A 144179-nucleotide genomic window follows, 5' to 3' on the forward strand; every position below is an offset into this window, starting at 1 on the left:
ATCAGCCATTGATTTGTATAAGCAGAGAGTTTTATACATCTTCATTTATAAAATGTTGCTTCTATAATAGTACATGTTTCAATGATAATTCACCAGGGTTTGTCAAAATATATGCTTGCACATATAAAATAACTTATTTTATTTTATGTTGTAACAAACTCCTAAAATGAAAGTGAATGCATTTTAAAGAGTCTTTAGAGAAATAGAACTGATAGAATGAATACATACAGTATTTATTAGATTGCATTAAGATTTATGGTCCAACTATTCTTACAATGGCTGTCTCTAGATGTAAAGTTCAAGAATTGAGTAGTTTTCAGTCCACAAGGCTCAGTGTCTCAAGTTGTCTTCAGTATACACTGGAACCCTGAAGAAGTAGACTGTGATACCAATTAAGGAATGGATGTGGTAGCAAAAAAAAGGGCAACCTGGCAAAGTGCAAAATCTTCTTTGTTCTTTGTCCTTACATAGGCTGCCAGGAGAAGGTGCGACTCAGATTAAAGTTGGGTCTTCTTACCTCAAGTTATATGAATGTAGCAAGGATCTTCCTTCATCAAATGATGCAGTTAACTAGAAATCTCTCACATGTTTGACCAGCTGCTGCAGAATTGAGTTAATTCTATATACAGTCAAGCTGGCAACTAAGAATAGCCATCGTAAGTATATCCCTTTTCATTATGACACATAATCATTTATCTCTAGCTTGCTTAATTTCCAAATAAAAACAATAACCATGTCATAATCATACCCAACTAGATATAATTAACACACACACACACACACACACATATATATATATATGTATATGTATATATATATATATATATATATATATATATTCATTGAATAATTGCTTAATGGGTAATAACACTGCCTCTTCTTTCAGAGGACTGGGGTTTGATTCCAAACAAAGCCACGTCCTAAGAATCCCTGCTCCAGCCCTCCAGGACACTGACTGTATATTTGTGCTATAACTTTATCTTCAAAAGGCTGTTTCTTCCTTTCATTGGGCTAGATGCTACAGGGGAGTGGAGGACATGCTAATACAATGGATTCCATGATTTTCTGTCTACTGTCACACTTCTCTGGCTGTAAAGTGAGTTCCTTGGTCAGAAGCAATACTGTGCAGAATACAATGATGGTATATAAAGCATTCTGTAAATCCCTACATCCTAGTTTCAGCAGAAGCATTATGTGTATTAAAGGCAAATTCATAACCAGGATAAAGATCTAGCCTTGAGATATATCCATGATGTAAAACTGCAAAGCCCTTCCTCAGAGGTACTTTGCTTTTAATCAAGGGGTTTCAGAGTCTGAAAATTGGTTTAGTTCTTGATGTTGGTTCATTCACTGATATTTCCTCTTGCTTCAATACAATGCAACCATTTTTTATTTGTTTGAAATGTTTTTCCTATTATACAGACCAACAAAATTCCAGTAAGCATCTGATCTATTTTATTCCTAGAAATACTATGACTGATTTGCTAATACCAATGTTCCATGATTCATGCCACCATAAATTGCTTTGCCTGTGCTGCTCATTCTGGATCAGGCCATTATAAACATTGTTTTGCCTATACTAAATGTTATAATAACTATGATCACCTTGCCTTTGGTGATTGTGTGCTGTCACCTGCCTCTTGCTTCTTCAGGGCCCAATTAAATCCATCACATTTAATTCATCCAACTGAGCAGCATACATCTTGATTTATAAGAGTTTGTGAGCCACATGAAGTGGCTGGTGGGAACCACACATTGGTCCTCAGGCAGAGGAATACTTGCTCTTAACTGCTGAGTCATATCTCTAGCCCCATCTTTAAAAAGTAATTCCCTATTTTCCTATAGTGCTTGCAATCAAATCTATGGGCTTGTGCATGCCAGGTAAGCATTCAACCAGTGATTCACAACCCTGGCCCTTTTCTCCTTTCTTTATAGTGAGTTTTTCCTCAGTTTGTCTTGAGTTTTCTCCTTTTTCCATTATTTCTTTCTGTTCATAAGTATATCCGAGTAATTATTAGTTCAGATATTGTAGTTTTGCTGCATTACATTTCCATTTGTTTCTTTTTAACGGCATTTGCATTATTTAAATAATTATCTTTAAATAAACTGAGTCACTTCAGCTTTATCACAGATAATCCTACGAAAACTGATTATGAACCCTATTCCATTCAAACTTTTGGCATAAACATATTTGCATCATATTGGCTTTAACATCTCAGGCAGGAAAAAAACTCAAAACATTTAATTGTCTGACTACTAGGAACGGAGAAGTTTAAGGTTTGATTTAGATGGCATAATTGAGTAGGAAAGCTCATGGAAAATACTCTGAAAATTTATGTTAGAATCAGTGATGTTGAGCCAATTGGCAGTGCCTACCATTGTTAGATATTTGGTTGCTAAACTAACTGGGTGATGAAATGCTTGTTTAAAAAATAGAATTCAAAGAGTTAAGTGAACCCATTATTCCTGAATATGAATCATTCTAAATGCAGCCTACTTCTGCTAGTAATTATTCAATCTAGTATTTGAGTGCAAATAATACTCCAACATGGCAAAACTTATTTAACAACAAAGTCATACACATTCTAAAGTGATTTATTTAAAAATATTTAGAGATATTCTCAGAAGATTTTCTCCCATTACATTAAAGACAAACTACTAAATTTGTTCAGCAATTTATTAAATTTAACTGGCAAATATTTTATAGAAGAGATACATTATGAATGCAATACTTAAATTAGTTAGTTGTATTTTATAAATGCTTTTCCCTAGTTAGAAAGAATCATTACTTCGATACCAGTAATCATTACTTCAGCTGTGTGTTTCCCTTTAGTTTGTAGATCACACACAATTATAATGAATAAAAGTGAACCTTTGAATTATAACTCAATTTTCCAATTTTACATCTTGCAAAACTCTAGTAGGTATGGAATCTAAGGCAGGATGTTGACATGAATACAGACAGGACACAGAACAGATATTTTTTACTACATATAACCACTATGATATCTTTCTATAGACAAATCTATGCTCATTTTGAATCTGTAACTATTGTAAATAAGAAATTGTTCACCCTTTTTATAACTCAGTGCTTCGACTAATGTAATAAAAGGAGAATCACAATGAATAGAATCAATATGAAAAAAATGGAATCATTTTGGATATGACCCTTATGTTTTAGGCATGAGTTATTTGAGGTTCATACAAATTGTTTCAAATGTAAGAAATTTATTATTACTAATGGTAAGTAATATATTACTAGATAAACATACTATAGGCTATTTAGCCATTCATTTCTTGAAATATATTTGAATAATTTTTACCTTTGGTCTATCAAGATAATAAATCTCATGATTATTGTGTATGTTTTTGCCTTAAAATAAAATTTAATTATTTGTGGAATAAGATACTCAAGAGTGAAACTGTCTGGTTGTATGGCAGTCATATACTACATTTTATACATTTATAAGACACTATCAGACACTTTTAAATTATCAATTTTCAACATGTAAGTGAATGACATTCTAGAGATTCTCATTAATAATTGATATTGTAACAATTTCATTTTTGCCATTTTGTTAGACTCATTGTCTTAGTTCATTTTGTGTTCCTAAAACAGTGGATAATTTAAGAAGAAAATAGGTTTATTTTGGTACACTGTTCTGAGGGCAGAGACATGAGAGTAGATGATATCACCCTGTGTTTATCAGTATGAAAGAAATGGAGGAAAGGTACTTACTTTCCTTGGCAACAAACACTTTAAAAACCTAATCATTTCTCCTTGAAACTAATCTTGATTCCCAAATAATTCTTTCTTGAGTGTCATAAGCTTATAATCTTATTACCTCTCATAAATCTCACTATTTTAGAAAACTATGCATACAGAGCACACCTCAACATGTGGCAAGCCGCAGTCATACCAGAGCGGTACTCATGATGTAAATCTACATTTTTACCAGCAGTCAAAGATACTGACTAGCTCCTCATACATTCTCAAATGGCATCTTTACATTCATTTTGTCTTTATATCAGCTTGGGTGTTTTGTTTGGTTTTTAGTTGAATGATGCCTTTCATTTCGTTGAGTTATTTATGTATTATAAATCTTATTCTTTTTCTACCTACATATCTTGCAAACATTTTTATTTTTATTTTTATTTGTGTGGGTGTTTGTTGAGAATGTATACCTGTGCAAGACCCTCAGAGGTCAGAAGAGATCACCAAATCCCCTGGTACTAGAGTTACAGAGGGTTATGAGCTGTCATGTGTGTTCTGGGAACCAAAGCAGGTTGTCTGGAAGAGTAGCCAGTGCTCTTGACTTCTGAAACATTTCTCCATTCTGCCTGTTGGAGGTAGGTCCCTTGTTTGTCCCGGCCACCCAAAACCAAAATAACCACACAGAAACTATATTAATTAAAACACCAACCCATTAACTCAAGCTTCTTTTTGGCTAAGTCTTATATAAATTTAACCCATCTCTATTCATCTGTATATCATCACGTGGCAGTGGCTTACTGGAAAAGATTTGGCATGTCTGACTCTGGTGGTTCCATGGCATCTCTCTGACACTGCTTTTTTCCTCCCAGCATTCAGTTCTGTCTTCCCCACCTACCTAAGTTCTGCCTTGTTATATGTCCAAAGCAGTTTATTTACTCATTAATGGTAATCACAGCACCAGAAGGGACTCCCACATCAGCCTCCTGCTTATTGTTATTTTTCCCATTGGATTGACTTTGTAAGTTTGTCAAAATTCAGTTGTTAAATGTCATTAAATATAATTTCTCCTACTTTACTCTTGCTTTTATTTTCATCCTTTTTCTTTTTAGTTTAAATTTTATTTAAATTATAAAACCTACACAAAGTTTTTGGATGCATGTAAAATTTATTGTTCTTAAAATTTTATATGTTCTTGAGAGTTTTATACTGGTATACAGTGAAACACAATCATATATAGCTTGCACTTATCCAGTGCAACTGCTCCCATTTATCCCAAATGTATGTCTCTCCAAACTTCATGTTTTTTTCTCTATTTCTCTCTCTGAATATCATGTCTTAGAGTAATAGCCATAGAATCCAGTTAATGCCTCTCACATGTGCCTTGGGTGTAAAGTCACCCACTGGAATTTGTGAATACTATCAGTCCTCACATCCTTAATTTGTCTCCTCCTTCTAGAAACTATCAACTGCCAATAGCTCCTCAGTTAAGGGTGTGGCCTGGAGATCATCAACCCCATCTATAACAGAATTCTGACTCTTTTGCATCCCCCACTAGCTGTCATGAGTTCGTGCATCTATCAGAAACATTATGCCAAAAGGTAGTGTTTCATAACACTCATTCTCCCATCCTTCAACTCTTAATATTTTCTAACCTTTTCTTTCATGATGTTCTCTGAGACTTGGTGTGGGTAGGTTAATATTAATCCCATATTTATGGCCACGAATACATTCTCAGCAGTTTTACACTTTCACACCAACTGCTATCCACCACAAAAAAGGAAGCTTTTCCAGCCAAGGCTGAAAGCAGTCTAGGTCTATAGCTTTAAGCATAAACATTTATTGGCAATTTTGTCACACAGCCATTAAGTAAAATAACAATAACAAGTACTGTAGGGTTTATGGCAACCCTAAACATGGACTTTTATGCAAGATTGAGAGTCTAGGCATGAAGTTCTCTTCTGTGAAACAGGCCTCAATTCCAATCTGAGGGTATCTAGTTACTCAACAATAGCCTTGCCACTATTTGATCAGTGTGCACACTTTGTCTGGCAGGTTATTATTGTGTCATGCTGCATTCAGTGTTGAGTAAGACCATTGATAATATTTTTCACTCAACAGCTTTTAACACTTTCTAGTAAAATGAAAGCCAGTCAGTAGAGAAGAAGTTTCCCTGTTGGTTTGAGACTTATTTCCCTATGTCCTACAACCAAAGTATGTGGTAACATTTTTATTTATTTTTTTTTCATTTTACAAACCAACCCCAGTTCCCCCTCGCTCTCCTTCAGCTAATCCCCTTACTTCCCCCTTACTGACCCCCCAACAAGTACTCAAAAGAGGTAAGGCTTCCCTTGGGGAGTCAAAAAAGACTGGAATTCCAAGTTGAGGCAGAATAAAGCCCCTCTTCCACCCCTCACCCAGGTATTAAGGCTGAGCAAGGTATCCCACCATAGAGAATGGGCTCCAAAAATCCAGGTCATACATGCAGGATAAATCCTTATTCCACTGTCAGGAACCTTCCAACAGATCAAGCCACATAACTGTCACTCACATGCAAGTTTCAGTCCAGAGTCTATAAGCCCCCAATGCCTTGGGCCAGCCAACTGCTCTCTTCTTTCACTATCATGATTTTGACACCCCTTTCTCATGTTGTAGAAAGAAGCGGCAGGGCTGTGTCCCGCCACCCGGCTAGCTTTGCCCAAAATAATTACACGGAAACTGTATTCATTTCAATACTGCCTGGCCCATAGTTTCAGCCTCTTATTGGCTAATTCTCACATCTTCCTTTAACCCATATTTAGTAATCTGTGTAGCACCACGAGGTGTGGCTTACCAGGAGAGATCTTAACCTGCGTCCATCTCGGAGAGGAGAAGCATGGAGACTCACTATGGCGACTGCCTGAAGCGTCTCCCCAACTCTCCCAGAATTCTGTTCTGTCTATTCTGCCTACCTAATTTTCTGTTCTCTTAAAGGGCCAAGGCAGTTTTCTTTATTAATAATGAAAGTAACACATAAACACTCCTCCATCATCATGTCACTCCTTCTTCTCTTCATCTGAACTCTAGGAGCTCAACCCAGTGCTTGGCTATGCATTACTATATCTGCTTCCATCAGATACTGGATGAAGTTTCTGTGATGACAATTAAGGTAGTTACTATCTGATTATAGGGGAAGGTCAGTTCAGGTACCCTCTCAAATATTGCTAGGAGTCTTAATGGGGTCATCCTTGTAGGTTCCTGAGAATTTCCCAATCACCATGTTTCTCCCTAACCCCATAACAGTTCCCTTTATCAAGCTATCTCTTTGTTCTCCCTCTCTGTTCCTCCCCAACTCAGCCTTCTTGATCCCTCATGTTCCCACTCTCCATTCCTTCCCTATTATCACTGTCTTCCAGTTTACCCAGAAGATCTTAACTACTTCCCCTTCCTGAGGCCCTCCACATGTTCCTCTTAGGGTATTTCTTTTACCTAGCTTCTCTGGGGTTGTGGATTGTAGCCTTGTTATCCTTTGCTTTACATATAATATCCATGTATGAATCAACAAATACTCTGGGTCTGGATTGCCTTACTCAGGGTGATTTTTTAAATAGAAATTCAATGGAATCACCATCAAAATCCCAACACAGTTCTTCACAGACCTCAAAAGAACAATACTCAACTTCATAGAGAAAAACAAACAACAACAAAAAAAAAAACCCACGATAGCCAAAATAATCCTATACAATAAATGAACTTCTGGAGGCATCATCATCTCTGACTTCAGGCTCTACTGTAAAGCAATAGTAAGTAAAACTGCTTGGTATTGACATAAAAACAAACACATGGTTCAATGTAATTCAATTAAAAATCCTGATATTAATCAACACAACTATTAACAGCTGGTCTTTGACAAGAAAGACATAATTATACAATGGAAAAAAAGAAAGCAATTTCAACAAATGGTGCTGGCATAACTGAATGTCACCATGTAGAAGAATGCAAATAGTTTCATATCTATGCCCATGCACAATACTCAAGTCCAAATGTATCAAAGACCTCAACAGAAATCCAGCCACACTGAACCTCATAGAAGAGAAAGTGGGAAGTAGTATTGAACACATGGGCACAGGAGACCACTTTCTAAATATAACACCATTAGCACAGACACTGAGAATAATAATGAATAAATGGGAACTTCTGAAACTGAGAAACTTCTGTAAAACAATGGACACAGTAAATAAAACAAAGTGACAGCCCATAAAATGGAAAAAGATCTTCACCAACCAGACAGAAGGTTGATCTCCCATATATATAAAGAACTCAAGAAACCAGAAACCAAAATACCAAATACTACAACTTAAAAATGAAATACATATCTAAACAGAGAATTATCAGCAGAAAAAAATGGTTGAAAGACATTTAAGAAATTGCTCAACATCATAAGCCATCAGGAAAATGAAAATAAAAGTGACTCTGAGATACCATCTTATACCTATCAGAATAACAAAGATCAAAACACTGATGACAGCTTATGCTAGAGAGGAGAGGATCTGGAGTGAGGGGGGAAAACTCCTCCATTGTTGGTAGGAATGCAAACTTGTACAGCATTTTGGAAAACAGCATGGGACATCAATCTAACAAGATCGAACAATACCTAACTTTTGGAGCATATACCCAAAGATGTACAACCATAACACAAGGACATTTTCTCAACTATGTTTATAGCAGCATTATTTGTAATAGCCAGAACCTAGAAACAACCTAGATTCCCTTCAACCTAAGAGTGGATGAAGGAAATGTGGTACATTTATACAATGGAGTATGTGATATCTTATGTAAAGGGGCTTACCATAAAGTTCTGGGAGATAACCAAGGACAATTACAATAGCCCATGCTGTTTCACAGACGTTTGGGACCTAACTTTTCAATAATTGGTAGGGAGGAATCTGATGACTTCCAATGAGGTTTTCATTTAATAAATAATATATTTGAGAATGGTATTAAATACAAATGTAGGGTAATTATTTTCCAGTTCTGTTTATTTTAAAATTGTATTTTGAAATTAGCACATTGACTTAAGATTTACAAAATGTGTATATGTATATACATATATATATCCTTAATTTTGACTAATGGGCCTACTATTGCACTATTCTCACTCAATCATTTAATCTCCCAAATATTCTTTAATTTCACTTTTATTCTATATTTTTACTTTGCAATATTGTTTTTGCCTTTTAGTCTTATGTATCTTTTCATAAATATTCTTGTATCTTGTCTTTAGGTTTATACCTCTCTTCATAAATATTCTTGTATCCTGTATACATCTACAAGAATGTTTAGTAGTATTGATAATAGTTTCATTAAGTTATTGTATCATTCCTGTACTTATATGTTTTTCAAATATGTACATATTAACTATATATATTCTAAATCTAATGTATATGTGTGTGTCACAATATATTCGCCAATACATAATTATATATACTGTTCATATACATATATACATGTGATTTTACATTGGTTTGTCTTGCTTAATACATGCAATAAGACAATATTTAGACCACTACATCATTGTGTTTCTCTCTCAGATTCCATGTTCTCCTTCTCTACCATAAACAATGGTAGACAAATCCTCCCACAATATTATTTTTGGTCATCCTATAACTCCTCCCAAATCCACCCACGGAAATGTGCGCCCTCTATATTTTTTAAATGTCATGGTTAATTTACCATGTCTACATATTCTTGTAAGTGTGGCCATCTAATGGACCATGGTCATCATACTAGGGCACTTAGCCTTAAAAAACTGATTCTCCCTCACCCAGCAACTGTCAGTTGATAATAATAGTTCTTTATCTAGGCATTGGACTTTATGCTTACTTCTTCTCTCCATGCTGGGACTTGTTCTGACTTGAGATTTCTCAGGTATTATGTATGTTAATAAAAACTGATATGAGTTTATATGTTCAACTGCTCTGCTCTACCCTGAAAACATTATTTCCTTGTATTCATATAATGTCTCTTACTCTTTATGTCAATCTTTATGCTTCATTTTCTGTGATGATTAATGAACCTTGGAAGGGCGGTTGTTATATAGATGTCCCATGCACTCTGCAGTCTCTTTTTCTCTGCACATCTACAAATTGTATGTCACTTCATTAATATCTGTGTTCTGCCAGAAGAAGCTTCTCTGTTGAGGGAGGTGAGATGTAAGAATATATGAGTACAGTAATAAGTCATTAGGAGTTTGCTTAGTACTGTATCTATTTAGCAAATAAATAAATGCAGTACCAGGTGTGGTTTTCACCTTGTGGAGTTGAAATTAAATCCTATCAGAAAGTGGTTAATTGCTTCTGTGACGTTTGTTCCACTATTGCAGCAGTAGACAGGTCTTTTCAGACCAGTTTCTCTTATATTTGGTAAGGCTTAGAACTTGATAATACTGCTGTTTACTTTTTTTCTCCAGGTATCTGGCATAGTATTTTCCTGCACCATGAGAACCAGTCAGTAAAAATGAAGCTTCCATATCTGTACCAACCGATTTCTTCCTGTTCTAAACTAAGATATGCAGTTTCTTCAGCAATAGAGATTTACCATCAAGTTCTAGAGGATAATTATGATACTTCTTGTCAACTTGGCTTCATCTGGAATTAACTAGAACTCAAGCATTTGAGAACATCTATGAATGAGTTCTTTGATTGGATTATTTGAAGTGAGAAGACCTGCCCTATATCTCAGCCACAGTTTCTGGTAGCAGTCTACATAAAAGGACATTGGCAAAGGAAGCTTTTTACTTTTTGTTTGCTTTCTCTCACTCTCATTGACAAGTTCCTCTATCCTATTGCTGACATGGCTTCACTGCCATTAGAACCTACTTATTCAGGATTGCAACATAAATACTGGTTTAGACATCAAGATTCAGGGACTGTTTTGTTGATGTTTCTATCAGCAGGCATCCATTTACTGAATTGGCCAAACTATAGCATGCAAAACTACTCTATTTAATTAAATATTTACACACTAACTCATTCTGGGCATAGGTGTTTTTATATGTTAGCATGAAGTGGCTGATTAGGTCTTTTCTCCCTGTTATATAGAAGCTCCATTTATCCTTTCTTATGTGTGTATTTCTTTTTTTATTAAAAATTTCTGTCTCCTCCCCGCCTCCCACTTACCTCCCCCTCCCCCCTCTACTCCCCCTCCCTCTCCTGTGTGAAGAGCAGTAAGGGTTCCCTGCCCTGTGGGAAGTCCAAGTTCCTCCTCCCTCCATCCAGGTCTAGGAAGGTGACTATCCAAGCAGGCTAGGCACCCCCAAAGCCAGTATGTGGAATAGGGTCCAAATCCAGTGCCATTTTCCTTGGCTTCTCAGCAGCCCTCATTGTCCGCCCTGTTCATTGAGTCCAGTTTTATCCTGTGCTTTTTCTGTCCCAGTCCAGCTGGCCTTGGTGAGCTCTGATTAGATCAGCCCCATCATCTCGTTGGGTGAGAGCACCCCTTGCAGTCCTGACTTCCTTGCTCATGTTCTCCCTCCTTCTGCTCCTCATTTGGACCTCGGGAGTTCAGTCCTGTGCACTAATGTATGGCGCTGCATTGCCAGATGAAGGTTCTATGGTGATATGCAAGATATTCATCAGTATGACTAAAGGATCTGGCCTTTTCCGGCTCCCTGTCCTCAGCTGCCCAAAGAACTAGCTGGGTGCATATCCCGGGATACCTGGAAACCCCTATAGAGTCAAGTCTCTTGACAACCATAAAATGGCTCCCTTAAGATATATACTTCCCTGCTCCCAAATCCATCCTTCCTATATCCCAATCATCCCATTCAGCCAAGCTCTCCCCATCCTCCCCTTCACACTTTTCTCTCCCCATCTCCCCTTAACCCCATCCCACACAACCCCCAAGTTCCCAATATTTGCCCAGCAATCTTGACTACTTCTAATATCCAGGAGGATAACTATATGTTTTGCTTTGGGTTCACCTTCTTATTTATCTTCTCTAAGATCACGAATTATAGGTTCGATGTCCTTTATTTATGGTTAGAAACCAATTATGAATGAGTACATCCCATGTTCATCTTTTTGGGTCTGGGTTACTTCACACAGAATAGTGTTCTATATTTCCATCCATTTGCCTGCAAAATTCAAGATGTCATTGTTTTTTATCACTGAGTAGTACTCTAATATGTATATATCCCAGTTTCTTCATCCTTTCTTCCACTGAAGGGCATATAGGTTGTTTCCAGGTTCTAGATATTACAAATAATGCTATGAACATAGTTGAACAAATACTTTTGTAGTATGTTTTGGCATCTCTTGGGTATATTCCCAAGAGTGGAATTGCTGGGTTCTGGGGTAGGTTGATAGAGAATTTCCTGAGAAACCGCCACACTGCTTTCCAAAGTGGTTGCACAAGTATGCATTCCCACCAGCAATGGATGAGTGTACCACTTACCCCACAACCTCTCTAGAAAAGGCTATCACTGGTGTTTTTGATTTTAGCCAATCTGACAGGTGTAATATGGTATCTCAAAGTTGTTTTGATTTGCATTTCCCTGATTACTAAGGAGGTTGAGCATGACCTTCAGTGTCTTTTGACCATTTGAACTTCTGGTCAGAATTCTCTGTTCAGTTCATTGCCCCATTTTTTTAATTGGGTTAATTGGCATTTTAAAATCTAGTCTCTTGAGTTCCTTATATATTTTGGAGATCAGACCTTTGTATGTTGCGGGGTTGGTGAAGATCTTTTCCCAGTCAATAGGCTGCCTTTTTGTCTTAGTGACAGTGTCCTTTGCTTTACAGAAGCTGCTCAGCTTCAAGAGGTCCCATTTATTCAGTGTTGCCCTTAATGTCGGGGCTGCTGTGTATATACAAAGGAAGCGGTCTCCTGTGCCCATATTTTGTAGAGTACTTCCCACTTTTTCCTCTATCAGGTTCAGTGTGTTCAGATTAATATTGAGGTCTTTAATCCATTTGGACTTGAGTTTTGTGCATGGTGATAGACACGGATCTACTTTCAATCTTCTACAGGTTGACATCCAGTTATGCCAGCACCATTTGTTGAAGATGCCCTCTTTCTTCCATTGTGTACTTTTAGCTCCTTTATCAAAAATCATGTGTTCATAGGTTTGTGGTATAAGATCCGGTCTTCTATTCGATTCCATTGGTCGACTTCTCTGTTTTTATGCCAGTACCAAGCTGTTTTCAATACTGTAGCTCTGTAATAGAGTTTGAAGTCAGGGATGGTAATGCCTCCAGAAGTTCCTTTATTGTATAAGATTGTTTTGTCTATCCTGGATTTCTTGTTTTTCCATATAAAGTTGATTATTGTCCTCTCAAGATCTGTGAAGAATTTTGATGGGACCTTGTTGGGGATTGCATTGAATCTGTAGCTTGCTTTTGCTAGAATTGCCATTTTTACTATGTTGATCCTCCCAATCCAAGACCAAGGGAGATCCTTCCATTTTCTGGTATCCTCTTCAATTTCTTTCTTCAAAGACTTAAAGTTCTTGTCAAATAGATCCTTCACTTCCTTGGTTAGAGTTACTCCAAGATATGTTATGCTATTTGTAACTATTGTGAAAGGTGATACTTCCCTGATTTCCTTCTCTGCTTCCTTATCCTTTGTGTAAAGGAGGGCAACTGATTTTTTGGAGTTGATCTTGTATCCTGCCACGTTACTAAAGGAGTTTATCAGCGGTAGGAGTTCATTGGTAGAGTTTTTGGGGTCGCTCATGTACACTATCATATCTCTGCAAATAACGAAAGTTTAACTTTTTCCTTTCCAATTCGAATCCCCTTGATCCCCTTATGTTGTCTTATTGCTATTGCTAGAACTTCAAGCACTATATTGAAGAGATGAGGAGAGAGTGGACAGCCTTGTCGTGTTCCTGAATTTAGTGGGATGGCCTTGAGTTTCTCTCTGTTTAATATGATGTTACCTGTCGGCTTGCTGTAAATAGCCTTTATTATATTTAGGAATGACCCTTGTATCCCTAATCTCTCTAAGACCTCAAATGCTTTTACAGCACCTAATGAGATGATCATATTTTTTTTCCTTCAGTTTATTTATATGATGGATTACATTGATAGATTTTCGTATGTTGAACCAGCCCTGCATCTCTGGGATGAAGCCTATTTGATTGTAGTGGATAATTTTTATAATGTGTTCTTGGATTTGGTTTGCCAGTATTTTATTGAGAATTTTTTTGTTGATGTTCATGAGTGAGATTGGCCTGTAATTCTCTTTCTTGGTTGAGTCTTTATGTGGTTTAGGTATCAGGGTAACTGTAGCATCATAAAAGGAATTTGGCAATGACTATTCTGTTTCTATATTATGAAATACCTTAAGAAGTATATAGGTAATAGGTCTTCTTGGAAGTTCTGGTAGAATTCTGCATTGAATCCATCTGGTCCTGGGTTTTTTTTTTTTCCTTAGGGAGGTTTTTGATCACAGTTTCTAATTCTTTGTGACTAAAAGCACTATTTAGATTGTTCACCTGGTCCTGGTTTAACTTTGTTATATGGTACTTATCTTAAAAAATGTCCATTTCTTTTACATTTTCCAATTTTGTGGCATACAGGCTTTTGTAGTAAGATCTAATGACTCTCTGAATTTCCTCTGTGTCTGTGGTTATGTCCCCTTTTTCATTTCTGATCTTATTAATTTGCGTGTTCTCTCTCTGACATTTTATTAGTTTGGATAGGGGTTTGTCATTTGTCAGTCTTGCTGATTTTCTCCAAGAACCAGCTTTTTGTTTCATTGATTCTTTGGATTGTTTTTTGTGTTTCTATTTTGTTGATTTGAGCCTTCAGTTTGATTATTTCCAGTCTTCTCCTCCTCCTAGGTGAGTCTGCTTTTTTTTTCTAGAGCTTTCAGGTTTGCTGTTAAGTTTCCAATGGGTACTTTCTCCATTTTCTTTAAGTGGGCACTTAGTGCTATGAACTTTCCTCTTTGCACTGCTTTCATTGTGTCCCATAGGTTTGAGTATGTTGTATCTTTTTTTTTTCATTGAATTCAAGGAAGACTTTAATTTCTTTCTTTATTTCTTCCTTGACCCAGGTGTGGTTCAGTAGTTGACTGTTCAGTTTCTAAGAGTTTGTAGGCTTTCTGGGGGTAGCATTGTTGTTAATCCATGGTGATCCGAAAAAACACAGTTAGTTACTAATTTTTTTTTGTAACTGTGGAAGTTTGCTTTGTTACTGAGTATGTGGTCAATTTTCGAAAAGGTTCCATGAGCCGCAGAGAAGAAGGTATATTCTTTCCGATTTGGGTGGAATGTTCTATAGATGTCTGTTAAGTCCATCTGGTTCATTATTTCCATTAAGTCTTTTAATTCTTTGTTAGGTTTCTGTCTGATTGACCTGTCCATTGGTGAGAGAGGTGTGTTGAAGTCTCATACTATTAATGTGCATGGTTTGATGGCTGCCTTGAGTTCTAGTGATTTTTCTTTTACATAAGTGGGTGCTTTTATATTAGGGGCATAGATATTCAGGATTGAGACTTCATTCTGATGGATTTTTCCTGTTATGAATATAAAGTGTCCTTTTCCATCTCTTCTGATTGATTTTAGTTTGAAGTCAACTTTGTTAGAAATTAGTATGGCCACACCTGCTTGTTTCTTAGGTCCATTTGCTTGATAAATCTTTTCCCAACCCTTTACTCTGAGTAGATGTCTGTCTTTGTGGTCAAGGTGTGTTTCTTGTAAGCAGCAGAATGTTGGATCCTGTTTTCGTATCCAATCTCTTAGCCTGTGCCTTTTTATAGGTGAATTGAGTCCATTGATATTAAGTGATATTAATGACCAGTGGTTGTTAACTCCAGTCATTTTTTTCTGGTAGTAGAGTTTGTGTGTTACCCTTCTTTGAGTTGTGCTGGTGAAGGGTCACTAGATGTCTGATTTATTGTGGGCATTGTTTGACTCCTTGGTTTGTGATTTTCCTTCTATTAGTTTCTGCAAGGCTGGATTTGTGGCTACGTATTGTTTAAATCTGTTTTTGTCTTGGAATATCTTGTTTTTTCCATCGACGGTGAATGCAAGCTTTGCTGGGTATAGTAGTCTGGACTTGGATCCATGTTCCCTTAGTGTCTGTAGCACATCTATCCAAGACCTTCTGGCTCATGGTTTCCATTGATAAGTCAGGTGTAATTTTGATAGTTTTCCCTTTGTATGTTACTTTACTGTTTTCCTTTGCAGCTCTTAATATCTGTTCTTTATTCTGTATGTTTTGTGTTTTGTTTATTATATGGCACGGGGATGCTTTTTTTTTTTTTGATCCAATCTATTTGGTGTTCTGTAGGCTTCATGTACCTTCATAGGAATATCCTTCTTTAGGTTGGGTAAATTTTCTTCTATAATTTTGTTGAATATATTTTCTGGGCCTTTGAGTTGTAATTCTTCTCTTTCTTCTATCCCAATTATTCTTAGGTTTGGTCTTTTCATGGTGTCCCAGATATCCTTCATGTTTTGTGTTAAGAATTTGTTGAGCAACCAAACTGACAAGGCTCACAGTGAGCCTGTCCATGCTGTAGATTTCACGTTCATTGCCGTTGTTCTTGGTTTCTCAGTCCTCCTCCACCGTTAGCCACATTCAGAGAGTCCGGTTTGGTCCCCTGTTCCATCAGTCCCATTCCAACTGGACTTGGTGGTCTCCCGTTAGATCTGTCCCACCGTCTCAATGAGTAAACGCACTCCTCACGGTCCTGATTTCCTTGCTCATGATCTCCCTCCTTTTGCTCCTCGTCGGGTCCTTGGGAGCTCAATCCGGTGCTCCTATGTGGGGCTCTGTCATTTTCTCCATCCAATGCCAGGTGAAGGTTCTATGGTCAGTTTGGTTGCTCACCTTCCTGGACTTAGGGGTAGCTGGGAGGACCTTGGACTTAACATAGTGAAAGGAACCCTGATGGCTCTTTGTCTTGGAGAGGGGTGGAGTGGGGGTATGGGTGGAAGGGAGGGGAAGGAAGGGGGAAGAGGAGGGAAGGAGATGGAAATCTTTAATAAAAAAATGAGGAAAAAAAAAGAAAACTGCAAGGATATAGAGGAGCACCATTCTACTGGTTCAGCCTCTTAGTTCTTTATCGACAACATTTTGCATGGAGTTAACTTGTTATAAAGCCTTTAAACAAAGCGAATTATTTATTCATGCAAAAAAAAGAATTTGTTGGATTCGTCTTGTTCTTTAATCTGTGAGTTTATTTCCTCTATAGTATCTTCAGAGTCTGAGATTCTTTCTTCCATCTCTTGTATTCTGTTGGTAATACTTGTCTCTGTAGTTTCTGTTCATTTACTCAGAATTTCCATTTCCAGTCTTCCCTTGGATTATGTTTTCTTCATTACCTCCATTTCATTTTTCAGGTCTTGAACTGTTTCCCTTACCTGTTTGATTACTTTTTCTTGTTTTTTTGGGTATCTTTGAGAGATTTGTTTATTTCGTCTACCTTTTTGTTTGTCATCTCCATTTTTTCTTTCTTTTTTTTTTTTTTTTTTTTTTTTTTTTTTGGTTTTTCGAGACAGGGTTTCTCTGCAGCTTTTTTAGAGCCTGTCCTGGACCTAGCTCTTGTAGACCAGGCTGGCCTCGAACTCACAGAGATCTGTCTGCCTCTGCCTCCCGAGTGCTGGGATTAAAGGCGTGCGCCACCACCGCCCGGCGGTCATCTCCATTTTTTTTCCTTTTCTCTCTCTTTTTTTTTTCCTCATGGTTTATTTTTTTTATATTTAAAAATTTCCATCTCCTTCCCTCCTCCTCCCCCCTCCCTCCCCTCCTCCTCCCCCTTCCCTCCCCTCCTTCTCCCCCTTCCCTCCCCTCCCCTCCACCCATACCTCCCCTCCCTCCCTCTCAAGGCCAAGGAGCCATCAGGGTTCCCCACTCTATGCTAAGACCAAGGTCCTCCCAACTCCCCCCAGGTCCAGGAAGGTGATCGACCAAGCTGAGAAGGCTCCCACAGAGCCCAGAGCCATTGTCCTTTGCTTCTCAGTCAGCCCCCGCTGTTGGCCACACTCAGAGAGACGGGTTTGGTCGCATGATCCATCAGTCCCATTCCAACTGGAGTTGGTGATCTCCCATTAGTTCTGTCCCACCGTTTCCATGAGTGAACGCACCCCTCTCGTTCCTGACTATCTCCCTCATGTTCTCGCTCCTTCTGATCCTCATCAGGACCTTGGGAGCTCAGTCCAGTGCTCCAATGTGGGGCTCAGTCACCTTCCCCATCTGTCGCCAGCTGGAGGTTCCCTCACGGTCCTGACTTTCTTTTTCATGTTCTCTCTCCTTCTGCTCCTCATCAGGACCTTGGGAGCTCAGTCCGGTGCTCCAAGGTGGGGCTCTGTCATTTTCTTCATCTATCGTCAGGTGGAGGTTCTATGGTGATATGCAAGAAATTCATCAGTATGGCTATAGGAACTGGCTTTTTCAGGCTCCCTCTCCTCAGCTGCCCAAGGAACTAACTGGGGGCGTCTCCCTGGAAACCTGGGAACCCCTCTAGGGTCAAGTCTCTTGACAACCCTCAGGTAGCTCCTTAAATTAAGATATATGCTTCCCTGCTCTCATATCCACCCTTCCTATATCCCAAGCACCCCATTCCTCCGAGCTCCCCCCGTTCTCCCCTTCACACTTTTCTCTCCCCATCTTCCCTTGGCCCAGTCTTGCCCAACCCTCAAGTTCCCAATTTTGCCTGGCGATCGTGTCTACTTCCAATATCCAGGAGGATTACTATATCTTTTTTGGGAGTTCACCTTCTTATTATCTTCTCAAGGATCCCAAACTTATAGGCTCGATGTCCTTTAATTATGGCTAGAAACCGAATATGAGTGAGTACATCCCATGTTCATCTTTATGGGTCTGGGTTACCTCACTCAGAATAGTGTTTTCTATTTCCATCCATTGCCTGCAAAATTCAAGATGTCATTGTTTTTTACCGCTGAGTAGTATTCTAGCATGTATATATTCCACAGTTTCTTCATCCATTCTTCCACTGAAGGGCATCTAGGCTGTCTCCAGGATCTGGCTATTACAAATAATGCTGCAATGAACATAGATGAGCATATGCTTTTGTTGTATGATTGGGCATCTCTTGGGTAGATTCCCAATAGTGGAATTGCTGGGTCCTGGGGTAGGTTGATCCCGAATTTCCTGAGAAACCGCCACACTGCTTTCCAAAGTGGTTGCACAAGTTTGCATTCCCACCAGCAATGGATGAGTGTGCCCCTTACCCCACAACCTCTCCAGCAAAGGTTATTATTGGTGTTTTGGATTTTAGCCAATCTGACAGGTGTAAGATGATATCTCAAAGTTGTTTTGATTTGCATTTCCCTGATAGCTAGGGAGGTTGAGCATGACCTTAAGTGTCTTTTGGCCATTCGAACTTCTTCTGTTGAGAATTCTCTGTTCAGTTCAGCGCCCCATTTTTTAATTGGGTTAATTGGCATTTTACCGTCTAGTCTCTTGAGTTCCTTATATATTTTAGAGATCAGACCTTTGTCAGTTGCAGGGTTGGTGAAGATCTTTTCCCAGTCAGTAGGCTGCCTTTGTGTCTTAGTGACAATGTCCTTTGCTTTACAGAAGCTGCTCAAATTCAGGAGGTCCCATTTATTCAATGTTGCCCTTAAAGTCTGTGCAGCTGGGGTTATGCATAGGAAACGGTTCCCTGTGCCCATTTGTTGTAGAGTACTTCCCACTTTCTCCTCTATCAAGCTCAATATGTTCAAATTAATATTGAGGTCTTTAATCCATTTGGACTTGAGTTTTGTGCATGGTGATAGATATGGATCTACTTTCATTCTTCTACAGGTTGACATCCAGTTATGCCAGCACCATTTGTTGAAGATGCCCTCTTTCTTCCATTGTGTACTTTTGGCTCCTTTATCAAAAATCAGGTGTTCGTAGGTTTGTGGTTTAAGATCCGGGTCTTCTATACGATTCCATTGGTCAACTTCTCTGTTTTTATGCCAATACCAAGCCGTTTTCAATACTGTAGCTTTGTAATAGAGTTTGAAGTCAGGGATGGTAATGCCTCCAGAAGTACCTTTATTGTATAAGATTTTTTTGGCTATCCTGGGTTTCTTGTTTTTCCATATAAAGTTGATTATTGTCCTCTCAATCTCTGTGAAGAATTTTAATGGGACCTTGATAGGGATTGCATTGAATCTATAGATTGCTTTTGGTAGAATTGCCATTTTTACTATGTTGATCCTCCCAATCCACGAGCAGGGGAGATCCTTCCATTTTCTGGTATCCTCTTCAATTTCTTTCTTCAAAGACTTAAAGTTCTTGTCAAATAAATCCTTCACTTCCTTGGTTAGCGATACTCCCAGATATCTTATGCTATTTGTGGCTATTGTGAAAGGTGATACTTCTCTGATTTCCCTCTCTGCTTCCTTATCCTTTGTGTATAGGAGGGCGACTGATTTTTTGGAGTTGATCTTGTATCCTGCCACGTTACTGAAGGAGTTTATCAGCTGTAGGAGTTCTTCGGTGGAGTTTTTGGGGTCGCTTATGTATACTATCATATCATCTGCAAATAATGAAAGTTTAACTTCTTCCTTTCCAAATTGAATCCCCTTGATTCCCTTATGTTGTCTTATTGCTATTGCTAGAATTTCAAGCACTATATTGAAGAGATAAGGAGAGAGTGGACAGCCTTGTCGTGTTCCTGAATTTAGTGGGATAGCCTTGAGTTTCTCTCCGTTTAATTTGATGTTATCTGTCGGCTTGCTGTAAATAGCTTTTATTATATTTAGGAATGACCCTTGTATCCCTAATCTCTCCAAGACCTTTATCATAAAAGGGTGCTGAATTTTGTCAAATGCTTTTTCAGCATCTAATGAGATGACCATATGGTTTTTTTCCTTCAGTTTGTTTATATGATGGATTACATTAATAGATTTTCATATGTTGAACCAGCCCTGCATTTCTGGGATGAAGCCTACTTGATCGTAATGGATAATTTTTCTAATGTGTTCTTGGATTCGGTTTGCCAGTATTTTATTGAGGATTTTTGCGTCAATGTTCATGAGTGAGATTGGCCTGTAATTCTCTTTCTTGGTTGAGTCTTTGTGTGGTTTAGGTATCAGGGTAACTGTAGCTTCATAGAAGGAATTTGGCAGTGACTCTTGTGTTTCTATATTATGAAATACCTTAAGGAGTATAGGTATTAGGTCTTCTTGGAAGTTCTGGTAGAATTCCGCATTGAAACCATCTGGTCCTGGGCTCTTTTTGGTAGGGAGGTTTCTGATAACAGTTTCTAATTCTTCGCGACTAACAGGACGATTTAGAGCATTTACCTGGTCCTGGTTTAACTTTGGTATATGGTATTTATCTAAAAAACTGTCCATTTCTTTTACACTTTCCAATTTTGTGGCATACAGGCTTTTGTAGTAAGATCTAATGATTTTCTGAATTTCCTCTATGTCTGTGGTTATGTCCCCCTTTTCATTTCTGATCTTGTTGATTTGCGTGTTCTCCCTCTGCCGTTTGATTAGTTTGGCTAAGGGTTTGTCAATCTTGTTGATTTTCTCCAAGAACCAGCTTCTTGTTTCATTGATTCTTTGGATTGTTTTCTGTGTTTCTATTTTGTTGATTTCTGCCCTCAATTTGATTATTTCCAGTCTTCTACTTCTCCTAGGTGAGTCTGCTTCTTTTTTTTCCAGAGCTTTCAGGTGTGCTGTTAAGTCACCAATGAGCGCTTTCTCCGTTTTCTTTAAGTGGGCACCTAGTGCTATGAACTTTCCTCTTAGCACTGCTTTCATTGTGTCCCATAGGTTTGAGTATGTTGTGTCTTTGTTTTCATTAAATTCAAGAAAGACTTTAATTTCTTTCTTTATTTCTTCCTTGACCCAGGTGTGGGTCAATAGTTGACTGTTCAGTTTCCATGAGTTTGTGGGCTTTCTGGGGGTAGCATTGTTGTTGAATTCTAATTTTAATCCATGTTGATCTGATAAGACACAGGTGGTTACTAATATTTTTTTGTAACTGTGGAACTTTGCTTTGTTACCAAGTATATGGTCAATTTTCGAAAAGGTTCCATGAGCCGCAGAGAAGAAGGTATATTCTTTCCTATTTGGGTGGAATGTTCTATAGATGTCTGTTAAGTCCATTTGGTTCATTACCTCCATTAAGTCTTTCAATTCTCTGTTAGGTTTCTGTCTGATTGGCCTGTCCATTGGTGAGAGAGGAGTGTTGAAGTCTCCAACTATTAGTGTGTGTGGTTTGATGGCTGCCTTGAGTTCTAGAAGTGTTTCTTTTACATAAGTGGGAGCTTTTATATTAGGGGCATAGATATTCAGGATTGAGACTTCATTCTGATGGATTTTTCCTGTTATGAGTATAAAGTGTCCCTTTCCATCTCTTCTGATTGATTTTAGTTTGAAGTCAACTTTGTTGGAAATTAGTATGGCCACACCCGCTTGTTTCTTAGGGCCATTTGCTTGATAAACCTTTTCCCAACCCTTTACTCTGAGTAGATGTCTGTCTTTGTGGTTGAGGTGTGTTTCTTGTAAACAGCAAAATGTTGGATTCTGTTTTCCTATCCAGTCTCTTAGCCTGTGCCTTTTTATATGTGAATTGAGTCCATTGATATTAAGTGATATTAATGACCAGTGGTTGTTAACTTCAGTCATTTTTAGTAGTAGAGTTTGTGTGTTTCCCTTCTTCTAGTTGTGCTGGTGAAGGGTCGCTAGATGCCTGAGTTATTGTCGGCGTTGTTTGACTCCTTGGTTTGTGATTTTCCTTCTATTACTTTCTGCAAGGCTGGATTTGTGGCTGCGTATTGTTTAAATCTGTTTTTGTCCTGGAATATCTTGTTTTCTCCATCAATGGTGAATGCAAGCTTTGCTGGGTATAATAGTCTAGGCTTGCATCCATGTTCCCTAAGTGTCTGTAGCACATCTATCCAAGCTCTTCTGGCTTTCATGGTTTCCATTGAGAAATCAGGTGTAATTCTGATAGGTTTCCCTTTATATGTTACTTGACCTTTTTCCTTTGCAGCTCTTAATATCTGTTCTTTATTCTGTATGTTTTGTGTTTTGATTATTATATGGCGTGGGGATGCTTTCTTTTGATCCAGTCTATTTGGTGTTCTGTAGGCTTCTTGTAACTTCATAGGAACATCCTTCTTTAGGTTGGGGAAGTTTTCTTCTATAATTTTGTTGAATATGTTTTCTGGGCCTTTGAGTTGTAATTCTTCTCCTTCTTCTACCCCAATTATTCTTAGGTTTGGTCTTTTCATGGTGTCCCAGATTTCCTGAATGTTTTGTGTTAAGAATTTGTTAGATTTGTTTAGTTCTTTAATCTGTGAGTTTATTTCCTCTATAGTATCTTCAGAGTCCGAGATTCTTTCTTCCATCTCTTGTATTCGGTTGGAAATACTTGTCTCTGAAGTTTCTGTTCGTTTACTCAGAGTTTCCATTTCCAGTCGTCCCTCAGATTGTGTTTTCTTCAATACCTCCATTTCATTTATCAGGTCTTGTACTGTTTCCCTTACCTGTTTGATTGCTTTTTCTTGTTTTTCTTGTTTTTCTTGGGTATCTTTGAGAGATTTATTTATTTCATCTACCTTTTTGTTTGTCATCTCCATTTTTTTATGGCAGTTTTTTACCTCCTGTTTAAGGTCCTCTATTATTTTCATAAAGTACTGTTTAATGTCGGTTTCTTCTATATCTTCTGGGGTAGGGTGTTCAATTCTTGTTGTTTCGGGATGTCTGGCTTGTGGTGATGTCATGTTGCCTTTCATGTTGTTGGAGGAGCTCCTGCATTGGTGTCTGCCCATCTCTTCCTTCAAAAGGAGCGCGGAGGTGTTTGGTGTCCAGTTCAGATGGAATGTCAGGGCACAGGATCAGGGATTCCACGCAGCCCAGGGTCGCAGCCCAGACAAAAGGGCCAAGGTGGGGGCAGGGCGGGATGGAATACCACACAGCAAACCTGGCAGCACAATCTGAAGGAGCCCGCACCCCTCCACAGGAATCCTCAGACCTGCCTGGAGGCCAGAGTCTGACCCCTTTGGGTGGATGGCCTTAGAACTGGAGCAGGACACCCCAAAGAATGATGGATCCTCTGGCAGACTGTCAGGTCCCCTTGCAGGCCAAGCAGCTCTCAGACAAAGGCCTACCTTGCCCCGGGCAGTCAAATGAAGGAGGGGACCTCCCACCGGCCTGGGTGCACTCAATTCCAGGTCCCCAGAGCCCAAACAGGCTGAGCTGTGGGATTTTGTCGCCCCAAAGACGGGAGGATGAGGCAGGGGGAGGGGGGAAAGATTCTGGGTGCAAGCTGGGAAGGGACAGGGAGAGAGAGGCAGTATCCGGGGAGAATAACCCCTGCAGGAAGAGCAGGAAGTGTACTGGTGGCAGGGGGAGTTGTGGAGAGTCGGAGGTCCCTCTCCGGGCAGCTGCCGCGGTTCGGGCACTCACTCCTCACTCACCCCAAAGAATGATGGATCCTCCTGCAGACTGTCAGGTCCCCTTGCAGGCCAAGCAGCTCTCAGACAAAGGCCTACCTTGCCCCAGGCAGTCAAATGAAGGAGGGGACCTCCCACAGGCCTGGGTGCACTCAATTCCGGGTCCCCAGAGCCCAAACAGGCTGAGCTGTGGGATTTTGTGGCGCCAGAGACGGGAGGATGAGGAAGGGGGAGGGGGGGAGGATTCTGGGTGCAAGCTGCGAAGGGACAGGGAGAGAGAGGCGGTATCCGGGGAGAATAACCCCTGCAGGAAGAGCAGGAAGTGTGCTGGTGGCAGGGGGAGTTGTGGAGAGTCGGAGGTCCCTCTCCGGGCAGCTGCCGCGGTTCGGGCACTCACTCCTCACTCACCCCAAAGAATGATGGATCCTCCTGCAGACTGTCAGGTCCCCTTGCAGGCCAAGCAGCTCTCAGACAAAGGCCTACCTTGCTCAGGGCAGTCAAATGAAGGAGGGGACCTCCCACCGGCCTGGGTGCACTCAATTCCAGGTCCCCAGAGCCCAAACAGGCTGAGCTGTGGGATTTTGTGGCCCCAAAGACGGGAGGATGAGGCAGGGGGAGGGGGGGAGGATTCTGGGTGCCCATCTCCATTTCTTTATGGCAGTTTTTTACCTCCTGTTTAAGGTCCTCTATTATTTTCATAAAGTACTGTTTAAGGTCGATTTCTTCTATTTCTTCTGGAGTAGGGTGTTCAATTCTTGTTTCAGAATGCCTGGATTCTGGTGATGTTATGTTGTCTTTCAGGTTGTTGGAGGAGTTCTTGCATTGGCGCCTGCCCATCTCTTCCTTCAAATGGAGCCAGGAGATACTTGGTGTCTTGTTCCAATCTTTGCTGTGACTGAGTCTGGGTGGATTGCCTCAGTGCAGGAGCAGGAGCTATTCCTGACTGGATGGAACTCCTGAACACTGAATCAGGGATGCTGGTAGCCTCAGGATACCACAGACAAAAGGGCGAACATGGTGACAGGGCTGGGTCGAGTATCACATAGTGAACCTTGCAGCACAAGCTGAAGGTATCAGCACTCCCTTGCAGGAATCCTCAGACCTGCCTGGAAGGCATCCTCTCACCCCTTTGGGTGGATGGCCTTGGTGCAGGAGCAGAACAGTGGTCCTGAGCCAAGGACCTTGGATACAGTAGTGAAAGCTTGGGAGAGGCAGGGATGTGTGTAACAAAGACATCCCTGTACCAGGAGCTGGGGAAGGGGGGCTGTGCTCTCTTCCTGGGCTGATCCCCCCAGGATAGCACACACTCACCCGTCCAGATGGAACTCTAATTATGTGTGTATTTTTATACTTTAGGAAGCTTCTACAGGAATGTGCTTCCCTATGACTTTTTTCAAATTTTTTTTCAAATATTTTCAATGTTATATATCCCTTCCAGTATTACTTATAGCATGCTGTCCTCTTATTCTCCACCATACTGTTCTATTATTTCCTTTTTATACTGAAGATACTCCTTTATTTAAATAATATATGCATACCATATATACATATAATTTACTTTTTATTATAGTTTCACTTTGTTACAATCATATCCACAGGGCTTACAAATTACTCAATGATTTTTAAAGAATTTTTTGATCTTGCAGAGGACCCAATTTTAGTTCCCAGTAGCAGCATGGTGGCTCACAACCAAATGTAACTCATGTTTCAGGGGATGAAAAGCCCTATTTTGCCTTTCATGTACATCAGGCAAGGAAGGAAGTGGTACACATTCATGCATGCAAGCAAAACACAAACACAATTATTTTTAAATATATTCTCTTTTGTACATTACATCCAGACTGCATTTCCTTCTCTACTCCTCCCAGTTCTCCTCATACACATCTCTGCTTCCCCCAAAATCCACTCTCCGTCTGTTTCCCTTCAGAAAAACACAGGCTTCCCAGGGATATCAACTGAACATGGGTGGCGTAATAAGAAACAATAAACCTAGCCACAAACCCTCCAATCAAGGCTGATTTTAAGACATTAAAAATAGTACTTCCAAAATGATTTGTTGTACCTGTATCTTCACTACTCACATATATGTGTAAATTTATCACAGTCATATATTTGGAGTTAAACACCTACAGTATAGCTGAGTATTGTTAAACTTCAATTTGGTGGAGTTATATCAAAAGTATTTTGATAATGTATTACTCTAATATAACTGAGAATGATTTCCTGTGGTATTACTTCATATTATAGTCAATGATTGATATTTTTATGTTATTTAATAATATTTAATAGTTTTATAATTTGTTGTTAATATTTCTGATAGTTTTTCATGTTTGACATTTCAGTTTGTCTTTATTTTGGATTGCCTTGATGTACCTTGATGTTTTTAAAATTGGTTCTTTTCAGGGAAACCACTACAGAAAATGCAGAGTTATGGGGCTCAATCTCAGTGGAAATATCTATAAAATAATTCCACACCTAAGGTTCAGGGAACATTGTTAAAGAGAGGGTATAAACTGTCAAAGGATCAAAGTCTTTGCTCTGAGATTGTTTATCCTAGGAATGACAGAAGCTATACCCATAACATCTCATCAACATGACTGCCCAAACATGAAGTAAACAAGGATTTCACCAAGCAACATCCCAAAATGGATAGGGTAAGCCCTTAACCCTACACAAAGAAGTATAGGAAACTTAAGGATATCTTGGAGCAGGAGAGTTAGTTCTCTTCAGAGTTAAATACACCAATTTGTTGTCCAATGCATACTTGTCAGCCCTTAAATTATATAGCACTTAACATATGAATCAAACAGATTATATATGCAAAACAATGAAAACAGAGGTCATGAATTGTAAAGAGTATAGGGAGGAGTATATGGGAGGATTGAGAGAAGGAAAATGGAAAGAAAAATGTTCTAATTATATTATAATATCAAAGATAAAGTTTATATATAAAATATTTGCTTAAATACACATATTTTAATATTTAGTTATAAATAGTATAGATTTCTAATACACATATAATGCATATGTATTATATAATCAATACTATACCCATCAATGCACACATATTTTATATATAATGTAAAAATATATTTAAATACACAGACATTCCACATATACACACACAGAGAGAAAGAGAGAAACAAGCAGATAGATATAGCCAGAATTAGAGAAAAAAGCTTTTGTTAAAATAATATAATCACATTAAAAAATTTACTCATGTTTTTGTGAAATACATGTATATTTTAATATAAGAACTTTAAACATTGATTTTTGAAAAAGGTTTGAAAAACAGGAAAATCAAGGAACCTCCCTCATCTTTCTGATCTTAATTCTGTAAATTCTTTTTCACTGACAGCACTAATAGAAGCAAAATTTTATATATTTCCTTATTACATTTCTTTGATCTTGCTAAACTGGCAAAACTACACATGTACTCACAAGGGATAAATGCATTATTTAGGTGGATAGTTAACTCTTTGAACGGTGTTTCATTTACCTTTCACTAAAAGAACTGCAGTTTCTTTAAATATAAGACTGTAAACCTCGATTTTCATAATTGCAGTTGTGTGTGTGTGTGTGTGTGTGTGTGTGTGCGTGTGTGAGCCTATGTATGGTGGGTTGAATGTAATTGACACCCATAAGCTCATAGGGAGTGGCACAATTAGGAGGTATGGCGTTTTTGGATTAGGTGTGACATTGTTGGAGGAAGTGTGTCTCAGTTCACTTTCTGTTGCCTGCTGATCAAGATGGAGTACTCTTAGCTACCTCTCCAGTACCGTGTCTGACTACACATTGCCTTGATTCCTTCCATGACAATAATTTATTAAACCTCTGAAATTGTAATCCAGCTTCAATTAAATGTTTTCCTTCATAAGGTCATGGCGTCTCTTCACAGCAATAGAAACACTAACTAAGACACCATCCTATTATATATTATTTATTTACAACTGAGAATTAAGAATTATAAAATGTTCTATCATGGCAGCTGTTAGACAGAAAGAAGCATGTAAATACATGTTTCTAATAGTAAAAATACTCTTAATAATGATAAAAGTCATTTTCTACTTTGTTTATAGATATCTATAAACACTTTATAGTTTAAATTGCCCTTTTTCGATACATTTTATACACTAGAACACTGCATTGTTCTTTACTTTCTTTTATGTAGAAATTCTGAAGCATGGGACAATTTTTTATGATTTTTCCATTAGATGGAATTGGAAAGGAAGCTGAGAATACTATTACTAAAATTATTTCCTTTTAAGTAGCTATGATTATTTCATTGTATATCATTATTTTAGATATATTGCTATATGTAATTGTCTTAAAAAATCTAGGATGTTCTTTTAAATGTAATTTTGCTCAGAATATCTCAAATATACACCATATGCCTTTTGTGGAACTCATCATTTCTACATGACCAAGTAGACATTAATCATATTTAAATGAAATAAAATTGTAAATTTCGTTCTTGAGTTATTATTATCAGCTGTATAAATACATTCACTGAGCCTTGATATTAATTGCAATTTCCAATTATCTAGAATGCTTGCAGTAAAAAGCGAGAGTTGTGTGCATTTTCCTGTATGTTCACAATTCATATCCCCAGAACTGCTGAAGGTGCTGGTTATATAATGCTTATGTGAATTTCTTTCAGTTTGATAGATAATTAGTTTAAAGAATGACTCACGAAACATGTCTGCCTATTATTCTTTACATGAAACAATGTAAGCAAATACTAAATAGAATTTTTCTGAGCACGAGCTGTGTTATTTTCTACACAATATTATATTTTTAAGTAATGTTGGAATTGGAATTGTGGGATATGAATTATATCATGCAAATAAATCAGCCTTTAACTTTGTTCTACTGTGTCTAATTTGTGTGGTGTGGGTAACTCAGCATGAATCTACTCTTTACTATATTTTAGTGTCATTTAACCCCCATGTTGAACATCACAGGTTCTCATTGAGTAGGAGAAAAGCATGAAATTAGGTGGGTGGAACATGAAGGGTGGGTGGGTAAGGATATGGGTAAAATTTGGGAGGAGTTGATAGAGGGGAAAAACATAATTAAAATATACTGTATGAAAAGATTAACTTTTAAAAAAGTATTTCCTAAACTCTGACTCTCAGTAGCTATTTTTATTTCCTTCCTCTATATTTTGATTTCCATTCCTGTATAATTTGGCAGATAAACTTACTTTATTTTCATTTACAAATAATTACACATATATTAAGTTGTAAACGTTGATATTTTGGTATAGACTTACATTGTAAAAAGACCAAATCAGGCTAACTAGCATCATTTGACTTCCATTATTTATTGTTCCTTCATGGTAAGACTATTAAAAAAGTCATTGCTTAAATACTTTGGAATATTCAATCCATCATTAATTACAGCCATTTTATTGAATAGAACAATGAAATTCACTTCTGACATCTGACTGAAACTTTGTACTCCTTAACTAGTTTTCCCCCTTTTCAGCTGAAATCCTTTCCCAGCCCTGATAATCATCCTTTTATTTTGTAATTGTGTGAGTCCATTCCCTTTTGATTCAATATATAGAATAGCTACTACTGTGTTTCTCTGACTCTTGCTTTTTCTTCTAAAAATTAATGCTCTCTAGATTCAGTGTTGTTGTCACAAGTGACATAATTTGTGTTTTCAAAGTCCAAAGGCTATTGATTTGTGTAGTTACATGAGAATTTTAGTGCATTTACCCACAGATGAACACATAAGTTATTTCTCTATCATCACAATTTTGAATAAAGTTTCAATAAACATAGTAGTATTAATGCCTGTTCAATGCATAGACATTAATTTTTTGTTTATATTCCCAGTCATAAAAGTATTGATTTATATTACAGTTTTACTTTTATTTTTTGAAGCTTCCGTACTATTGTCTACAATGACTTTGCTGGTTTATCATCCTATCAAATGTATAAAGTTTCCTTTACTTGAACATTTTCTAGACACTTGTTTTATTTATTTAATATAGTTTAGGTTAAAATATAACCTATCATTTCCTCCCATCCACTTCTTCCCCCAACATATCTTCCCTCTCCAGTCTCTCTCATTTCCCTCTTAAATTGATAACTTCATTTTCTTTGATTATTACCATTTTGTAATGAATAACTAGTTAGAGGGCTTGTTCCTGGGAGAGGTTAATTCTCCTCTCCCAAACTTAGCAGTCATTATTTCCCTGTACTTCTTTGTCCAGAGGGTGGAACTCCATCTGTATCAGTATGTCTATTGGTATTGATTAGGCAGCCATTTATAAAAGACACAGCCTCATAGCTGACTTCCTGAGCATCTGTCACTTAAAATCTTTGTGCCTAGTTCTCTATAATGTTTTCTGAGCCTTAAGTACAGTTTAAAAGTACCAAATATATAAAAAGTGATATTTCATTGTATATTTAATGTAAATTTCTTATTACTGAAAATGTTGAACATTTTCACATGTATCTGGTGGCAACTTTATGTTCAAAATATTCAAATCTTTGGCATAAATATAAAAAAGAATCTCAGATACTTATTTCCATATTTGACCAATATTGAACTCCAGGTATAAAAATTCAAAGTACAGTTGAAGTTAATCATGCCAATGTTTCCCTAAGATATTAAAATCAATCAATTTCAAATTGAATTAATCACTTCACAGTAACTACACTTTCTTTATAATCAAGAATCTTTTATTATTTTTGTAGTTTTTATTTCTTCATCACCCTCTGCTGTGAAGAACAAAGGAATCTTTTCACATTCTTGAATCAATTTTGATTAAATATTTTAGTTAGAAGGAAGGTACATTGGTAAGTAAATAACTGTGATAACCAAAACTGGTAGACCTATAAAATTGACAGAGTACATTTAATGTAGTCTATACTGCTTTACTTCTTTAATTTGTATTTGCTTAAAATAATTATAAATTTATATGTGTATACACTTATTGACATGCTACATGTCCCTACCAGGTTTGTGTGCTTATCTGTACTTTTGTAGTGATGGAAAATGAATATTATTTTTTACAGAATTTTCTGATTTAAACTTTTTAAATTTTTATCTATAGGGCACAATTTGTTTCATCCTACGACAATGTATGTTTAGCTTTCAGCATTTTAACAAGTACATGTATGCCATTTGTATTGAAAATATGTATTTTTTAAAATATTATACTGAATCTGTACCACCCAAAAACTTTGGATTGGATTTTTCTATTACCACAAAATTTCTAAATTTATTTCCAAGTTCCTTCTGAGATGGTAGGGCTGATCTAATGGGAGCTCACCAAGGCCAGCTGGACTGGGACTGAAAAAGTGGTATGGGAGAATTGTCTGTAATCTGTCAATCATGTTTTAAATAAAACGCTGATTGGCCAGGCAGAAAGTTTAGGCGGGAAAACAAGATAGGAAGTGGAAATGATGTAATGAGAACAGGAGAACTTTGGGAAGGAGGAAGTTGATTCCCCCCACTCCTGCTCAGATCACCAAAGCAGCAGGATGTGATCTGCCCCACTGAAAAAAGGTACTGAGCCACGTTGCCAACATAGATTAGAAAAATGGGCCAATCACCTTTATAACTTAAAAAGATCTCTGTGTTATTTCTTTGGGGCTTGCCGGCTCTAGGGTACCAGGTGGGACAGAAACCACCAACAAGCAGGTCTGGCCCCCTCATGTTACAAAAAAGCATAGGATAAAACTGGACTCCCAGAACATGGCGGACAATGAGGGCTGCTGAGAATCCAAGGACAATGGCACCAGGTTTTGATGCTACTGCATGTATTGGCTTTGGAGGGGCCTAACCTGTGTGGATGTTCACCTTCCTAGACCTGGATGGAGGGGGGAGGACCATGGACTTCTGGAAGGGCAGGGAACCCTTACTGTTCTTCGGGCTGGAGAGAGAAAGGGAGGGGTTTGGGGGGAGAGGAAGGGAAATGGGAGGCGGGGAGGAGGCAGAAATTTTTAATAAAATAAATATATATATAATTTCATTCCTAAATTTTTATATATATATATATATAAATTTAGGAATGAAATTTAAGTATAGACCTTTACAAAATTTAGACATTACATTATATAAAACTCTAGATATATTAATCCAAATTATTGTATGCATTTCAAACCCAATTATTTTTCTATTTGAAAGCAAGGTACTCAAAAGTGGAAAATAGTTTCAGAAGAAAAAAGATTCCACTGAAAATACTGTAAAACACACATAGGTTCACCCCACACACTTAAAGGTATTTTATTTTAAAGTCCACTTTTCCATATTTTTATATAAAATAAGGAAATAGACTGCAAATTAAAAAGAAGATAGTCTACTTTTATTATTAATAGCTAAATATAATACATATATTTAGTTTTTAAAATTAAATGACAACAGTTACCAATTTTGCATGATTGTATATTCTTTCTGCTATAGAATATTTCAGAAGTCTAATACTTCAATAATATGTTCCTCGATTCTATGTAATGTTATCTTGTACTTGAATTTAAATAAGTTAATATGAATTCTTATTTAGCATGTCAAAGCTATAATGTTTTGACAACTTGCTTCTAGGTAAAAATAATCTTCTCTATAATTTCATCATAGTGGTAGGAGCAATCGCAAGAGGGAAGAAAAACCACATAATGACACAGGAAATCAGAGAATAACTCAAGAATCAATATATTTTGTGTTTTTCTATTTGATAAACTGTTTGGTCCTATGACAACTATGTAAATTCTTTCTAATGATGGGTTCTCTAATCACTTTACTCACATTATTTCCATCCCTTCAAGATACCACTATCACCTCCCATGGCAACATAGCAGAAGATGCTTCTAGCGCATTAAATCTAGTGGGGGAAGCTACATTCAAACCTTGGCATTGTTTAGAGCTAAATTTATTAAAATTCAGTACTTCTTATTCCTGTCACACATCATGTACACATCTCTTAAAGCACTTCAATCATTCTATCTGACACATACAATTTACTTTTTCTTTGTGCAGCATTATATTTTATGTATAGTGGGTAAAAACATATACCATGAGTCCTAGGTATTTACTGGGATCTTACATACTTAGATAATAAGATAGGATGCCAGATTTAATTGTTTGTGCACATTAGCCATATAAAAAGAAGTATTTGAGGTTTTATTCAGTTATTTAGAGTTTGCATGATGAGTACTCTTTACAAACTGTCAAAGATAGGTAACTATAGATGCTAACACTCGGACTAAACAATCTATGGGGAAGTAGAGTATAAATTTAGAGTTGAGAAGAAATGGCCCATAACTCCTAAAATAAACTCTATATCTGATCAGTATGTCTTCAGTGACTTTTGAATATCAGAGAAGCTTGAATTAGTCAGGGCTTTCTAAAGAATATAGCTAACAGGGTACATGGTAGGAGAAAAGAGGCTGGAGTTCTCAGACCTCCAGCAAGGAAGTTGGAGAAAGACGAGTTCTGATGGTATAGTTTGGGTTTAAATGATTTCAAGCATGAGTGCCAGAAAAAGGCAACGTTAGTTCAAATCTGAACAAAGATTCATCTTTCAACTGGTTAGATGTCTCACACGGAATTACGCCAAAATATTTTACTCACTCCTTTGATATAAATATTAAACTTACACTGATACCTTCAGAGAAACAGCCAAATGAGCGTTTAATCAAATATCTGGGGAATTTTTTAGCCTAGTCAATTTGCCATAAAATAATAGTCATGCTTACAAAAGCAAGATGGAAAAGGGAAAGTTGCAAATAGAATTATAAACAACTAGAGATAGCCCCCAAACTTAGAAGAGTTAATTTCCTTCTCTAATTTCTTTTTAAAGCCATTTTGCACTGGTGTTGGTAGCTACTTATAAATCAATTTAACTTCTCCATATTATAATAATTTTTAGGGACACCCAACTTATTAACAACAAATCTGAAACTGAAAATTTTACAAATTTAATATTAATTTTAAGGATGTGCTAAGATAAGTTCCCTTTTTACTAATTTGAGTGTAAACTGCAAGATCTGCATATACTTCAAAATAAATTGCACAATGGTGTTGGTATTCTACTAATGATAAATGTTAGTTTGAGTTAGAAATATTTGCCTTGGCATAAAATAGTCATTCTGAACTAGATGTCAAAGAATTTTGGATATGACTCAACAGTGTGGTGATTTTGAGTTAATTTAAAACATGCCCTGCTGCATCCTTTTTAAAAGACTTCTGAACAAAGAAAATAAGCCTTATCACTGCCTGTGAAAGTACAGGGTATGATAAAGAGGTGTTTATATAGGCAAGAGGCCAGAAGATGCGTTCATTTTCAAGCTATGGTCAACAACAGAAAACATCTCTTTCAAATTAACTCAGAAAAGCACTGTCTCTCCATATGTTAGCTTAAATTAGTTACTCTTCCTACAGCACTTAGTGGGATGTGTGTGTGTGTGTGTGTGTGTGTGTGTGTGTGTGTGTGTGTTTTGTAGGGGTGTAGGGGGGTAGTCATGGCTAATCAACATGATTTTTCTTTTTTATATTTTCTATTTTCAAACAGAATGTTTATCCAGAGTCGTTCACATTTTCAGAAGAGCTTTGCATGTAATAACTGCAGATCTGCATAAGGGTACTGAGGATACGATGATTTTCCTTAATGAGCTATATTCACATTTTACATAAGAAGAATCTCAAAATAGATCATAAAGAATTCTCCATGACAAATTCTCCTGGGACAAATTAGCACAGTTTTGGAAGTGGGTTAGTGAGAAGTGAGTATGTCAGTGGGAGAGGGCAGGGGGAATGTAGAAGTGACTTTAAACAGGTTGGTTTTACTCACGTCTGTGTTTATGTAGCCTTTTAGTCACATGTCTGTGTTTATGTAGCAGCTATGCACTTTGGCATCAAAGAAGCTGGGTTAGAGACTTCAGGCGTGAGGGCTGTGAGTTTGCAAATCTAGCAGCTGGAGAGTGTTTGTGGTAGCTGCTTTCCTGTGCTAAGCTGATTTACTTGTTTAAGGTCTGACCTCATCATCCTGTCAGTATGGGTTCCCACCTACACTGTTAGCGGCAGCTTTCTGCTTCAGCTAGGCTGGAAGTATTCACAGTGTATCACAGGCAGAGGGGGAGGGGAGAGAAAGCAAGAAAGACTGCTCTCTCTCTCTCTCTCTCTCTCTCTCTCTCTCTCTCTCTCTCTCTCTCAGCACTTGTGCTTTTGTTAGTTCTACACAAGTGGCAGAGATACAAGAGATAACAAAGGCTCCATTTCCTTTCTGTTAGAGAAGGCTTTTGTCTTTCCTCCGGCAACAATGTCAGTGTCCGGCAAGAAAGAGTTTGATGTGAAACAGATCCTGAGGCTTCGCTGGAGATGGTTTAGTCATCCTTCTCAAGGATCGCCTAACACTGGAAGCTGCCTTCAGCAGGAAGGATATGAGCATAGAGGGACCCCGGTTCAGGGCAGGTTGAAGAACCACTCACGGGACAGAAATGGACTGAAGAAAGGCAATAGTCCTGTTCACCACAATATACTGACGCCGGTGCCAGGACCAGCCCCTGCCCATCAAAGAGTCCTTCAGAATTGGCACCAACAAAACGTGATAGTACATCTTCAAGCAGATGAAGACACTCCTAAAGCGGCTCCAGAGGAGAATTTGCTCAAAGAAGCTTGTGAGAAGCACTCACGAGATTTGGAGATGATGGGTGATGACAAAATAGAAGATTCTAAATCACGGTAAGAGTTTTTGGTTATGTAAGTGAAAGCTTTAGCCTAGATTAACTTATTCTACAAAACTCCCATTTCGTTCTAAATAGAAACGTTACACTATCTCTGAGTTTGTGAGCCTCCAATCAGGGTCTTCAAGAAACCCCCGCCTCTAGTCTATGAAAGAACACTGTAATCATGCATATGTTTTGATAATTAATGAGAAGTTATTATTCCTATGGTAGCTTTACTTCTGTTACATTCAGAATTCTCCTTTGCTTTTAAGAGAGATTTCTTTACGTTACTAAGCTCTGTAGATGTTTTCAACAGTTTAGATGTTCCCACAGTGAGAATTGTTTTGACAAGTGCATTAAATCAGAACTCTTTCTGATTTTGTGAACGGGGCAACTTTGAAAAAAATAAATCCAAGTTCTAACTGCAGAGCATATCCTTGTTTACTGCTTAGGACACAGTAATAGTTTAAAAATTGTGTTTCTTTTAAAGTAAGAATATATAAGATTCCTTGGCATTTGAGAGTCAGTCATTTTAAGTGGCATTGCTTTCATAGCCAGTTTGTAACACAGAAATGTTCATTGGGCAAGTAATAAAAATCTGCTTACATCAGCAGAATCTTAAAATAAGAAAACTGAAATGTATATTTTGGGGTAGATTTCTTATATGATTTTAACCTAACTTGCTTTCATCAGTAAGGTCTGAAGGGAAGAAATATTTATGCTATCTTCTAGCACTGTCGAGTATAAGTAAGCCTAGTGCATTGCCCGTATTTGTATTGCCATTAAAAATTTTATATTATTAATTTGGTAAGTCATAATTTAATTTTCAATTGAAATTAAGTTTTAGAAGTGCTGCAGAATAAAGAACTTCTTTGATGTTTTGAAAAATCACATACTAATATACAATGAAACTATACTAACTTCTTTGAAAATCTAGGTGTTTGAAATTGTGTTCCTATTAAGTACTGGGATATTTTCTTCATTGTGTGGGTCTGTTCACTATATTTAGAAAATGCAATCTTATTTCCATGAGTTTAAAACAGAATATCAAATGAAAAAGAAGTATATAATGATAGAGAAAAAGCACAATATTAGATCACATGCAATAAAGATCTTTTAAAATATCGTGTTTCTTTTCTAGCATATGCATTTTTATTTACCTGAAAAATAATACGACTATAAAAATATAACTACAATGACTGAATAGAGAATATAGCTCAACTAAAAGACTTTCATAATAATATGAAATTAGTGTTTTTCAGTTCAAAGCATTTTCTTGTGAACTACTTCCATACTTCTTAACTGACAAGTTAAAGGTTAAAAGTAATATAAATTTAAAAGTCCACTGTCATTTTCTAAGAAAACTGGGTATATCTCTGAATAAAACTAAAAAAGATTAAAAATGAGTCTAATAAATTAGATGCTAAAAGAAAACGACAAGTACTTGTCCAGTCTAAAACACCAGATGATTTTATTTATGATTTTGACATTCCTCATCTGCTAAAGAATCTTTCTTAATTATTAAATTTTCATAGGAAAGTTACTATTTTCTTAAAATAAACACAGGAAGCATTTATGCATGAGTCAAGACTATGAAGGCAGAAGGGAAAACTAAATTGAGGACTTTATTAGATAAAATATTATGTCTCTTATTACCTATTATACGTTTACATGTTTTGTTCCAACATAATTCAAAGAAAAGCACTAGGATTTCTTGTTCCTTTAATTCTCTCTTCCGTAGCAAGATTGGAGAACTGGAAAAAAAAGACTGCATTAAATTGGCAGCATCCTGCCATATCCTTGATACAATTTCAGATAAAATAAAAACAGTAATCAGTATGGAGAAATCATAAATCTAGCATAGGTGAGCTCTCATACCTCAACAACGAATACTTTCTAAGACATTCCACTTTCTGCAAATATTATAAAAACCAAATCCATAATGAGCTAATTTATTAGTGTCCAGTATTACAAAATAAGTCAAATTAATTCCCCAAAGAAATTAAAGTCACTATGTCAATTTCTATTAATATGTTGTTATAATAATTAAAAATTCAAATATATACTTACAAACTTGGATCACAAGTTAGTAATATATTTAAGAATGTCTGCCACAGGTTTAATCACTGTGAGGATGCATTTATCAATATTCCCCTCATCAGAGTTCTGAATTCTTCTGTCATTTGATTTTTTGATAGTCATCTGCCAACTCTGCATCATTGCTTATTTTGAAACTACCTAGTTCAAGAAAGATTTTCTCTTTTTTTGTTTTAACCATAAAGTTCCAATGATAAACACTGTAATATTACATTATGCTTGTGCTAAATTACAAGCTATTTAGGTATAGCCATGATTAATTATTCCTAAATAAATAATTGTATTAGTGTTTAGGTGGAAATCACAGTGTTAACATTAATCCACATTATACTAAACATCAATTATTGAATAAAATGTATATGACTTGTTCATGGTACTAACACACACACTTATGGTACTAACACACACCTTAATAGAGAGCTTCCGGTTAAAGACTAATTTAGTTTAAAATATCAAAAGGAATGAGGATGATGTTGTTGGCTTGTTGGACCTATAAATTTTTGAAAAACTGACAACTGTAAGAAAAATTAATCTGCATATATTTCTAATTTGGGAGTATGTGCTGAGAATCAAAATTCTGTCTTCACTGAGCACTTTCTATTTTTCAAGTAAAATTTGCCTTGAAAAATTGTAATTGCCATTGTAAATATCCATATAGAATAGAAAATGGGAACTCTATTAGCAGAAATTTTCAATAAGTAAATCCACAAATACTGAATATCCATTATGTTCTTGAATTCTAGATGTTAGTAATGAAATGGAATTAAAGGAAGTATCCCATTTTTATATCATATATATGATATAAATGAAGTTATATATATATTATATATTATATATAAATATAAAATGAAGTTATATTCAGAGACAGTGAAAAAGAAGTGATAAACAAAAATATAAATTTGAATGGATATAAGTGGTCTTAAAGAAAATTAAAGGGGATAGAGTGAAAAGAAGGTTTTCCTTCAGATAGTGACAGGTTTTTTGAATCAAAGACAGTTGAACTGATATTCAAATGGAATGAAAGAAGAAGCCAAGCTTCTGATTAACAAAAAATGAGGCAAGCGAAAGGTCACTGTCCCTGTTCCACAGAAGAGTCCTTAACTACTATACATCATTTTTTCTGTGCAAATCAGTACTACAGGCCCCCACAAAACCACCTGAATCAAGTACAAAACATCCTCAGATTAAATAGTGCACTAAACAAATTCACATTACACTGTTCATTGTGCTGATTTTATGATCACATTCATGTCCTTTGGACATAGAGGTGAGTTCTCAGCCATCCTGTAACCATGGTGGCATTGTGCTATCTAGGGAACTGGATACTCCGCTCCCACACAGTATGCCTCATGCACAGAGACCTATATGCTTTGTAGGAAGTATAAACATGGCATTGTGCAAGATTTTTTTTGCCAAAATATTTATATAGAGACACATTCAGTATGGGCTTTCATTCTCCGTCCAAACCCATCTGTAATATAGAATCTATTTAGAAAATACTTATGCATAAGGAGAAACATGAATTAAAAATGATGAAACTTATTCTAATATTCTTTCTAATACAATAAAGAAGTAGCTGTACAGTATTTGTAGGCAGGCTCTAAGAAAGTAAAACAGTAATTTCAATGACCCTGTGACTGAAATGTGCTGGGTATATTCAAATACCAATGCATTTTTTACTAGATTGCACAACAGAAACAGTGAGAGAAGAGAGTTTTGAAAGGTAATACGAAAATAAATACTAAAAATAAGATAATAGTAATGCAAAAATGAGAGGTTCTTAAAAATGTCATGGTTAACTTTATTTCTGGGCATGAAACATGGTTTAAGAAACCAGTTTTATATGTGCAAGTGAGTGTTAAATCAAAATGTGTAAAATATGTCTTCAGTCCTCATTAGTGTAAGGCTCCTTTTAAATTAATGCAAGTTGCGGGACAGGATGATGTGTGTATAAACGATCACCAGTACAACGCTGATGGTTACAATACGTGTATACAGGAAGGTGATAAGAACCTGATAAGTATCTGTGAGAAAAAAACTAAATTTACCTTCCATTTGTTAAAAACCCATTTCAACTTATAAATTATACATTTTTATATGTATTAGAAAAAATTTCATCTTAAGTAAGTAACAGTTTGAAAAACTAAAGGATTATTTGAGCACAAATGAAGAAACAAAAAGTACTATTTTTTAAAAGTGATAGGAAAAATGTTTAGCATTTTTCATTTTACAATGAATATTATCACTGTTTATTTTGTATGCCTTGTTTAGTGCCTAGAATTATGGTGAGACTGAATTGATCAGTCCAATTTTCTTCTCCAATAGGAGTTTTTATTTCCATAATAAATAGTGTGTACTCTTGCATTTGTGCTCTCATACAAGCAAAATACAAACATATTATTATATTGAGTAATATGCTTGGTACATATTTTAAGAACACAAAAATGTATGAATGTTTTTATTTAAAAAAATCAATGCTAGAATCTATTTGGAGCAGCCACAAGTGTCTCACTGTTTTTTTTTTTTTTTTTATCATCCTCTGGTCACATACACTTATTCTAAGGCGTTCAAATGATTAATAATATATAACTTATGGTTAAAAATCATGTGGATTGGGCCAACGATGTTTTAATTAGCAATGACAACTATTAAAGTGACCGTGATCCTCAAGATTCAGAGTTTCTTTCTATAATAAAACTTTTTAAAAAGAAGCATTTTTGTATATTAAAAATACTTAGAAATTCTCAGCTCGTCCATAGTGAAGTGAAATGATTTATAGCAAAAGATCAGGGTAGTAGCAACTGGTATTGACATGGCATACCTGAATATCACCTTATTTCAATATTATTGGATTCCATGTGTATACACACACACACACACACACACACACACACAGAAGATTTTGCATGATTTTTCTTTCTTTCTCATGCTTTCAAAGAAAAAAATTCATTTAAAGTTTTTATTCACTTGGATAATTATGTGTTTCTTATGTTTCTGGAAATTTTTATTCTGGGTATGTTCATTGCATATCATTATGCAAAAATATTGTGGTTTTCTAAGAAACAAGACCTGCATTATTTAATTTTACACAACATTATTGACTGGAAACTGTTTTCAAATGAAAGAATTAGGAATAAATACAATTATTTTTATAGAGTAGCTGAGGCTAAATTTTCTTAAATGTGATTTAAAACAAAATATACAGAAGTATATGAGTTCTTGAAGTATTTTCCTCAATATACACCATTTTAGCACCTAATTTAAACTTATGAGATAATTCCAGACAATTTAGAGCTGGAATCTTTTGTCTAGTTTTTAAACAATTTTTACCCATAATGTCTTTTCAGAAAATTTGATTCTATTATCCTAATATTAAATATATTTATGCTCTTTTTACCCATAGTTTCTTTCTGACAATTAAATCCTGTGGTCCTCATGTTAAATAGATTTTCTAAGTCAACAGAAGTGTACCACAAAATTATAAAAAGTGAATATTTGTTGTTTCTTAACTTGCTTGTATCCTTCCACAACCAATAAAATAATGCTGTTGATTCACAATTTCTAATGAATATGTCATATTTTGTTTCATCAAGATAATATTCTATAGGCAATCCTAGTGGAGGTAACTAAAACTCTAATAATAACATGGAATAATTTTATCCAGATGAAACTACTCATTGTTAGCCTTTAATATGTACCTATCGTAGGAGTACAGAATTCATAGGATCACAGTTTAACATTAGAGAAAATCACATTTCTTTTTAATGACTAAGGATACCACGGAGACTAGTGACATAGTGAATATTCATTGATATTTTCAAGTACAAAATCAACCAAAAATTTAAAATGTATTTATATTGTTGTCTACTACTTCATTTTGGGAAGAAAGTATTGATACATATAAAACAACAATCATTATATAAAACTTTTAGCTTCCAATGATAAATACATCATATAGCCATTGAGTATACTTTATTTATACTCATTCTAGTCAATTTATATATTTTCACTAAAGAGAATGCCAAATTCTTAGGCATACTGGGAGAGGTATTATTCTCTAATTGTATAGTTAAAAACAACTGCTTGAGGCAAATAAACTAGAAGCAATGAATCTAAATTAAATTTTTTTCTAGACATCTAACTGTAAGGCTGGGAAAAAGAATTGCTGACATTTTAAACAAAAAAAGTGTGTGTGTCTGTGTGTGTGTGTCTGTCTGTATGTGTGTGTGTGTGCGTGTGTGTGTGTGTGTAGAAATAGTATAAAGTACACATTTTTTAAGTCTACAAATAGACATGAAACTTTAGACAGCATTTATTTACATTGGAAGAGAGAAATTCCAATGATCATGTTGATACAACTTCCAGAAATGAAGCTTTAATCCTCCCATGATCTTCATTTTATTAACCTGTCCTGTATTGGTCACAGTGACTTACCCTTTGTTTACCTTCAAATGTTATTGTAAATGTACCTCACAACCTTTGCTTTTCTATTTTTGTTGGATCATCAGTATCCAAAGTTTAGTAGCACTTAAAACAATTACACCCTACAGGAATATTTAATGAAAAGCAATTCAAAATTCAGTTCTCTAATAAGGTAAAAGCCCATTTAGCATATTCAAAATATCATAATTTTTTTAAGTTCTATAATACCTGGGAATAAAGATTTATTGCCCCTGAATTGCAAAGGGTAACATGGCAGGTTTTGAAAATGCTAAGAATATTGTTTTTTTCTATTAATTTGTATGTTATAATTCTAAATTGTACCATTATTAATGAATAAACTTACTTTTCTTTTATTAATAAAAAGTTTCAAAAACTTTTATAAAATAATCTTAGACTGACTTAGAGACAAATATCCATGTATTTTTACTCCCTCTCTGAATGAGGATGCAGCCAGTACTATGGAAATGAGGTATATGAGGTATGCCTTAAGACCATAGATGGCTCTATTTCCTATCATAAAATTTAACTATATTATTTAATTACAAATCTCTAGGTTAATAATTAGCTCTCTGAAATCTCAGGCACTTCCTTTTCCAAGTTTATTAATCCATTAGCATATAATGTGAAGTTTTAACAAGAATAAGGAAATAATGTTCAAAATAACAGGCCTGGTATGTGAGAATTCATTTCCTTGAAACTAAGATGTAACATAGAAGGTAAAACATAGTTTGTTAGCTCAAGATGTTCTTTTTCACATTTAAATTATAACAAAAATAATTGTGTAGTACAAGAAATATGATTAAGCACAGGAAGTTTAAAAGAAGTAATTGCACTTTATTGGTAAAAACTGGAAATTTCTTACCTATGTATTTATTTACATAAAAGTGGAAGTCTGACTCTGGAGCAAAAGTAGCAGAAAAATCACCAATATTGTAAAACTAACCTTTAAAGCTCAACAAGAATATAAAGAAGAAAGCACCATTAGTAATTCTCTATGGCTGTAAAGATTATAGCAATGTCGCCTGAGAGATAGAACAGATACTATATTCAGCTTCTCCCTGGAGAAATTCTGGGGTCTATAGTAACAATTTCTCATAGTATTTCTAAAGGAAATTTCTTAACAAATAGTCCATAGTATTACTTAAAGCCTTGTGCCACTTTGATATTTAATGGTGTTTATTAAGTTCTACTATAGAATTGTAAATATTTTAAAGATCATGCCCTTAAGAAGTTTACAGTGCAGTTTGAATGATAAAAAATGGGGGGGGTTATACACTTCCTTCATAAAAGCCTTAAATACAGTTACAATGGCAGCAACTTGTTTTAGGTATCCTGGTGTTTAGTGGAGGACGGTGAAGATGGAAGGAAGTCTAATGATTCACAATACAAACAGGGAAAGGCTCAATTCAAGAATAGAAACAAGTTCAACAATGTGGAAAATTCTTATTTGGTTTCTCTTTTCTAGCAACAAAAGGACAATAACAATAACGTACTATTATCACCAGGGTTCCATTCAACTCTCTGATGAGCAGTTTGGATGATTTCAAAATAATCCTATACATGCTGAAAATATGTGTTCTGCCAATCACATTCTTCACAGTATTCAAAGATTTTCCTTGCCTTCCCCAGGTCCCACAACAAATTTTCATAGATATTGTATATTTGAGGATAAGAAATACTCCTGCACATAATTTTGGTCATTTTATTTCCACTGAGCTGTCCATTATAATCTCACTTTAAAATATCATGGTATTTCTGAGTTTTAAAACGCTTTTAAAGAACTATGCAGATATACAAAGTAAACCCAAGTATAAAATGACCACAGCTAATTCAAGGGAGAAAAATTCAAACTGTAAACACAGTTTCCCAACTGTTGACTGCTCACCATACTTCTTTCTCAATTATATGTTTGACTGTTTCATTCTGAAAGAAATACAAGCCTGCAGTTAGCATTATAGTTGAAAAGAGATTAAGTTGCACAAAGGATTTTGTGGAGTTAAGTAATTGAAGTAACTGTACCATTTTAAAATGGAAAATTATCATGTCAGAGATCCACTTTAAGCTATTTCACAGATCTTAAGAGAATGGATATGGCTAAATCACTTTGCTTCACTATTTGGAAAAAAGTACATAAAGTAGGTAGTCAATTTGTAAGTAGGTATTAGTCTTTATAAATTGTACATTACAAAAGAGGAGCTTTGCAGATTCTGTGGAATTTAAAATACAGGAGGGAAGGGTAAACTGTTAACTTCTGCCTCAGTAATATACATAGTAAAGTACTAAATGAATTGCTATTTGGTATGTTTCTTCTATTGTTTTTCATTTTGATTGGTTCAACTTGGTTTGGATTTAAGACACGGCTTTTTATTTTATACAATATATTCTTATTATGTTTATACCCACTTTTCTTTTAGTTCCTCCCAATCTCCTCTCTGATCCTGATACACACTCTTTCTGACCATTATTAGAAGTCAAACATATGTCTAAGGAATAAAACTGATATAAAACACAATAAAATAAGATAAAGCAAAAACAAATCAAAATAGGACAAAACAAGAATAACCAAAAAAAATACCATATGAGATTCTTACAGACCAGAGACACACATGTGTACACACACAGGAATACAATTAAAAATATATACAGAAAACACATGTAAGATACATGTATATGTGTATATATGTATTTGTGTGTAAGATATATATTCACAAAGGACTACTAAGATATATTTTTAAAGCGCTGAATTAATATTATTAAACAAAGAAACTTCAAAAATTACGATGACTTCATTTTTTTTTTTGTTGGTCATCTACTGCTAGGCATGGGATCTGTGCTTAGAAGTGGTTTATTTCCTGAGTGACACTCCTTTGGATAAAACTTACTTTTGTTTGAAAGTGGTTATCAATTGGATATAGCTTCTGGGTTAGGGATAGAGATACGTTTCCACATCTCCTCTCAACTCTACAACCCCATATGAGGCAATCCCATTTAGTTTCTGTGTATGAACCACAGTTTCTGTGAATTCACTTGTGTATCATCCCTGTTGTGTCTACAAGACCTTGATTACTTGCCACCCTTTATCCCCTGTAGATCTCACACTTTTTCTGCCTTCTCTTTTGCAGAATTTCCTAAGTTCAGATAGGGATTTGGTGGAGACCTCCCAATTAGGGCTGAGTGTTCCGTGATCTCTCACTCTCTGCAAATTTTCTGATTATGGGTCTCTATATGTGTTCTCCTCTGCTGTAGGAGGGAGCATCTTTGATGATGACTGAATAATGAACAAATTTATGGGCATAGCACAATGTCACTAAGTGTCATTTTATTGCAATGTTTCTTTATCAAAGCATCAATATTTGACATTCCCTAGGTTCCTGGGCCTTCTAGTCTCAGATTCATGGCTTCCCAGGATTATGTATGCCTTCCATTTCATGGAGTGAACCTTAACTCAAATAAGATATTTGCTGAATACTACCACAGTCTTTTTGCCACTATTGCACCAACATATACTGGCTTACTCTTTTAGATCATAGGATTTGTAGCTGAATGGAGAGATGGTTCAGCTATTAATGGCTAGGCTGACAAATTTTAAAATGTTGTTTTGAAAGAAGAATTCTTTTTGTGACAGATTTCTGGAAAACTATAGTAAAATACAAAGAAGTTCTCAATTCCACTACCATATATTATTCATGATATGAATGAATTTCACTACCACTCACTGTCCATTCTATTGTCTTCCTCCAGTTAAGCCTTAAGGGTTAACTACAAGATAACAAGGCAAGGAGATAATACAGACCCAATGATGCAACTCAAATTGTTTTCAAATTGATTTTATTTATGCACAATTCTACAAAAACCCTTGAATTTTTCTCATATTATAGTCAAGACCATAGGTCTTTTAGATAACAGAAACCACATGAGATGTTTATATTTTATTTTCTTCTTAAGGAATAGTTGTTATGGCAATATCTATCACTATTTTTTTCATATAATATATTTTAGTCATTTTCTATCCCTTCCCCAATTCCTCCCAGATCCTCCCCCCTTTCTTTATGCTCCCAATTTTAGGTACTTCCTATATTCAGCACTAAATAATATCATAAAAGAAAGAGCCAATAAGATCAAAAAAGCAAAAATAACAAAATAGTCACAACAAACCAAAATTAAGTCTATATTTGTATGGGCCAATGTAGGACAACAACTCCTGGGCATGGGGCCTGCCTTGGATTGTAGTTGATAATACACAGTGACATGCTGCAGGTATCAGCTGCAAATACCTTAATGACCAGTGTGGAAATTTGAACCAACTACCCCTTTTTAGTGTTAGGATTTTTTCTGGCTTGAACCTGCGTAGGTTTCCTGCTTGGTGCCACCGTCTCGGTGAGTTTGTAAGTGCATCAGTCCTGCTGCTTCATGAAGACACTATTTCTTTTGATTCATTCACCATATCCATTTCTTACAAACTTCCCACCTTCTCTTCTATGTAGATCCTTACTGGAAGAAGACAAACCATTTATTAGTGTTTGCTCCAACTAGCTGTTCTCTGAATAATGTCCAGTTGTGGATGTCACTGTTAATTATTATTTATGGCAAGAAGAAGCTTCTGAAAAGAAGTTTGAGTGGTACAGTGATATATGGGTATAAGCAATGGGTCAAAAGAATTCACTTTTTTACTAAGTTACTATAGCAGAATAATAATATAAGATTTCCCCTAGGACCATGACCCATTTAGTCTAAGATTCTCGGCATCATTAACAGTTCTTTATTTGGATTTTATTTCATGGAGTGTCTCTTAAATCCAAGAAGCAGTGGCTATTTACTCCCATAAGTTTGTATTATTATTGCACCAGTATATTTGCATGCAGGTTGTTGATGCAGGTCACAGAGTTTGTAGCTATGTGCTACTGATAATTACGTTTCTCCTCTGGTAGTATAAAAAGTATCTTAAAGCACCCTGAACTCTAGTCAGTAGGCATGAAGCTTCTGGGAACAACTAAATATTACCATGGATGACATAAGTAAGTGTTAGTCTTCAACAACAGGGACGTACCATAAGGTTATGGATGCTAATCAATAGCATTGGCAATAACCTATCATGTTTGGGTGGTGTATGGGATGCCTTTGGCCAAAACCTCAATAATATGTAATCCATTTCTGGCATTGTGGATTTTAAGTGGCATCAGAAATAGCTAACTGAAACATTGTGTAGCCTATTATGTAGTGACTTCATTTAAATCCCTTTCATTTTAAATATAGTTTTAGAAATCTTCTAAAGAAATTTGTTTTCATATGGCATTACAAATAAATTTTAGTATTGTGTCTTTGCCTATATTCTCTTTTATCCTACCTTCCCACCCTACTGTCTTTCATTTAAAATACCTTATTCTGCTTTCGCCTTTACCTCTTTATAGCGCTATATTCTATTTCTATTTTTTAAAAGTTCTCCTCAACCCTGATGGCCCCTTAATAATTATCTAAACTCTGTCGTTAATGTGCTTAAAACACACATGCCTAAAGCTTAAAAGTTAACATCTGCAAATAAGAGAAAAAAATGAATATTTGTCTTTAGGGCTTGGGCTACCTCACTCAAAATGGTTGTGTATAGTTCCATCCACTTACCTGCAAATTTCATAATTTCAATTTTCTTAACATATGAATAATATCCCCATGTGTAAATGTACCACATTTTTATTAGCTGTTCATTAGCTGATGGACATCTAGGGTTTTTCCAATTTCTAGCAGTTATAAATAGAGCAGCAGCAACCATGATTGACCAAGTACATCTGTTGTAAGATGTAGAGTCTTTTGATTACATGCACAAAAGTTAAATAACTATTTTGATATCGCTTGGAGGCCTGCTCTTTCTTTATTATCTCATTATTTTTCTTTTCTTTTCAACCCTAACTTTCTTTTTATTTTCTTTTCTGATTGGGATATATAGGAGGACTTGATCTGGGGAAAAGTAGGCTAGAGGGAGGGATTGGGTGAAATGGAGACTGGAACTGCATTTGGGATATAATTTATGAGAAAAGAATAAAAGTTAATAAGATAAAGTTAAAAAACAAAACAAAATAAACTAATTTAAAAGTGTGTACCTGCCGGGCGGTGGTGGCGCACGCCTTTAATCCCAGCACTCGGGAGGCAGAGGCAGGCGGATCTCTGTGAGTTCGAGACCAGCCTGGTCTACAAGAACTAGTTCCAGGACAGGCTCCAAAGCCACAGAGAAACCCTGTCTCGAAAAACCAAAAAAAAAAAAAAAAAAAAAAAAAGTGTGTACCTAAAGTAGATGTATAGGCAGTAATAAAAATAAATCCTCATGTGGTAATGATTGGACATTTTAATCATTTTATAGTTAGATTATTTCTATGCTGTTTTTTCTATAATTTCTAACTCTGTTGATTCCCCACATTATATATGATCTATTGCATTCTATGAAGAGAAATAAAGATATCATAATACTTTCTTCTAAAGTCAATGTTATTTTAACTCTTTTCTTTTTCTTACATTTATGTTTGTTTGCTTGTCTATCATGATATAATCTGGATGTGCCTTAGTCAAATTTCCTATGTAGATCAGGCTGGCCTTGAACCCACAAAGATCTTCCTGCCTCTGCCTTCTGACTGAGTGTGATAAAAGGCATACACCACCACACCCAGCTCACTGGTCTCTAATAATTGCACACACACACATGTGAATGCACACACAAATACACACACACACACACACACCAATTTTTACCCAGAGAATCATGTTCTTTTAATGTCTCTTCTCTATATGGAATATATCTCCTTTGCTCAGAGTTTTCTAATTTCTCCATCTTCTTGTGTGTTTGATATACATAATGCACAAAATTACATTTCTTGACTGCTCACAATAATATAAAACCTAATTTCTTGTGTTTTACAGCTTTCTCCATTACTATGACACTATTATACACAGGTTTTCACTTCAAAAATTCACATTGTGTTATTATGTTAATCAGATGCTGGGAGTAGCTAAAATCTTCATATCTGCCATTATAGATGAAATAAAGTTTCTTACTAAGAGGATTATAATTCAGTTCTCTCTTGGCCTATTTCCATTAATCAAGTGGCATTTCATTATCATTTACTATTTAATTTTGTTTTTCATGATGCAGTTAGACAGCATTGGGCAGAAATAGTACAAGATAATATTTGCATGCATTTGGAGAGGAAAGATTGGTAGTATTTGTTACTTTTATTTATTTATTTTTTATTTTTTTAATTATTATTATTAAAAATTTTCATCTCCTCTCCACCTCCCATTTCCCTCCCCCTCTCTTAACTCCCCTCCCTTTCCCTTTCCAGTCTAAAGAGCAGTCAGGATTCCCTGCTCTGCAGGAAGTCCAAGGTCCAACCCACTCCATCTAGATCCAGGAAGGTGCACATCTAAACAGACCAGGCTCCCCCAAAGCAAGTACATGCGGTAGGATCAAACCCCAGTGCCATTGTTCTTGGATTCTCAGTCAGCCTTCATTGTCCACCACTTTCAGAGAATCCGGTTTGATCCCATGCTTTTTCAGTCCGGTCCAGCTGGCCTTGGTGAGCTCCCATTAGACCAGCCCCATAGCCTCAGTGGGTGGGCTCACTCCTCGCAGTCATGACTTCCTTGCTAATGTTCTCCCTCCTTCAGCTCCTCATTTGGGCCTTGGGAGCTCAGTCCTGCACTCCAGTGTGGGTCTCTGTCTCTATCTCCATCCATCGCCAGATGAAGCTTCTAGGGTGATGTGCAAGATAGTCATCAGTATGGCTATAGGAAAGGGCCATTTCAGGCTCCCCCTCCTCAGCTGCACAAGGAACTAGCTGGGGACATCTCCATGGATACCTGGGACCCCCTCTAGAGTGAAGTCTCTTGCTAACCCTAAAATGACTCCCTTAATTAATATATCTTCTTCGCTGCACCCCTATCCAGCCTTCCTCCATCCCAACCATCCCATTCCCCCAGGGTCTCCCCATCCTTCCCTCCTCACTTTTCTATCCACATCTCCCCATCACCACTTACCGCCACCCACCCCATCCCCCAAGATCCCATTTTTTGCCTGGCAATCTAGTCTACTTCCAATATCCAGGTGGATAACTACATGTTTTCCTTTGGGTTCACCTTCTTATTTATGATCAGGAATTATAGGCTCACTGACCTTTATTTATGTCTAGAATCCACTGATGAGTGAGTACATACCAAATTCATCCTTTTGGGTCTGGGTTACCTCGCTCAGGATGGTGTTTTCTGTTTCCATCAATTTGCATGCAAAGTTCAAGATGTCATTGTTTTTTGCCACTGAGTAGTACTCTAATGTGTATATATTCCACACTTTCTTTATCCATTCTTCCACTGAAGGGAATCTAGGTTGTTTCCAGGTTCTGGATATTACAAATAATGCTGCTATGAACATAGTTGAACAAATGCTTTTGTAGTATGTTTTGGCATCTCTTGGGTATTCCCAGGAGTGGAATTGCTGGATCCTGTGGTAAGTAGATTCTGAATTTCCTGAGAAACTGCCACACTGATTTCCAAAGTGGTTGCACAAGTTTGCATTCCCACCAACAATGGATGAGTGTTCCCCTTACTCCACCTCCTCTCCAGCAAAGGCTATCATTAGTGTTTTTGATTTTAGCCATTCTGACAGGTGTAAGGTGGTATCTCAAAGTTGTTTTGATTTGCATTTCCCTAATCGCTAAGGAGGTTGAGCATGACCTTAAGTGTCTTTTGGCCATTTGAACTTCTTCTGTTGAGAATTCTCTGTTCAGTTCGGTGCCCCATTTTTTAATTGGGTTAATTAGCATTTTAAAGTCTAGTTTCTTGAGTTCTTTATATATTTTGGAGATCAGACCTTTGTCTGTTGCGGGGTTGGTGAAGATCTTCTCCCAGTCAGTAGGTAGCCCTTTTGTCTTATTGACAATGTCCTTTGCTTTACAGAAGCTTCTCAGTTTCACGAGGTCCCATTTATTCAATGTTGCCCTTAATGCCTGTGCTGCTGGGGTTGTACATAAGAAGTGTTGTAGAGTACTTCCCACTTTCTCCTCTATCAGGTTAAGTGTGTTCAGATTGATATTGAGGTCTTTAATCCATTTGGACTTGAGTTTTGTGCATGGTGATAGATATGGATCTATTTTCAGTCTTCTACAGGTTGACATCCAGTTATGCCAGCACCATTTGTTGAAGATGCTTTCTTTCTTCCATTGTATATTTTTAGCTCTTTTATCAAAAACCAGGTGTCCATAGGTTTGTGGGTTAAGATCTGGGTCTTCTATTTGATTCCATTGGTCGACTTCTCTGTTTTTATGCCAATACCAAGCTGTTTTCAATACTGTAGCTCTGTAATAGAGTTTGAAGTCAGGGATGGTAATGCCTCCAGAAGTTCTTTTATTGTATAAGATTGTTTTGGCTATCCTGGGTTTTTTGTTTTTCCATATAAAGTTGATTATTTTTCTATCAAGGTCTGTGAAGAATAATGATGGGATTTTTATGGAGAGTGCATTGAAACTGTAGATTGCTTTTGGTAGTATTGCCATTTTTACTATGCTGATCCTCCCAATCTAAGAGCAAGGAAGAACCTTCCATTTCCTGGTATCCTCTTCAATTTCTTTCTTCAAAGACTTAAATTTCTTGTCAAATAGATCTTTCACTTCCTTGGTTAGAGTTACACCAAGATATTTTATGCTACTTGTGGCTGTCGTGAAAAGTGATGCTTTACTGATTTCCCTCTCTGCTTCTTTATCCTTTGTGTATAGGAAGACAACTGACTTTTTGGAATTGAACTTGTAACCTGCCACATTACTAAAGGAGTTTATCAGCTGTAGGAGTTCTTTGGTGGAGTTTTTCGGGTCGCTTATGTACACTATCATATCATCTGCAAATAACGAAAGTTTAACTTTTTCCTTTCCAATTTGAATCCCCTTGATCTCTTTATGCTGTCTTATTGCTATTGCAAGAACTTCAAGCACTATTTTGAAGACATATGAAGAGAGTGGACAGGCTTGTCGTGTTCCTGATTTTAGTTGAACGGCTTTGAGTTTCTCTCCATTTAGTTTGATGTTAGCTGTTGGCTTGATGTAAATAGCTTTTATTATATTTAGGTATGAACCTTGTATCCCTAACTTCTCCAAGTCCTTTATCATAAAAGGGTGTTGAATTTTGTCAAATGCTTTTTCAGCATCAAATGAAATAATCATATGGTTTTTTCTCTCAGTTTATTTATATAATGGATTACATTGATATATTTGTATTTCTATCCATTTGCATTTCTGCGATGAACCCTCTTGATCAAGATGGATAATTTTTCTAATGTGTTCTTGGATTCGGTTTGCCAGTATTTTATTGAGAATTTTTGCATCGGTGTTCATGAGTGAGATTGACCTGTAATTCTCTTTCTTGGTTGAGTCTTGGTGTGGTTGTGGTATCAGGGTAACTGTGGCTTCATGAAAGAAATTTGGCAATGACTCTTCTGTTTCTATATTGTGAAATACATTAAGAAGTATAGATATTAGGTCTTCTTGGAAGTTCTGGTAGAATTCTGCATTGAAACCATCTGGTCCTGGGCGTTTTTTGGTAGGGATGTTTTTGATAACAGCTTCTAATTCTTTGCAACTAATAGGTCTATTTAGATTGTTCACCTGATCTTGGTTCAACTTTGGTATATGGTACTTATCTAAAAAAAATGTCCATTTCTTTTACATTTTCCAATTTTGTGGCATACAGGCTTTTGTAGTAAGATCTCTGAATTCCCTCTGTGTCTGTGGTTATGTCCCCCTTTTCATTTCTGATCTTATTAATTTGCGTGTTCTCTCTCTGCTGTTTGATTAGTTTGCATAGGGGTTTTCAATCTTGTTGATTTTCCCCAAGAACCAGCTTTTTATTTCAGTGATTCTTTGGATTGTTTTCTGTGTTTCTATTTTGTTGATTTCAACCCTCAGTTTGATTATTTTCAGTCTTCTACTCCTCCTGGATGAGTCTGTTTTTTTTTTTCTAGAGCTTTAAGGTGTACTGTTAAGTCTCCAATGTGTGCTTTCTCCGTTTTCTTTAAGTGGGCACTTAGTGCTATGAACTTTCCTCTTAGCACTGCTTTCATAGTATTCCATAGGTTTGAGTATGTTGTGCCTTATTTTCATTAAATACAAGAAAGACTTTAATTTCTTTCTTTATTTCTTCCTTGACCCAGGAGTGATTCAGTAGTTGACTGTTCAGTTTCCATGAGTTTGTAGGCTTTCTGGGGATAGCATTGTTGTTGAATTCTAGCTTTAATCCATGGTGATCCGACAAGACACAGGTGGTTACTAATATTTTTTTGTATCTATAAAAGTTTGCTTTATTACCAATTATATGGTCAATTTCTGAGAAGGTTCCATGAGCTGCAGAGAAGAAGGTATATTCTTTCCTATTTGGGTGGAATGTTCTCTAGATGTCTGTTAAGTCCATTTAGTTCATTACCTCCATTAATTCTCTTATTTCTCTGTTAGGTTTCTGTCTGTTTGACCTGTCCATTGGTGAGGGAGGTGTTTTGAAATCTCCTACAGTTAAGTGTGTGTGGTTTGATGACTGCCTTGAGTTCTAGAAGTGTTTCTTTTACATAAGTGGGTGCTTTTATATTAAGGGCATAGATATTCAGGATTGAGACTTCATCCTGATGAATTATTCCTGTTATGAGTATAAAGTGTCCCTTTCCATCTCTTCTGATTAATTTTGGTTTGACGTCAATTTTGTTAGAAATTAATATGGCCACACTCACTTGTTTCTCAGGTCCATTTGCTTGAAAAACCTTTTCCCAACCCTTTAATCTGAGTATATGTCTGTCTTTGTGGTTGAGGTGTATTTCTTGTAAGCAGCAGAATGTTAGATCCTGTTTTGTATCCAATCTCTTAGCCTGTGCCTTTTTATAGGTGAGTTGAGTCCATTGATATTCAGTGATATTAATGACCAGTGGTTGTTAACTCTTGTCATTTTTTTGGTAGTAGATTTTGTGTGTTACCTCTTTGAGTTGTGCTGGTTAGGGGTTGCTAGATGACTGAGTTATTGTAGGCTGTTAGCATTGTTGGGTTCCTTAGAATGTGATTTTCCGTCTATTACTTTCTATAAGGCTGGATTTGTGGCTACATATTGTTTAAATTTGTTTTTATCCTGAAATATTTTGTTTTCTCCATTGATAGTGAATGATAGCACGGCCGGGTATAGTAGTCTGGGCTTGCATCCATGGTCTCTTAGTTTCTACAGTACCTCTATCCAGGGCCTTCTTGCTTTCATGGTTTCCATAGAGAAGTTCGGGGTAAGTCTGATAGGTTTACCTTTATAAGTTACTTGACCTTTTTCCTTTGCAGCTCTTAATATTCTTTCTTTAATCTATATGTTTTGTGTTTTGATTATTATATGGCGAGGGGAAGGTTTTTTTTTTTTTTTTTTGATCTAGTCTATTCGGTGTTCTGTATGCTTCTTGAACCTTCATAGGAATATCTTTCTTTAGGTTAGGAAAGTTTTCTTCTACAATTTTGTTGAATATATTTTCTGGGCCTTCGATCTGCAATTCTTCTCCTTCATCTACTCCTATTATTCTTAGGTTTGGTCTTTTTATTATGTCTCACATTTCCTGAATGTTTTGTGATGAGAATTTGTTGGATTTGCTGATTTCTTTGATCGTGCATTTATTTTCTCTATGATATCTTCAGAATCTGAGATTCTTTCTTCTATCTCTTGTATTGTATTGGTTATGCTTGTTTCTGTAGTCTCTGTTCCTTTAACTAGATTTTCCATATCCAGCCGGCCCTTAGTTTGTGTTTTCTTCCTTGCCTCCATTTCAGTATTCAATTCTTGAACTGTTTCCATTACCTGTTTGATTGTTTTTTCTTGGTTTTCCAGGGTATCATTTATGGATTTGCCCATTTCTTCGAACTTTTTGTTATACTTCTCATCCATTTCTTTAAGGGTGTTTTTCATGTCCAGTTTAAGGGTCTCTATCACTTTCATAATGTCAATTTTTTCCACTTCTTCAAGATTAGGGTGTTCAAGTCCTTCTGTTGTAAGATCACTATGTTCTGGTGTTTTCATGTTGTTTTTCAGATTGTGGGAGGGATTCTTGCCTCGGTGCCTGCCCATCTCTTCCTTCAAATGCTCTCCAATAGTTCTTCTGGTACAGGATTATGGCCCCTTGTTGGCCAGGGACCCCTCTGATGGATCTTCTGTTACAGGATAAGGGCTCCTTGTTGGGCAGGTACACCTCCGATGGGTCTTTTGTTACTGGATATTGGCTCCTTGCTGGTCAGGTATCTCACAGACAAAAGGCTCAGCTCACCACCGGCAAGCTGAGTGAAACAAAGGATCTCCAGCCACTCACCACCGGGTCCCAGCCCCAATAAGGCCGAGCAGGGGGGTCTGGTGGCCCTGAAGGAGGGGAGGGGTGCCTTAGGGACTCTGGGATGGGATAGGAAGAGATGCGCAGTAGCTGCAGGGAGAAACCCCTGCATAATGACCAGAAAGATTAGGGGGTCGAGGAATGTCTCTGTATTTGTTATTTAATTTCATTATTTTTTCCAGGCAAAATGGAAATAATTCTCAAATTTTGACTCAATATATGCTAATATATTATCATGTAATATTGACTACTTAATATTTAATGCCTAACATTTTTAGGCATTCTCTACCAGTTCTTACTGATTTTATGGCCAGGTCAGAGTAGTAGAAATGCTAGATTTAACTTGATTTGATTTTCACTAAATAAATATGATCATTAAACCGGTTTTGTACTTTCATTTTATATTCACATATAGCCAAATCACCAAATGAGTATGATCTCAATTATGACTACACTTTCTTGGTATCTGTAGTCATTGTAGCATTGAAAAATTCTTTTGTACCAACATTTATATGCTTGTCGTTAAATGAACACCCAATCATTCCCACCCTTCCCACTTCATTGGCATTTGTTTTCTCAGTTCTATAAACCTTTATATAAATTATTATTGGGGTTATATAAATCATCATTGAGTCCGTTAAAATAGTAATAAGATATTAATAGTGGCCTACATCATTTAAAATTGGATAGGAAGAGTAATAATTTTGCAAGTCCCTTGAGATCATGAGATAGTGCTGTTATTCTTCTCATATAGCAGAAGTTATCTCTTGCCCACGTCTGACTTACCTTTTATCATGAAGGACAATTATGTTAACAAGAGGACTTAGAATAGAGATTATGTACCTGAGATGAGAATGAGAGGTTGAACATTTCTTTTAATTTTAAATGACCAAATGGGAATGGTTTTATTGAATAAAGGATAACATTTTGACATATAGATACACAGAAACATACTTAATTCTAGTAAACTAAACAGATTTTTCTTGTAACTGAAAATTATCTTAGGGTATTTTCTAATACATGAAACCTGTACTTAGAGATTGCAAATGTGCAACTTACAAAATATCAACAAGAAATGAACAATGGTGAAGTTATCTTGAGATAAAGCAATTCTAAAATCATATATCATTAACTTTCATAATGATTTGTCAATAAAAAACTGAAATGGACATTTGTTAATTAGTTACTTGAACCAATACCTCAGGAGTTCAAGACAATTTTACCATAGTCAAGGCTGAGCTAAATTTTATTTTTTTTTTCCTCATGGTTTATTTATTTTTTTTAATATTTAAAAATTTCCATCTCCTTCCCTCCTCCTCCCCCCTCCCTCCCCTCCTCCTCCCCCTTCTCTCCTCTCCTTCTCCCCCTTCCCTCCCCTCCCCTCCACCCATACCTCCCCTCCCTCCCTCTCAAGGCCAAGGAGCCATCAGGGTTCCCCACTCTATGCTAAGACAAGGGTCCTCCCAACTCCCCCCAGGTCCAGGAAGGTGATCGACCAAGGTGAGAAGGCTCCCACAGAGCCCGTCCATGCAGAAGAATCAGAGCCCAGAGCCATTGTCCTTTGCTTCTCAGTCAGCCCCCGCTGTTGGCCACATTCAGAGAGACTGGTTTGGTCGCATGATCCATCAGTCCCATTCCATCTGGAGTTGGTGATCTCCCATTAGTTCTGTCCCACCGTCTCCATGAGTGAACGCACCCCTCTCGTTCCTGACTTTCTCCCTCATGTTCTCGCTCCTTCTGCTCCTCATCAGGACCTTGGGAGCTCAGTCCAGTGCTCCAATGTGGGGCTCAGTCACCTTCCCCATCTGTCGCCAGCTGGAGGTTCCTTCACGGTCCTGACTTTCTTTCTCATGTTCTCTCTCCTTCTGCTCCTCATCAGGACCTTGGGAGCTCAGTCCGGTGCTCCAATGTGGGGCTCTGTCATTTTCTTCATCTATCGTCAGGTGGAGGTTCTATGGTGATATGCAAGAAATTCATCAGTATGGCTATAGGAACTGGCCTTTTCAGGCTCCCTCTCCTCAGCTGCCCAAGGAACTAACTGGGGGCGTCTCCCTGGAAATCTGGGAACCCCTCTAGGGTCAAGTCTCTTGACAACCCTCAGGTAGCTCCTTAAATTAAGATATATGCTTCCCTGCTCCCATATCCACCCTTCCTATATCCCAAGCACCCCATTCCTCCGAGCTCCCCTCGTTCTCCCCTTCACACTTTTCTCTCCCCATCTTCCCTTGGCCCAGTCTTGCCCAACCCTCAAGTTCCCAATTTTGCCTGGCGATCGTGTCTACTTCCAATATCCAGGAGGATTACTATATCCTTTTTTGGGAGTTCACCTTCTTATTATCTTCTCAAGGATCCCAAATTTATAGGCTCGATGTCCTTTAATTATGGCTAGAAACCGATCATGAGTGAGTACATCCCATGTTCATCTTTTTGGGTCTGGGTTACCTCACTCAGAATAGTGTTTTCTATTTCCATCCATTTGCCTGCAAAATTCAAGATGTCATTGTTTTTTACCGCTGAGTAGTATTCTAGCATGTATATATTCCACAGTTTATTCATCCATTCTTCCACTGAAGGGCATCTAGGTTGTTTCCAGGATCTGGCTATTACAAATAATGCTGCTATGAACATAGATGAGCATATGCTTTTGTTGTATGATTGGGCATCTCTTGGGTAGATTCCCAATAGTGGAATTGCTGGGTCCTGGGGTAGGTTGATCCCGAATTTCCTGAGAAACCGCCACACTGCTTTCCAAAGTGGTTGCACAAGTTTGCATTCCCACCAGCAATGGATGAGTGTACCCCTTACCCCAAAACCTCTCCAGCAAAGGTTATTATTGGTGTTTTGGATTTTAGCCAATCTGACAGGTGTAAGATGATATCTCAAAGTTGTTTTGATTTGCATTTCCCTGATAGCTAGGGAGGTTGAGCATGACCTTAAGTGTCTTTTGGCCATTCGAACTTCTTCTGTTGAGAATTCTCTGTTCAGTTCAGCGCCCCATTTTTTAATTGGGTTAATTGGCATTTTACCGTCTAGTCTCTTGAGTTCCTTATATATTTTAGAGATCAGACCTTTGTCAGTTGCAGGGTTGGTGAAGATCTTTTCCCAGTCAGTAGGCTGCCTTTGTGTCTTAGTGACAATGTCCTTTGCTTTACAGAAGCTGCTCAACTTCAGGACGTCCCATTTATTCAATTTTGCCCTTAAAGTCTGTGCAGCTGGGGTTATGCGTAGGAAACGGTTCCCTGTGCCCATTTGTTGTAGAGTACTTCCCACTTTCTCCTCTATCAAGCTCAATGTGTTCAAATTAATATTGAGGTCTTTAATCCATTTGGACTTGAGTTTTGTGCATGGTGATAGATATGGATCTACTTTCATTCTTCTACAGGTTGACATCCAGTTATGCCAGCACCATTTGTTGAAGATACCCTCTTTCTTCCATTGTGTACTTTTGGCTCCTTTATCAAAAATCAGGTGTTCATAGGTTTGTGGTTTAAGATCCGGGTCTTCTATACGATTCCATTGGTCAACTTCTCTGTTTTTATGCCAATACCAAGCTGCTTTCAATACTGTAGCTTTGTAATAGAGTTTGAAGTCAGGGATGGTAATGCCTCCAGAAGAACCTTTATTGTATAAGATTTTTTTGGCTATCCTGGGTTTCTTGTTTTTCCATATAAAGTTGATTATTGTCCTCTCAATCTCTGTGAAGATATTTAATGGGACCTTGATTGGGATTGCATTGAATCTATAGATTGCTTTTGGTAGAATTGCCATTTTTACTATGTTGATCCTCCCAATCCATGAGCAGGGGAGATCCTTCCATTTTCTGGTATCCTCTTCAATTTCTTTCTTCAAAGACTTAAAGTTCTTGTCAAATAAGTCCTTCACTTCCTTGGTTAGAGATACTCCCAGATATCTTATGCTATTTGTGGCTATTGTGAAAGGTGATACTTCTTTGATTTCCCTCTCTGCTTCCTTATCCTTTGTGTATAGGAGGGCGACTGATTTTTTGGAATTGATCTTGTAACCTGCCACGTTACTGAAGGAGTTTATCAGCTGTAAGAGTTCTTTGGTGGAGTTTTTGGGGTCGCTTATGTATACTATCATATCATCTGCAAATAATGAAAGTTTAACTTCTTCCTTTCCAAATTGAATCCCCTTGATTCCCTTATGTTGTCTTATTGCTATTGCTAGAACTTCAAGCACTATATTGAAGAGATAAGGAGAGAGTGGACAGCCTTGTCGTGTTCCTGAATTTAGTGGGATAGCCTTGAGTTTCTCTCCATTTAGTTTGATGTTAGCTGTCGGCTTGCTGTAAATAGCTTTTATTATATTTAGGAATGACCCTTGTATCCCTAATCTCTCCAAGACCTTTATCATAAAAGCGTGCTGAATTTTGTCAAATGCTTTTTCAGCATCTAATGAGATGACCATATGGTTTTTTTTTCCTTCAGTTTATTTATATGATGGATTACATTGATAGATTTTCGTATGTTGAACCAGCCCTGCATCTCTGGGATGAAGCCTACTTGATCGTAATGGATAATTTTTCTAATGTGTTCTTGGATTTGGTTTGCCAGTATTTTATTGAGGATTTTTGCGTCAATGTTCATGAGTGAGATTGGCCTGTAATTCTCTTTCTTGGTTGAGTCTTTGTGTGGTTTAGGTATCAGGGTAACTGTAGCTTCATAGAAGGAATTTGGCAGTGACTCTTGTGTTTCTATATTATGAAATACCTTAAGGAGTATAGGTATTAGGTCTTCTTGGAAGTTCTGGTAGAATTCCGCATTGAAACCATCTGGTCCTGGGCTCTTTTTGGTAGGGAGGTTTCTGATAACAGTTTCTAATTCTTCGCGACTAACAGGACGATTTAGAGCATTTACCTGGTCCTGGTTTAACTTTGGTATATGGTATTTATCTTAAAAACTGTCCATTTATTTTACATTTTCCAATTTTGTGGCGTACAGGCTTTTGTAGTAAGATCTAATGATTCTCTGAATTTTCTCTGTGTCTGTGGTTATGTCCCCCTTTTCATTTCTGATCTTATTAATTTGCGTTTTCTCCCTCTGCCATTTGATTAGTTTGGCTAAGGGTTTGTCAATCTTGTTGATTTTCTCCAAGAACCAGCTTCTTGTTTCATTGATTCTTTGGATTGTTTTCTGTGTTTCTATTTTGTTGATTTCTGCCCTCAATTTGATTATTTCCAGTCTTCTACTTCTCCTAGGTGAGTCTGCTTCTTTTTATTCCAGAGCTTTCAGGTGTGCTGTTAAGTCACCAATGAGCGCTTTCTCCGTTTTCTTTAAGTGGGCACTTAGTGCTATGAACTTTCCTCTTAGCACTGCTTTCATTGTGTCCCATAGGTTTGAGTATGTTGTGTCTTTGTTTTCATTAAATTCAAGAAAGACTTTAATTTCTTTCTTTATTTCTTCCTTGACCCAGGTGTGGGTCAGTAGTTGACTGTTCAGTTTCCATGAGTTTGTGGGCTTTCTGGGGGTAGCATTGTTGTTGAATTCTAATTTTAATCCATGGTGATCCAATAAGACACAGGTGGTTACTAATATTTTTTTGTAATTGTGGAAGTTTGCTTTGTTACCAACTATATGGTCAATTTTCGAAAAGGTTCCATGAGCCGCAGAGAAGAAGGTATATTCTTTCCTATTTGGGTGGAATGTTCTATAGATGTCTGTTAAGTCCATTTGGTTCATTACCTCCATTAAGTCTTTCAATACTCTGTTAGGTTTCTGTCTGATTGACCTATCCATTGGTGAGAGAGGAGTGTTGAAGTCTCCAACTATTAGTGTGTGTGGTTTGATGGCTGCCTTGAGTTCTAGAAGTGTTTCTTTTACATAAGTGGGAGCTTTTATATTAGGGGCATAGATATTCAGGATTGCGACTTCATTCTGATGGATTTTTCCTGTTATGAGTATAAAGTGTCCCTTTCCATCTCTTCTGATTGATTTTAGTTTGAAGTCAACTTTGTTGGAAATTAGTATGGCCACACCCGCTTGTTTCTTAGGGCCATTTGCTTGATAAACCTTTTCCCAACCCTTTACTCTGAGTAGGTGTCTGTCTTTGTGGTTGAGGTGTGTTTCTTGTAAACAGCAAAATGTTGGATTCTGTTTTCGTATCCAGTCTCTTAGCCTGTGCCTTTTTGTAGGTGAATTGAGTCCATTGATATTAAGTGATATTAATGACCAGTGGTTGTTAACTTCAGTCATTTTTAGTAGTAGAGTTTGTGTGTTTCCCTTCTTCTAGTTGTGCTGGTGAAGGGTCGCTAGATGCCTGAGTTATTGTGGGCGTTGTTGGACTCCTTGGTTTGTGATTTTCCTTCTATTACTTTCTGCAAGGCTGGATTTGTGGCTGCGTATTGTTTAAATCTGTTTTTGTCCTGGAATATCTTGTTTTCTCCATCAATGGTGAATGCAAGCTTTGCTGGGTATAATAGTCTAGGCTTGCATCCATGTTCCCTTAGTGTCTGTAGCACATCTATCCAAGCTCTTCTGGCTTTCATGGTTTCCATTGAGAAATCAGGTGTAATTCTGATAGGTTTCCCTTTATATGTTACTTGACCTTTTTCCTTTGCAGCTCTTAATATCTGTTCTTTATTCTGTATGTTTTGTGTTTTGATTATTATATGGCATGGGGATGCTTTCTTTTGATCCAGTCTATTTGGTGTTCTGTAGGCTTCTTGTACCTTCATAGGAACATCCTTCTTTAGGTTGGGGAAGTTTTCTTCTATAATTTTGTTGAATATGTTTTCTGGGCCTTTGAGTTGTAATTCTTCTCCTTCTTCTACCCCAATTATTCTTAGGTTTGGTCTTTTCATGGTGTCCCAGATTTCCTGAATGTTTTGTGTTAAGAATTTGTTAGATTTGTTTAGTTCTTTAATCTGTGAGTTTATTTCCTCTATTGTATCTTCAGAGTCCGAGATTCTTTCTTCCATCTCTTGTATTCGGTTGGAAATACTTGTCTCTGAAGTTTCTGTTCGTTTACTCAGAGTTTCCATTTCCAGTCGTCCCTCAGATTGTGTTTTCTTCAATACCTCCATTTCATTTATCAGGTCTTGTACTGTTTCCCTTACCTGCTTGATTGCTTTTTCTTGTTTTTCTTGTTTTTCTTGGGTATCTTTGAGAGATTTATTTATTTCTTCTACCTTTTTGTTTGTCATCTCCATTTCTTTTTTTTTTTTTTTTTTTTTTTTTTTTTTTTTTGGTTTTTCGAGACAGGGTTTCTCTGCAGCTTTTTTAGAGCCTGTCCTGGAACTAGCTCTTGTAGACCAGGCTGGCCTCGAACTCACAGAGATCCGCCTGCCTCTGCCTCCCGAGTGCTGGGATTAAAGGCGTGCGCCACCACCGCCCGGCTCATCTCCATTTCTTTATGGCAGTTTTTTACCTCCTGTTTAAGGTCCTCTATTATTTTCATCAAGTACTGTTTAAGGTCGGTTTCTTCTATATCTTCTGGGGTAGGGTGTTCAATTCTTGTTGTTTCGGGATGTCTGGCTTGTGGTGATGCCATGTTGCCTTTCATGTTGTTGGAGGAGCTCCTGCATTGGTGCCTGCCCATCTCTTCCTTCAAAAGGAGCGCGGAGGTGTTTGGTGTCCTAGACCAATAATTGCTGTGACTGAAACTGGTTGGATCTCCCCAGTGCCAGAGGAGGACCTATTCCTTGTGTCACAATCTGAAGAAGCCCGCACTCCCTTGCAGGAATCCTCAGACCTGCCTGGAGGCCAGAGTGTGACTCCTCTGGGTGGATGGCCTTAGAACAGGAGCAGGACACCTGAGAACACTAGGGAAAGCTTGGGAGACACAAGCCTGCAGAGGGAAGTGGGGGTAGGGGGTCTGTGCTCTCTTCCAGGGCAGGTTGCCCCAGGGTCCGCATTCACTCTCCAGTTCAGATGGAATCTGAGCTAAATTTTAAATATATATTGATAGTGAGCAGATTCAAGCCAGTTTCCCTCCAATCCTTTGATTTTTAATTTGTCTGCTGGCTCCAAATGTAGAAATTAATGAGTAATTGTTATGGATAACAGACAAAGTGTGACATTGTAGTTAGTTTTTGTTTTCTCTGACATCATTTTTGTTTTGCTCATCTATGTCAGTTCATAGTCAATTTATTAAAATATTAGTCATTACTGCTTTTATAAAGATACCAGAATGAAAAAGAAAATATTTTGTTCACTTTTCTAATATGCTAAATGAATAAGTAATTAGTCGACATAAGCAATGGACTGTATTATTAAATTAAGGAAACCAACTTCCCCAAATGTTTATTATAGCATAAAAGCTCCTGCCCTCCAGATAAAATTTGTGTTTATTGCACACTCTATATAGAAAGGCATGATTGAGAGCCTTTGGAAAGTATCTAATTCCACTTCAGTTATTTAATGCTGTTATGAACTCCAGTAAACTGTTGAATCTCTCTGAGCCTCAATTTCTCTCATCTATGAAATTAAGAGTGGAAACAAATATTTCATATAGCTATGTGGAATATATGCTGAGGCAATAAATTGAGAAATTTTGGAATATTTCCTTGTCCTCAAGTGTGTAGTAAAAGTTAGCATTATCGATTCAAGTATCTGAATAATTTTAGAATGCATTATTTGTATTTTATGAAAATTAAAATAATTAAGGAAATTTAGCTAGCATTGCTTTGGAATGAGAAAAAAATGCCTCTGAGTAATTTCTGATTTATTTAATTGTTCTACAGAGTGTTGTAGAAGGAGCAGGCTGCATCCTGCCGCCTGGCTAGCTTAAGCCCCGAAATAACCACACAGAAATTGTATTAATTAAATTACTGCCTGGTCCATCATTTCTAGCCTTTTATTGGCTAACTGTCCCATATTAGTTTAACCCATTTCTAATATTCTGTATATCACCACGAGGTCGTGGCTTACTGGAAAAGATTCTAACCAGCATCTGTCTCAGGCAGGAGAACCATGGTGTCTGCTTGTGTCTGCTTTCTTCCTCCCAGAATTCTGTTCTGTCTTCCCCCCCTACCTGAGTTCTGCCATATTAACTAGGCCAAGGCAGTTTTTTTAATAACCAATGAAAGCAACCCAAATACAGAAGTGCCTCCTACACCATCTCCCCTTTTCTGTTTAAACAAAAAGGAAGGCTTTAGCTTTAACTTAGTAAAGCTACATATAACAAAACAGTTATCAAGCAAGAATTACAGTCACAATATTTATATCTCTTTTTATCTTTTATCATAACTAAGGAAAACCATAACTATCCATTCTTTAGCTCCATCAAAGTCTCCAGAAAAAAAAACACAATATTACCTAAGTAAACGAGAAGTAAGCAACTTCCAAAACTCTAGAAATGACAGAGACATCTCACTGCCTGTAGAGTCACTCAGAGTTCTTTTGTACCGTTGGGGTATCCATCTTCAGCCTACAGGTCCATAGGATCCAGCAGACATTTTCATGAAGCAGGAAAATTCAAAGACAATTCAGTCACTTTCTTCTGTATCCTGAATAATGTCTCACAGACTCTTTCATTAAACAGGAACCCCGAAGGACCATCTCACCTTTAGGCAAGTTTAGCAGCCCTCTCTGTGGGTTCTTCATGTCCAGTTTATGCAACAGTCCAGGCAAGAGCAGTTTCTTGCCCAAATGGCTAACCAACTCCATAAGGAGCCTCTTCGATGCCCATCTTCTTCAGGAAGTAGATTGGTGCTGCTATGAGCAGACGTGTCTCATTGTCATGAAAAGCCCTAAGTTATTAAAACATTTTAAATGCCATATTCTGTAGTCTTTGAGATAAAGAATATCTATCTAACTGAAATATATCTCTATATACCTAGAAAATCTAATTAACATGACTACAAGCTTGACTATTTTTGATGATTATCCATTAACAACCTATACTTCCTAATTATACATTATATTTTTTAAATGAACTACACAATCACAATACCTTAATCAAGATCAGAAGTACATATACATATAACAAGATTGACCTTAAATTTATATCAATAAAGTAAAATTGTAATATCAATTGTATATCAATAAAGTAAAATGTAAATTATTCATATCTACATAATATCCCCCTTTAAATGTAAAAGAAAGATTTATAAACCATATTTGGGAATATGGATGTAGTTATTCTCTCTAATCTGCTTCGTGCTGAATGGGGGTGCTGTTAATCAGGTCCTTTATGGTGTATCCTGTATGCTAGGTTCATCTCAGTCAGCAGTTAAACAGAGTAAGTTTCTGAGGATGTTGCCAACAACCTTTCAGGAGTGTGTGGCCTATCATACCATATTGGTCTAGAAGCAATCCACAGGGTCTCATCCTCTGTGAAAACAAAAGAAGAACCTCTTTTCCAAAGCATTATATCCTTAGACCCAAATTCCGAAGTCACGATACCTTTATAATATACATCCTGGTTTATCTTAGCAGCCCACACAATGAAATGTACCTCTGTACTTAACTCCTTTACAGACAAAAATTCAAAGGAAACACAATATACATAATCCAGACTCTCTGTGAATTTTCCATTTTTACGTGACTTATTTTTTTCTTTACTTCTTTTAATCTATGACTATCTGTACTCTGTCTCTTTAAAACCTTTACCCCTTTTAAGCATTAACTTTATTTTATGACTTTCTATACTCTTTTTCTTCTCTCTCCCAAGCCTGTGACTTTATCTAACAGTAAGACCTATTTAGAGGTGTTTTATGTCTGAATCTGTCCTATTGCATTATCTTCAATTTTAATTATCTACTGTCTTGAAGAGCTTTTAAAATGCTAAGCATCTTGGTTGCAGCTGCTCTGCATGTTGGCCCCACCTCTCTCCAATTTCACACTCAACACTTTAACTCTGAGAATGAGCTTTTTATCTGAGTTACAGCCAAATCTGCCAGGCAGAGCACTGCGTAGCTTGGAAACATCTCTCTGTATGGCGGCAGAAATCTGCCATGCTTTCCTGCTTGTGCATGCCTAGTAAACCTGATCATGCCTCCTGCCCAGGCAGGGAGCGCTGAGTCACAGGCATAGTCTCAGTCAGTTTCCTCCCAACCCTAGGGGCAACAGAAACACCCAGGTCCCACAAATGTCATTGAAATGCTTTATAGCCAGAGTTCGCACTAACAGCACAGCTCAGGAAACCGCATTTTAAAACCGTGCGGCTTTTTTTTTTTTTTTTTTTTTTGTACATCTGCTGAGTCAGGAAATTCTCTCTGCAGCATGCCACTAGCAAACAGCAAACAGCTGCTTTTAACCTTCTCCCTCTCCCTCTCCCTCTCCCTCTCCCTTTCCCTCTCTCTCTCTCCCCTTTTTAAGCCCTCTCAGGTTTTTAAGTGGATCCAGGTCACCATGATGAGGCGCCAACCTGTTGTAAAAGGAGCAGGCTGCATCCCCTTGACTGGTTAGCTTAACCCCTGAAATAACCACACAGAAATTGTGTTAATTATATTACTGCCTGGCCCATTATTTCTAGCCTCTTATTGGCTAACTGTCCCATATTAGTTTAACTCATTTCTAATAATCTGTATATCACCACGAGGTCATGGCTTAATGGGAAGGATTCTAACAAGCATCTGTTTTAGGCAGGAGAACCATGGTGTCTGCCCGTCTCTGCTTTCTTCCTCCCAGAATTCTGTTCTGTCTTCCCCGCCTACCTGAGTTCTCCCTTATCAACTAGGCCAAGGCAGTTTTCTTTAATAACCAATGAAAGCAACACAAATACAGAAGGGCCTCCTATACCATTTTTCCTTTTCTGTTTAAATTTAATTTTATCATCCCCTCATTTTTCATTTGGAGAGATTTCTACAATTAGTCTTTTATAAACATCATTTGCTAAAATTAATTTTTAGAATAATAATGTTTAAAAGCTAACATTTTCTATTACAAGAAGTTAATGTATAGAAAATTTAACCTGAATACAAGGGTGGATGCATGGTCTTATGGCAGCTTGATTGCATTGCTTTGCTGATGCCCATGGAAAGCTTGCCCCTTTCTGAGTCAATACAGAGCAGTGGATTGAGGGGGGTGCAGGAGAGGTAGCGAAAGGAACTGGGAGGGAAAAAAAGAGGGGAGGCTAAAGTTGGAATGTAAAATGAATAAAAAATTTAAATAAAAATTAAAAATATTGAAATGGTAAAATTTGGGAAATTCATTTATAATAGTTTATAAATTATGTACAAGTTTAAATGCTTCTAAATCAGAAGAAGATCTGTTAAGATATTACTTAAGTTTTGATTCCAAATAAAAACAATCTGTATTTTAGCTTTCAGAAAAAAAGGCATTCAACAATTGATTATGTTACTTAACTCTACTCTTAATTTCTTGGGGAGGGTAACTAGAACCTTCTGTCCACTGCTCTCACTCTGGCCTCCTAACCTGCAGCTACCATGCATATGTGAATTCCATGAATGTTGGTCAGGCTGGTGTCCAGATCAACAATGCCTGATGGTATCTCTACTACCTGTAACATGATATCCAGCTGATGGCCAGATGCCAAGTGACAAGGCCATTGAGTGGGGAGATGCCACCTTCAGCACCTTCTTTATTGAGCGATGCACTGGCAGGCATAGTCTCAAGCCTTTAATCCCAACACTCAGGAGGCAGAGGCAGACAAATCTCTGTGAGTTCAGGGCCAGCCTGGTCTAAAAGAGCTAGTTCCAGGACAAGCTCTAAAGCTACAGAGAAACCCTGTCTCAAAAAATAAAAAAATATATAAAATGGAATCTTAATTTGTGCTTCATAAAAAATGGCTAGTTTATGTTATTTAGCCCACAAGCTGTAATTTGTCTGCCCCTATACTAACATGCTGTGAGATCCAAAATTAATATTGCCTAGAAGAGAAAGCCATGAAAATTCTCTCAGGTTGACAGTCTTCTCTGAAATCCTTAAAGCTTTGAACTTTCTCAAAATTCTCAGTAGATGACTCTTGCTTTCTGTTTTAGAAGAGTTTCCGATTTCACACTGCATTTTAACTAATTTTGTTATGTCAGAATGCTTTGAACACTGGAAGAAGCTAAAATAAAGCTGACTGCAACTTGTTCTACACTAATACAAAACAGTAAAAGAGCATATAGAAAGTACCTCCACACCTGATCCTTGAGTTCAATAGATATTTTTAGAATGTATAATAAATGTATTAAATGTCAAAATAGAAAATACATCTTAAAAACTTGCTTTCTAGTTGTTTACATTCTAGGGAATACATGAAGCATGTAAGTTTCAATAAGTATACAATATAGTAAATCTTAAATAACAGTATATCTCAAAAGTTATAAATAACATGTTTTAAACTAGAGTAGGAAAAAAAGCCTGCAAGAATGAAGCTTTTAATCCCAGTATGATATCTATTTGTGTGTGTGTACGCATGTATGTGTGTGTGCATGTGTGTGTGTGTGCATGTGTGTGTGTCCGTGTGTCCATCTGTCTATATAAATATATATTTCTCATTTGAAGTATATAATTTAGGTGCAAACTACTTTCATAAATAACTAGCTCTTTTATGTGCACAGGGAATACATTTATATAGAAATAAAACTACAGTACTTAACAGGGATATTGCCAACAAACATTTGTCTTTAGGATCCTATCACAAAATTATGTCATTCTTCCTTTAAGACTCTTAATAACATGAAGTTAGGTAAGGAGAGAATAACTTAAGAACTAGTAGAAAAACATTTCACAGCCCAAATATTCTGCCCTCATATATCGAGCTGATTTTCTGAGTTTATTTTTGAAGATTACTTCCTTTCTTTCAAGGCTGTCATTGTCTTTTGTTTAGCTGTAAATAGCCATGGCCTTTCTGTTAATATTTTCAATAAGAATATGTTCATTTTAGGCAACAAATACACTTTTCCATATGTTATTGTTAATATTAAGTATACTTAAATTTTGGTCTAAAAATTTAACAAATTTAAATGTGCAATGCTGTATTAATTATAGAGTGTTATTGTGTAAAATATCTCTAGAATTTATACTTCTTGCATAACTGAGACCTTACATTCAATATGCAGCAATTCCACATTGCCATTACCTATAACTTCCTAGCAACTACTTTTTCCCTCCATGTTTCTATGATATTGGCTCTTGAGGATATACCATATTAGTTGAATAAGTTAGTATTTATCCTGCTGTTGCTACATAATTCTATATAGCACAAAATCTTTCAAATTCATTCACATTTTATGTCACTGGATTCTCAGTACTGAATAGTAACTATTTCATTGTATGAATATATCATGATTTATCCATTAAATCATCTATGTTAAATTTAGATGTTTCCCTATTTGTGAATAATGTTGCAATTAACAAGTGCTTAATATTTGGTGTCAATTACACAGGGTTTAGGATCTTTCAGTAGAAAAACCTCTGTACATACCTTTGTGGAATTATCCAGATATCTAGTTATTCCCCCTTAATCCAACTATTGCTGACCATATTCCAATGACAGTGGGACTATTCACTAGGGAATAGGAAACCTACCAGCAGCTGCACCCTCAAAGAAAGCTTACTCTACTTCCCTGTGCAGACATCAATTTCCAATAGTTCCTCAGCTAGGGAAGTACAATTCTAATTCCCTCTCCTAGTTCATGCTGCATTTTTGAATGGTTTAGATATTATGCCAGTATTATGAAGTCAGCTCCATCTACTATGAGTTCATGTGTTCATCAGCCATGACGTTTTTTTCAGCCATATTAGGTCCATTCATCTTGATGTAACACCAAACCTAAAGGAGGGTTTCGTGGTCCTTGGGCTGGAATCTTGAACCAAATAAAAAGAGGAAACTTAGCATCAACATTTTTCACTCTCTTGGACCTGAGTATATATTAAATGTGAACAGTAAGCTCCTTCACAGTGACATTTTCCCCAGAATAGATTGTACCATAAACTATGATGCAAAATAAACCCTTTCTTAGGTTGATTTTGTTGGGTATTTTGTCCCAGCAACAGAAAAATAGCTAATACAAGATTCCAGCCTCTCTTATTTTCACCACTTCCTCATATCTATTACTGTTTTTAAAATAACCATTTTCAAAACTGTTCAATAATTGTTCACAGTAATTTAGATTTATAATATTCCAGTGATTAGCTGTATACTACCTTCTGATATAATTATTGGGTATTTTTATATCTTCACTCAAAATTATTTATCCAAGTCACTTACTCATTGTTGGTTTAGAAGTGAGTGAATAATTTTGTGTATTATAAGCAATAATTAAGGGCTTATATATGGTTAACCATCAACAAACTGATAATGAATTAGATAAAGCTTTAAATCACATGTAGTTTTGGAATCAATAACATTAATAAGATTATAAAATCAGAACAAATTCTGAATTTGATACCACTCATTTATATAATGCTTAATGTATATAAAACTGAAGTTCCAAATAAACCTAACAAATAGAGAATCACAAGAATCTTTCATCAACAATACACCAGCACTGTTCATCTTCAAAGGAACTCAGGACAGAAACACAAACAGGGAAGGGTCCTAGAAACAGGAGCCAATGCAGAGGCCATGGAGAGGTGATGCTTATACTGGTTTGCTTCCCCTGGCTTGCTCAGCCTTCTTTCTTATGGAACCCAGGACCACCTGCCCAGGGTAGAATCACTCCACAATGGACTGTACATTCCCCCATCAATAACTAATTAAGAAAATGCCTTATTTTTGAAACTTATGAAGGCATTATTTTTTTCAGTTGAGTTTCCCTCCATTCAGATAATACTAGCTTGATGTCATGATGGTATAAGACTAACCAGCCAACAGCTCTATTTTTTAATTTTTTTCATTCAGTTAATTTGTGTGTTCCTCGGTACGTGCACACACACACACACACACACACACACACACACACACAATATATATATATATATATATATATATATATATATATATATATATATATATATAATGTGTGTTCTGTTTACCCTAACTCCCTCCCATCTCTCCCATCTTTGACTCACTTTTCTTGCTCCTACCACTATTATCATCCTATCCTCTGTACATACCCCTTTCCCAAATTCATAACCTTTTTGTTTTTTAGTATGTGATCTCTGATTTTAATGATTAATATCCTTATAGCCATTGATTTGGAATTACTACTGACGTCTGATGGGTAGAACTTTATACTAGAGCTTGGTGAGTCCCTCAGTTGCCAAACCTGCAGGGAGGGGAAAATGCTTCATTCAGACAAAGGCCAGTGTATGATCACATGTGTAATGGATATGTCATGCCCTAAAGATAGGTTTATTTGCACCTTCAGTTTTATATACATTAAGCATTATATAAATGAGTGGTATCAAATTCAGAATTTGTTCTGATTTTATAATATTATTAATATTATTGATTCCAAAACTACATTTGATTTACATGTGAGCTTCCATATGATTCATGATTGACTAGTAACTATTCCAGTCTCACAGTAGGCTCCATGCAGACAAAGGCCAGTGTATGATCACATGTGTAATGGATATGTCATGCCCTAAAGATAGCATCTTATATCTCTTCTACCTCTCTTTTAGCACTTACATCCTTCCTACTCTCTTCTGAAATGTTCTGTGAGCCTCTGATGAGGTAGTAAAAATGTCCTGTTTAGGACTGAGTTCTAAGCCCTCATTGTTGCACTTGCTGTCAATTCTTATATAATAGACAATAAAAATTACCTCATCTAATTTTTCACATCATTTTGTCTCTTGTTAATTTGTCATGTAATGTTCACAAGATTGAATAAACACTGAGATTGTGTGATGAATTTCTATTAAACTTTTAGACAAGGTATTATACTTTTAGTTTTAGCTCTTTGGATGTTTAGACTTTTATTTGTCAATTTAAACTTTGAAATTTCATGAATGTGTATTGTACTTAAATTATATCACTCTACCCTTTCTTTCCTCTTCAGGTGTTCCTCGCACACAACCTCTAGAATTGATGGAATTTTCTTTATAATTACTATCATTTATTATATGTCCATATGTAAATCTAAACAACACTATCTTAGTTCATTTAATGTTGCTCATACACACATATATGTATAAATATACATACACACACACACATATATATATATCGAGAGAGAGAGAGAGAGAGAGAGAGAGAGAGAGAGAGAGAGAGAGATTACTACTTAGGTTTACATAACCTAATAGGTAGTCCATCTGTTAAAAACAATCTCTAAGGGAAGTTCATCATTGAACATAAATTTTTATAATACAGACATTTCAGATGTTTCTATACTCTGCTGTTATACAAAACTAGTTTTGTTCTCAAAACGTCTTACCCTTCATCATAGAAATGAATCTCAGGTTTATTACTTATTTCATCAATTACATACATTATTAATAATCATGTGCCATCCTATCCTTCAACTAATTCAAGACCCATTTTCATTTTTCCATTCAAATAATGTTTCTTTATTTTTTCCACAACACTAGTCACTGATGAAATTATCTTAAATATTTACTTATTTACTTATGTCTCTGTCTCCCTTCATTCTACAGTAAAAACAACAAAAGAAGTAAAAGCTTGTATGTCCCATTGTTTGGTACATGGAACATGCTTAGTAAATATTTTTTGTTTTGTATTTTAACAAAATAAAGTATAATATGATAAAACAAAACCATCACCTTGAAATTGGACAAGGTAAACCAACAGAAGAAAAAGATCCCTACGAGAAAGAACAAGAATCGGATAGCCACTTATTCACATTCTCAGGAGTTAAAACACTAATCTGGAAGCCATAATATACACCCAGATGCCCTAATACAGACTTGTGCATCCCTCTGCATGCTGCTTCAGTTTCCATGAGTTCATATGAACTTCGCTCATATTCATTTAGAGGAACTTGTTCTCCTGATGTTATGCATCTCCTTTGCCTCTTACACCCTTTCCGCCTCTCAGAAAATAGTTTAAAGTAGTAATTTCTCAGAAAATTCAACAGTGAATTCATGAACAATCACTGCAAGTTTAAGAGATAAATGTTTGAAACTTTAAGCAATTAATCTTCAAAAGACACAAACTATTGATGGTTTTGTGTGTCAACTTCACACAAGCTAGAGTCATCAGAAGAAGGAGCCTCAGCTGAAGAAATGCCTCCTTGAGATCCAGCTAAAAGACATTTTCTCATTTAGTGATAAATGACAGTGGACCCAGCCCATGGTGGGAGTTGCCATCCCTGGTCTGCTAGTATGTTGGCTGAACAAGCCATAGGAAGTGAGTCAGTAAAGCTCTACTCCATGGTCTCTGTATCAGCTACTGCCTCCAGGATCCTGCCCTGTTTGCCTGTTATAACTTTCTTTGGTGGTAAACAGCAATGTGGAAGTATAAGCCAATTAAACATGTTCCTCCCAAAATTGCTTTTTAGCCATGGTGTTTTATCAAGGCAATAGACATCCTATCTAAGACAAATTGGTATCAGCAGAGTGGGGCATTTCTATGACAGACCTGATGATGTTTTTTGGGAAGATTGTGGAGGGACTTTGAAACTTTGGGCTAGAAGAGCCATTGAGTACTTAGGGACCTCAGTGTGATGTTCTGTGGGAACTTGGGACAAAAGAATATTGAGAGAAGTGCAGAGGATGGAGACCTGGCTTGCAAAATTTCAGAGGAACACTTAAAGACTCTATCAGGGCCACTTGGTTATTTTGAATTAAGAATCTGTGATACAAGTTAGAATTAAAGTTAAAGAATCAGCTGTTGTTAACAAGACACCAGAACTCCTAAAGCAATCCTGTGTCTCTGGTTAGCTTGGGGCTGAAGAATCAGCTGTGATTAACAAGTTACCAGAACTGCTAAAGCAATATTTTGCTTCAGTGGGACAATTGATGCTGGCTTACTGGAGCTAGTAAATTAGCAATGATTAAGAGACTAGCATCACTGAAGTAAAATCTTCTGAAAAGTGTTTCCTGAGAGCTATAGAAACTGTGTTGCAATGGCGGTCATAATTTACCTTATGCTGGTAGCCAGACATGATAATGTGTTAAGTGTTACCCAGGTGGTACTGGTCTTGAAGGAATGAAGCTGTCATGAAGAGGGGCTGAGGTTTGACACTGTCAAGGGCCAGGAAAGAACACTGGTGAAGTTGTAGCCTCAGTAGCAGTTGAAACCCAGAACTGAAAGAAGTTGGGGATTGGCTACATGATGAAAACCTATGACAGGCTATTGGTGAAAGTGCAACACAGTCACAGCAAGGAACCCCAGCATTTTGGAGATGCCAGTACCATGTGATAACCAAATACAAATAGCAACAGCAGTGGTGTGAAGTTAGTCAGAGCCTAAAAGACAAGCTGTGTTTGTTAAAGTGAGCAGAGTTGGTGAAGTGACTCAAGCTCTTTGCAGTTGTCAAGAAGATTGTAAGTGGACCCCAGAAATTGGACGGTTGGAAATTTGTTTTGCTTTTAATTGATTGTGACTGTGCCCTGATTTTTTTTCCTCTTGAAATAAAATAATATATTTTTTCCACTGGAGCCCACAGCTGAGAGAGAGACTTGAATTAAAAAACAAAACACAAACAAACAAAAATCTTTGGATTTTTAAATGGATTAGCTGTTTTAAAGGAACTTAAATTTTAATGTATTAAATTTTTAAAGAGTGTGGGACTATTGAAGTTATTTAAATGTTAGGAATGAATAAGAAAGGAAAGGTGTGACTTAATGCTGATGTGTGTGTGTGGGGGGGTCAAGTTGACAATGGGTCAGTTGTACTTGGTGGTATTGTGTGTCAAATTGACACAAGCTAGAGTCACCAGAGGAAGCAGCCTCAGTAGATGAAATACCTCCTTGAGTTCCAGATGTAAGGTATTTTCTCAATTAGTGATCAATGGCAGAGGGCCCAGCCCATGGTAGGTGTTGCCATCCATGGGCTGTTGGTTTGGGGTTCTATAAGAAAGCAGACTGAGCAAGCCATGGGAAGCAAGCCAGTTAACAGGCCCCTTCCATGGCCTCATATCAGCTCCTGCCTTGATAATTTCACCCTGTTTGAGTTTGTCTTTTTTTCTTATTTAAAAAATACCAATCCAAATTTGCACTCCCTCCCCTCTTCCCAGTTCCCTCCCTCTCCCAACACAGACCCTCCCCCCACCCCTCCAACCCTAAGGGAGTGCCATGCACCCTGCCCTGTGGAAAGTCCAAGGCCTGCCCTACTACATCTAGGTTGAGCAAGGTTTACATCCAAAGAGAATAGGATCCCATGAAGCCGGTATCTGCAGTAGAGACACATCCCAGTGTCACTATCAGTGGCCCCTCAGTCTGCCCCAGCTGTCAACCCCCTTCAGGGGTGCTTGGCTGTTCCTATGCTCGTTCACTCCCAGTCCAGTTGGAGTTGGTGAGCTACCTTAGCTCAAGCAAACTGTCTCAGTGGATGACCCCTTCATGGTCTGGAATTCCTTGCTCATACTCTCACTCTCTCCACTGTTCAACTGGATCTTGGGAGTTCAGTCCAGTGCTCCGATGTTGGTCATTGCCTCTGTTCCCCATCTGTTGGTGGATGAATGATCTATGATGATTATCTAAGATAATCATCAGTATGACTACAGGGTAATGTCAGTTCCGACACCATCTCCTCTATTGCTTAGGGACTCAGCTGGGTTCATCTCGGGGGTTCTTGGGCATTTTTCTAGAGTCAGGTTTCTTGCTAACTCCATAATGGCTCCCTCAATGAAGATATCTATTTCCTTGCTCTTATATCTGTCCTTCCTCCATCTCGACCATCCCATTCCCTCAAGTTTTCCTCCATCCCCATTCTCCCCCCTCTACCTCCTGCCACAGTGCTCCCAAATTTTTGTCTGATTCCAATTTCCAGCTGGGTCTATATATGTTTCTCTTTGGGTTCAACTTATTACTTAGTTTCTCTAGGATCCTGAGCTATAGGCTGATTGCCCTTTGTTTATGACTAGTATCCACTTATGAGTGAGGACATACCATATTCGTTTTTTTTGGGTCTGGGTTAGCTCACTCAGGATGAAGTTTTCTAATTCAATTCATTTGCATGCAAAATTCAAGATGTCATTATTTTTTACTGCTGAGTAGTAGTCTAATGTGTAGATGTGCATCACTTTATCCATTCTTCAGTTGAGGGGCATCTGGGTTGTTTCCAGGTCCTGGCTATTACAAATAATGCTGCTATGAACATAGTTGAAAAATGCTCTTATAATATGATTGAGCATTTTTTGGAAATATTCCCAAGAGTGGAATTGCTGGATCCTGAGGTAGGTTGATTTCCAGTTTTCTGAGGAACCACCACACTGATTTCCAAAGTGGTTTCACAAGTTTGCATTCCCAAAAGCAATGGATGAGTGTTCCCCTTGCTCCACAACCTCTCTAGCATAAGCTATCATTAGTGTTTTTGACCTTAGCCGTTCTGACAGGTGTAAGATGGTATCCCAAGGCTGTTTTGATTTGCATTTCCCTGATAGCTAAGGATGAAGACCATGTCCATAAGTATCTTTTGGCCATTTGAAATTCTTCTGATGAGAATTCTATTTAATTCAGTACACCACTTTTTAATTGGGTTATTTAGAATTTTAATGTCTAATTTCTTGTGTTCTTTATATATTTTGGAGATATTTTGGAGAGTCCTTTGTCTGATATGGGGTTAGTGAAGATTTTTTTCTCATTCGGTATGCTGCTTTTTTGTCTTATTGACTGTGTCCTTTGTTTTACAGAAGCTTCTAAGTTTCAGGAGGTCCCATTTATTTATTGATGCTCTTATTGTCTGTGCTACTGGGGTTATATTTAGAAAGTGGTCTTCTGTGCCCATGCATTGAAAGTTACTTCACACTTTCTCCTCTATCAGGTTCAGTGTGGTCAGATTTATAATGAGGTCTTTAATCCATTTGGACTTGAGTTTTGTGCATGGTGACAGATATGGATCTATTTTCATTCTTCTACAGGTTGACATCCAATTATGCGAGCACCATTTGTTGAAGATGCTTTCTTTTTTCCATTGTATCTTTTTTGCTTCTCGTCAAAAATCTGTCTTGACTTCTTTTGATGATGGACAGCAATATGAAAGTGTAGGTCAAATAAAACCTTTCTTCCTCAGCTTGCTTTTTGATCATGGTGTTTTGCTACATCAATTGAAACCCTAACTGAGACACACAACACAACGTATTATATAACGATCAACTAGATATGGTTTTATTTTTATAAAACTTTCTAACCTGGGTACTAAGGTTACTAGACTTCTGGATTTTGGCTTGAGGATATGGTGTTGTTTGAACATATTGCCAGCATTTTTCTAATGTTATCCTTTAGTTGGTCAATGTTTGAAAGCCAATCATCTATGGGAAATTTAACTTTGTACTTAGAAGATTTATAAAATTCAGTCTATGCTATATCATCAAAATGCATTAATCATAAATTTTACAATGTGGTAATTAAAAAAATACATTTTCTATTTTATATTTCATTTATTACTTCATATTTCATTGATGCGCACTGATAAACTTTTATATGAAAATCTCACTGACTTATATGGATCTAGTCAAAGAAATTCTGAGTAAAATAATATTTATTATTTCAATGCTCCAGCAAAAAAGTCTCTCTTACAATGAACTTGTACACTTAAGATTTCATAAAATTTATGACAATGTGCTCTCCTTTTGTAGTGATTCATGTCAAGTGCACAATAAACTTTAATGTTCAACTGTAAAAACTAATTTTTTTCTGTAGATCCAGTAACTGTCTGTTTTATTTGAAATCGTCATTTGTATATAGGGCTTTTTAAAAAATTTTCCTTCTGATTGTAATTGCTGTTTCACACATATTTTTAACATTTTCACACAAAAGACACCTATCTAGTATATTTAGGGAGTATATTGTGACAACAGAATTTTTACACAAAAACCAGCACTATCTTTATTTGGGTACATATATGTACATGAGTATTAGTCATTCAAAAAGTGAGAACTCTTGTCTTTCTCTTGCTAAAGGAATTCCTAAGACTAGATACTACAATTCACCCTGACTTTATAATTATTTTCATGGAAATTTGTTACTGATTTTGTGGATTGAAGGGTTATACTTGTAAACCAGTGATCAAATTTCTGTTGATGTCAGAGGAGAGAAAAGGTGGTAGATAATTTGAGACTCTGTACTCTATGTACTTTAGTTCCCAATAGCTCTTAAAGTAATATGACTCATTGAGAAGTGTTTCCATGTGAGAGCTTTTGAATGCTACTTGCTCTGCTGTGAAATTGAAGTTCATAAAGCATGCTGTTTACCAAGAGACAAAAATACTCATTTTAATTTTATTTTTAACAAATAGAAGTACAAATAAATTTTCAAGCTATTGCTTAAATGTCATTCTTTATTGCTCATAAAAATAAGAGTTTATTATTTTACCTAGTGAATCAACTTGTCCTTAATGCCAAACATTACACATTATATTTTGTTTTTCTTAATGTTTCTTTATCTTTAATTTTAAAGATAGACAACATACCATGCTCAATGGTATCATAAGAAATAACCAACGCATGTCACACAGAAACAAGAAAAATAGACAATCCAATCAGACAAAAAATATTCCTGACAAAAATATATGAAATTATCTTATATAAGAAATATTTTTATAAAGAATGTGCATATTGCAGTTTAAGGGTAAATGTAAGACTACTATGAATACATAAATTTCACATGATATATAATACTAAGTAAATTGTTTTTAAAGTCCTTAAGCATAGCCAAATTTAGAGGAAAGATTTGTTTTTCTATTTCCATAATCCTATTTTATGTAGTGATATAATGCAAGTCAAATGAAGGAACCACTACATTTCTTTTCACCTTGCTGGAGCATCATCTTTCTTGATATTATTAAATAGTTTGGTCATTAGAAAGACTGTTAAAGCACAACTTTGATCTTTTCAGTATTTGATAAATACATTTTAGTTCTTTTATTGTCTGGACAACCTTTGAGTTTTATCAGTTGGGAGAAAAACATTAATCCTGATGCTGAAATTGTCAAAAAGCGGTATGATCATGGAAAATTTTTATTCTTACACTTTCCTTATTTGCTCTTATTTTTTTTGTATTTTTACTGAAAATAGATTCTTTTCTCATACATACATCCTGGGCACAGTTTCCCTCCATATATTTCTACCAGCTCCCCCACTTTCCCTATTCCGCAGATGTACTCTTCCTCTATTTCCTCTTCATTAAAACAGTCAACCTCCAAGAGATAACAGCCAAACAGGACAAAGCGAGATTCCACAAGGCAGGGTAAAAGCCCTGACATGAAGATTGGGCAAGGCAATCTAATAAGAGGAAAAGAGTTCCAAGATCATTCAAAAGAGTGAGTTAGAGATAAATCCATTTCCACTCTTAGGAATTTTACTATTAAGAGTAGCAAAAAAAACCCAAGATAACAACCACAGTATATACACAGAGGACCTGTGGCAGATTCAATCAGGATCTGTGCTTCCTCCTTTAGTCTCTGTGAGCCTATGCGAGCCCTGCTTAGTTGGTTCAGTGGGACATGTGTTCCTGGTGCCCTCTATCTACCCTGATCCCCTACAATCTTTCAACCCACTCTTCCATGGCATTTCCTGATCTTTGAGAGGAGGAATTCATTAAAGATCACCAATTTATACTCTTCCTCTCCATTTCTGACTGTGGGTCTCTGTAACAGCTCCCATCTATTGCTAGAGGAAGCCCCTCCATCCCACTCTCAACTCGACCATCCCATTCCCTCATGTTTCCTTTTTACTTTCATATCACATATATTGTCGACCCCTTTGATGACTCATTTTATCCTTTTTAGGGAGTATTTTCTAATTTTGGAGTCTCTACCCATACTCATTTCAGGGGGAGAGTAATAAAAGAGATGTCATCATAGAGCAGGTCATTTTGGGGTTAAGGAGAAACCTGGAGCCAGGAAAATTCCCAGGGATCCACAAGTATGACCTCAGGTAAGACTCTTTGCAAGAGTAGAGAGCGTGCCCGAACTGGCTGGATGTCTCCTGTAACCAGATTGGGAATTACCGTAATTTCCATCCTGGGACCTTTATCAAGTGTCTGATGGAAGCAGATATAGAAGTCTATATATAAAGATATAGAAGTCCACAGCCAAACACTGGCAGATCATATATCTCCATTATAAATGGAGGTATAGTGACACGAGGGACTCAATGTATTTGAGGAAAAGGATAATAAAAATCACCAACCTGAGTTGGTTCTACTTACCAGCTTGGTGTGGCAAATGGAGGTCCCTGGTAGAAGGTCTTTTGGATGCTGGTGCCTTAATCAAGGAAATGGAAATAGGCAAGAAGGGAAGCTGAGAGAATCCACAGGAAGGAGCCAGGAGCAAAGTTGAGTCTGTACCAAGAGCCAGAATCTACAGAGAAGGTAAAATGATCTGGCATGATCAAGAAGAGAACACATGATGTGACAACCCACTTAGGAGTTTATTAGAGGGAGAAAGTGCACACAGGCATGGAAAAAATGGTGTATATATAGAGAGGGAGAGATGCTGCCTCACTTAGTGGGGTACAGAGAGAATAAAGATGGTGCATCCAGCTTTTAAAGGCTGCCTAGCACATGCGCACAGGGGGAGAACATGGCTACGTCACACGCTGATGACAGGTGACCCACGCCTTGCACATGCGCATATGGGGTTTGTGTGAGTACGTTACACACTCATGATGCAGATGACGGGCAACCCATGCATGCACACAAGGGTTTTAGTTGAGTCATATATGGAGGTAACCACGCATGAATGCACGTGGGTCACACGGGACCCTTTGTTCCCAAGGGTCTTCCCACATATGCCTGCCTTTAGGACCGGGAAGTGCAGCCTTATGGGTGGCCGAATAATTACAGAAGGAAGCATTAATATTGCTGTAATCCCAATTTTATAGGATAAAATTAATACTTGGAAAAATAAATTATGTTCAATATAACTTATCTAATACATAGTTATGATTGCACTTAATGTAAACATTTCAACCCCATAGACTTCTTTTTCTGATATCTTATGCTCCCTACCCCCAAGTTACAAACTGTGGCTAGAACATCATAAGGGAAAGAAAGTCTAATGCTATGGTATTCATGATAATATCTGACCTAGTAGTATAGCATTTAAAATGAGGGTAAGTGAAAAACTTATGAATTGTATGAAATTACTGAGAACAAGTTAGGAAAATGGACTGGCTTTGTTTGTAGTAGTAGTGGTTTGCTTCTTTGTTTCATTACCTTCTCCTCAAATAATAATGAGGCATATATTATATTTTTAGTTTCATACTATAAGTTACATATGTATTATATTTATATATTTATTATGTTTATAATGCATTTTCATCTACACATGTCTCCCTATGCACTCATCATTTCTTATTTCTTAAACTGATCAATCATAGATTTACATCTTTGCTTTGAAATATGTAAAATTTGATGCTCCAGTAGTGCAACTGCTTAGCTTGTGATACATGAAATATTATGAGCTTATGTAGGGTTCATCTTTGTAAGACTTTTAGTTTCTAAATATCTCAATGAAAAAAAATGTTCCAAGAATCTCATTAGTCATTATAACTGAATAAAATTCTGAATTAGCTTGTATTTAGAGAAATTATTTTGATGTTAACCAAATTGATCCAAAGAAGCCTTAGAAAAAAAATCACTTCTGATCACACAATTCCAAATATCCATTTGTCTCTATTGAGAATATATTCTACTATTTTAATAACTACTGGTAATAACTAAAATTATTACACAGTAAATCATTAGAGGAGAGGAAATATTAAAATTTGGTTAGTTACCAGCAAAACACTTGAACAAAAATTAGTGAAAGTAGGAAGGGAGCTAGTTGAGATGTAAACAAGCACGATCTTCGGGAAACGCTAAGTGAAGACACTGAGCATTAGAAAAGAAACTAATATTTTTTAAAAGTCCATTCGATGAAGAAATTGTTTTTCCAAAACTGGTGCAGCCAATTAATAGAAAACACAAATCTATTTTAGCCTTAATTTTTATTATATTTTAAGTACAGTTTTCATTGAAATGCAAGCATATGACTCCTCCCTTTCTACCCTCCAGGCATTCCTGCCTCCCCTTCCTAAAATTCCTCTCATTTCCGCCATTCTCAAGTTGGCAACCATTTATTGACTATTATTGTTACATTCATAAATGTGTTTAGATGTGTTTTCACATTTTATATAACTACAAGCTATTGAGTCGATTTTTGTTTTTGGTGTGTATATTACTTTTAAGCCTGATCATACTGTGTTAGAGAATCCATAAGGGGCCTCATGCATGAAGTAAGCTAATTCAACTTCCAGTAGTCATTAGTTGATTATAGTTTCTGTACATCTGACTGAGAACTCATATTCATAATATACAAACTCAAAAATAAAGTGCCAAAAAAACCCAATTAACCCAATTAAACTCAATTAAAAATAGGTTAGGGATCTAGACAGAGTTCTTCATAGAAGAGACTTTATGTTTGTTTGTTGTTTTTGCTTGTTTTTAGTTTTCTTAATATTGTAAATACATTCTTCCCTCAAGACAATACATCCCAACCACAGTTTCTCTTCTCTCTTAACTCCCTCTCACTTCCCCTCTCCCCCAGAGCCAATCCTCCCTCCATTCATCTTCAAAGAAAAGGAGACCTCAAAGATACAACTGCTAGAGAGGACAAAACAAAATACAATAAAACAAGAAAAAATCCTCATATCAAGGCTGGTCAAGGCAAACCAATAGGAGGAAAAGAGTACCAAGATAGGACAAAAGAGTCAGAGACAAACCTGCTGCCACTGATAGGAGTTCAAAACTATGTTAACAGCCATAGCATATATGCAGAAGACCATGCTAGCCTGCTGATTGTGGCTTGAGTTTCTGTGAGCCCATGTGAGCCCTTTTTAGTTGATTCTGGTGTGTTATCCTTATGTACTCCATCCCCTCTGAATCCTATAATCTTTATGCCCCCTGTTCTGCCAGATTTCATAATCTCCAAGGGAAGGAACCCAACAGAGTCATGCAATTTAGACTTTTGCAGCATAATGGCTGGCTGTGAGTCTCTGTATAGGATCTATCTGTTGCCAGAGAGATCCTCTCTGATAATAAGAAAGTACTCACTGTTCTAACAATCTATAAGTATAGCAGAATATCATTAGAAATCATTTAACTGCTTTTTTCCTCAGGTTTGTTTGGTTCTATCCTAGGTCTCTGGGCTATGCAATTTCCAGTTCCTGACCATCCAGTCAGTGTAGGGCATGGGTTGTGCCTCAAGCTAAATCAAACATTGGTTGACTTCTTCACATGTTCTAGATCACCATTGCCCCACCAAGTCTTGAATGCCTAACGAATTTTCGAGGGTTTTATGGTGTCCAAGTTTCTCCTTCCATAGATTGCAGAGTTCCTTCTCACACAAAAAAAGACTAGAATGTAGGGATGAAGTATGACTTGATTCTATGAAAAAGAATGTCACAACAGTGCTGGTACATGTGACATATAGACTCACTTTAAGAAAGATGGGCATGTCTTTGATCTATATCTATACATCTATATCTATCTACCTGTCTGAATATGATTGAAGATATTATTTTGAATTAAGTCTAAACATAATAGTTATAACTATAAGAATTAAAGAAATAGCACAAATATAGGGTGATATTCTATTTTGTGGATTGTATTTATATATAGAGAAATACTAGTTGTAATGTTCTAAATAAAAATACTGTGACTCTTCATTTGAATAGAAGGATAGGCAGAAATAATAATAAAATATTATTATAGAGAAAATTTTAATGTAATTTACTCAAGAATGTTACATATAGAAGTCATGACTAGATTTCTACTAGACATATATTATGTATTAGAAGATCAAAACATAAAATAATGATATTATAAATCATATTTTCATTTTCACTTAACTTTCAGACTGTATGCTGAGGAACCTGAAGAAATGAATATCACTTCTGAGGATCACTTTCATTCTCGAAACCATGCAAATCATACTCTCTGTAAAATGGAAAGCTATTTGAAAGAGAAAAAATTGTGTGATGTGCTACTTATTGCTGGACCTCTCAAGATTCCAGCTCACCGGTAAGTATTATTATGTATACAGAACATGCAAAGAACGCAAGTATGAATGAGAAGAAATCTGTAAACTTATTACAAATTATATGGTGGAGAAATCATTTTTATTTTGAAATATTGAAAAATTATTATTTGTCCAACATCTAATAGAGCCATAATCAAAGATTTCATGATGCAAACAAAATACCAAAACTTCTGAAAAGATCAGTCTACTTAATTGCCCTTTTTAACTTTAGTAAAATTTAATTAAATATAAAATAAAATTTAATAAATTTAATACAAAATATTGTGATATTTTGTATGTACGTTTTGAGACAGACTCTTATGTATCCCAGTCTGGCTTGGAGACTGCTATGCCAGACCAAGCTGACCTAGAACTCACAGAATCTGCCTGGCTCTGCCTCCCTGGGATTAATGGCATTTGGAACCATGCATGGGAATTTTGAACATTTTATGAAGAAAGCAGACTGACAAGTTTCACAAACTTATTGAAAACATTGTATGATTATTTGTAATGCTGTTGACTGATATAAGTATTGATTTAACTTTTCTGGTTCTAGATTGGTTCTCAGTGCTGTGTCTGACTATTTTGCTGCAATGTTTACTAATGATGTGCTTGAAGCCAGACAAGAAGAGGTCAAGATGGAAGGAGTAGATCCAAATGCACTCAATTCTTTGGTGCAGTATGCTTATACAGGTATGCTCTCATTGTGAATTAACTAACATTAACTTTACATTATACATCATGCATTATAGTTATTTGTGCTCTACAAGAATGGAAATATACAATTTAGCAGTTAAACAACTTTCTAAAACTGGAAAATTTAAAAAGACAAAATAATAAATTAATCACCATAATGTAAAATATGATGAATGTGCTGTTAAATATTGCTACCAGGAGAGGAGAGGGATATTTTAACATAAAATGCAAGATTGTGTCTTATATGGGTTAAAAGTATGGAGTAATTTATCTATATTAATATTAATTATGGGGAGGCTATGTGCATCTGATTGTAATTGCCATTGGGGAAAGAAGAGATTATTGGATCATGGAGCTGGAGTTAAGGGCATTTGAAATGGATAATTGATCAAAAAGATAGAACAGTTATAAATATAAATATAGCATCCATCTGATTATAACAGAGTAAAACTAAAAATCAATAAAAACAACACAGAAACTATACAAACACATGAGCATTTACCATCATATTATTAAATAATTAATGTATCATCAAGAAGGAAATTAAAATATTCTTACCTTCAAAGGAAAATGGAAACATAGCATATTAGAAATAGTGGGATAAAATGAAAGAAGCTTAAATAGCAAAAACTTATCACTATAAGTGTTTACATTAAAATTTTAGAGAAATCTCAAGCAACATAATGAACAATACAGGCATTACAACGATTTAATTTTGTTATTAGTAATCATAAATCAAAAATTAAGATCAGGACATACATTAAATAGATAAGAATAACACAGAAGAAAGGATCAGTAAAACAAAGAATTGGGTCTTTTAAAATAAACAAGTTTAAGAAGATTAGAAAGGAAAGGGAAAACATCACAGGAGAGACCAATCAAACTCAGAGAATCATTAGACTGTATTTTGAAGATAAATATTTCAATAAATTGAAAAAACTAAAAGAAATAGATAAATTGTAAGCACACATCAATTACTAAAATTAAGTTGAGTTAATATAAAAAAATTCTTTAATAAATCTAAAACACGTAATGAAATTTGCAAAGTCATTTAAAGGCTCCAAAAATATAATTTAAATAGTTCAATCCCAACTGCATTCACTATTGAATTTTACCAGACATTTAAAGAATGACTAATATCAATACTTTTGTGTAATTCTATAAAATAGAAATAAAAGGAATGCTACCAAACTCATTTTATGAAAAGAGTGCTACACAAATAAATACCAAAGCTAAATACAAAACAAAAATATAGTTATAGGTCAAACTCCATGATGAACATGGATGAAGACAGTCTTGATAACATTTCCAGTTCAACAACACAGAAAAATGTCAATTGCCATGATCAAGTTGACCCAAAGGAAGAATATGAGCATACAAAAATGTGTCTACAAGTGATATATTTGATATGGTTAGTCATAATTATAAAGAATGAAAAATCAGAATATTTATAACCTAAAGAAACATATAGATTAGTTAGATAGATAATACGGACTGTTAATAGGCAATGAAACATGAAGGAAACACTGATAGATTGTCCAATTGAAATGAATTTTTAAATACCATGCTAGTTGAAGGAAAACTACTATAAAGATTATTTATTATAGGATTCCATAGTTGCAAGAGTATAAGAGGAGTCAGCAGTTTAAAAGTATGGGATGTGATTATACTTTCCTTTTTGTAAGATACTAGTGCTTCTCCCCAGTTTAAGAAATAACACAATAAAATATGTAGACTTACTGCACACCTTAAAAAATATTTTATAGTTTCAAATAAATATAACAAATGACAATACATATTATTCTTATATTAATGATTGTGAAAACCATATAAGAATTCTTAGAATAAAAAAAATCTTTTATTAAGAATAATATTGATTTCGTAAACTATTTGAGGCTGGGCATGGTGACACATGCCTTTAATCCCAGCAATTTCAAGGCTGGGGTAGAAAGATCTCTGTGAGTTCAATGCCAGCCTGGTCTATATAGTGAGTTCTAGGACAACCAGGGCTGCTAGAAAGAGAAACCCTATCTCAACAAACCAAATAAATAGAATAATATTGTTTGTGTAATTCATTTCAAACTATGTTTATAATATCTGTAACTTAGCTAAACTTAGAAAACAAAAGGCTATATTTTATTTAAAATTTTTTGCAATAAATTATCAATATTTTTTTGTAAAATATAACAGCATTATAAACAATTTGTTTAAATTAGTTCTGATTACTTCATATTAAAATGTTAATTATTATAATGAGCAGTTTTTCACTTGTGAATTCTACAATATTCTCTTGATTTTGAGAAAGTGTCAGAGAGAGTTCTGAGAATAATTTTTAGACGATAACCTTTCATGATAGTAAAGTTACATAAAAACAGATAAAAATAGTTTTATGTTTCTTATTTTTTAAGATCTATGCCCTTAAAAAGATGGTCACCATACTTATGATCAATGTTATCATGCTTAGAGGATATGACATAACATTCCTTAACTCATAACATGAAGTTTTCTAGCTTCATTATATATTATTAACTATTTAAAATTGTATGAATTTAAGGTAGTGCTCTTATGTAAGTATAATATATGAAATGATTAATACAAAATCAAAATGTAAGCTATTCTTAAGTTGATAAAAAATACTAACTTAACATTCTTTATAATATCACTATTCATTTGCTGCATTCATTTAGTTTAATCTTGTCTGACAGCCTTTTTCCTTCTTTATTTGTATGTACACAAAGACTCCTTTGTATTTCTGTCTTAAACCATATTCCTAAAGAAGCTACTGAATAATAAAAGACATAGATGCCCTATAAAAGCCAGCAAAAATGTCGCCTAAAATATCTGTGTCTTATTTTATGTGATAGATAATTGTTCTCTACTAATTCAAACCATTTAGGTGTGCTACAACTGAAAGAAGACACCATTGAAAATTTGCTGGCTGCAGCATGTCTCTTACAACTGACTCAAGTAATTGATGTCTGCTGCAATTTCCTCATAAAGCAACTTCATCCTTCAAACTGCCTAGGCATTCGCTCATTTGGAGATGCCCAGGGCTGTGTGGAGCTCCAGAATGTGGCACATAAGTACACCATGGTAAAATAATTTGTTTCAAAGTAACTGACTGTAATAATATATACTTTCTCTGATGAAACTGAAAGCCTATATAAACTTACATAATTTTCAAGTAACTTGTACATAATCAATAATTTAAATTTTTTGTTCACGTGAATAATACACAAAATTTTTATTTTAGAACTAAAATGAAGTTTTACTAAATCTCTACACTACAGAGAATTAAAATACTGCTTATTCTTAAATTGAACAACTCTGTATTTCTAATTGAACATACAGCATTGAAAGCATTACCTGCATAACTTTTTCAATAATTAGCAACTTATTTTGTAAAATTGAAAAAAATTAGGATTTCTATTAAAATTATAAATTATTAAATTTTTAAAAATAGATACAACTCAGTTTATAGATTGTTTAGCATGCACAATGTAATTAGTATAATTCTCAGGCCTTTTATAAACTGGGCATGGTGGTTAATATCTGCATTCTAGCCTGGTTGCTAGAGATAAGAGCATCAGGAGTTCTAGGTGATCCTCAACTCCTTAAGGTATCTCAGGTCTGCTTGGGATACAAGAGACTGTTTCAGAAGAGGAGCAGAGCTTTTATAGATAGTTATAGAAAGTCCACACAGTCCAGATAAATTGTCTAATAGAAAGCCTAAAATTGTAAAATATGGAAAACTGTTGTCATGAATAAAACTGCTTCTGATTATAAATAATCTATGGCTGGCCTGTGTATTATACTTGAGAAAAATACCCAAATACCTACTTAGGCTTATTGAACTGCACACAAGTTCCAAGTAAAGAAGCTTGGCTTTTTGTGCTTAAGGCTCCCTTGTGAGACAACACTTAACAGCAACGTTTCTTCACCTGTGTCCCATGGAGATACTAATTGTGACACTAGTTTTGTTTTTTTTTTAAATTTATTTATTTATTTATTTATTTTTTTTTCACTTCTAGCAATTCTCAAAAATAGTAGTAAAATGAAACCAGGCAAGCCACCTGACAAATATCCAACAATTATCTCTTATTTATTATTTATACAACCTTTATTTCATATTCTCTACCATCTGTTTATCTACTATCTATTATCGCTTACTTATCCATGGGATGTTTCTTCATCCATTATATAGCTACTTATATATCATCTTCTAATGTATCTAATGTATATTACTCAATTGGGTGGTGCATTGTGTATATACTATGCACTTTCTCTGTGGTATACAGTCTCTGACAGTAATCAGTCACAGGTGCCATTTGTATTTAGTGCACGACTGCCCAGTTCATGACACTGATTAATTTAGGTGGATGTTCTGATCTGTCATGCTCAAATACAATACATCAAAACTTCAAACTCAACTTTTAAAATAATCATACGCATGTTTTATAAATGAATCCCAAGAATAATAAAAAGAAATAAAAACTCCATTTGCCTTCTTTCACAACAAAGAAGCTAGGGCCATTGCCACATTGTCCATTACTGGCAGAAGCAAGAGCCAAACCTAGAAAATTGGCCCTGAAATATTCCCATTTAACCTCCACAAGATGGGATTTGTCTAGGGATCGTCTATGTTTTCAGAAATGGCACTTTTTCTGAACCTGTCTATTGAAGCAAAGGCCATTTGGAATATTTAGTCTGCAGAGATGCTGGAAGCGTCCTTTAGCACTCTCTACCTGTTCGGCATTAGTTTCAGGAAAAGAAATTAATAAAAATTCTCAATAAAAAAAGAAGAGGAGCAGAAGAAAAGTGTAAATGGCAACAGCTCATCAAGATTAATAACTCAAATGATTTTATTGAATTGGCTTTAAGTATTAGAAAAACCTTGTAGTTTGGAGAAACAATTTTCAGTTCACTCATTGAACTTTAGAAATTCCTCTTAACTCTACCAAGTTATAAGGAATCAAGTGATTATCAGTAGATAATACTTATTTAGAATTTGTACAGAGTAAAACCATCTTTATTTATTTAGATCACAATCAAATGAAATACAGAATATAAATGGGAAGGAAAAACAGAACATTAGATATAAAATGAAATCTTTACTATGGTTACTAATACTTCTCTGATAAAAAGAAAACAAACTAACCTCTAAAACAGTAGATTACAAGAGAGGTGGATCTCTGAAACTTTATCAAAAATAAATACTTTGAACAAATTAAATTGCTCCAGTCATTTGAGTTTTTAGAAAGAGGTAATTGCATGTTAATGAAAAATCGAATACTAAGTGTAAAATTATTCAATACAAATAATAGATTGTAGGACAAATTCATACATACCTATATAATGCATATATACATAAACACTTCTCTCAAACTCAATACGTAAAATATGAGTTGTCTAAGTTTTGTGTAAATTTTATTCTTCATTTTCCCCACCCCTACCAGCTCATTGCTTAGAATTTGAAATTTCATATACAGTCTTGAAACAATAACAGAATGTGGAGAATCACATAATCACAGACTGACATTGTACATTGTGTTACTTAGTAATGCTATTTATATTCCTGTGTCCTAAATATGGATGCCATATAATCTAAAAGAACAGCAGTTATGTAGTTCGAAGGTTAATCCTACTATAAAAGCCAAACATAAAAACTTCCTGTTAAATTGCTTAAATTCTTGAAGTAAGTATTAAGAGTTTCCTGTCTGGTATCTTACTCTTGCAGACAAAATGTACTCTGATAAACAACTTGTATTATTTTTGCTGCTCAAAATAAACTTGCCTTCCTCTTTACATTGTGGTATCCAAACTGAGTGGCAAAGCAGGATGTCCATAAAAACGCAGTAGAGCTTTGTTTTTTAACACCCTTTTCAATAATATTAGTATCTATTTAGAATACAATAAAATTAGAAAAAATACTTCTTATAATATTTTTACAATTCGGTATTGATAGTATTTGAATGCAAATAATGACTTTCTAAAAATACTGCTAGGAAAATTAGGTGTTCAGTTATTGTGGCTATGAAATATTATCAAAATATCTCTTACATTTTAAGAGACTATAGCTTTGCTGGACCTCAAAGCCAGTTAGTAGTGCACCTTGAAGTCACTTCAGACTTAAAACTGTTCCATGTTATATACTCCAATTGTCTGCTTAGCTTGACTTTAACATAAAAAAGTGACAACCTTACTTCCTTTGTATTTCCCACATAATTAACTTTCACAGCCTATGATAATCAATGCATACCTACATTTTGAAATTATATACTCTTCCTTGACACTGACATAGACTAGTCTTGTGTATTGTTTGGTAAAAGCAGCAAATACAGAAGTTGAAAACAACTCTTTAAAATCTAACATAAAGATTGAAAGCAGTGGATTTTGGTTCATCAACATTGATGTTTCTTGCTTGAATAAGTTGGGATTAGTTGGAGCCAGTGACTTACTACCTTATAAAATTCTGTTAAAGGTTCCTGTAAGGTATGCCGTTCCTTCTCCATGTGATGTTTTCTATGCTGTTCAATAAATACAAAGCAAATTCATTTATCAGTGACAGATTCAGAGACTCACATATATAAACACAGAAGGACAGATACATATTCAGGAACAGATTCACACTCATACAACAAACAGAAGAGAACACACAGGGAACATTAAGTAGAGAATTCAAATCTGGACTCACTCTTGGTTAAATGACTCCAAGGGTAAGTGTTTTGTTTTTTTCCTTAACGAGGCACCAATGCATTATTGGTAATGCATAGAGTTAATCACTAATGAATGAAAATAATAGCTGAGTTGATAGAATAAGGAAAACAGCTTCCCTGCCCTGATTTGGGTGTTTTTTTTTAATCCACAATCAGCTTCGGATACATACTGCAAGCCTACACATAAAAGTTTCTATCGCAGTCATACAAATAATCAGAATATAATAAACAAAATATTTAATTTATAAATATTATATGAAGTTAAGTGCAGATCATAAATGGTTAACAACAACATAAAAGAAAATTTTGCTGGAAGTTGCATAAAAAAGGGCATCAGGTTCAAAATATTTTCAAAATAAAACCATTTAAAATGATTACTTGTCTACAGTTTGAAGTTCCACAGTGGCATGCACAGATGTTTGAAGATAATACATATACCTTTATTTATACTAGTCTATATTGCTCATCAGTTTTCAATAGTCACATGAAGCAATAACTCAGAAATGATAGCAATTGGACCACAAAGTAAATATGTGCTTGTGTATTAAATATCATATCAATATATCTTATAATTACTTTAACTCTCAATAGAGACATTTTAAATAAACTTCTCTATGATCCAGTTTGGCATTGAGTAAGTTTTACACACAGAAATATTCTGTCTCTTGTTTTTATTTAAGGAATAAATACAGTTTCAGAATTAACACCTGATGACCATGACAATTAATCATACATTTAATTTTTTATTTTTTAAAATTTCATTTTACATTCCAACTACAGTTTTCTCTCCACTCCTCCTCCCACCTCCCTTGTTTCACCCTTACCTCCTCCCAAAGGGCAAGACCTTCCATGGGGAGTCAACAAAATCTGGCACATAAAGCTGAGCCAGGACCAAGAACCCACCCCCGCCCGTATTAAGGCTTCATATGGCATGCCATCATAGGGAATGGGCTCCAACAAGCTAGCTCATGAACCAAGGATAGATAGATCCTAGTTCCACTGCTAGGGGCCCCTCAAATAAACCAAGCTACACAGCTATCTTCTATATGCAGAGGGCCTAGTTGAGTTCTAAATAGGCTCCACAGCCATTAGTCTAGAGTTCATGAGTTCTCATGAGCTTGATTCAGCTGTCTCTATAGATTTCCCTTTCATGGTCTTGACCTCCTTTGCTCATATATCCCCTCCTCCTTCTTTTCAACTGGATTCCTGGAGCTTGGCCTGGTGTTTGGTTATTTTTTCTTAACATTTCTATAAATACTCTGTCACCTAGAAAAGACAGTTGTATAGTTGAGCAAAATAAAGTAAACATGATTTCAGATATTAATGTTAGAGTTCAGAGTTTTCAACTCATATAGGAGATCAAACAATGTGTACTGCATGTCTGTCATTAGAGTAATCCATCTCTTCGTAAGATCCAATAGTGATTACTTACCACTTGTATAATTATTAATTAATGTGTGAAACAACATTGCAATAATTTTCTATAAATGGGAGGAATGTTAGCCAGAGTGGTATGTGTCAGGAAGAACATCAGTTTTGTCTCAACTGATTGCCTTAGTAACAAAAGGGTTCACTGTTTAAATAGGCATACTGATTTAGGAATTTAAGCCATCAGCATTTCAATATGGAATTATCAGCCTTCTTTTTTACTTTATACAAAATTTTGATACTTATTCTCCTTTTGCTAATGATTAAACTAGAAGTAGAAGTAATGTAATTATTTGATTTAGTTAAAACTCCAAATTATTTATAATCTGTTTTAAGATTCCCCACAATATCTGTTTTTATGCAAAACTCAATCTACAAAGCAAATGCTTAATTATGTTTCAAGAGTATAATAGTTTATATACTTAAAAAGTTTGAAGCATTCAATTATATAAATATTTGAAATAACCCATGTTAATAATATGTATTTAAGAACTAGAAATTATGGGCGTGCTTTAATGAAAAATTGAAACATAGTTGCTTGTACTTTGATATTACATTAAATATATATGGCAATTGCAAGAGGAAACTTTACATTACATATAGTAAAATGTGTGTTCTGATCTTTAGGTAAATTAACAAAATAAAATACATTGCCCTCTTATTTTATTTAACAGATTCTCAACTACTTTATCACAAGATGTTGTAATTTTTTTGTAGGAACATTTCATTGATGTAGTAAAGAATCAAGAATTCCTTCTGCTTCCAGCTAATGAAATATCAAAACTTCTGTGTAGTGATGATATTAATGTGCCTGATGAAGAAACAATTTTCCATGCTCTTATGCAGTGGGTAGGTCATGATGTTCAGACTAGGCAACGAGATCTGGCGAAGCTGCTTTCTTATATCAGACTGCCATTACTTTCACCACAGGTATGGAAATTTATTAAGGTAATGTAAATTGGATTTCTAAATTACCACTAGGCAGCAGACCAGTCATTATCCATCCAGTTTTACAAAGAATATCTAATAATGGTGAATACAGGATTCACTTCATAGAACAACATACTCTTCAATTGAAATTATTAATAATGGAGAAAAAGAAACATAGCTGAAAAGAGTAACCTACAGATGATCCTAAACATCATAATACACATCAGTTTTGATTTTTATTATAACAAATAAGGAAAATGATTGGGGCTCCTTACTCTTCAATTGAAATTATTAATAATGGAGAAAAAGAAACATAGCTGAAAAGAGTAACCTACAGATAATTCTAAACATCATAATATGCATCAGTTTCAGTTTTTATTGTAACAAATAAGGAAAATGATTGGGGCTCCTTTCCTGATTCAACACACCTTCTAAGCAAAGTGGTTAATAATCAAGAGAGCAGCTTCATGTAAGGGGCTTTAGGAGGAGTTAGATACAGGATATTACATACAAACATGGGCAAATATCTCCTGAAATTGAAAGAAAGCTCCTGTACTTTCATGTGCACTCATTATAATTGTATTCTCATTATGTGTACTGAACTAAAGGATTACAGAAAAGACGATTCTAAAAATAAATGTCCTTAGTTAAGAACCAAGGTTGGCTCATATGTTGTTCAGGGTTTTTGTTTGCTTTCTTTTGTTTTTTAGGTTCTTTTTGTTTGTTTGTTTGTTTGATTGATTGATTGATTGATAGGTTGGTTGATTGATTGATTTTGATTTTTGAGATAGGGTTTCCCTGTAGCTTTGGAGCTTGTCCTGGAACTATCTTTTGTAGACCAGGCTGACCTCAAACTCATAGAGATCTGCCTTCTCTGCTTCCTGAATGCTAGGATTAAAGGTGTGCACCATGACTGCCCAGCATGTTGTTCAGTTTTAACATCAAATGCAGTGCAGGCCTATTATTGCAATATTTGTGTTAATAAAAATTTGTCATTTGTAAACAGATCTTATAGTAAGTATGATTTATACAATATAGAAAAGCACATTGCTCATATGAGTTTCATATTTATTGAATCTGGCTAAAGTGCCTCAAATCATTTATTGTAGAAAGAAAAGAGATCTTGTAAAATTAATACGAAATTCATACATTTTATAACATATTCCCCAATTAAATGTTAATATTGAAAAACAAATGTTAATGTATTGATAATTTCTCTCTTAATATTCATCTGTTACTTATTTGGATGTGATTTCATAAGCCATTATTATCAAACCAAACAATAGGAAAAATGTATTTTCTAAGGTGGCTGTTATTCCCATTCAAATAAAGTGAAAAATGCTTGCTTAACATTATTTTTTATCTTTAAATCTATATACAATGCAATTAAATTTTCCATAATGACATTTCATTCATATGCATCTATTATAGTTTGTTGATATTCAGCTTACTGTCACATCCCTTGTCCTCCTCTTGCCTTCCTTTTATTCTCTCACAAATAAGCACGTCACGAAGTAGAAGACACACACACATCAGAACACACACATATAACTAAATTTAGATTTTGTACATGCATGGGAAAGGTGTTATTTGTCTTTCTGAATAGCTTATTTTGCTGAGAATGGTCTTTAGTTCACTTGATTAACTTATAGATACTATTGTCTAGTTCTTCTTTATGAAGCACTGTTTTATTTCATACTGTTGGTAGGCATCTATATTTATTGCATATCATAGATTTTTGAGTAGTGTTGAAATAATAATGGGTGCACAGGTAACTATCTACATAGGATGCTGAATTATATTTCTTTGGAAATATTCCTCAGATTATGTAGCTCGATTATATAGTAGTTCTATTGTAGATATTTAGGAAACTTCCTACTAGTTCCTTTTTACCAGATTACTTTTGAGACAGCAATATATAATAAAGGTTTATTTCTTCTTATATCATGCCAATATGTTACTCATTGGAGTTTTTAAATTTTAAATTTTATACCTTTTTAAATTATTTTTCTTAGAGGTATATATTAATATGGAATTTCAGTGCATTCTTATTTTGTGTTTTCCTGTTGGCTAAGGATGTTGAAACTTGTTTACCTATGTTGAATGGCCATTTGTGTTTTTTAATTTGAGGATTATCTGTTCTGTTCAATTCATTTTTCCTTTTATTGTTTTAATAAATTTGTAGTAGGAGGTCGCTTGTTGTTTCCTGGCCACCCGGACTCCTGAAATAATCACAGAGAACCCATATTATTTGCAATACTATGTGACCAATAGCTTAAGCATATTTCTGACTAACTTACATCTTAAATTAATCCATTTCTACTAATCTGTGTATTGTCACGGGGCTGTGGGTTATGCGAGTAAAGTTCCAACAACTATCTTGGCTGGGCTACATGTCTTCTCCCTGACTCCACCTTTTTTCTCTCAGCATTCAGTTTAGTTTCCCAGCCTAGCTAAGTTCTGCTTTGCACAGGCATAAGACAGTTTCTTTATTCATTAACCAATAAAAGCAACATATACAGAAGGACTTCCTACATCTGTGTTTGATATTTAAAGTTCAGAGTTTTCTGTTGATTCTAGATATTAACCTTTTCTAAAATCACATTTATTTTTATTATTTTAATTTCATTTTAAATTCCCACCACAGTTCTCCTCCCACCCCCTTGCCTCCCCAACAGCCCAATCCCCAATTCAGTCTACCCTATGGGTAAGGGGGCTACAATGGAGAATCAACAAAGTATGGCACAGTAAGGTGGAGCAGGACAAAGTTCCTCACCACTGCATTAAGGATGAGCATGGGGTCCCATTATAGAGGATGGGCTCTAACAAGCTAGCTCATGCACCAGGGAGAGATACTGGTCCTATTGCCAAGAGCCTCTCAAATACTAAAATCTTTATAACTGTCTCCCATATACTTAGAGGGCATAATTTGGTCCCATGGAGCCTCCACAGCTGTCAGTATAGAGTTCATAAATTTCCACAAGCTGTCTATAGATTTCTCCATCATGATCTACTCATATACTACCTCCTCCCTCTCTTTGATTGAAATTCTGAAGCTCACCATGGTGCTTGGTTGTGGATCTCTGCATATGATTCCACTGGTTACTGGAGTAAGCTCTATGATAATAGTTGTGTTATTCACCAATTTAATTACAGGGTCAGGCCAGGTTGGTCAACCACTCTATACTTCTTGAAGTCTTAGCTTGGGTCATCCTTGGCAATTTCCTAGGGGGGAGGCTTCTCCCTAACCCCATAGTGACTCTCTATTCAGATATCTCTTTCATTGCTCTCCCACTCCATCCCTCTCCCCACTTGATCATCCTGTTCCCTTACATTCTCATCTCCCATCTCCTTTTCTTTACCACACCCTTGCCCCCAGTTTAACCAGGTGATCTCATTTAATCCCTCTTCCCAGGGCAATCCATGTGCCCCTCTTAGCATCTTTTCTGTTACCTAGCTTCTCTGGCACTATGAATTGTAGTCTCGTTATTCTTTGCTATACATGTAATATCCACTTATGAGTGAGTAATACTGTGTTTGCCTTTCTGAGTCTGGGTTACCTCACTCAGGATTTCTTGTTCTAGTACTATTTATTTGCCTGCAAATTTCACAATGTTACTTTTTTTTCAGCTGAATAGTGTTCAATTGTGTAAATGTACCACATTTTCTTTTCATTCATTCTTTCTTCAGTAGAGGGCCATCTAGGTTGTTCTGAGGTTTAGGCTATTACAAATAATGCTGCTATGAATATTTTTGAGCAAGTGTCCTTGTTGTATGATTGAGCATCCTTTGGTTATATGTCTAGGAATGGTATATCTGGATCTAGAGATAGATTGATTTTCAATTTTCTGAGAAACTGCTATAATCATTTTCAAAGTGGCTGTACAAGTTTACACTCCAACCAGCAATGGAGGAGTATTCTCCTGACTCCATATTCTATTAACCAATTAAAATATATAGTTGGCAAAGAATTTTCTTGCATTCTGTAGAGCTTTGTTACATTTGTTTTCATGATGCTTTTTACTTATTTCATGTGATCTTGTTCTTCATCTGTGATTCATTTAGAATTGATTGGTGCAATGTAAGAGATCGAAAATTTATGCCTACTCTTAAGCATCTTGCTTCCTTTGTGTCTGGGTGATGACCACAGACTGAGCCTCTTCACAGAATTCTCCTGTTCTTATTGCCCACCTATACTTTCTGTCTGGCTACTGGCCAATTGGAATTTTCTTAAAACAATACAAGTAACAAATATTTATAGGGTACAAAACCACTGTCCCACAGCACTTCCCCACTTTTTTTCAAAACAAAAACTCTGAATCTAATCACCTTTGCTTAGCTTTCTCCATGACCATTATTCATAACAACTTGTAACCAAAACACTAAGAAAGAGAGAGAGAGAGAGAGAGAGAGAGAGAGAGAGAGAGAGAGAGAGAGAGAGAGAGAGAGAGAGAAAGAGAAAGAGAGAGAGGAACATCCATAATTCATTTGTGGGGAATGTGGGCATAGTTTTCTATGATACTTCCTGCTGATTAGAGATGCTGATAATTTTATGGGGACCTAAAGAAAATTTAGAGTTATGGGCAAGTCCTGACTGGAATATTCTGTGAGGCTTGATCATCTCAGCCAGCAGTCTTGAGACTATTCTGGATGTAGAACTCAGACATCTGGGCCATATGCCATTATTGGATATTTCTCAGGGGATCTTCCTTGATCAAACCTGATTTTTCTAAACCCAGTATGAATCTACAGCCCTTCATTTCCTGTGGAAACAAAAACAAAACCTCTTCTCCAAAGTAACGTATCTTTTTACTTAAATTTTGAAGTCAAAGCATTTTTCAAAATTTATATGCCATGTTAATCCAGCAGCATTTATAACCAAATGTTTTTTAGCAGCGGTTGATTCATCCTCAGCCATCAAACAACTCAAAGATAGTACAATAACATACAGTACCCAGATTTTCTGTGTATTTTCCATCTTTACATAGCTTTATTTTGAACTCTATTTCTTTTCCTTTTCTTTTTAATTTCTGTTTTTATGAGACAGGGTTTCTTTGTGTATCTTTGCTTGTACTGGAATTCACTGTGAAGACCATGCTGTCCTTCAACTCACAGAGACCTGTCTGCTGCCTCTGCCTCCCAAGTGCTGGGATTAAAGGTATATGCCACCATTTCCTTTCCTCTCTCTCTCTCTCTCTCTCTCTCTCTCTCTCTCTCTCTCTCTCTCTCTCTCTCTGTGTGTGTGTGTGTCTCTCTCTCTCTTTCAACTTTATCCTTTTCTTTCCCAATCCTACATATATTTTTAAACATACTGTAAACCATTTAGAGGTTGGTTTTGTTTTGTTTTATCTGAATCTGTCTTTACTGTATATCTCTCCTTTTTTGACCACATGAGTCTTTGATTTCCTAAGTGGTATGACTAGGATTAAAGCTGTAGACTTGACAACTGGATCCGCCCCATTCCTTAGCTTTCTGATAGTCTAGCTTCATGGTGAAGCTGGAGTCATGTTTATTGCTACAACTGTATGGCATTTCAAGGTCCCTGGAACCACCAAGAAGCATGTTGTTGGCTATTCATAAATACCATTTAAGTGTTTTGTGGTGGGCATTTTAAAAGAGCTGCAGGGTTTTACAGCTAAACTTGAGTCAGAAAGCCTCTCTTAAATGAGATGCATTTTTCTCTAGCAAATGGAACCCACACAAGAAAATGCTGCCACCAAAATTCCATGCTTAACTCTGTTCTTTTGTTTTGAATTTCTTCCCAAGTTCTCTTAGGTTTTATATGGATGTAGTTGTTCACGTTGGCACCATTTTTGGTGGAGGTTACTGTCCGGCCTGGTGCCTCAGCCATTCAGTCCCAAAGAAACACACAGAGGCCTAAAATAATTATAAACTCGTTGGCCTATTAGTTCAAGCTTTCTTATTAACTATCTCTTACATTATATATTAACCCATTGTTCTTGTCTGTGTTAGCCACGTGGCTTGGTACCATTTGTCAGTGAGGCCTTCTCTTCTTGCTTCCTCTGTGTCTAGGTGACAACTGCAGACTGAGTCTTTCTGCTTCCTAGAATTCTCCTGTTCTCATTGCCCTGCCTATACTTCCTGCCTAGTAGCCCCACCTGTACTTCTTAACTGGCTACTGGCCAATCAGTGTTTTATTAAAAAAATACAAGTGACAAATCTTCACAGGGTACAAGACCATTGCCCCACAGCAGTTAGGAATAGGAATGTAGCTTATTGTTTATTTCTCAGTTCTCTATGTTGTTCCATTACTCTGCCTCTCTACCCATGCTCCTCTCTCTCAGTGTGTGTGTCATTGTGCATATGTGTGCTTTTGTGTATATATTTATGTGCCCAAAACATGCTAATTTTAAACTGGTCCTATACTAAAATTTTAATTGAATATTATTATAACTTTAGCATTATTCTCACTTAGAATTTCTTTGGCTATTTGGAGTAATTTTTTGTTTTTCTGTTTGCATTTTACAATTATTCACTCTATTTCTATATATGAATAATGCTATTGTTATTTTGTTTAGGATGGCATTAAATCTGTACATTGCTTTCAATATTATAGCCTTTCTCATAGTGTCAGTTACCTTCTTCATTCCTTTAGGGTTTTCCTGGTAGAATACATTGGCCTCCAATGTATTAAATAGATAATAAAATAGATTTATTTCTAGGTATTTTAGTTTTTATAGCTTTTATGATTGGAATGACTTCATCAACACATCTGTGATTGGCATTAAAATAATCTACTAATCATTGCATATCAATTTTTTATCTTGATACTTTTTTAAAATTCTTCATTGCATATAAGACTTATAAATCTTTAAAGCATTTTACATATATAATCATAACCACATATAAATAATTGAAGTTATTTTCTACTTTAATCATTATTACCTGTTTATCTTATTGATTTAGCTAATCCAGTTTATTAAGTAGCAATGGAAAAAGTAGCCACTCTTGTCTACTCCCTACTTTTAAATTAAATGCATTCAGTTTCTTACTATCCAAGTAATTTAGTTTCTTTCACAAACTTCTGCTTGTTCAATTGCTCTATATGTGTATGTTTGTGTGTGAATGCACAAATTTTTGTTCCGGTACCATGCTTATGTTGTCACAGTGGTCCTATTATACTATATGGAATTGGATATTGTGATACTTTAAGCAAGATATGGATTTCCTTATATCTTCTTAATTATTTTGAGGTATGTTCTATCTAGTAGGACTGTTTATCCTGAAGTGGTGTTGAAGATCACTCAAGGCTTTTGTTGTTGTCAATATTGTTATAAAATCTATTACAATCACCTTGTGGCATTCTATTCCTGAATCTATTAATTTATTGTTTTACATACATTGATATACATTTATTGTACCTTCTTCACATACTGAAAATGAAACATATTTAAAAATATTTTTTATCGGTTTTCATATATTATTCAAGACCATTTGAAAATATTTTATTGAGATAATTTGTATCTAACTTCTCTGGAAAAATTGGCTTGAATTTTTCTATTTTTTGTGTGTGTCCCTCTCTGGTTTCAGGTTCAGGATAATGTTATCTTCTTTTGGTATGATTTTTGTAGAAAGCTTTCTCCGTTTTATTGAATTTTATGAGACATAGTTATGTTAATTCTTCTTTAAAGATCTGGTAGAATTCATTAGTGAATCATTATAGTCTTTTTCTTTTTTGCTGGGATACTTTGATAATTCTTGAATCTTTTGGCTCATTATTTTTATAGTACTATTATCACTTTTTATAACCTCTGAATTCAATCTTAGTAGTTTCTATCTAAGAATTTACTCCTTATCACAGACTTTCCATTAGCTTTTAAATAAACATTTTGAATGTATTCACTAACAATTTGCTGAATTTAATCTGTTTCTAATGTAGTGTTTCCTTTTTCACCTATCATCTTGTTAAATTTGGCCATTACCTTAGTATATTTCATTGATTTTTGTTATGTTCTTCTGGTCTCCATTCCATTTTTTTCTGCAATAATCTTTGTTATTTTTTTCCATCTATTGACATTGAGTTTAGTTTGTTATTACTATATTTATGGTGTCAATGTGTATTTTAAGTTGTTTGTATATTCTGGGTTTTCTTAAAGCATTAATATCCTCTTAGAACTGCTTTTGCAATCTCATAGTTTCTAATGAGTCCTCTTGTTTATTAAATTATGAAATTTGATATGTTCTTTGAATATATATAGACATATTATCAACTGCCTTTTTGTTTTTTTAAGACAATGTTTCTTCAACTGCTTTCTTGAGCGTATTGTTTATCCAAAAGATAAGACAATAATAATACCTAAAATATAACTACTCTCTTTCTTCTCTCTCTCTCTCTCTCTCTCTCTCTCTCTCTCTCTCTCTCTCTCTCTCTCTCTCCAAATTCTTAATAAAGAACTGATAGTTGAAATTCAGATTATGTAGAAAATTTCTATTTGTGTAAGCATAAGAAACTAGGAAAATTATTAGATACTGTAATTCTCCCAGAACAACATCAAGATATTTTCTATGAACTTTTTAGAATCTATGTTTTTAGACCCTATAATTAGGTTGAATAATATATATTTTAATCTGTTCATCATAGTTTTTAGGCATGAAAAAGCCTGGGAAGCACTTGGGTATACAAAGCTCTTAAATTTAGTGTTCTTTATTTAGATTTGGTATTTTTCTGCAGGCATTAGTTTAAACTTCTCTGTATTAGAATAAAGGGATGTGTCATACCTAATCATACAACTATTGTTCTCTGAACTTTAATAATGCTTTATACTTAAAATATGTCTTATTTGAAAATATCCTAATATTGTTGGTAATATGAAATTAAATGGGCATGTAGAGTTTCTAAGACAATTGATTATATTTTGTCAAGGACAAGCCTTCTTACCAGGGTAGAGGCATGGGAATTTAAGAAATATAAGTAAAGAATATGAAGACACATAAAAATAATGAGACAGAAAACATGGAAAGTATCAGCAGGACATTCTAGCGACAGAAATCCTGAAATTCACTAGCGTTTATTTTTCCACAACTTTTATACCCATCATAAAGGGTAGGGCTGGGGTAGAGGGTGGTTAGGGCAGAAGTACATTTGCTTATCCTGACCACCTGTCAGGATGGCATGGACTTACAAGAATGAGCTATTTTAATTTCAAAAGAACTAAGTAATCACCTCCTGACTTAGGGCATGCAACAATGATTGTCAAATTTCCAAACTCTGACTCTCAGACAAGGTGGAAATGGGCAGGAATTTTTTTGACTTCCACAATATTTCAAACAAACACTAAAGAAATAAAATATATGAACATGATAAATCTATGAAGTATTTTTAGAGGAAAGTTTTGTAGCATAATCTTCAAACCTATTTCAAATATCATGTTTAACAAATGTCTGCAGTTCAGTCTGGCAAATCAAAATATTGCTTCACTGGAATACAAGTCAAAATAAAACAGAACTAAAGTTAACCAGAAAAAAAATTGTCATAGAAATCTTATGGTATAAGATTAACAATTTAATCCAGCAAATTTGTTTGCTATTTCTTTTGATGTACTATGCCAGTGTGGATCTGAAACTTCAATAAAATAAATAGAGTACAATACATATCAACATTCTGAATTATGTCTTTTAGTTTTCTGCAGTTCCTCTTTGAAACAATATTTCACCTACATTTCATCATTGTTATTTAGGATCCTATAATGTATTAGGTAATGACAATATCTATCACCCTCTTTTCCTGGTATTGACTAGTAATTATTCACACACACATGTAATATATATATATATATTATATATAATATATATATATTACATAATATATATATTACTTGTGAGACGTATTATATAATATATATATATAATATATATTATATATATAATACACACACACACATATATATAATACGTGATACGTGTGTGTGTGTGTGTGTGTGGTCACTTTAAAAAAACATAAAATAGTGCTGTGATGTAATGATAAAGATACAGTGCAAATGTAGGGGATAATATCTTTACAGAGTATGTTTCCATGACATCTCTAATATCCCAAATACCCAAAAATATGAACTGTTTGAATTAGCCTTAAGCAGTAGATGAACGTACTTAGCATTGTGTGCTATAGCTAGTTTTGATTACTTTTGGCAATTATTTTTACTTATCTGTTTCCATACTTAGTATTCCATGTTATAGAAATAAACCATGTTCTTTCTATGTTGGATTCCTCATATATGTACCATGCATCGTTACTTTCCAGTTACTAGCAGATCTGGAAAACAGTTCAATGTTTGCTGATGATCTGGAGTGTCAGAAGCTATTAATGGAAGCTATGAAGTATCATCTCTTGCCTGAGAGAAGATCCATGTTGCAAAGCCCTCGTACAAAACCTAGAAAGTCAACTGTGGGGGCACTTTATGCTGTGGGAGGTATGGATGCTGCTAAAGGTAAAAGCAACACATTAATTAATTGGGAAAATATCTCCATTTGAAAAAAAGAAGATATTTCTAACAGCCTCCACGTTATAAGGAGACTATTAAATCCTTGTTAAGTAAGTGTATAAGAAGCTGATTTTTCATAAATATGGTAGTTTGTGTGATTTTTCTGACCTCATTTTTCTCCTTATCATATGGATCATCATCTATTAATTATGACTTACTTAATTCTTAATAGAGATTTTACTTTAAGAACACAATAGTAGGTTTGACTATTCAGTTTTCTCTGTCAAACCTTTACAGGGAAATTTTATTTATCTATCCAGCTCTACCTGTCTGTCTGTCTGTCTGTCTCTATCATCTTTCTTTCTATCCATGTTTTTATTTTTGAAAGAGATAAATGTATTTTCCCAAATACAATAGTAACATCTAGTTAGTGCTCTTAACTCTGTTACATGCTTAAAGACTAATAAGAAATACTGAAATGTTAACAGTAAGAACCTCAGTTTGAATTGCAATATAAGCTTAATTTTATATAAATAAAACTTCCATGAAATTAAAGGAGCAGCTTCTGAAGCCATTATCCTTCCCCTTCTTGAAAAATTTTGTCTATGGCTTTATTATTTTCATGTGACTTTTTCATTTTTATGATTCTTTTGGCTAAAATAAAAAAGCAAAGATTTTTTTATTATTTTATTTTGCATGCAAGGGTGTTTTGTTTTCATACATGATTGTGAATGCATGTTTAGCACCCATGAGTACAATCTCAAGAAGAATAGAAGAGACTTCAGATCCCTTAGGATGGAGTTACAGGTTGTTTTTAGCCATCATTTGAGTGTTGGAAGTAGAAACTGGGTCCTGTGAAAGGACAGCTGGTGATTTGACAACTGAATCATCTCTCCAAACTAAAGAAATGGTTTTATAATTAAGTTTATTGACAAGAAAGTGAGAATACTGATAAATCATAAGCTGAAATTTTATTGAATAAATGACCTACAACTTGAAGGTTTATCCTAGTAACAATCCATTATTTCCACAAATTGGAATAGATATAAGAAATATACCAATTAATTACAAAGAATTTTCACCTAGTGAATTTTCTATTATTATAATAGAGTATCTGAATCTAAGAAATTTAAAATAATAAATTATGAGCTTGAGGGACAAAAAAGTAAGAAAGTGAAAATAGCAAAGAACATATAGAAGATAAATTTTTTGTTTTTATTACTGCTCATTAAATGTAGAATAAAGTAGTTTCACTATGATACTGTAATGCATACATATAACATAGATTTTTTAAAAAAAAAATATTTGCCCTCTATTGTCTTTTCTCATCTCCGGTCTGATGTTTGCTTGGTAATTGTCTGCTTCCATGATTACCAACAGAGTATTGTGAGAGCAAAATTGATCAATTTGTGAGAATAAATATTCATCATCTTATCAGTTCTAATGCAAAAAACCTTTAAACATTGCCATATTATAGAACAGCTTGTCAATATATAAACTCTACAAAATATATACCTAATTTAACACCTCTGAAAATGAGATTATAGAGGTAATAATTTCCAAAATTCTGGAACTACTTCATATAAGTAGCATTATTCAGAAAATTACAAATACTATAGGATACCCTAATTAATTTCGGTTTTGACAGTTTCACATTTTATTGCTTTTTGATTGCCTTATTTTTCATATATTGCTTCCATAGACTAGGCTGATTTAAAAGGTGATGGCAATCCTCCTGCATCAGCCTCCCAAGTGCTGGTATTAGAGACATAAAGCACTATCTCTGACTTTAATGCACTGAAGAGAATAACATTAACAGCATTAACAGCTTCTTGGTACTTAAATTAAAAACTGAAGGTATTAAGTGCAAAACATAAATGCAATTATCATTCGTTGAGAATTTTTTCTTTTGGTGCTGGGAATCAGTTCAGCGCTTTACTTATGCTAGGCTTATGCTCTACCTATGCACTATAAATTCTGGTTCTAGTTTGTGATATGTTTAAAACCATAATCTGCAATATACAAACATTTCTAAGTATTGAGACTTTGTTCACTTTATTTATTAATTGTTTTGTGAGCACATGTGTGTCACAGTGTGCATATGGAGGCAATTTACAAGCATCAGTTGTCTTCTTGAGATCAAACTCCAGTCATCAGGTTTAGCTGCTAGCACCTTGATCCACTGAGCCATTTCTTTGGTATAGTATAGAAATCTCTTATGTGTGTGTGTGTGTGTGTGTGTGTGTGTGTGTGTTGCATTTGCTCTATCTTATCATTTTCAAGTATTTCTTGTCTATGTTATCCTTAAATGAAGAGATTTTTTTAAACATGGAAATGATTGTAAGTGTATCCAGTTTCATGACTGATTCTAAAAATCAATGAAATAGGAACTTTTTATAACTGAACTCTATTATCACAGTTCAGTTCTGAAGGCAGGTAAACCTTTCATTTTGAGGGTCTCTATATAGAAACACCATATAAAGCTCTATGGGAAGTTGACAAATGTTAGGAAAATAATAAGTGCTAGTAGTTTCAAGTACCTTTTGAAAATACTTCATAACTCTGACCATAATACTGGAAGAGAACTTCTATTATTTCTATATTGGGCAATTTAAGATTTGATAATCTTGAAATGTTATTGAATGAATACTTACTAGAAGTCCTTTTTCCTTTATTTTCATTGATACAATTCTATAAGGGATAGCAGTAAAATCCTCTGTACTCTGTGTGGTTTCAGGTTTTTGAACAAGAGTGAGCTCCTATGATCAACAATAAAACAGTACGGAATTAGATACAAAATCTAAGTAGTATGCACAAAATGTGGAAAGGGTAGCCTCTGCTTACAAAAATCAGTATTATATTGAAAAACATTTATCATTACAGATTTTCACAGTGCTATATATGCCTTTTTTTATAGTGTATTGTTTCAGTTGCCTTGATGATGCTTTTGAAGTTTACCCATTAATGTCTAGTAATATAGTACTCTATTATTAATTTTTGGTTCCGAATCATATAATAAATACAGAACTACAATTAAATACAGACAACACACAAATGTCGGAAGCTAATGCTAATGACTAGGATTTCTCATAAAAGAACCATCAGAAAGCTGTAGTCAAGATCTGAGTAAAAATTTTAAATTTGAATAGTTGAGTTATCAGAGACGGTGATTAAAGAAACTGAGAAAATCTTTAAAGTTCAAAATTCTAAAGTACTAATCTAAACTTTTGTGATTGCGGTAGAGAAGTTAAAATCTTACCTTTTGTAGTTAGCCTACTACCCTGGATATCGAGATATTTCAAGTTTATTTTTCTATGATAACTAATGTAGCCTTGTGTAATTTCCTAACCTATTACCTTTCCATTGTTATCTATATTTTCTTAATAATTAGCATGGCTTAATTTTGAATTCCAATCTAAATTGGCTATGATAATTTGCACTGAATAAACCAACAATAAAACAAATTACAAGAATTAAAAGAATGATTTGTGAAAATAGTAATAAAAACAAAACGTTCTCAGAAATCTGTATTTGAAATCATGTAGGAATGTGTATGTATTTAAGTTTAACTGTATCATCTAAATATTTGTAGTGCAGAAAAGATGATCTAAATCAAAATAAATTAGCTATATACACAATATAAGCTCCACCTAAGTTTTTGCTTTATATGCTCTTAGACCATAACCTTACAGCTGTCAATAGTAACACTGCAAATGTTAACTTTATTTTCATTTTTACAGGGAAGTATTTTTCCTACAAATCCACCAGTAAAGAACATGTGGGAAGTGTTTTGCTTGTCCCTCTGATAAACTATAGGAATGAATACTTATTAAGTCTACTTTAGTTTTTTCATTATACTCATAGCCATTGTGATAAATCAGCCTTCACTGAAAATGCTCAGCAGCAACATTAAGTAAATTACAAAGTGCAATGTTTACAGAAGTAAAAAATTCATTATATTAGTTAGAATTTATTATTTCACTGGTGAGAATATACTACTTCACTAAATTGATATTTCAGAAGCTTAACTTAAAACTTTCATCAATGAAGTAATTCTTCAGAATTCTATAACTTCAGCTGTAATTCTTCATATAACCACCATGAAAATTTTGGAGAAATAATTTCAAAACCCTATGTGAAACGAATTGTAATTCATAATTATTTAATCCTCTGTCTAATGTTTAATTCATTTTAAATAATTTTAAGCACACACATACATCTATATACATACAACAAAGAAATTCTTACATTATAGAAAATACAAAGAAAATAATTATTAGCATAATTAAAATTTCAGTTCACTGGTTTAGTAAGCTATAAAAGGGAATATTAATTCATTCTATATTTTATATAGATATGCAATAAAAGAACTAAGATGAGCTTTTTCTCAATATATATAAAACATGTATTAATACCACCTGTAATTGCCCACAATTTCATTTCATGTATTATTTAATATTATTTTGATGTCATAACCAAATACACTATTTTCTGCTCAGGGTTCCAGTTTAATTTAAAAGCAGGGGAACAATCACTCCTTGCCTTATATATCAGTTGGTACTGTTATTTGAGCTAGTTAAATTAATTTGTACTCTCTTTCCTGATGGTATGTTGTGAATTAGAACCATAATATTAAATAACTGCACTTATACTTTTAACTTTCTTTTATTATTGCTAATTACATCTTTAACAGGTACTACTACAATTGAGAAGTATGACCTCAGAACCAACAGTTGGCTCCATATTGGCACTATGAGTGGTCGTAGACTTCAGTTTGGAGTTGCAGTTGTTGATAATAAACTTTATGTCGTGGGAGGAAGAGATGGTTTAAAAACTTTGAATACTGTAGAATGTTTTAATCCAGTTACCAAAACCTGGGTTGTGATGCCTCCTATGTCAACACATAGACATGGGCTTGGTAAGATATTTAATGTTATATAATTTCTCAAAAATATGTAGGAAAGCTTTTCATACTAGATCAAGGAGCACTTTGAAAGGAGATATTCCAATAATCACAGTTGCTTAAAGGTTCTGGGAAGGTTAAGCAAACTTGAAAAGCTCATGGAAATGTTTGATTATAATATAATGTTATATTTTAATTCTATGTCCCTTCTACCAACATTTGAAAGGGTTCCATTTCAGAGAAGATGTTAATTTTCTGAAGGTGTATTTTATGGAGAATATAAAATGCAACTGAACACTTTCCTCAAGCTCAGTTGGGAGTAAAATTTTTGACAATGGTAAAGTATTATCAGCACTTGTCAGAAAATTATGCCTCTGCACAACAAGCAAATTTGCATTCACAAAGAAATTAAGAGATTTTTAGATGCAAAGACAGGATAAATATATTTATGATTAGTACTTTTGCTGATCAGAGCTCTAAAGCATAATTAAGGCAGAAGTTTCTACACAGTTTATGGATAAGTAAGGTTGTGTAGGATATTGGAAAACATTAATTCTCTTGAATATATGTCAAGGTACATTGATTTCTGTACACTACGTTCTATGTACTTAAATATTATGGTATCTGAAAAATGAAGTATTTGACTTTTTTACACAGTATGCTTTTATGATTTTTTTTAAACTATGTGTAAGCAAATGCATCTATATGTGGGCTTACAAACATGCAAATGGTGCCTTGGAGATCAGAAGAAAGTATCAGATCTCTTGAAGCCAGAATTACAGGCAGTTGAGAACTGCCAGACATGCGTGTAATAACTGAACTCATCCAGTTCTTGGCAAGATCAGTACCCATTTTTAACCACTTAGTTATTTCTTTAATTAGCACAATAGACTTTCATATGGTACTATGGTACTAAGTGTCAGTTCCAGGACTGGAATTTTCTCACCATTTGTTTTGTTAAATTATTTCTGTTAAATCATACACAATGTAGTTATTATCTGTTATATCATTGTAATTCTTATGCATGTCCTGAAAAGAAATAAATGCAAGCTTTTAAAAATGCAATCTAACACATGTTAGTAATCATATATGTGAGAAGAATGTACAAAAAGTATTGAGAATCTGATTATTGATAGCTTATCATGAAAGATAGTGGTCAGGGAAAGTTTTTCTATGATAATAAGACCATATTTAGCCTAATATGTAATCAATTAATGACTCACATGGGCAGAAAACTATTTCAGATACAAAATAAAGTTTTTAAAGTAGTTTGTTGCTTCTAAAGTGGAAGTACATGTATTGCATAAGGCATAGGTAAGTGACCTTTTATACTATGCTATCCTTTAGGTGTAGCGACACTTGAAGGACCAATGTATGCTGTTGGAGGTCACGATGGATGGAGTTATCTAAATACTGTAGAAAGATGGGATCCTGATGGACGTCAATGGAATTATGTGGCCAGCATGTCAACTCCTAGAAGCACCGTTGGAGTTGTTGCATTAAATAACAAGTAAACTTAAATATACAAGCGTTATCAGATCATCCTTATTAACAATTATAAAAGTCATTTGGTGGAATCTTCTTTTCTTTGTGATGGAAAATAGTTTTCTACAATACATTAAAAAAATTTATAGAGTATATTCAAAATTTGGTCCTGGTACCAGAAATATAAGCAGTCTTTGGAGAAAATTTACATCTTAGTCTTATCTTAAAAGAATCAGAATCTGCATTTTACTGAAATCTTTAGGAAAAGTATATACACATTAATTTGAAGAACACTGTTTTAGATAATCATTTCCAATTCGCCCTAAATAAGTGGAATATTTTGCACTGTGAATTACTCTAAATTTATAAAAATAATTTGTCTTCCTATGTTTATGAATAAAGTAAGTTATTGTTTGCCAATCTCTCCTCTGAGAGTTTAAGGTGCATATGTAATCAATTCCACCTGGTTTTGCTCTTCCTGAAGACTCACATTTTTCTGATTCTGTAAAAACAAGCTTTCCTGATGCTTCCAAACCTTGAATCAGTACTACATAATTATAATGTTTTTCTTTATTTTTATTTTTTTCTATTATTGAGATTATTAAATAATTACATAATTTCTTCCTTCCTTTTCCTCCCTCCAAACTGTCCCATATACCTTTCATATCTTTCTTGCAAATTTAAAGTTCCTTTTTCATTGTTTTCAAATTCATGCATATGTATATATACATATATTATTAAATATAATTATAAATTATATTATACTTATATTATAAATTAAAGATAACCTGCTTAGTCTGTATAATGCTACTTACATATGTGTTTTTCAGAGACATGAAACCACTCAAAATCATAGCTTACATGGTAGATAGTTGAGACAATAGGGTAACCAGTGTCAAGATTTATGTGATTCTGTACTACTATGTATGAAATTGGTACCTGAACATGAATAAGCTTAGTAAAAAATCAGCACAGGTGTATTTTAGAACTCAACAGAAAAAGAAATAGTAAATAGTTAAAGCAGAAGAGAGATTCCTATCTATAATATTTTGGGGTTTCACATAATTGTAAACTGACTGACTGTTCTAACCAGATAATATTAAGTGATTCAATTCCATAACCCCTCTATACCCAACACCAGATTCAAATCATCAACTTGAATTTATTTCATTTTGCTTTATTGAGTTATATTGCTTTCAGTTCAGTGTGAAATAATGTTACAAGCATATGGTTTGAAGATTGTTTATCATCTTTATTATTAAGTATAATATTTAAAACAAAGCATTATATATTATAATAATTGATATTTATAAGTCATTAAGCAACATTTTATAATTACATTTTCTTCATAAGGATAATCCACCTTCTCAATTTTTTTTATATTTTATTAGTTGACTTATATAGACAACTTTTAGGAAAAATATTATATTTCATACTAAACAGGAAAATATGAAGTGAAACAGTTTGAACTCCTGTAACTGCAACTTTGTTGTAACTGATTGTTGGGACTACATGTGAAAATAAATCTTCTTGATACCTTCTGAATTTCTGCATATAAATATTTTCAAGATCTTTCAGCGTTAAGTCAAATTTTCTTTGACAAAAATAAAAGAGGATTATTTGGAATAGACTACACTTTACCAAGTGCCATAGATAAATACTCTTTCACAAATCCAGTCTTTCTGTTGACAACAACAATGGACTAGAACATATGTTATAAAGTGTGAGAAAATAAAAATGCCTTCATAGTCATTTCTGTAAATGAATTTGTGTGACTATGTACACACATATGAGTATATATGTATGTGTGTGTTTATATTTTTTGTAGGGTATATGCTATTGGTGGGCGCGATGGAAGTTCTTGCCTCAAGTCAATGGAGTACTTTGACCCACACACTAACAAGTGGAGTCTGTGTGCTCCAATGTCAAAGAGACGTGGAGGTGTAGGTGTAGCAACGCACAATGGATACTTGTATGTTGTAGGGGGACATGATGCTCCTGCTCCTAACCACTGCTCCAGGCTTTCTGACTGTGTAGAAAGGTAAGTTTTTACACATGTGGTTATTTGGACTTTTTTAATTAGAAAAAAAAGGAACTACCAAAATGTAATTGGATACATTAGTTTTTAAAGTAGATTTGTACTTTGTAACATTCTACACTTATGCTTAAACACAAAGTATTTTGTAAAAGGCCCTATAAATTTAGTATTAAACTTTATGAAACATATTTGTTTAGTTATGTTATAAAGTAATGACACAAAAGAGATAAATGAATAAGGACATTTTATGCAAAGATATCAATCAGTCATGATATTCAAATCAAATAAAGTTTACTGTTTCAAAACTCAATTTGGTCTTCGAAGTGATAATAAAAAGAACTGTCAAAAATATAAGCAGAATTTCCAAACAAAATTACTTTTCTGAACAACAACCTTACTTATTGCAATAAATATTTCCTTGCTCAAAGCGAAGTTTACAGTTAGTTGTTTTTACTCTTTGCTCTTTGGGGGTTCTCCACCCAGATCACAAATAAAGACTCAGAGACCTACTCATACTAATGAATGCTAGACCTTAGCTTTACTTGTTTTTAGCAAGCTTTTCTAACTCAAATATCCCATTTCTCTTTAACTTTGTTTTGCCTCTGGGGTTTTTAACCTTTCTTTATTCTATATATCTTTTTTTCTTCTTAATCTGTGACTGGCTGGCCCCTGGTGTCCTCTCTCCTCTTTCTCTTACTTGGCTCTCTTTTTCTTCTCTTGTTTAATCTCTTTACCAGGCAATCCCACCTATCCTTCTCCTGCCTACCTATTTATTGGCCATCCAACTCTTTATTAGACCAATCAGTTGTTTTATTTATTTATTTTTTATTTTTTGGTTTTTCTTGACAGGGTTTCCCTGTAGTTTCTAGAGCCTGTCCTGGAACTAACTCTTGTAGACCAGGCTGGCCTCGAACTCAGAGATCCATCTGCCTCTGCCTCCCGAGTGCTGGGATTAAAGGCGTGCGCCACCACCGCCCGGCCGACCAGTTGTTTTAGACAGGCAAAGTAACACAACTTTATAGAATTAAACAAATGCAACATAAAAGATTAAAACACATCTTTATATCATTAAACAAATATTCCACAGATTAAACAAATATATCTTTAACTAACATTCTATCACATTTCCCCCTTTTCTCTAAATAAAAATAAAATATTTTATCTTTAACATTGTAAAAGTATACACAACAAAAGCAATTATCAGCCGTGTCTGCATTCGGTGCACTTTTACCTAGTTCGTGAGATTCAGGCAAGGGACAGGAGGTTAAAATACACAAACACACACAGAGAGAGAGACAACGACATGGGTCATCCTTGAATTCCCCAAGAATGCCCCCTTTATTGTGTTCAGGGGCAGATTATATAGAGATAGCCATGCCCCAGCCAAATCCACCAGAAACCACTCTGCCATCAGGAACTCCTGAAGCTCTCGTGCTCAGAGCAGCCGTAGGCACTCAGATCAGGAGATTACAAGAAATTCAGGATTGGGGTCTCACTGTTCCCAACATGATATAACTAAAAATCTCATTTGTATAGATTAACTACTCACCACATATCCTAATTATACATTGTATTTCTAAATGAGCTGTATAAGCACAATACACAAAATAAAAGTAGAAACATATACATTATAACAAAAATAACTTTAAATTGTATAAATATACCCAAATCAATGCCTGTGCAAAATAACAGAGATTAATAATTGTCTTCTTATCCTATATTGCTATATTTCTTTAATGATAAGAAACATCCATAACCCACCAAATAATCACCAACCATCTGCTCCATCTTTCTTGGAATATAGGTGTCATGTTCTCCAAATTGCTTCCTGATATCTGTGGGTGAAGGCTTCTTTAGGAGCCCCTGTAAATATCGAGATAATCGCTAAGTCCTGACAGACAAGATATAACTTTTGCTGATATATATCATCTGTCAATATCAGCAGCCCTTGCCCAATCAAACCTGATTATCAACCTGGAAGGAATCCACAGTTTTTGTTTGTTGTAGAAATAAAAACAAAAGCTCTTCTCCAAAGAAATGCATTTTTAAAAATTCCTTTTAAAAGTTAAGATAGACCTAAAGTAGGTTGATTCCACTTAACAGTCTAGTTTACAATCCCGTCTGTCAGCCTGCTGCCATTTGCTTATAGCAATCAAAAAATTCAAGGTCAATAAAGAAATATGTAGGATACAGACTCCGTGTGTATCTTCAAAATTTACATGGCTTATTCTTTTTTTATATATTACTTTACTTCTAGCTATAAAGTTATGTCTTTTTTTTTTACTTTTTTAAGTAACTATTTTACCCTGTCTCTTTTCTTAAGCCTACATACATTGTAAAATCACTGTAACCTGTTTAAATATTTCTCCATATAGACCTCTTTTATTGCATATAGTATGGCTGTTTCTGACTGCATGAGTCTTTAAACTGTTAAGTGGTGTGGCTAGGACCTCTGCTGCACTTTTAGCCAGCTTTTCTTAAATTATCCCATTTCTCTTCAACTATGTTTTTTCTCTGTATTTCTACTTTTCTCTAGTCTATGTCTTTCCTTTCTTCTTATTCCATGGCTGCCTGTGTTGTTAGGGAATTGAACCTTGGCCTCCTCCTTTCCTTCTCCATTTTTCACTCTTCCTCTTCTCACTCATCTCTCTCATTTATTCTCTCTTTCTGGCAGCCCCAACTATCCTTCTCCTGGTAAACTATTGGCTATTTAGCTCTTTATTACGTCAGTCTTGTATTTTACACATGCAAAATAACATTGCTTCACAGAGTTAAATAAATGCAACTTAAAAGAATGTAACACATCTTTGTATGATTAAACCAATATTCCACAGAATAAATGAATATAAAACAACTTAAAATAATATTCCACAGCATGAGTTCTTTGAGTGGAAAACATTGGTTTAGATAAATAACATTATTTGTTGCTTAAAATAAAGATCATCTGTCTGTATTCTCTTTCATAGTAGACAACATACATAGGAACAAAAATAGTTAAAATAATGTTAATTTATCACCAAATCACAAATTATCAGTTGGATCTCAGAAAACACAGATGATATAGGGAATATTCCCTTAAAGAAATTCATGGAACAGGTAGAATTTGTAATTTGTAAACATATATTTCTGTTGGAATTTTCTTACTAACACACACACATATACACACATAAATAAACACAGACATGAACACTAGTACACAAATATCACACACATTAAAGCCATTACTGTAAAGAAAGAGAAGGTTTTCCAGTTCTCTGGTTTCCATCACTGCTAACCAATCTTAATGGAGGAAATTATTTATTTAGGTTATAAACCACTATTGAGGAAGCAAAGTTATGAATTGCAGCAAGAATATGGAGGCAGAACTGAAGCAGAGATTGTGAAGGAACACTACTTGTTCCTATTAGCTTACTAAGCTTTTATCTTTATACAGCCCAGGTGCATCAGTCCTGCGATGGCATTGCCAAAAATGGAGTTCACATTGACCATTAAGCAAGAAAAGGCACACAGGCATGCCTTCAAGCCAATGTTTTAGAGACAATTCCTTAATTGAGGTTCCCAATTTTCCAGTGATTCCAGTTTGTGTCAAATTGATAAAAACTAACCAGGAAAACAGAAAAAATGTTTTACGTTTACAACATTATTGCTTGTTGAAAAATGATGACTTGCCCATTACACTGGGATTGTCTTAACCATTACTTAACATAGGAGAATTTAACTTAGATGATTCCCAATCCATCAGTGTTTATTTTCTATAATGTTAATTTAAAAATGCAGTTCAAGAAGTCAAAGAAATTATTTCTAAGCATTCTATCATGTGTGCATTGAGCCCATTATTAAGTCTCCTGTTTGCAAGATCATTAGAAATCTCCATTAGAATTAATGTGTTTAATTTATGTGTTTATATAGACTGAGTGAAAAGACATAGAAACAGGGAGATAAGTGGTGTTATTTTAAGTTGAATATAATGAATTAGTCAGTGTGTTGCTTCATAACTACCACTCCATGTCTTTATAGGTTTTATATTGATTAATAATTTCATTTCTTCTTAAAATTCATTATTTCCTGGATTGGGTTTTAGCCAAGTGCTAGTGCCTTAACATTTGTCAACAATGTTAAGAACCTAGTTTTGATTCTCAAGAATGCCAATAATGAAAAAATTAAGCAAAATCATAACAATTCAACATTTTCTGAATTAAGTAATAACCTGATAATATTAGTATTTTGAGATATGATTATGTATCAATAGAAAATACTTGAGAATTTATGTAAACATGTAAAGAGTCCCCCTTGTGAGTTTTCACTCACTTCTTCTACATATAATTAATTAATTTGACTCACTATAGACTCATTTACATTATTCATTGGAAAATACTGAACATAGAGAATCAATTGTAGCTTTTCTCATTCTAAGTTTCAACATACCGTAACAATTTAACATGACACAGTTAGGACATTCAATAATATAAAAGATACATAAAGATAATCTTGATAAATTGTAGTTTTCTGATAGTATTAAAATATTATTGAAATAATTTGAAATTCAGAAAAAAAGTTAAAATGAGGCTATTTAGGTGTCTATTGAAAATTTTTTAAGATTAAAAGATGTAATCCTAATATAATTAGTAAAAGGTGACATATAAGAAAACACTTTCAATGTACTTTGACAAATAGATCAACGTGGTTAGAGAGCATATCATATATACTTGTATTAATTTACCTTTCACACTTTTTAGAGTCAATATAACATAGTTTAAGCATACAGGTCAAAGTTATAGAAAAGGTGTCTATGGGAGACTTTAATGCCAAATTTGTATAACATATGAATTGAGTATGGAAAAAAGAAATGCCTGATGGAAAAAGGAAGCACTTTTTCTGTATGCTTTGCATGCCCTCTTGTGGCTGGAGAGAGCTATATCATGTACATATTCTTTAATTATTCAGTTCATTATCATTTTTAACTCTTTTGTCTTGTATAGCAAACCTATGTTTGATAATGCTTTTCAGTAGTCCTAATTATGTATTTTATACAATAACACATTTTATTAATGCCTATTGATTTTCATTGTGACATTACTGAGTTTTACCTCTCAATTTTCTTCCTAAATCTCCTAAGATATGATCCAAAAAGTGATTCGTGGTCAACTGTGGCACCTTTGAGTGTTCCTCGGGATGCTGTTGCAGTATGCCCCCTTGGAGACAAACTCTATGTGGTTGGCGGATATGATGGTCATACATATCTGAATACTGTTGAATCATATGATGCTCAGAAAGATGAATGGAAAGAGGTATTATACTAAAAATCTTCATGTTATTATATTTCAAAATTTAATGAGTTTTTTGGGGGGAATAATTTCACATTATTACTCTGTACAGACACATCACATCTTTTCTTAGTAGACAAGTCCCCAAGAGTCCTAGATTCTGACTTTGGCTCTATCACTGTCTCATTTGATCACTCAAAGCATAAAAGAACACTAACAAAATAGCAGTATAACTATATATATATATATATATATCAAATCATTGTGATCTATTATTCCATTTAATCCTCAAAAAACCTTTGATTAGTAGTATCATTAGCTTGTGAAAAAGCACAGTTGAAAAACTGAGAAAATTGTCACAAAAGTAAAAACTTAATGCCAAAGCACCTGATCTTCCAGCAGCGATCTACTAGCATTCTACAGTCTACAATGATGAGAGCTGCAGTTTTCTTATTTGAGGACAAGGCAAAAGTTGGGTCAAAGGAGGTAAAAACTCTTTGAAGGCCAATCTTCTGGGTTATACTAAAGGAAGTATTTCTTTTTTATTTGTGTTTTAGGAAGTCCCTGTGAATGTTGGAAGAGCTGGAGCATGTGTTGTAGTTGTGAAGCTACACTGAAACTCTCATTAGCTAATACAATGGAATAGAATTATCTCAAGAATGAAGAAGAAATATTCTCTTTTCAGAAGTTGATAGCAGATTCAAATGCTGTTGTGTTGTTTTCATGTATAGTTGAAATTATTAACATTCATAAGGCTGAAAAATGTGGATTACATGTTAGTGTTGAGTATTTGTGCTTTCTCAGCTTATAATCTAATGCAAAATCCCATGGGCTATGTTTAGCCTCATTAGCATAAAATGTTTAAGTACTTAACAAACATTTGGCAGTGGGCCGTATTTGAAGGTGATGAATGCATTAACAGTTTTCATGTAAGGGTCTAGGAAATAAAAATATTTTCTATTAAAGGTACTCTACTATCTGGAATAACAATAAAAAATGACAGAAGCTTTGAAGCATACAGTCGTGTTTCAAACAATAGCTCACCTAGATAATAATACCTCACATTTGCCAAGAAGAAAGTGTTTTCTGTGTCAAAAATGAAATAGGACATTCACTGATGTAATTTACTATACTAATCACACAATGTCAAACTTTTCACAGGCTGTTATTTTCAGTTAACTGTCTGCCAAAATATGTATATAAATTTTCTATCTCATGACATGGTGTGTTGATAGAGTCATTTGCAGTAAAGTATCATAATGTCACATATACAATCTATAATCTGTAACAGTGAATATTATATTGCTATAGACTTTGCCTGAGCTTTTAAAAGTGAGGGCCTCATTGTACAGAAGTTTATTCTCTCCTCAAACATTTAATATGTTCTCAATAAACACCTTCTATTATGTTAAAATTTGATCTAAACAAAGTTAAAATTGAGAATATGATGCAGAATATTAACATACAGAAAAAGTTTAACATACACAGTCAATTCTATAATTTCTCTTTACCTATCTATACCCGATTTTCTTTTTATTTCATTATCATGTTTACCTAGCAGTAAATAGTAAGGGGCACATGCACTACAAAACTACACTTTTGAAAATAAAAATAAAAAGAGTATTTGAGTAGTACTTTAGCTTTTATTTTGTTTTCATTTACACTACTTAAAGATAAAGCATTATGGTGAAATATTGAAAACTCATGTTTTTAAAGTTAACTTTTCAAGTAAATGCTCCATTTTTGAATTTCTATAATACTTCTCATAAATGAACTTTGTATTGTATAATATCAAAACAAACAACAAAATCCAGAGTGATGCATATAAAATGTTACTACCTATTATTTTTTTTTAAATCACAGCATAAGTTAAAAAAAGATATTTGTACTTTGGCAAATTGAATTTAAATAAAATCTTTTCCCTCTGACTATAATGATTCTCATTCTAAAATATGCCCAGTGCAAGTTGCATGATTTTTCTGATGCTGTAGTGCCCCAAAAGCTAAAATATCTTAATGCTAATACACAATTCCTTTGTTTCTTATTTTGTCTATAATTCTCAACAAAGTGCTACAGGCTTTTCCACATCAAAGTTGGCATAGAGAGGTTACCATACACAAAAAAGGAACATAAGACTTTTCTGGATTTTAATGTGTATTTTAGCATATTTTAATTATACATACTAATAAGTTGCCTTGTGACATTTCCTACATGTACATAAGGCATGTTTATCATATTGATCCTTTATATACCATCTCTTTTCTTCCTTATTCCTACTAATCTCCTCTCTTTACTTAGCTAGATCTTCCTTTAATAACTTTTATATTTGTCTTTTTGAACTCACTGTAAACAAATGAGTTCCATTAGTGCTATTTACAGTAGCATGGTGACAGGTTGGTTAGATGTTTTAAATTGCATTTTTATCAAATCAATGTGAAAGTACAAATGTCACAAGTCTTTAACCCCATCACAATTTTTCCTCAAGAATATAAACATGTTTGAAATGGAGAACACAGATTTTATTTATTTTGTATTTTATTTTTAAAAAACCTATCTTTTGGGCTGGAGAGATGGCTCAGTGGTTAAGAGCATTGCCTCCTCTTCCAAAGGACCTGAGTTCAATTCCCAGCAACCACATGGTGGCTCACAACCATCTGAACTGAGATCTGATGCCCTCTTCTGGCCTGCAGGCAGACACGCAGAATATTGTATAAACAAACAAACGAACGAACGAACGAACGAACAAACAAACAAACAAACAAACAAATAAATAAATAAATAAATAGAAACTATCTTTATTCATTTTACATAACAATCCCAGTTCCCACTCTCCCCTCTTCCCATTTCCTCCACATTCCTCCCCACCCCACATCCCCTTTTCAGAGAGGGTAAGGCACATTGCTTTAAGGAAAAACCAAGGCCTTCCCTACTATATCTACACTGAGCAAGGTATTCCCTCCAGAAACAATGGATTTTAAAAAGTCAGTACAAGCAGTATGGATAAAACCTGGTCCCATTGCCAGTAGCCCTGCAGTCTGCCCTAGCCATGTAACTGTCACCCACATACAGGGGGCTTAATTTGGTCATCTGCTGGTTCCTTCCCTGTCCAGCCAGAATTGGCGAGCTTCAATTAGCTCAGGTAAGCTTTTTCAGTGGGTATCTGTATCATGGTCTTGATCTCTGCTCATATTCTCACTCCTCCTGCTCTTCGACTAGACTTTGGGAGCTCAACCCTGTACTCTGCTGTGGATTTCTGCCTCTGGTTCCATCAGTTGCTGGAAAAAGTTTCTATGGTGATATTTAAGATTTTCATCAATCTGACTACAGAGCAAGGCCAGTTCGGGCACACTCTCCACTATTGTTTACAATCTTAGCTGGGGTCATCCTTGTGGATTCCATGGAATTTCTCTCATGGCAGGCTTCTTGGTAGATCCATAATGGCTCCCTCAATCAAGATATCTCTTTACTTGCTCTCCTTCTGTCCTTCTTCTATCTCAACCATCCCATTCCGTCAAATTCTCCTCTACTCAGCCCCTTCTCCTCTCCTCTTCTTCTTCTGCCCTCCCTTATCCCACTCCCCATGCTTCCAATATTCTCAGGAGATTCCGTCTTCCAAGGGGGATCTAGATATGTTTCTCTTAGGATACTCCTTGTTACTTAGCCTCTCTGGAGTCATGGATTATAGGCTCGTTATCCTTTGCTTTACAGTTAGATACCACTTATGAGTGAGTAGATAGTATGTTCATCTTTCTGTGTCTGGGTTACCTCACTCAGCCTGTTTATTTTTTTCTGTTTCCATCTATGTACATAGAAATTTCAAGATGTCATTGTTTTATACTGCTGAGTATAGTACTCCATTATGTAAATGTATCACAGTTTCTTTGTCCATTCTTTGGTGTAGGGGCATCTAATTTGTTTCCAAGTTCTTGATATTACAAATAATGCTACTGTGAACATAGTTGAACAAATATCCTTGTAGTATGATTGAGTATCGTTTGGGTTATTCCTAGGAGTGGTATTGCTGATTTTTGAGGTAAGTTGATTTCCAATTTTCTGAATAAAGCTACCATACTTATTTTTAGACTGTTGTACAAGTTTGCATTCCCACCAGCAATAGAGGAGTGACCCCTGCTACACATCCACTCCAACATTAATTATCATTGGTGTTTTTATATTTTAGCCATTCTGATAGGCATAAGATGGTATATCAGAGTTGGTTTGATTTGCATTTCTCTGATTGCTATGGATGTTGAACATTTCCTTAAGTGTCTTTTGCCCATTTGAGATTCTTCTTTTGAGAATTCTCACTTAGACCTGTACCCCATTTTTAAAATTAGATTATTTGATATTTTGATATCTAATTTCTTGAGTTCTTTATGTATTTTGGCTATCAGTTCTCTGTCTGATGTAGAGTTGGTGGTGATCTTTTCCCATTCAATAGGCTGCCTTTTTGTCTTATTGATGGTGTTCTTTGTTTTACAGAAGCTTCTCAGTTTCAGGAGGTCCCATTTATTGATTGTTGTTCTCAGTGTCTGTGATATTGGTGTTATATTTAGAAAGTGGTCCCCTGTGCTCATGTATTGAAGACTTCTTCCCACTTTCTCTTCCATCAGGTTCAGTGTGGTCATATTTATATTGAGGTCTTTAGTCCATTTGAACTCTATTTGCATTTTTCCACATGTTGACATCAAGTTATGCTAGCACTGTTGAAGATTTTTTTCTATTGTTGTATAATTTTGGATTCTTTATCAAAAATCAGGTATTTATATGTGTGGATTAATATCTTGGTCTTCAATTTGATTCCATTGGTCAACCTGTCTCTTTTTATGCCAATAAATGCAGATTTGGAATTTGAATGGGGATTGCATTGAATTGTTTTGGTAGGACTGCCATTTTTATTATGTTGATTCTACCTATACAAGAGCATGGGAGATCTTTTCATTTTCTTTATCTTCTTCAATTTATTTCTTTGAAGAATTAAAAGCTTTTGTTGAAAAGGTCTTTCTCTTCTTTGGTTAGTTTTACCCCGAGATATATTATGTTATTTCTGGCTGCTGTGAATGGTAAGGTTTCTCTGATTTCTTTCTCAGCTTTTTTATCATTTGAATATAGGAGGGCTACTGATTTTTTTAGTTGGTCTGTATCCTGCCACATTAGTGAAAGTATTTATTAGCTATAGAAGTTCCCTAGTAGAATTCTTGGGGTCACATATGTATACTATCATATCATCTTCAAATAGTAAAAGTTTGACTTCTTCATTCGAGTCCCCTTTATGTTCTCTTATTGCTCTAGCTAGAACTTCAAGAACTATGTTGAATAGATATGGAGAGAGTGTACAGACTTGTCTTGTTCCTAAATTTAGTGGAATCACTTTGAGTTTCTCTCCATTTAATTTGATGTTGGCTGTCTGCTTGTGGTATAGTATTGTTATTACGTTTAGATGTGTTCCTTGAATCCCTGATCTCTCCAAGACCTTTATGATGAAGGAATGTTGGAGTTTGTCAAACGCTTTTTCAGCATCTAATGAGATGATTTTATGTTTTTTTTCAGTTTATTTATATGGTTGAATACATTGATAGATTTTTTTTTTATGTTGAGCCATCCCTGCATTTTTGGGATGAAGGCTAGTTAATCAAGGTAGATGATTTTTTTGTGTGTTTTTGTATTTGGTTTGCCAGTATTTTATTGACTATTTTTGCAACTATGTTCATGAGGGACAATGGTCTGTAATTCTCTTTCTTGGTTGTGTCTTTATGTGCATTCAGTATCAAGATAACTGTAACCTCATAAAAATAATTTGGCAAAGTTTCTTCTGTTTCTATTTTGTGGAACAATTTGAGGAGTATAGGTATTGCTTTTCTTTGATGTTCTGGTAAAATTTTTGCTAAAACTCTGATCTTTTTTTTTTTTTTGGAGGGGTGAGGCTTTTGATGACAGCTTCTATTTGTTTTTAGGTTATGTCTACTTAAATTGCTCACCTGGTCTTGATTTATGTTTTCTTTGACTGATGAATCTATTTTCTCTATGGTATCTTTAACACATGTGATTCTCTCTTCCATCTCTTATATTCTGTTAGTTATGCTTTCATCAGTAGTTCCTGTTCATTTACCCAAATTTTCCATTTTTTGAATTCCCTCAGTTTATATTTTCTTTATTGCTTCTATTTCAGTTTTCAAGTCTTGAACTGTTTTTTTTTTTTCACCTGATTGTTGGCTTTTTTGGTTTTCTTGAGTTTATTTAAGATATTTATTGATTTCTTTCAAATTTTGTCTTTTACTTCATTTCTTTAAGGGGATTTTTCATTTCCTCTTTAAGGGTCTCTATCATCTTCATAAAGTTATATTTAAGGTCATTTTCTTCTGTTTCCTCTGGGTTATGATGATTAGGTCTTCCTGTTTTATGCCTACTGGGTTTTGGCATTACCATGTTTCTTTTTACATTGTTGAATGAATTTTTTGCATTTGGTGCCTACCCATCTCTTCCTCCAATTGGTGCCGACAGTGTCTTTGCCTCTTGGTCCAATCCTTGCAGTTGGTATTTGTGTCTTAGGAAACTGCTCTTAGTGTACTCTGTGCAGTCACTCTCTGTGTCTCAGGGAGCTGCTGAGATCTCTCTTGCCCTTCTCTCATGATCTGCTGTGTGCCATTGCCACTTCTGGTTAAGAATTCTTCTGAAGTATCAGGGGATGGGTGGGTTCAGGGGCAGAGTGGGCCTTGTAGCTTACAGGATCAAATCAATTGGGGGTGGGGGTTAGAGATGACTACCTTCATGACCCTTGCCTGCTGGATGGCTAATGAAGCTGAGGCAGGTCACTATCTGATTTTCTTATCTCTGGGTTATTTTAAAGTAAGACAAGTCTTGCTTCAGTACCTTTCACTTTAGTTTTTGCTAATTATTTCAGATCAAATAATCCTTTCAAATATTTTCTATTAATTAAACTTTGTTTAAACAGTTTTGCATGTGTGCAATGCACATTCTTGTTTCCCACCTCTATGGCCCTACCACTCTTTTCAGTGACTCTCCTCCCCACAAATCTTTCTCACACATTAATACTAATCCTTTTATTTTGTGACTTACCATAGGCCATATAACTCATCTCAGATCCACCTGCTACTCTCTACCTATCCAACTTCACATGTTTTTTCCCCCATTCCTATTGAGTTGAATTACTGTATTGGCTTTGGAATTACTTCCTAGAGTGCAGGAAATCTACCAGGAGTCATATTTTTAAAGGAAACTGATTCTCCTATTTCAGTAGTTGTCAATAACCAATTTTGCTTTGTCCCCACCATTGACTTCCATGCTCACATTTTGTTTGACTTGAGCTTGTAAAGTTATTGAATATGTTATTATAGCTCCTGAAAGATCATATGTTTAATTCTTCTATTTTTTCAGAAAATACAATTTAACTGTAGTACTCTACCACCTTGACTCTTGCAAATCTTTCTGCTTTCTATTATTCTAAGAACCCTAAGATTTGGGAGGATGGGGTAAGATGTAATTTTACTATTTATGGTTAAGCATTCCACAGTTTCTTATTTTCCACACGTGAAAAGGCTATAGGCCTTACAGTATATCAGTATCTCTTGCAAAATGAAGTTTCTCTATGAGGGTTGAGAGATGTACTAGTCTGTGGTTAAAGTCAGAAGTCATTAGGAGTCCATTTAGCAGCATAATAACACTAAGTTCTCTCATAGAGCCTATGATTTGTCTAGTCACAGGTTGCTGACCCCAATATTGGAACCACGTATAGGGTCCATCTTGTGGACAGGGTGCTAATCCAATCTTAAAGTATTTGGCTATTTCCTATAACATTTGTGTATCACGATTAATAAAAAACCCAGAGATAGTTCTTAAGGTTGAACCTGAAGGTCAGAAAAACAAAACTGCTAGTCATTTGCTCTTACCTCTATCTCAGCCCAAAATGGCAATCCTGCTTCCAGGAATCTTCAAAATGAGACTGTGCCTGAGAATTATCTTCTCTTGTCTTATATTCCTCTCTAGTTCTGGTATTAAAGAGGCATGCACCAAAATTACCAGTTTCTATGGCAAACTAGTGTAGCTACTGGGATTAAAATTGTGTTTCATGACTGCCTGGTGTGTAAGGTTGACCAGGGTAGATATTTTACTCTCAAAATTTCAGGCAAACTTTGTTAGAATACAAATGAAGTATAACTACACATTTGTGCCACTATCTTGCCAATGGGCATATCTTGCTGGGACAGTCATTATGGTATCCTTCGAGATTCACAGTTAGGTAAGACTGCTAACTACTTTTCTCTTTTGGTAGCTTGCATAGCACCTCCCAGCACTCTGAATACTGGAGAATAGATATATGGATATGAAGCTTCCAGGCAAGTACCATCTTGATTTCTCTAAATTTTATATATATATATATATATATATATATATATATATATATATATATATATATATATGAATGAATGATACCATCAGCACTAGAATCTTATTGTCAATTTCTTGTGGTAAAGGTGTGAACAAAAGCAGTGGTAAAGGCCTGTAATCTTTAGAAGTCTACATGATCCCACCAGCAAACAATTCCAAAAGAGCCTACTGTTGCTGGTTTTTCCCCCCTTTTTCCTCTGTTGTTCTTTATACTTGGTCTTTGGAATCTTTTGGGGGCATGCCACCCAGCTACCAAATAACTCACATACCGAGAGATAGATTATTACTTGTGGACAACCAGCCTTAGTTTGGCTTGTTTCTAGACACCTTTTCTTATCTTAAATTATCCCATCCACTTTTTGTCTTTGGGCTTTTTTTTATTGCTTATGAATATCTTACTTTCACTCTTACTCAATGGCTGGCTGGCTGGCTGAACCCTGACTTCCTCCTCTTCTCATTCTGTTTTGCCTCTTCTTTTCCCAAGATTTCACCTCCTATTTATACTCTCTGCCTACCAGCCCTACTTATACTTTCTCTTGTCTTACTATTTGCCACTCAGCTCTTTATTAGAACATCATCTATTTTAGACATGCAAAGAATCACAGCTTCACAGAGTTAAACAAATGTAGCATAAACAAAAGTAACACACCTTAAAATAATTTTCTAAAACAATTTACAGATTTCTGGCACTGGTCTTATTGTTTCCTAGTCTGTGTTATAGTCAACTGTCATACGTATACATATGAATGATATATATCAAAAAGCAACATTTGTGTCTACTAATTGTAAAGCGTTTAAATGTATACATTCACATACTCTTAGAAAGAATGCATTAATTAACAAATCATTTTTGGAAGTGGTTTTGTGAGAATAGCCACCAAACTCTCATATATGTACATGCTTATTCCCCAATCAATGAAATACTTGGAAAGGATGAGCAGGTATGGCCTTGTTGGAGTAGTTATGTCTTTTGTGGGACAGTTATGCTACTGGGAGTGGGTTTTGAAGTTTCAAAAGCCCACGGCAAACCAAGTCTCTCTCTCTCTCTCTCTCTCTCTCTCTCTCTCTCTCTCTCTCTCTCCTCTCTCTCTCCCTTCTCTTTTTGCCTGCTATCTGTGGATCAGAATAAAAACCTCTTGGCTACTTCTCTAGCACCATGTCCACCCATTCCTCTCTCATGATAAAAGTGAATTAACCCTCTGAAACTGTAAATGGGCACCCAATTAAACACATTAATTTTAAGAATTACCTTGATCATGGTGTCTCTACACAGCAATAAACCAGTAACTAAGACATTTCCCTACCTGCATCTGCCTTGATAGGTGATCTCCTTCACTTCATTTCCCAGTTATGTTTTGCTGTGACAAATATAGATATATTTTTGTGTCTAGGCCTCTGTATGTCTCCAGCCATACTGGTCATACCTGCTCAGCTGTTTTTCACTTCATTTTAGTTCATTCTAGGCTAGAGTGGCCTAGCATTGATTTCAAATGCAGCTGTAAAATGGAAGCCCAAGATGTCTTATTCAGTTCTCCTAGAGGCCAATAAGCATTTAAACGGAAACAAAGCAAGATGGAAAATAATAATAAAAAAAATCAATAGCAGTACAACATGGTTTTCCATGTATATTTATTTGATTAGAAATTAGTATGGACACAGTTAGTTTGCTGGTACTCTGTAATGATTACTGTAAAAGTGACCATCTGTACTATCATTTGACAGGTAACATGCCAAGTTGTTGACAACCTTATTTAACTTGGTACCTTAAACTGTGTGATGGAGAGGTGAGTGATCACCCACCCAGCTCTCAGGAGATCTTATCTATTTCTCTTTCCCCCAGGGATCTATGCACATTTCTCTTAGAATAGCCCTTGCTATTTAGCTTCTCTGAAGTCACAAACTAAAGGCTCCTTATCATTTGCTTTATAGCTAGTATTCACCTGTGAATGGGTACATACTATGCTCATCTTTTTATTTTATTCCACTTGTCAACCTGTGCGAGATAATTGGGAGCTTTGGGGTGAGGGGAGAAGTGATAGCAAAAGGGGAAGAAGATGGAGAAGTGGCTGCAGGGAGGAGAACTAGAAGGAACAGGATGGTTGAGATAGGGGAAAGACAGAGATGAAGAGCAAAAAGGAGAAACCTGGCACTGGAGAAATTCCCAGGAATCCACAAGGATGACCCCAGGTAAGACCCTAAGCAATAGTGGATAGGGTGCCTGAACTGGCCTTAACCTGTAGTCAGGTTGATGACTATCTTAAATGTAACCATAGAAACTTTATCTAGAAACTGATGGAACTATATGCAGAGAACAACAGTGAATCATTGGGTTGAGCTTCCAAAGTCCAGTGGAAGGGAAGGAAGAGTGAGAACATGAGCAAATAGGTCAAGAACATAATGGAGATATCCACTGAAACAATTTACCTAAGTTAATGAAAGCCTTCCAACTCTGGCCTTACCATGAGGGAACCAGCAGATGACCAAACTATCCCTTCTGTATGTGGATTACAGTTGTATGGCTGGTACAGACTTTGAGGCCACTGGCAGTAGAACCAGGATTTAGCCCCACTGCTTTTTCTGGCTTTTTGGAACCCATTCTCTGTGGAGGGATTCTTTACTCAACCTAGAAATAGCAGGGAGGCCCTTGGTCCTGCCTGAAAGCAATGTGCTAAACTTCTTTGACTCCCTATGGGAAGCCTTATCAGGGCTCTGAGGATTGGGTGGGGGTGGGATGGGGAGTTCGAGAGAGGAAGGTGGAGGGTGCAGAAGGAAAGGAGGAAGTAGGAAATGGATTTGGCATATAAAATGAGACAAGATAGCTTTTTAAAAAAATAAATTTAAAAGAGAGAAAATCAGATGGCTATCTTTGAAATCCATATCTTCACAAATCTTCACAATTACATTTGTCTTATTTCTGCCAATTCTGCACTAACAAAATGTGATTCAGAATTTCTGTCTGAACAAATAGGATATTTCTGGCCATCCCAATGCACATTAATTTGTTTGACTGAGCAAATGTTAAAATCTGTCAGAAACATAATTCTCTTCTTCAGATCATAAGATAATTCTTGGTTTTATTCATAGTAGTATGCCCAGTTTATGTCATCATTTCTAGTATAAAAATTGTTTTCAATAAACAACTATTCAGCTCAATAAAAAATAAATGAATAAATTTAATATAATTGATTGAGGTAAGTTTTTTAAAAAAGGTATTTCTATAAAATTAGTTTAGAAAATACAATTCTTTCTGAACATTATTTCAAAATGATTTTAAAATTTAAAAATAACTCCTGAATTGTAACACTTAAAGCAATTGAAGTAGGCCTTGTTTAATAATGTCTGTAGGCCCATATTTCTACATTGAATGGCAGTCAGACTTGCAGGCCATAGTTTGCACCTGCCACACAGGAGGTGGTCACCTCCTTAACAAAGGGTCTAGATATGCTGATGTTGTTCTGCTCCCTTCTTTGTAATTTGGAGGATGCCTGAAAGCAGATGCTAATTAGGCCTATGTGACAGAGGTGGCATAGGTAGATATGGACATGACCACAGCCATTCACCTGATTACCTAGGAAACAGAATGCTAATGAATTCCCCTCTTAGTTTATGTTTTGTTATATAAGGATGTTTGAAGAACAAACGCAAAAGATTTTTCAGGATATGAATTCAGGATTTTATGAGGGATCACTGAAAATCTCCTTCCCGATAAAGCCATGTGTGTTGTATCTTTAATCTCACAACTCCCGTCTGGTCCAGAAAAAATAATTTAGGGTTCAGGCTGACACAAGACCCCAACAAATGTCTCACTATGTATATCACCAAATATATAACTCATTAAAAAATCTGTAAGTTGTATTTCATTGGACTAAAAAATAAATCTCTATAGTATATGTTATGAAGAGAATGAAAAAAAAAGCTACAGGGTAGAAGTAAATATTTTCAAGGAACACCTGGAAAAGACAGTTATTCAAAATTTACAAATAACCCTTAAAATCAACAATGACAGACAACTGATATTTTTATAGCTTTGAATTCCATAGACATAGTAGTATATAAAAATAGACATTTATTTATTACACTGATTGATAATAAAACTCCTTGGTTAGGGTGCCCACATGATATGATTTTAATGACGGCTCATTTTCCACTTTAAGATTGCCAATTTCTTCTCAAACCCTAAAAAAATAGAAAATAGACAAAAACATGTGTTCTCAGAGTTCCTATAAGGACATTAAATCCATTAAATATAGCTCTGTCCTCATGAGATCACAATTTCTTTTTAAAGACCCTCCTTTTTTCAATGTCATTACAAATAGGAAATGAGATGTCAATGTGTAATTAGATAAGAGGTATAAATTCTCTAAGATAAATGTCAACTTCACATGTAAAATTGTTTTTCCATTAGAACTGTCACAGACACTTAATACTTTGTAGATTCACTTCAACATTCTGAAGTCTAACATTTTATCTAAACATTAAAATCAGATATGGGTGAGAATCAAGATATGCTTTATGCTAAGGACAAAATTCCTTTTCATTCATGAACTTACAAAACCAAACACATTAATGTAAATAGAAATTGTAATAAGATTCCTTTAGTTCAGCTGGTTATACTTAAAAATAATTTCTAACTGTAATGCCCAGGGGTCACATCATGCTGGGACTCAGATAGGTGGTTGTTATACTTCTTCCTCATTTGCACTGCCAGTCTCTTGAGTTTTATTCCCAGCCCTGCAGATGCCTGCTAGCAGGTGCCCCTACTCCCACTCTACCTCCAATTCATGAGGGCACCTGACAAACCTTGGTGCTGAACCAGCATTGTTTTTACCTGTGGACCTTTTCAGTCCTTCCTTACAGCCTACTTCCATTCAGTTGTTTCAGCCCCAGATACCTAGAAACCTGTCATAAGGATGACCCCAATAGCCAAACCTACTGAGGACTCAGGAAGAAATATTTACTGTTCTTCCTGTCCTCCATTAAACCTCTCCTGTCTAGTAAGTGCCACTCTTTCCAACCTACTTTGATTCTCCTGAACCAAAACTTAGTGAGAACTCAGCTTTGCTCCTACCTATTGACTTTCACAACACTTCATTCTAGTCTGTTCCTATTCATTTGTGTCATCACTATATTCCTCAAACCACTTTCTACTTGGAACTTTCAATGGCCATGGCAGGAAGTTGCTTCATATTATGCTTCCTGTCCTCTCTTGCAATAAGCCTCAGCCTGTAAAAACAAGCTTTCAGATTTCCCTTGTCCCACCTCAACTCCATTCATTGTAGACTCCAATTCTTGATACAAACACAACATCTCTGTCCCTCTTTCTTTCCTGTTTCTCCATAATTTTCCTTGTTTTTCTTAAGCTTACTGTCTGAAGCCCCTATTCACTCTATAACTTCAACTACTTGGAGACACTGTCCCTTGATCTGACCAGAATTCCCTTAGCTCTTTCCAGCAGTTGCTCTTAGTCTTCTCTCCTATTATATTTCCATTCTGTTCTGTCATCTACCAACCATTAGAAGTGATCTGTTCCAGGGAAACCACAGCCACCCTATTTTCTTATATCCAGAGCAGGCAACATAAGTCAAAGAATTGAACAGCCACCCAACAAAGACAAGATCAGTTTCCAACACTTAATATCACCTCAATCATCAAAACTCAAGAAGACTACATGACAATGCAAAAAAATTAACATCCAAGACAATATGCCTCCACTAGAACCTTGTAAACCTATGACAGTAGGCTCTGGGAAATGCAATATTTCTGAAGCAGAAGACAAAAATGTAGATTGAAGTTTCTGTCCCACCTGTTTCCAAAGTCATTCAGTCCCAAATAAACCACAGAGAGTTGTATTAATTCTAATTTTTTGGCCTATTGCTCAGGCTTATTATTAGCTACCTCTTATAACTTAAATTAACCAATAATTGTTATCTAATTTTAACCATGTGGTTTGGTTACCTTTTCTCAATAAAACAATATCATCTTGCTTCCTCTGCTTCTGGATGATGATTACATCTCTGCCTTTCTTCTTCCAAGAATTTTCCTCATCTGTTTGCTCCACCTATATTTCCTGCCTGGCTACTGGCCATTCAGCATTTTATTAAACCAATATGAGTGAAAGATCTTTACAGTGTATAAGAGCATTATTCCACAGTAAAGAACTTCAAAATAGTGATCATAAGTATGCCCAAAGACATTAAAGAGGATACAGATAAATCTTTTAATGAAATCTGTGAAAATAAAATAAATTGAATGAAATAATAAAAACTATGACATGAGAGTAGAGTTCGTCATAGAAATAGAATAACTAAGGAAACTCCAAATGAATTAAAACTAGAAATGAAAAATTTAGAAATTCACATTAAAAATTCTTATAGGTACACCTCAACAACAGAGTACAAGATATGAAAGAGAAAACAGAAGACATTGATAATGAAGTAGATGAAATAGATACCTCAGTCAAAGAAGATGCTAAATATTAAAAAAAAAGGCACAGATATTCCAAGACATCTGGGACTCAGTAAAAAGATCAAATCTACAAATATTAGGTATTTAGAAAGAAGAGACCCAAGTCAGTAAAGAGACCCAAGCCAATGCACAATTTTTTTCCAGCAAAATTAATTAAGAAAAATTTCCCCACCTAGGAAAAGTTATGATAATCAAAGTAGAGGAGAATAGAAAACCTCAAATAGATTGAACCAAAAAAGAAATTACCCATGACACATGATAATAATGACACAGAGACCTAAGATAAAACCAGACATGATTAAAAAATTAATATCAATATAATAATGCCTAATGATAGTCTGTTATGCTCATAGATAGGCATGTAACCTTAATTGTTATCAGAGAGACTTCATCCAGTAATTAATGGAAATAGTTTCCAATCCATAAATTCTGTGGTATAATCTTTTTGTATACTGTGAAGATGTTTTGCTCTCATTTGTTTAATAAAGAGGCAATTAGTCATTATCTATACAGAAAGAAGTTGGGGGAGAGCAAGACTGAGAGAAGACTCAGTTACCAGATGAAAAAGGACCACCATGTGTTAAAATGTAAATAAGAAATATGGGTTAATTTAAGTTGAAATAGATAGTAACAAGCCTAAGCTATTGTCTAAGCATTTATCATTAATAGTAAGTCTCTGTGTAGTTATTTGGGGAGCCAGTTATCACAACAAAAACTCCACATACACACAGCAAAACCATTAGGTGGAGCTCAGGGAATTATGCAGAAGAATGGGAGAAAGCATTGTAGGAACCAGAAGGGTCAAGGACACTGCAAGAATATGACCCACAGTATCAATTAACCAGGGCCCATAAAGGCCCAAAGAAACTGAACTGATAACCATGTGGACTACCTGGGGGTGTCTTAGGCCCTTTGCCTATTGTTAGAGTTGTATAGCTTTGTTCTCTTGTGTAACTACTAACAGCGGGAGCAGGGCCTCTGATTCTTTTACTAGTCTTTGGGACCATATTCATCATACTGGTTTGCCTCACCAAGCTTTAATACAAAGGGAGGTACCAAGTTTTACTGCTACTTTATATGCCACGTTGTGGTTTATGCCCTTGCATGACCTGCGGATTCCTGAACAGAAACAGAGGAGGAGTGGATTGGGGGATGGAACAGAAGACAGATGGGAGTAAGAACTTGGTGGAGAGGATGGAGGAGAACTGTGCCTGGGATATAAAATCAATCAATCAATCAACCAACCAATCAGCAAATACCTAATCATACAAAAATATTAGAAGTTGAAAATGGGAAAGTTCAAGTAACATCTAAAGGCAAACAGATAAGAATGGTGTCTGACCTCATTTAAGACTCTAAAAGTCATAAGGGCCTGAACAGACGTTCTATAAACTTCAAGAAACTACAGGTGCCAGCCCAGAGTACTATACCCATCAAAACTCAAAATTACAAAAAAAAGAAGAAAGGAAATCATTCCACAGTAAAAAATCTGCTGTAGGATAGTGCTTTTGTTCATTTTAAAGATATGTCACTCATATTGGTTTAGTAAAATACTGATTGGCCAGGAGCCAGGCAGAAGTATAGGTGGGACAAACAGGAAGAGAATTCTAGGAAGAGGAAAGGCACACATGCAGTTACCAGCCAGATGTAGGGGAAGCAAACCACATGACTAAACATAGATAAGAATTATAGGTTAATTTCAATTGTAAGAGCTAGTTAGTAATAAACCTGAGCTAATAGGTCAAAGGGTTTATAATTAATATAACCCTCTGTGTGTTTCTTTGGGACTTAATGACTGTAGGACCTGGTGTGATAGACATATCTGTCTACAAAAACAAAATTTCAGTAGTGTCTATCCGCCATTTGAACATTACAGAAAGTGCTAGAAGGAAAACTTCAGTGCAAAGAGGTTAACCATACGCATAAAATTATGATAAATATATAATTCTGAACCATTTGATTAGAAGGGGGCTTATAGCATAAAACATGATAAGAGAAATCAATTAATAGTGCATATTGATAACTTTAATATTAATCTCAATTTTCCAATAAAATATATATAACAGAATGGATTAGAAAACAGAATCCATCATTATGCTGCTTCCAAGAAATACACCTTAACATAAAGAATGGGCATTACCTTTGGGTAAAATGTTAACAAAATATATACCAAGCAAAACGACACAATAAACAAGCCAGCATAACCATTTTAATATCAGATAAACTAGATCAGAAGAGATAGGAAATGGCATTATATATTCACCAAAGAAAAAATCCACCAAGAGGATATCATAATTTTAAACATTTATGTGCCAAAGGCAAAGGCATACAAATTCATAAAGGATACCCTACTACAAGTTAAATTACATGTTGATCCTCACACAGTGATTTTGGGAGCATTCTCAATCATAACAATAAAGAGGACATTCAGACAAAAACTAAACAGAGAAATGGTGAAGTTAAGTAACATCATAATTCAAATGGACAGATATTTACAGAACTCAATGGCATTTTTTGTAGACTCTTTTTCTTGGAAGGCTTTGCTGGGGAATATTTGTGTCTTACTGGACTTTTGTTTATATATTATGGTTTCTAATTTTGTGTTTTTAATGAATTGTGTATGTGCATGTGTGTATGTGCATGTGTGGGTGCATGTACATGTGTGTGTCTGTGAACTTTCCTGCTCTTTTTTAATTACTTTTATTTTGGCTTTTCTGCCTGTTTGCTTTCTAAATATAGATATAAAAAATGCCTGGCGATGGATGGTGGTGGTTGTAAATCTGGAAAGACTTGGGGAAGGGGAAATAGTTTCTGAGAATATTGTATGAAAAAATTATTATTTGTTCATTTTCAAATACATATTTATATTACACACTTATATTTCCTGCCTTCAGAATATTAGAAATTTATATTTATAATATGTATATAGGCTGGTAACAGACAATAACATAAAACTTACAGTATGGATTCCGCTTTATGCATATTACATTTACATCACCAGTTATTACGAAAAACAACTCTCAACAAAACCACTATAACTCTAGTGTCATCTATAAACATATTTGTTGACATGTTTTCTCCTCTATGCCTACCAAATTAGAGGTTCTTCAAAAGACACAGACTGGAGCAGATATACAACCTTCCATAGCTATTTAGAGTAGCACTCACATCATTTAGTCATAGTGAATTAGAGATCTCACCTTCTGAAACCAGTAGTCCTGTCTTCACAGATTTTCTGACAAGGACCAAAGTCATATAATTTCATTTATGTGTTTACAACTGAAAAATCACTGAGGAATTTCACTGGAGGTAAAGGCCAGCTAAAATGTGGGATAGAAATGAATGCATTCGAAACTTACAAAAAGTTATAGAAATTAAAATCATAATTCATTATTGTTTCTGTCATATTTTGTTAATATTGTGATTATGTCAATATTTTTGTTTTCATTCCTCAAATTCTGTATCATGTAAAATAAGAAAAAATGATATAATTTCAGTGATTAGCACATTTAAATTTTGAGATACTAAAAATTGTACTTCAAGGGATATTGACACTTATTCTAAAATATATAATATGTTATAATTGTATGTGGGATAGTTATATCATGCTAGATTTAGTTATGATCTGATTATTGTTTGCACTTAATAGTTAAGCATGATTTAAGAAAATATGATTTTGTATTAATTTGATAAGGGATAGACTTGTAATGGCTATTCTAGATTATCAACTTGACTACATGTGGAATTAATTAATAATCTAAGCCTTTGGAACCACCATTAACAGACTTTTAACTAACTGGAGCATTTGAAGTTGGAAGACCCACCTTAAATCTAGATTTTCTGGTGATAACCTGTGTAAAGCACAAAGAAGAAAGAATATTTATTTTTGTTTGCCTTCTTGCCCCTGCCTTTGCTGGCTAGTTTATTCCTTTACTGACACCAGAACATTTTGGATCCTGGAATATAGTGAAAATCAACACAGACATTCAGTCTTGTGAGACTCAACAACTGTAGTATTCTTGGATTTTTCATCGGAAAACATATAGAGGGTAAGAGAGTCCTTGTACACACACTATCACTGAAGAATTCGGGAAAGTTAAATGCACAACTTATCACTTCAGTGGTATGAGGTGCGTAGCTTTAGTTTGCAACTGGGAAATTTTTTGGTACATATTGACTCAACACCCACCCATATCTTTCAGAATTTATGATTTACTTATTCCAGACCCTTCTCCCCTAATATTTGAGCATTAGTTTTAGGCCATAAGACCCATCTGTATGACTGTTATCACTTGCACTTTATAATATGCTAAATGGCATCTATATTATCATAGGGTCAGGCCAATCTTAACACCCACAGGCATTATGTTTACCTCAATTATTTCTGAGTTAATTGTACCCATTTTTGAAACAAGTCAGATGTACTTTTGATGATATAAGTTACAAAACAATCCCACAACAGTTCAGAATTATGAATAATTAAAGGATTATTTATTTAAGGTGTAAACTTACAAATCACTGTCCTAGACAACAGTCCTCTGCGCAAACAGGAACAGAGTCTAGCAGCCAGAAGCAGGAGCTGGAAGCAAGAGAGGAGGCATGTGTTTACCACTGCTTTTACAGTATAGGAAACCATGCCCAAGTGGGCTGATATCTTAAAGGCTATTGGCTGAAGGAGCACAATGTGCTTCCACAGCATCTCCCACTTTTGTTTAAGAGAGTTTCAAACCCAATTAAAAACTATGTACACTAGGAACAGATATCAAGTATAATTAGAATTACAACCAGCATAAACAATATTAAGCAAGGAACATATGCTAAATGTTTTAAAAACATTATATTCTGTGGAATCTAAGTCTTGTATTCAAAAGGGCTTTGCTAGATCATAAGAGTACACTAACTATGACTAGCTAAACTTCAACCACATTGAAGGCCTGAGAAGAGAGATAATATTACTTGAGCAGGCAGGAAGTACAATTAAGTAGCTTCCAAAATGAACAATATATGACAGTTAGCTACCTAAGCAATCACCCAAAGTCTCATTTTGCAAGGTTGAAACAACCAACTTTGGCTAAGGCCTAGTATAACTGACAAACCATTTTCAGAGGCAGGAAATTTTTCAAAACAGTTTTACCTTGTTGTGACTTGATTTGGATATCATGTAACTTATCAGTGGTAGAGGCATTGTCAGTTACTTGCCCAAAGGCCAGTTTTATCAAGAAGAAAACAAACTCTGAGTGTAGTGTCTTCAGTGCTCAACATTCTCTAGGAAATAGATTGGTGCTGTCAGAAGCAATCTTGTCTCCTGTCAACAGAAACCTAAGTTATTTAAATGCCATGTTCCACAGATGCTTGAAGTGGTTGAAGATTACCTATCTTAGACAGAATACAATTTCTATGCATCTAAAGAACCTAATTGATCTGACTATATGTGCAACAAACATAAGCAACTATTGACCTATAATAAATATCTGTATATCTTAATGTCAGAATATTAAATAATCTGTAAACAAATGTACAAGAAATGAGGACAATGACCTCAAAATTCAAACAATCTATAAGTATCTTCATTAGCGGTAGGAGTAATATATAATACAATATGAAAATATATCCTAAAAGTTGTATCAATATACAAAATATCCTAAAGCAAGGTATAAACATGTATATATACAATCTGACAAAATAACTTTGCATAGGTGTACAAATGATGTAAACAAAATTAACAAATACAATTTAAACTTGCATTAATATACAATGTAAATTATCCATAAATAATAGCTAACACGTATTTACTCTATTACTCACTATTACTATCCCCTTTTTTCATTTTTTTAACAAACATAGTTTGGCTGGTACCCAACCCTCTATCTAGTAAAAGTAATAACCAACAACCCCTAAACAGTGTTCCCAACCATATGGACAAACTTTTGGGGGATGGGGGCGTCATCTTCTAGAATGGTTTCTGCTGTCATGGAAACAATGTTCTCTTAATGGGATCCTGCAAAAGCAAAGTGATGGTTAAGTTTAAAAATTACTATCTAGTATAGTTGTAAACAATTTCTGAGCAGTCAGTAGGGTTTTCGTTTTTTCTTAAAGTTCTTATTTGGACTTCTGGCCAGAATGTCATAAGAATGTGTACCATTTCAGCAGCTGGTACACAAAATTGCAGTCTTATAGTAGCACTGACAGCATCCTGATGTCTTCTCAACTAGGTGGAATTGTTGCTCTGTGGCCTCATCTTCTTCCTGGAAACTTCAAAGATTACTTCAGGAAAAGGATCTAGATTCATAAACCGTATTCTGTTTTCTAGATGATCCTTATTGGATAGTTACTTTTCCTTCTGTCAGCATCCAAACATTCAGGGTCTCTTAAATTTTTGATGATGTGTATTTCTCTACAAAGATAAGAGTCTAACACTGCCATAAACTAACCCTTATGAGCTTTTCTTACCACCTATATGATTGTCACCATTGTGGATGAGCTGTCATTTCTCTTTTTCAAGAGGTTTCTCTTTTTCAAAGTGAATCTTAATTAATTTGATAGTATTCATAATTTTTCTTCTCCTGTGGAAACAAGAGCAAAACCCCTTCCCCAATGTAGCACATCTTCTGATTTCCATTGTGAAGTCAACACATCCTTGAAATATACTGGTTGATTCAATTCAGAAGTTTTTTCCATTGTCCAATGCCTCTCTGCTGCTGCTGTTCCTTTCTCATTAACATTAAGAAAGCTCAAGGATATTAAAGCATTATGCAATCTATTTCTGGGGGTATTTTCCCTCCATTTCAGTTTGTTCAGCATATTCTTTATAATAAGGTTTGACCTTTCCATAACTGCCTGAACTGTAGGATTATTTGGTATACCTGTAATGTGCTTTATATTATAATAAGCAAAAAAGTGCTTCATTTTCTTAGATACATATACTCTACCATTGTCTATGTTTATTTATGAAGGTATACCCATGATGGCTTCCAATAAATGTGTGATTACTGAATCAGCCTTTTCTGAGCTCAAGGCAGTTGCTCATTAAAAACCTGAATGTGTATCTACAGTGTGGAGTACATATTTTAATTAACCAAATTCCATAAAGTGCAACACATCCATCTGCCAGATTTCATTCCTTTGAGTACCCTTAGGGTTACTCCCTGCAGGCAACAGTGTTTGATTATAGAAAGAGTAAGTAGGGCCAGGCGGTGGTGGCGCATGCCTTTAATCCCAGCACTCAGGAGGCAGAGGCACTTGGATCTCTGAGTTCGAGGCCAGCCTGGTCTACAAGAGCTAGTTCCAGGACAGGCTCTAGAAATTACAGGGAAACCCTGTCTCGAAAAACCAAAAAAAATAAAGGAAGAACAATAGGACACCTCTTTGTAATCTCCTTAGCTTTTGCCATGTAATGGAAAACTCTTTCTTTAAACCTTTGCTATTGAAATGATTTTTTTATGAAATTCAGAGGACTGCAACACACTTTCAATCAACAATTGATCAATTTCTGCATTACATTATGCTAAAAGACCTTGAAGAACAATATGGGATTGGAAGTGTGTTATATATATGGGACAAAGCCTATTCTTGATCATGTCTTGCAAATGAATGAATAATAAAATTAATCCCATATCATCTGGTATAAATTCAGTAGTTTCAATGTACAAGACAACTCTTTATGCATATTGTGAATCAGTAACTATATTGAGAGGTTCTTTAAAATCCCTTAGCACCATAAGAATAGCATATAATTCTGCCTTTTGGACAGAATTTTAAGGGCTTTGTTCCACCTTACTTAATTATTCTGATTTCTAACCTGTTTTCCCTAATTTATTTGCATCAGTATAAAATGTACAGGCTCCAGTTATTGGTGTATCACATACAATTTGGGGAAGAATTCAAGAGGTTCTCTTTATAAGGTTAAGTCTATCATTTTTCGGATAATTGCTATTAATTTCTCCAAAAAAATAGCACAAGCCCTTTGACAGTGTTATTGTCTCCCCATAACTTTTTATCTCTGCAGCAGTAAAAGGCACTATAATCTCTGCTGGGCTATTCCTGCTAACTGATGAAGTCTCAATTTACCTTTTATAATTAATTCAGAGAGATTTTCCACATAAGTTTTTAATTTTTTACTTGGTTTATATGGTAAAAAGATCCATTCTAAGATAATATTGTCCTTATTCATTAAAATACCTGTAGGAGAAATTCTGGAAGGCAATATGACTAGAATACAATTAAGAGTTGGATTCACACTATCCACATGTGTTTCCTATAATTTTTTTCCTTAACAATCATCAATTTCTTTTATGTTTCTGCTGTTAATTCTCTGGGACTATTCAAGTCTTTATCACCATCTAAAGTTTTGTTTAAATGAATTATTACATCAGGTGTTATCCTAACTACCAGTCATAGATAGGAAATGTCTCCTAATAATCTTTGAAAGTCATTAAGAGTCTCCAACAGGTCTCTCCTAATTTGTGCCTTTTGTGTTCTAATTTTCTGTAAACCTATTATGTAACCTAGGTAATTAACAGAATCTTTTCTTTGAATATTTTCAGGAGCAATTTGTAATCCCCATTTAGGCAAGACTTTCTTTACTTCTTCAAAATCCTTTCTAAAGTATCTGTATTCGAATCAGATAAAAAATGTCATCCATGTAATGATAGATTATAGATTTAGGTAATTGCTTGCATATTATTTCCAATGGCTGGCTGACAAACTATTGGCACAGGGTATAGCTAATTGAGCATTCCCTGTGGGAGGATTGTCCATTAATATTTCCTAGTTGGAGCCGGGTGGTGGTGGCGCACGCCTTTAATCCCAGCACTCGGGAGGCAGAGGCAGGCGGATCTCTGTGAGTTCGAGACTTGCCTGGTCTACAAGAGCTAGTTCCAGGACAGGCTCCAAAGCCACAGAGAAACCCTGTCTCGAAAAACCAAAAAAAAAAAAAAATTTCCTAGTTGGCTGAGAATTATTAAGTAGGCACAGTGAAGGCAAACTTTTCTCTATCCTTTTCTTGTAAAGGTATAGTGAAGAAACAATCTTTTAAATCAATAACTATGAGAGGCTATGCCTTTGGTAACAAAGACGGCAGAGGAATTCCAGATTGTAGAGGGCCTATAGGTTGAATAAGTTTGTTGATAGCTCTAAGATCTGTCACCATTTTCCATTTTACAGATTTCTTTTTAGCAACAAATACTGGAGAATTCCAAGTGCTGGTAGATTCTTCTATATGTCGAGCATATAGTTCCTCTTGTACCAGCTGTTCTAAAGCTTGCAACTTTTTCTCAGCTAGAGACCACTGCTTAACCCATATAGGTTTCTCAGTTAACCATTTTAAAGGTAGGGCTGTCGGTGCTTCTGAAGGTTTATCAATTGCTTTGTGTTCTTGTACAGTCTGAATTGCTGGTGTCCATCATCTATAATATCTGCTAATATTTTACTCAGAAACATATGTTTGGGGACTGCAGGAATGTTAATCTGTGCCTTCCATTGTTGCAATAGGTCACAACCCTACAAATTCACTGCAATATTGGCTATATATGGCCTTAATCTTCCTATTTGTCCTTCTGGCCTATGCATTCAACCTGTCTTGTGTTTCCAATTTCCAAGAACTGAACATGTACCTCTTGAAGAGGACAATTCAGATGCCAAGATTCTGGAGTAATGATACTTACATCCACACCCATGTCTAGTAAGCCTTCAATAAAAATGTCATTTATACACACTCTTAGCTTTGGTCTTTGATCATTTATAGAACTCTGCCAGAATATAAATTTCCTCCTTTCTACTGGAGTTTTTGACTCAGCTTCCACATTTAACCCATCATTCAGACTAGTATTCCTTTTTACAGCAGGTATTGGATATTTTAATTATCCTGGCAAGATACATTCTCCACAGTAACTGGGAATGACTGGATCACATTCTTCATGGGTGCTTGTGAGAGGCCCCCATGGCATTTCCTGATGGTATCAGATTACGTTGTCTATCATTCATTGACCTACATTCATTGGTCCAAAGTTAGCCTTTGCCAAACATCCTACATATACCTGAAGGTTGAGTCCTCCTATTTCTGCCATTCCCAGAAGAGACATTGTTAGGAATCTGTTGTCTACAATCCTTTCTCAGATGTCCCATTCTACCACAATTAAAATATTTGGTATTTTGATGTCTTCTTTTACCATTGGAAATTGCTTTTCTTACCAAAGCTTTGGTACCATAGTCAAGTGCTTCAACATTCTTTGGGTGCTGATCTTATCTTTAAAGGCCCAAGGATCCTTTTACACTCTATGTTTGCATTCTCATAAGCCAACTATTCAATTATTATACATCTAGCTTCTGCATCAGTTACCCATATTTGTACAGCCCTAGAGTTAGTCTTTGCAAAAAGTCATTAAAAGTTTCTCTCTGACCCTGTTTAACCCTAAGATATGATTCAACCCTCTTTTCTGGATCCTGAATCCTGCCCCAAGCCTTTAAAGCTTTTGTGATACATAAGGAAAAGTTTGGTCATCATCAAGAGATGATCCTGCGGATCAGAGTAAAGTCCTTCACCTAGAATTTGATCTAGGGAAATCTCAAGTCCTTTTGCTTTTTCTTATTGCTCTAAAATTCTTGCCTTCTCTTTAAAAAAGCACCTACAAAGTAATTGCAGTCCACTTTCTAGGATTGCTGAGATGAACTGAGCCCAGTCTTGAAGCATTGCTTAGCTACTGAAAGCCTATATTTTGACCATTTCCCTAACAAAGGACAAATGTAGTTTGTAAGCTACAATTGCTTGTTTAATT

The 144179-nt window shown here is 35.3% G+C and overlaps 1 protein-coding gene across 2 annotated transcripts; it reads left to right on the plus strand.

Annotated features, from left to right (window-relative positions):
- Positions 1-35261: 35261 nt before the first annotated feature.
- Klhl4 (kelch like family member 4) lies at positions 35262-120393 on the plus strand. 2 transcript variants are annotated; one of them, XM_038316235.1, is made up of 11 exons: positions 35262-35770; positions 84475-84639; positions 85194-85330; positions 88230-88426; positions 94195-94407; positions 104666-104852; positions 109540-109764; positions 111097-111259; positions 113063-113275; positions 118389-118560; positions 119094-120393. In XM_038316235.1, the coding sequence occupies exons 1-11, from the start codon at positions 35349-35351 to the stop codon at positions 119151-119153; spliced, it is 2154 nt and encodes a 717-aa protein (XP_038172163.1). In that variant the 5' UTR covers positions 35262-35348; the 3' UTR covers positions 119154-120393. The 2 variants fall into 2 exon arrangements, with proteins under 2 accessions (XP_038172163.1, XP_038172164.1); XM_038316236.1 differs by having other exon boundaries at positions 104666-104834.
- The last annotated feature ends 23786 nt before the right edge of the window (positions 120394-144179 follow it).

The sequence above is a fragment of the Arvicola amphibius genome, chromosome X (genome assembly GCF_903992535.2).
Source record: "Arvicola amphibius chromosome X, mArvAmp1.2, whole genome shotgun sequence".
In the NCBI taxonomy this organism is placed as follows: Eukaryota; Metazoa; Chordata; class Mammalia; order Rodentia; family Cricetidae; genus Arvicola; species Arvicola amphibius.

Excerpts from the sequence above, each read along its gene's own strand:
- Klhl4 (XM_038316235.1), top strand. The coding sequence starts at position 35,349 with ATGTCAGTGTCCGGCAAGAAAGAGTTTGATGTGAAACAGATCCTGAGG. Across the intron at positions 85,331-88,229 it reads GGTGCAGTATGCTTATACAG|GTGTGCTACAACTGAAAGAA; the intron begins GTATGCTCTCAT and ends CAAACCATTTAG. Across the intron at positions 113,276-118,388 it reads CTTTCTGACTGTGTAGAAAG|ATATGATCCAAAAAGTGATT; the intron begins GTAAGTTTTTAC and ends AAATCTCCTAAG.